The sequence below is a fragment of the Coturnix japonica genome, chromosome 1 (assembly GCF_054131305.1).
Source record: "Coturnix japonica strain WE chromosome 1, WE-NBRP24, whole genome shotgun sequence".
NCBI classification, from domain to species: Eukaryota; Metazoa; Chordata; class Aves; order Galliformes; family Phasianidae; genus Coturnix; species Coturnix japonica.
The window spans coordinates 163,221,341-163,346,254 of NC_140663.1; the positions used below are offsets into that span (position 1 = coordinate 163,221,341).

The window sequence follows — 124,914 nt, forward strand, 5'->3', positions numbered from 1 at the left end:
CTGAACCCAGCATTCATGAATTCAAGGCTAATGCTGCGTCCAGCCATCTTCCTATTACCCTGTGAGGTCTGCATCTCTACTGTTATTAAAAATGACCCAAACCAAAGTGAAGTGATTTGTTTCAGGTTAAGCAAAACCCCTCATTCAAATCAAATGCATGTTTGCAGATTTTTCTTTAAATGACATATTAGTTTTTAAAGGATCTTTTTTCTCCATTTCATTCAATAAATCAAAACATCAGTTGCTCACACAGCTAGTTTCTTCAACAGGATACATATAGACTAAAGGGCTGGGGAGCAAGAACAGGATATTGCTGCCTTGTTTTCAGTTGGTTATGAAATTGGGCAATACTTCTGTTCAGGAAATCCTGTTTTCTCCTGGATTTTAAACGTTGCTTCTCAAAATTCTATACTGTGGATGGATATCAACCATTTCTCTTTAGCACGTGTGTGCCAGAAGAGTCTTATAGAAGATGCACTCCCCATTTTTACATGCTCCAATACAGAAAGAGAGCTCGGGATTAAAATGCTCCCATATAAAAGGACACATATTAAGTTCCTTATGGAATCGTGTACCAAGAGCTACATTTAAATTAAGATTTCAAGATCAAATACTGGGAAATCTTTAAGCAAAAAAAGAAAGAACTTGTTTGTTTCATGTGCTTTCACAAAACCAGCAGGCTCTGCATTGTGTGCCCAGCAGCAGGAAGGAGCGGCTTTCACTCCAGACTTTCCACTAGGACCCAAACTCCCTCTGCTGTGGGGGTTTTTATCAACCTCAGAACAAAGCAAATTCCTTTTGAACTCTGAGAATCTTTTCTAGAATAGAAGAGTCGCAAAGTTTCACTGCACAGCGTATTAATACAGGGGAAGAAGATTCCTTAGTCTCTTTAAATGTTGTGTTTCTGTTGGAAGTTTCCAAAGGAAATCAACCTGAGAGAAATACTGAGGGCAGAAAGTAAAATTGGGTAAAAAAAAAAAAAAAAAAAAAGATGAACAAAGTTATCAGCAGCTGAAAATAAGACCTTGTAATAGCAAATCTAAGGATATTTTTAGATGCATGTATTGCTATCTATGGAGCTCGTCAAAACAAGAGCCTGTTTCATCCCTCCAGTGTTTCTGATGGTTCACGTGAGATGTGACCAATTCTGCAGTCAGAAAAATGAAGCCTCTTATGAGATGGTCGCAGCAATAGGCAATGTTTCTGTTCAGGAAATGAAGATAGAAAAATACTTCAAGTGCATCTTTGGAGGAAACTTTAGGTAGGCAGTTAAATATTCAGCTGGAATGTATTCAGGATTACAGCTGTCTGTGGAAAACGAGTACAATCAACCTAAAATGCTGGAAGAGACTTTTCATTTATCTTTTCATATTTTGTTCAAAAATATTAAAGCGATTCAGAGAAAATAATTCAAGCTTGTAAAAATCTGCACTGAAAGAAAAGAAAATCACGTAACAGCTGTAGCTGAAACAATGTGTTTGACGTAGAACACTTCTGGGATAATTAAGCTAAATATTCTGACTCTGTGTGTGCCTCTAGGCAAACACTTAATCATCTGTTTTTTTGTTGTTACTGTAGGGGTAGTTATTTATGGTAATTTGCCAGTGATGAGTGGAAAGCGGTGCTGCTAATCTTCATCTTCCTTCCCTGTTCTGCCAGGCGTGCTGAAATGCAGATAACACACTCTAGTGTATTAATCTTGTGAAAGGATTTATGGCCACCATTCTTATTGATGCTAATGGAGATAACGTACATTCACAAATCTTGCAAGCCTCCAGATGGTAGCCTGCTTTCTAGCAGAAGATTTGATTGGATAATATTGAGAAATTTACAATTATTTGCTACTAACTGGAGGTTCCCTGGGTAACCCATGTAATCTGAAGATGCTTTGGTAAGAATAACCAAGTTATGGAGTATGGCAAGGGTTTCTCTGCATGGTTCAAATTCCACAATAGCAGGCCTACTCCAGCGAGAGATTCACATCCCAGCCTGGCACCCTGGCCGATTCTTTGTGAGGCAGGCCATGGGAAGCAATAGGGACAAACAGATCTCCCTGGCAGCAGGCTAAGCAACTGCCAAGAGATTACAGCAGATCCTTGCCATCAGCTCATCCATATGTAAACTCATGCACACCTTTCCTGCCCTACTGAAGATGCTCTCATGAGGAAAGAACTGAACTCTAATCTCAGGAGTGATGAGTCCTGGCCCAGGCCATACTGCGGTCCATCCCTGACCCTGTGCCATCATGGCAGCGGCTCTTCCTGCCCTGGCCTGACTCATTGCTAACAACCAAACATCACTGTGTGTCTGGCACTGTCTGGGCTGAAGCCAGGGCACAGAGAGTGTGCTAACTCAAGTTATGGCAAATGATGGTATGCATTGTGATACACTGGCTAAACACAGTCCTCTGAACAGAGAAAAATATGCCTCTGTGCTTTCCATTCTGACACAGGAAATTGGGAATAGGTATTGAGATTGCTGAAAACATAATCAGTTTGTGTTTGTGACTCACTGAATGCAAGCAGAATGAAGTGCTGCATTCCAGCAGTGGTGACAGTGACCATGGGTCATCTCCACTGATGCAGGTTTTGACAAGCGCAGCATGCAGACTTGTGTTCATCACTGGCAAAAATGCATTGCTAGTGGCAGTAACCATGTTGAAAAATAGTGTTTTGTGGCTGAGAATTTGCTCTATCAAGTAGTGTTGTTGTGCTATTTGTATCTGCTGTAGTTTCCATGCTAATACAACAGGAGGCATTACTTTCAAAGCAACCTATGAATATGTATATTCCTCCTCACAGTGCAACCCAGGCAAGCCAAAAGGTTGGACACCCATTGCTTAGAGTTTCCTGGGTTGGGGTGGTCCTGAAGCACAGTCTCTGCAGATGCCTGAACTTCTAGTGCATCCAGGCATGGACCATGTACATTGCAAACAGCATTCATGGGGCAGTTGGACTGCTGTGAAACCCACAGCTTTATCTGCTTCTTCTTCAGGCAGATAAGCGGATCAACAGATATCTTTGATTCAGCCACTAAGCAGTATCTCTATAGCAATACTTTTTAACATCTGTAAGCCTAATTAATTTCTTCAGTATACAGTTTTTGATGCTAATTTGTTGTAATAAATAAAACTGTGGTCCAGTGTTGTCTCTGGAAAGGAAAGAATTGTGCTGAAATTGCAAAGAGAGAAGAAAAGAATTGTTCTAAGTGTATGCATTAATTACTATTTCTATTTATTAGTCCTTGAATAGCCAAACCTTTGGATCTTTAAAGTGGCTAGCTAGGAACTTTAACAGATGTGGTGAGAAGTTTTCTCATCACTTTATCCCAAGGCAAAGTTCTCTAGTGCTGCTGCGATGCAGTTTTCCTGGCAAATATAAGGCAATTTTCTTTGAGCAAAATGAGGATTTTTTTGGCATAAGGAGTATTCCAGCTGGCATCTTCCAGAATCTTCACGACATCTGAGGAAGAAAACTGAAATGGGAAAAGAAAGCTGAGGCATCTGATGCCACGCATGGCCTTTGATTATGGGCTTTATTTGGGGGATAATGGACTTCTCCCCCAGCTCTACGGCACAGTTCATCTATTACTCATACTGAACCCATGTTTTAAGGCTAGATGGGGCTAATGATAGCTCTATACTTTTATAGCAGTCCACCTGCATACATCCATCTTTCCACTGGGCAAAATACTACTGTGGGATACAAAAAAGCAATGATACATTCAACTGTGATTCATATTTTTGTGTAGATGTGTAGTTCTGTAATCACCGTTGCATACAGCTCTTCCCTCAAGATGCAAAGTGTGGCCAGTGCATTCATGTGAGCCACAGACTGCTTTTGAGTAGAATTCATTTCAGGAGAACAGCCTGAGAGGTTGCCAGACCTAATACTTATCGTGTGAGCACCATTCCACCAGAGCCAAAATTAGGTGCCTTCAGAGGTTGATTCACCCTGAGTTGTAGAGGGCTGTGCCTGTGCCTTCTGCTGACTCCCAAGGGAACATCACCAACTCTCTGTCCAACAGCTAATAGCAATGGCTGAAGTTTGGTCCACTGTGCCTCTGTTCTGGGGGTTAAACTGAAATATCAGTCTCATATATTGTGGCTGTTTCTTTGTACATATTTTTTTTTGCAGATGAATCTGCTTTTGTCTCTTATTCCTCCCACATCTAGGCACAGGCTTAGCTTTCACTGGTTGGAGGCTGGAGCCAAACAACTGATGGTGACAATCAATAAGGATTATTGCTGAGGGTGCAGTCATAAAACTGCATCACTAGAAAGAAAAAGTAGAGGTTGTGGACATTAAAATTCATGTTTATGGAATGTTTGCCAAAAAATAATTTATTAGACAAGTAACACTGGTCCAATTTTCCTGATAATTCTTTGTTTATATCATCCAGCATTCCTTCACTTATGGTGGTGATATATCACTTATTACTTTAGGACTATGCCAGCAAATAAGAAGACCATTTTAAGTACTAACAGGACCTCTGGGACACAAAACACTGTCTAAATACTTTGAATTCACCCTGCTTTAGAAACATAAAATAAATCACAAACTAATCAGATTCCTCACTGAAAAGCTGCCTTCAAACCATACGTATTTTTGAATCCAGTTTCTCAAAAATCTCCTCCTTATTGGAACAACCAGTGATTCTTTTCTAATCTTAGAAGCAGCAACAAATCGAGCACAGTAATTTTATTCCTAACATGCATTAAAAGAATTCTATCCATGTTAAAATTATAAGCATACATTTTCAAGCATGTGTTTTATTACCTGTGCACATCTGAAATAGGCAAAGCGATACAGGTAAAGAACATTAATAAGAGAAGAAAGAACACTCAGTATCATTCAAGCATCTGGAGAACCAATTATTCTTCCAACCGATGATGTCATCTTCCTAGTACAAAGTGTTGAGGGGGGCCAAGGGATAAAGCAATAACTCATCTCATGATCTTTATAATTTTTCAATGGTCAGATTTGTCAGATTTGTAATTGCTTTTACTGTATGTGTGCCTGAAACTGATGCAAAGACACATTTTAGGAAAGAAAACCAGCATACACTCTTGATATGTCGTGGACTTCAGGTGGAAACGTTTGAGTAACTGCCTGTGCCCCACTGGGCTGACCTGAACAGTACAGTCCTGGCTGCTCTGGCAGGGTTCTATGTGTGAGTGTGCCACTTTGCTTGTGGCCCAGTGAGGGAGTTTCTATACAGCTCTGACCCAGTGGGCATTTCTGTTCTACCTGTTTTCTGCACCTAAACCCACCACCATGCATGACCGTGTAAAAAAGATAATGCAGCCATCCAGCAAAAGACCCAAGACTCAATAGAAGCAATAGGAAGGCTATAAATGGGAAAGGACAACAATTTACAGCATGTAAAAACTATACGAATGTGAGAACAGAACACTCATAAAATGTGACAGTTCAAGACTAAATGGAAAAAGAGCGTGTAAGAAGAATTGAAGAATGCCTTGCAAAGCAGAACAGAAAATAATTTAAGTAACTCAAAAGCAGGAATCCAGCAAGGAAACTGATGAATAAAGTCTAAAAGGGGCACTTAGAGATGATGAAGCTAGAATAGAGCATCAGTCTTCATCATATGGAGATTCCTTGACAAACAACTCAGACGACCTACATTGAGTTGAGATGAAGATAGAGAGCATTAGCCTAAGCAGGCAAAGTAGACAACAATGAGTCATGAGAACTGGATGATGTGGATTTGAAGATGCTGAATAACTCCGAGTTAAGTTAGGGGAGTTCTTACAGTCACTGGTCTTGTGGATATCCAGTGAAGATCTTCCCCACAACATGGCTCAGAAAGGGGAACTACCAGTGACTCTGACTTCCATCCTTAGCAAGAAGGAAAAATATAATGCAGAAGAGCCTCTGCAATTCTGCGTCTCTTGAGCTGGTGGTACTCTGGGTGGGTGGTAGGAAATGTGGATAAGGAGGATACTCATACTTCACAGAATCACTGAATCACTGAATGTCTTGTGTTGGACGGGACCTGAAAGATCATCCAGTTTCAACACCCTTGCCATGGGCAGGGGTGCTTCCTACCAGCTGAAGCTGCCCAGAGCCCCAGCCAACCTGGCCTTGAACACCTCCAGAAATGGGGCATCCACAACCCTCCTGGTCAGCCTGTGCCAGTGCCTCACCACCCTCTGAGTGAAGAACTTCCTCCTAACATCTAATCTAAATTTCCCCTCTTTTAGTACTAGAAGGCTGCAACGAAACCTTCCTGGAGCTTTCTCTTTTCAAAGCTAAACAAGACCAACTCTTTCAGTCTTTGTTCATAGGAGAGGTGCTCCAGCCTTATGATTATCTTCATGACCATTCTATTGACGTACCCCAACAGCTCCACATCTTTCTCAAACTGGGGGCCTCAGGCTAGGATGCAGTACTCCAGATGGGGCCTCATGAGGGCAGAGTGGAGGGGACAATATCCCCCCTCTCCCTGATGGCCACTTCTCTCTTGATGCAGTCCAGGACACTGTTGACCTTATGGGCTTCAAGTGCAAACTTCTGGCTCATTCTCAGCTTTTTGTCCACCAGGACCCCTAAGTCCTTCTCCACTGGGCTGCTCTCAATGAGTTCTTCTCACTGTAATTGTATCTGGGATTGCCCTGATGCAAGTGCAACACTTTGTTGAACCTCATTAGGTTCTTGTGTGCCCACTTTTTGAGCCTGTCCAGGTCCCTCTGGATGGCTCATCCATCCCCTCTCTTCAGTCAGCTGCATCGCTCAAGTTGGTGCTATCAGCAAACTTGCTGAGAGTGCATTTGATCCTACTGGATTCAAATAGGAATTCAGCAGATGCGTAGATAACAGGTCTTGATATCAGATGATGGGGAAGTATGACAGAAAAAGATCACAGAAAGTGCCCCATATTTTGTTCTCCTATTCTCTTGAAATAATGTCTTCTATTGTTGTTGCTGTGGCTAGGTCAAATACTGTTCTTATCTATGTCCCTCTATAAAATACAAGTATATTTATTTATTAAGATTTATTCTCATTCTAAAATCCTTAGCAGTATTTTCATCCCTTCGAGAGATCAGAGTTCTGAAATAGTGCTTGTTTAAAATACAGCAGTTTAAAATCTCACCCAGGAGCTGAGAGTTGTGTGGGGAGAGTTTATTTTTTAATGAAAGCAGGACTGTCACCCATGTATAAATTAGCACAAGCAGAAAATGAGGGACCTGGGGCAAATTTAACTGTATGTGTCTAAGATCTGAAGCTCACAATAAAAGTGGCAATTTGGACTGCATGCAGGAGTGGTAAAATGTCACCTGTGATTACAGCTGTCATGCAGCTGATGGAGCTCTTCAAGGCATGATTTCTCTTCACCTGCACAAGGTTCACAAAGCTGACTACACAGACTTGACTGACCCAACACCTACCTCCCATCAGCAGACCTGCTAGGTGTTTCAAACTCTGTGGCTGGCACTTGTTTCTACTGTTAAGTGGGGACATCCAAAAATTGTGCCCTGAAATATGTTTTGAAGCCGAAGTCGTTCATTTTTTCCTTTTCATTTTTTTGTTCCCACAAGACTTCTCCCATCGCAGGTGTTTTCTGATTTCTACTGAAAGGGAGATTGATGTTTGGACTCGCTGCTGAATGGTGTTATGATGTAATGCTGTTGAGAACCAAATATTATTTGCACAGACATACTTCTAGCACTGTATGTGTGGTATTACTGTACGCATTACCGTATACAGATATTTCCCAGTCTTCTCAATCTTGACTGTCAGTCAGCTCTGCTGGAAACCTCTGACTATTGCAATTAATAGATGTTCATATAGAGGAAAATCCAGGCAATAGTGGCTTGATCTGAGTTCTTCCACTGTGTCTGCATATGTATTCCTGTGTGTGAGACTACTTACTGCTACCCATCTGCATTTGTTGGGCAAAATGAGGTAACGTGGATTCACAGGTGACAAAAATGTGCCTCTACACGTACAGGTTTTAGTTATACAATAGCTGTTTTCCATTTTTTTCTTTCATATCCTGATACAAAGCTTCTTAAATTGCTATTAGAAAGCACTACATGGCAAATATAATCCTTACAGCTGTGAGTCCTAGATGCTTTTATGATGAAGAAAGAACAGGGATACGAAATGAAGGCACTCTGTTAAAATGAGCTGCTTATTTATTATAAATCTCCACATTCTACTGGGGGAGCTGACAAACCAGCAGGGACTCAGAAAATGAGGGAATGTTGGTCCTCGTAGGAGACATCCTTCTTGTCCAGAAGACTCCTAAAAAACTGACAGGACAGAAGACTGTTCTTGGCAGCTCCTGGTTTGGAGATCAAGACAGCTAAGGTAGGTTTTCACAGTTAGAGTGTATAGGACTCAACACAGCAGTAGGTCCCAGGGTCATAGGACTGTTTTTTAATGATCACTCACTACAGTCTTGACAGAGAAGTTATCCTGTTCTATCCTGCACCTCATTCCTCATCCTTCTCCATATCCAGAGTGAGGAGTTATATAATCACAGAATCACTTAGATAAAAAAAAACACCTTCAAGATCACCAAGTCCCACCATCAACCTGAAGTATGAAGTCCCATCACCAAACCATTCCGTTAGTGCCAATAATGCCAATCTAAACTTCCCGTGGTACAACTCAAGGACACCCCCCTCAGTGCAACCTCCTTTCAGGCAGTTGTGGAGAGTGATGAGGTCTTTCCTCAGCCTGTTCTTCTGCAGTCATTCCTTGTATTCTAGTCCCATCTCCAGCTTTGTTATGCTCTCCATATGCTTGAACAACTCAATACCCTTCCTGCAATGAGTCATCTCTGCAAGTTATCTTATGAACAGCCTTCATCTGGTCCCTTTCTAGCACCAGCAGTAGTAAAAGTTCTCACTGAAGTTCTCTGCCTACCTGCTGGGACGTTTCCCCCTCATCACAAAAGTACTGATGCATCTTAGATGGAAGAATGGCCTCTGTGGGAACAGCCTGTCCTCAGCAACAGATTGGTGCCAAGTGGGGCAGGATCAGCCCCACCATCTGCCCTGATATCTGCAGAAGCAGTTGCTGAATGCTGCCCTAACAGGCCTCTTGCCTTCCCCAGCTGCCTCCATCCAAGGAGGTAATCATCACATCCCTCCCAGTGCTGCGTCAAGCTACCAGCTGCCTGACATCCTACCCAAACTCCTTTCAGTCTTCTGTCCTTACAGTTTAATAAAGGTAACAACAGCCTTTTGCCTCAAGCCATCTCTGTAAGTCAAGAAAGAGTGCCCTGATCTTGTAAATAGTGTCGTAGATTGCCTCCATTCTCTCTCAGGTTTTGTTAGTTTATTTGTTTCAGTTTTCTTCTGTAGCTATCAGCTAGTACCAGGTGGGGGATACCAGATTGGCTCAGTCTGACCAAGGATCTGAGCCAGCATGGCACAGCTGGAACAAGTTCTCTTTTTTGCAGCACAGCAGCAGCAAGTTAGCTTTCAAGCCAACTCTTCACCATCCCTTGTGACTATCACAGATATAAAACTCATGTGACGTTGCTTGGTAACGCTCAAATACAAGTTCTGTGCACATCCCGCAGACTGCACTGCATTTAATCAGAAGTAACAAATACTATATAAATACATCAAACTGAGGGGCATCTGCTGTTAAACAAAAAAAGTGAGTATAGCAGTACAGCTCATTAATCTGAAATTCTCTAAATATTAAATAGGAATTGCTGAAAACGTGGCACTTACCATATGAGCTGTAAAAGTGGCAGAAAATATGACACACTGGCCATTGATAAATCAAAGAAATTAAACCTATGGAGTAAAACCAAGATAGGGTGAAAGCAGTTTGTCAGAATAAAACGAACCAGCATCCAAATTAACTCAGGCAAGATACAGAGTCAGGTCCCAGCCCCAGATCAAACCATTCCTCTGCACATAAACCTCCTGCTGTGGGGCTGAGCAACAGTGCATGGTAGCAATGCTGTCTTTCCCAGGAAGGGTTTTCAAGGCGCACATCAGCAGGAAAGATGTGAAATTCAAAGCCAACAACAAGAAAACAATTAGAAACAGACATCTCTACTGAAGGACTCCACCAAGAACAGTAAGAGTTTTTATTAGCACCATAATCCCTGCAGTGTCACGGGGAGCTCTGAGAAAAGTAAAGGAAAAAACACAATAGTTGGCACAAATTAAAATAACAAGATGCTAGCAGACGTGTTCTGTGTGCATAGTGGGAAGCAATAAGCAGAGAAAGGATAACACGGCACTAAATAAATAAAATGATTCAGACTTTAAAACCCAAAAAATGGGCTTTGGTTTATCTAACCTATTTTTATATTGTTCTGCCCCCCAGACTGGAACATTTCATGGTATTTAATGTATTTATGAGCATGAAACCTTCCTGATAAAGGGATTATTCCTGTTTTACATGCAGGGAAATGGGATCTTACACAGGTATCCTGCAAGGAGGCAGTGAATCGAATCTGCTGTTGTCAGCGTGGGGCCAGTCTTGGACCACACTTCATTTCTTCACCATAGTTTTTCTCTAATCTCATATCATCATACAGTATATATGTTCTGGTAGACAAAATACATGTAGAACACCATCCTAATCCATTAGAAAATAGCCTTTATGATACACAGTTTTTTCCTGCAGCTGTTGAAAAAAAGCACCCCATAGTTACTGTGAAAACACAAATCACAAGTGTTCAACGCTACTTTTAATGTTAACATAAAACAATGCAGAGGCTGTGCTGCTGGACCATGTTCTTTGGTCTTCCCTCTTTCTGTACTCTGACAATGGCTCCATCAAATGAAGAACTTTTCTTGCACAGATGCAGTTATGCCCTATTGCTGCTGTCACTGTAGGGATCACAGATTGTTGGAGCCAGTTCATATTCCTTCTATTTACTGTTCTGTGATTTTGTTCCTGAGGACGTCTTTGGCAAACACAGACTTGATGAATTGATGTGAAGAACCACCAAAGACAAATGTTGGCCTCGAGTTTTCCTGAGCAGTAATACAATCCAAGAGGAGACACGGAGCAATGGAGATGCCTTACCCACTGGTGAGACCTTCCTGTCAGGGAGGCAGCAGCTGCAGCAGGGCACACTTTCCCCATCCCCAGCAGCCCAGCATCTCCCTTACTGTAGTACATGCTGAAATGCTGCATCCACAGCACTTCTTTTGAACAAGGAAGGCAACTTCACAGGAATCATCAATCATCACCAGATGCTCTGTGTCATTCATATCAGCATTTCAACGTGCTGTGTCATAAAAATTTCTGGTAAACTCTGGCTAAGATCTAATAGCAAATTTCTACTATTCATTTCTTCAGAAATACAGAAATACAGCATTGTCACCACAAATGTTGATGGACAGGGTTACCTGCCCTCTCCTCTCCTGTGCTCATCAGCCTGAGAGGCACTCCTGCCAGAAAAGGAAAGAAGGGGGTGTGAAGACCATTCTGCCCTTCGAATCACACAGCATAATGTCTTAATTTCACCTGAGAAAACATTAATCTCCCCTGAGCTGGTGTTTGGCATGAGCAGAGTTTGTAGTCTGGGGGGTGGTATGGTAGTGGTTGCCTTGGGGTAAAATCAACCTCCCCCTCTCAAATTGCTCAAATTTGGCAGCCCCTAAGAACACAAGCCAAGTGATTTTGTAACTGTGCCTTATTAAACACAAGTTATAGAGAAAAAAAAAGAAGGTTAAAAAAGTGGATAGGAGTGGTGATGAACTCCAGACATGGTCCTGTGCTGCAGGTGGTTAACAGGAACCTTCCGAGGAGTCGCACTCACAAAGGTACCCAAGGGATGGTCTCTGCAGTTGTATCTGCTCGCAGTAATTTCTCCTGCAGTTCTCACAGGCTGTGAAATAAATACAGGTTCCAATAATATACATGGTGTGTGTATTTAATGATGACTGTGCTCAGAAAGTTTGCACTGTGTCAAGAGGGCCATAAGGTGAAGAAAGAAAGGGAAATGTAACCTGATGGATATTATGCAGCCATAAGGCTACATTTGGATCGATTAAATGGATGAAAAGACAGAAAAATCAACACAGGTCCTCCACTTCGGGATATGACCATGAATGCACTGCTCTTAAGTCATCCAAAGAAACGTGCCAAGCAAATGCCCAGATGGACATTTCCATTGTTCACTGACTGTCCTCAAAAAAGAAGGTAATCCAATGAACTCAGCTCTTTTTTTCCAGGGCCTGAAGAATCCAAGGAAATCGGCCTCCTGTAACTTCAAAGTCCATGGCACAGGCTTCAGCTCTGGCTGCAGGTCCTCCATTCATTTCCAGGGTTACCTGAGGTGCAGGTTTTGTCAAGGGTCTTGTTTGATTTATCTGCCCTTCTGTGAACAAGGAGCCTATAAAAGTGATAGTGAATGTGGGACACTGAGTTAAGAATGTGTAGATAACTAGGCTAGCCAGCATTGTCCCCTTATGACCCAGGTTTTTATATTAAAGTCTGGTCTCCTCAAGGTTACCACTGTTAAGAGGGAAAAAGTGATCCTATTGTGAGGTTTCAATGCTGAACCATTCTGTTTAGTTACTGGGCACAATGAAACTATTTCTTTGAACACAGAAGAAATGTAATAGTGGTGACTAATACTAATAAGTCATTTCTGTCAACTCTCAGCCCTGAAGATCTCCCCTGCAGCTTGTTCTGGGATCCATAGCATCCCACTTTCTCAATGACAGAAGCCTTCGGGAAGAACAGTTAGTGACATTTCTTCACTGCAATGCCATTTTGTGTTAGGGTGTTGCACTAGAGTAGCCACAGTTATTTCAGCTACAAGAGTTCATAATGGAGCATAACTGTTTCTTGGCAGTATCACCAGCCAGTGTCAGCAGCTTATATCCCATCCATAACAATGATTCACTGGAAACTACTGAAATAACTGTAATGAGTTAGCCATAAACTTTGTCATTAGACAAGATGGATGTGCAAGGATGCTAACCCCAGAAGAAGTGCCTTAATGATCGCAGAAGTCAATCACTCCAACACAAATGACAGCAATATCTGATCAAGCAAAACCAGTGAAATACTTTGGAAGTCTCCTCAGGATGAGTCTGGTTCCAAATCCCGCTGCCCACAGGCTTCTCAACAGATTTCAACAAGGATGGAATATTACAGCTTTTACTCTTTGAAACTTACCTTAATTATTCTTTATTTATTTTACCAGTGATGCTTGTTTTCTAATTTCTTCCCCTTCTTATTACATGATCTTACATTGTGTTATTACTAAATTTGTCCAGAGTGTTCAGCTTATGGTAGAAAATAAACCAGAAAAAACATTTCTTTAAGAGAAATCAAAATCTGTTTGTGTGTTTTGGGATTTTTAATGAATTCCCTGAGGAAGCTGCCCTGAATCGCAGTGCCCAGCCACTGGCTGGGAGAAGGAGCAGCAGATCCAGCCAGGAGAATATTGCTGTGAGACACTGCTGGGACTGATGAAATGCTGTGTGGCTCCTGGAGAGCCACTGTGGGCTGCCTGGGGCTCTAACTCTGTTTCAGCTGTAACTGATGAAATGTAAAGGCGAGGTAGTCCTTGTAACTCAGGTCTGGTTTATTCGTTTGATGCTAAACTGCTCTGACGGGTCAGTGTTATGTAGAGCAGAGGAGGTCAGGATGAAGGTCGTGCTGGTTCATAGGGCTGTACGACAAGGCTTGCTGGGACTCAGCAGCGACACAGGATCACACATGAGCTGCTGAAGCATCGCTGTGACACATGCCCACCAAGGGCACCTCCATCTCCGTGCTGGCTGCGGGGTCAGCGATGTTCACATACTTCTGGAAATCTAAAAGCAGGTCATGCCAGAGGCAAGTTTCACCCTGCAACAGAATGCCAAAGAAAGCCTTGGATTTGCAATAGACAAAGACAGAGCTGTTGACCGGAAAAGCCCATATTGTGCAGAGCTCTTCCAAACCTTAGGAACAAGCCCATTGCCAGGCTCCCACCAAAGCTGCTTGCACATCTGGCTCCTGGGAGCATGGCCTTCCCCTGCCCACATTTATGCAGAAAGGAGCTCACTCTGGAGGCTGTTATTGGAGCAGCCTGGTGGATGACAGGTTGGCCATGAATCAGCAGTGTACCTTAGTAGCCAAAAAGGCCAATGGCATCCTGGGGTGCATTAGAAAGAGCGTGGCCAGCAGGTTGAGGGCGGTGATCCTCCCCCTCTACTCTGCCCTGGTAAGGCCTCATCTGGAATATTGTGTCCAGTTCTGGGCTCCCATGGTTTAGAGAAAATAGCAGAAAGATTAGAGGGGACTGGAAGGACAGAAAGTGCAAATCTGCTGCGGGAAGTGATGGGGAGCTGGGGAAGGACACAGCCAGACCAAGTGTCTTTGTAATGCATGATAGCAAAGAAAGCCTGGTTACACCTCTCCCAGAAAACTGAACAAGCCAGGGAATATCTCTTAGAACTGTTCTGTTTACACTGTCCCTGGCTCTTTACTGGGGATCATTTCCAAATGGTGACAATTTTGGAGGCTGTATCTCCTACAGGACACTTTGTCAGCTGGCCTTGCCTGTAGGAGGGAGTCCCAGGAGCATTTTCTTAACCAGTAGAGATACCACCCTTTTGGACATGATTTGTAGATCAGTACCATCTCACAGCTGTCTCAAGAGCAAGATTAATGTGCCTGCAGTGATGTGTTGTCCTGCTTCACTAAGACAGAAAACGGAGAGAGTGTTTTCATGGCTCATGTGATGTGGGTCGGGTTGACCTTTGTAACATGAAGTGTGGTCTCATGGGCCACATAATGAAGCACAATTCAGAGCATGTATGGCAAGCCTGGACCCTTTTGTCTTGGCACAAGGTTCTGCCTGGTGCATGCACAGTACGCACTGCATCAAAACCATATCACACTGGCTCAGGAATTTATCCAGAACACCTGCTCCAAAGAGCTTGGGTCTCACAGTGGAACTGTCTTGAATAAACTGAAGAAGTCAAATTGGAAAACAGTGGGACAAAGGCTGCAGGATTATGGATGAGATAATGAAAGCCCCATGTAACAGTGTGCTCAGAGGGATGAGGAAGGCCTTGGAAGATCCCAGAGTCATTGAAGCAGGTGCAGAAGAGCCACAGACTATGCTTAAGTTTCATTGTTGGGAGAAGAGGAATGCAGAGCTCATCAAAGACTCTAAAGGTGGCCAAACTCAATAACACAGTGCTGACAAATGTACTATCCTAAGAGATCCAGGAAAGAGCTCATAGAGGATTTGAGGGGACAGATCCAGAAAAACTTACAGATAGAGGGATGGGAGAAGGCAAGGAATTCATTGCATGTGCTTTGTAGGAAAAATAAGAATCATCAGAGGAATTCTGAGAAACAGTGAAAAATAATCATTTGGCTGATGACTTTAAAAGAGAATCTTTTCACAATAATGCCAGCTATGTGAACTAGCAGTGTGCTACAGCAGAAACTATTCTATCACTACTGTAGCAGATAATCATTAATTTGTCCCTCCTTTCCTTCCTTCCTCCCTTCCTTCCTTCCTTCCTTCCTTCCTTCCTTCCTTCCTTCCTTCCTTCCTTCCTTCCTTCCTTCCTTCCTTCCTTCCTTCCTTCCTTCCTTCCTTCCTTCCTTCCTTCCTTCCTTCCTTCCTTCCTTCCTTCCTTCCTTCCTTCCTTCCTTCCTTCCTTCCTTCCTTCCTTCCTTCCTTCCTTCCTTCCTTCCTTCCTTCCTTCTGTCTGTCTTCCTTCCTTCCTTCCTTCCTTCCTTCCCCGCAAACGCGTGCAAACTGGGACACATCAGGTCCAAAGCAAGCAGATGGCTTTCAGGCTGAAGGAGATGTTCAAGCTGCCTGGCCCAAAGACATCACTACGCATCTATTCAGACCAGGGTCTATTTTGGGCTTGGCCCCCTCCTTGGCACAATCCCAAGCACCTCCTGCATCTCTGCCAAACTGTGGGCTGTCTCCTTTTTTTTTGACAGAACTGGCACATGTTGTTCTTCATACAGTCTGGTTTTTTTTTATACTTTAGAGTAATTTTTACAGCAAATAGCTGGAGGAAACAACAATTTATTGCATAACAAGACAGTTTAGAAGCAGTGAAATGAAGGTGAGAAATGAAGTATCACAAACTAAATTAATCACTAAAAAAGAGGTTTGAGAGCGGGTTAGCTCATACTTTTGTGCTACTTTTACAACTCCTACTATTGCATTGTCAGGTCCTGGCATAGCATCGTGTCTGGAGTTCCAGCCTTTGCTGCTGACTACAAAATAAGCACTCACTTTGGAGTGTTTTTCTCATTTTGTAAAACATCTTTGCCTAAAGAAAATCAACAAACAAGTGACCCAGACAGTCAGGTTCACTCATTCAACAATGCTGCACTGCTGGGATGCCAAGGCCTGACGTGGCTTTGCTGCTTCTCACATGCACTCAAACACTGCTTAGCTGGAGTGAGAGCAAACCCTCCTCCATCCATAAGCATGGTGTATAGGTGAAGGTTCCTCTCTAAAAAAGGCAGCTGCTGTACTGCCAGGTTGACATGAGCAGCAGCCACTCATCCATGATGCCCAAATTTCCAGCATTAATCTCTCTGGCACCGCTCCCAAAACACAAACACCCATCTCACCTTTTTCTTGTACACAAGCCATCAGCTGTTCTTCTGGTGGTAACATCTCTGACATCAGCCTGCATTTCTCCCACTGCTCACATGTCATTCAGGTGCTTCCTCACAACTGCAGCTTTTTCTATTAAGGCACCAAAGGAGCAGAGACATCATGCTGCAAGCCCAGGATTTGGGCCTGTGCTTGCACATGGAGCATGCCCATGCCTGGCACTGAGCTCTGGGACTCTCAGAAAAGACAGACACATTTCCTACTCTTAGCCATCATGATATTTTGCCAATCTTGAAATGAAAAGCGTCAACAATGAAAGTAAGAAATGGCAAAAGAGAAGATTTTTTCCCTTATCCTGTTCTTTTCTATAGACCTTGTTCTACCAAAGGAGTTCTGGCATGATGAAAGGTTGCTGTGTAGGTGCGTGGCTCAGTGGATGAATGGAGAGCAGGACAAAGATCGATCAAGAAAGATTACTTACAAAATACGTACAGGCTGGAAATATAAGTATAAAAGAAAGATGAGGAAGTAACTGTCTTTCTAGAACCATCTTTTTACTTAGACACCACATGACATACAGCAATACTTTGTGAGTATGTGGCCATCCAGTCAAGCCCCAGCAGCTGAAGCATGGCTCCCTGGTGGTCCCGCTGAGATATGTCCATTTCCAGCAGCTGTGCTACTGGTGGCATCCAGCACAAATAAAGACTGAACAAACACAACACGACTTTTTAGTTGATGTGAGTTGTCTAACACAGACAAAAGAGGTCTTGCTGGTTTGGATCTGAATTATAACTGAGACGCAAGATGTTATTAAATAAAAACAGTTTCAACCATTTGACACATCTGTACACCATCACATCAGCCTCTGTCTTTTTTGGTAGCATTTAAAGTGAGATGTACAATCTGGGCTGTGTCTTGCAGTCAGTCACTGCAAGAATGGTGGTAGATGAAGTAGGAGCCCTGATCAGAATTGTACCTCTGGAAAAGGAGTTTTCTCCTACAAAGTATCAACTCTACCCCCTTGAGGGCCTACTGCCACCCAAAATCTGAGTGTGGAGGGGGTTAAGGTGCTTTCTCAGGATATTTCAGATGGTTTGTGTGTAGCCTAGATCAGAAGAACGAAAAGGTGAAGATAAAGCCCAACTAAGAAGACATCCAGAAAAGAAGAGCAGCAAGGGGGAGATTCTGGTTGTGATTCAGGAGTTGGAACAGAAGTGAGGATGCCAGCCCAGAGCATCTACTTGTTTATCTCCATCCCTGGATACCTGAGCTCCTTCCTCTAGCATACATGGTCATGTCCACATATTCCATGGCATACAAGCCCTCTGCAAGTCCAGATTGCACATGGCTTTACAGAAATGTCAGTTCAGGGCATTGTTATTGTACCTTACTGTCAGTCACTATGAAGGGATGCACTTCAAAACGGCTGAGATGTGGGAAAAAAAACATTGGTAGAACACTGCAGACATCCTTTTGTCTAGCCAAAAACCATTCACAGCCCATGGTCTATTTACAAAGGCAAATATTCTGCACCTGGCTTTGTGCTCAAGAATATCCAAGATGCATTTTCTCTTACAAAAGATGAAGGTCTTACTTTTGTGTCTATTCTTATGGGGAATACTGTTCCCGTCTCTGCTGTGGTCCTGAGATGGTAAGGGCTTGGTGGTGCTTTCAGGATCGGGCAGATCTTCTTTCACCCCAGGACTGGTTTGCTTTTCTCATTCCTCTGTGTTCTCTGATGAATTTCTCTGTTTTCTTGAAAATGCTTCACAAATGCCATCATGCTGGGTCTTAGCATGTGTCTGGGCTTGCATTGTAACAGCCATGGTGAAGATGAACATTCTGCTTGGCAGTTGAACAGGATCCCTGGGGCTGTGTGCAGTGGGCATCCCTGGAAGAATGGGAATGTTGGAGTGGGAAACTATTCAGCTGCTGGTAAACAAGCCAAATCTAATGAGTGAAAATTGCTCCTTGTTATGAGTGACAAAGGCTACCAGCTTTTCTCAGTTAAGTCTTGCACCCAACTGGATCTGTTGTCCACCTTCTTGAATTTTGCCCCAGCTGTCGACCATACAACTTGGAACCACCACTGTTTTTTCTGACTCCTGCTTGGTGTCCACTGTTGACTTGAAAAGTACATGTAATTAGTTAAAACCTTGGATTTAAGAGGTATATGCAGAAAGGTACTTTTGAAAAAATGTGTCAAAGGCACAAACCAGTGACTTTCTTCTACATCTTTTCAGTGTGTTTTCCTTCAGTACTGGGCTTCATCTATCTCCTCATACAATCTGCTGTAGATTAACAATGGAATGGAAACTTGTGTAACATATTTTCTAACACAGAAAAAAGCAACTTGCTTACACTGATACTTGACATATCAATGTGCATGTCATCTAGAGAAAATGCCCAACAATTTCATTTCAGGGAATGAAATTAAAGTGAACAAATATGAAATTGTAGCTAACATCCATTCTCTGGAAGAACATGCTATTAAATGTTGTAGTAGGTAAAAAAATAGCTTTAATTGTGAACACTAACAGCAGATCATTGAGTTATCTGTGTGGGTGCATGACTGTCTAAAAAACTGAACTGGGTGCCACTGTCTCTGTCTCAACTGGCTGTCACTGTCTGTTTCTGGGGCATTCTGGGGGGTCTCAGAGGGAATTACTGGGACAAGTCTGAATCAGAGATGACATTTAGGATGGTCTGCAGTCTGAGTCAGTCTGAGTAATACACAACTCCTTTTTACAGTGTCTGGTTTAAGCCCTTCTTTCTCTGTAACAGAGAAATAGTTGTTTTATAGACTAGTTACTGTCATCCTGTTTAAGCCTCTGCCTGATGTTTTCTTTTATTCTCCTTGTTAAACCAAAGGGTTTAATGTTTGTAACTGAAGAAAACTAGATCTCTGAGCATTAGAAAGCCCAGTTAAACTTTCCCATGTTTCAAGGTGGTTCAAACTGATGTTTTATTGGTGAAATGGGAAATCTGCACTTCCCTGCTTTGCTGTTGGTTAGATGACTGGGAAAGAAGATTTACCCAAAATAAAGATCCCATTGTGAGCTTAATGCACAGCTCACTCTTGCTCCTGATTTTCAGGTGGTAGTGTTCATCTACTGCCCTCTGTGCTGGGAGCTCCTAGGAAGCTCCAGCAGTGATGAACTTGGGAATTTTCCCATTTTCATTGATAATTTCTCCTCCATCCTCCTTCATCATTTCCCACAGCAAGGCTTAAACCAGGCACAAACAGCACTGCTTCTCAAATAACCTCACTTCTGCTTTCACTTTCTACATTCAGCAGACTTGGGGTTCTTCGAAACATGAACAAGCCCTGTGCATTATGCTTCTCCCTGCTTCCCATATGGGAACAAGGGCTCTGTCCCAGCTCTCTGGTGCCCTCTGCTTCAGTGCAGGTAATCCTGATGAGTCTGACTAGTGAGTGCCCTTGAGACCTTGGGAGATGCACATGCCTTGATGGAGGGATCCTGCAAACCTGCTGCAACACATGTATGTTGCAATAAGGTTGAATGGATTCAAGCTTTGATGGCACAGCTTTGCCCATCCCTGCTATGAATGCACCTTGGCTGCCACAAAGTGCTTTCTGCAGCTCCATGGGTGGCCACTGTCACCTCCCAGAATTTCAGAAGGGAATTACTGATTTTTCTGGCATGACTACACCAGCTCTGCATGTGCTGTCTCATACTGCAGTAGGACTGAGGGTGATGGGCCAGGAAGATGGGAAAAGCTATTGAAGCTCATGACACCGGAGAAAGTTCTTGTCACTACAGCTAGCTCCTTGGATAAAAAAGAGCTCCCAACCACTGGGCCTGGAATAGCCCTTAGAGGCATCACAAGATGCAAGAAGATTAAGGTGCTTCATCACTTTTACTTGCTCAGAAAATTTTGTAGCAGGGGACTTTTTGTTTTCCATAAGCTGCCCAACATCCGTAGTGGGTACAACACATCTTCCCAGGAAGAAAATGCAGGGAGTATCACTGTTGTTCCTTCCAGCAAAGCCAGTTGTACTTCATAGCCAGACTCAGTGCCAGCATCTGTTCTGAAGGCATGATCTTGGTCTTTGCACTTTGAGAACAAAAATTAACTCTCTTCTTTGTGCTGGCTCTACAGAGTGCATCACCTGACAGCAGTACTGCAGGTCTGTTTATGCTGGTTTTAAATGAGAGGAGCTCTGTTGTATGTAGTGATCCATCCTGAGCTAACTTCCATTTCAGCAAAGGAAAAACTTCCCCTTCAATCCTGACAGCTCTGCATCTGGCTCTTGATTTGGCATTGCATATGGCAATTCCAGTTATCAGTCATTTTATCTCTCCTTACAGCTGTGTGTGTGTGCGCATATACATAGAAGCCCATATCCAAGTGAGAGGAGCTCCTTCACCCCTGAGGCTCAGGGTGACAGGAATGGGCTGGGTTGTTCTCAGTGAGAAATTCTTGGAGGGGATAAAGATGAGCACAGATACAGAGAAGCACTGCAGTTTCTTTCTGGAACCATGATCCCAGAAACACATTTGACTTTACATAGCTTAAATAAGCAAAGCAACATTTTTAACATGGCCTTGAAAAAATCTTAATTTTGCTTAGATTTCATCAACATGTATGATTCTGGACTGGTGGTGCTGCATTAGCCACAGTGACTGATGTTTGTTGTTTTGGGGAACGCTCCTTCCTGGGTGCCTTCAGTGCTCGCTGCTTTACAAACAGACGCTGCTTCTATGTCTGTGTGCATTTTCTGCATTTTGTATATCCAGTTCCTATTTTGTACTTTGCATCCAATTTTAGAAAGTAAATATGCCATTTAATCCAAATATTCCTGTATTCTGAGCGCAGACTTTATATAATAGTGCTTTGAACAATTTTCTCAAGAGAGTAAGCAGCATTAAGGCTGTTCTATGTTAAAGCTTTCAAACATGTTTAACTTCTTTTAAGTGTCAGAAATTTGTTCTTTAAATAAAGGAGAGCTACAAAACCCTAATGGGGATTGGACAAGTACTTAAGCGATCTGTTTAAATTTCACCTGTTTCCATTACGTGCATGGCAAGGCATCCACACAGGCTTTCCAGGAGCTGCTTTATGTCTTGAGGTGCCACATACTGCTGTGATGCTTGCACGAAGGCTCCAAATAGGAAAGAAGTTAATGGGATGATTTCTAGAGACAAGGGCTAAGTGCCCGCAGAGGACTGTGTGTGCTTAAAGTTGTGCATTTCTGATATTGTCTGTGGGTGACCCGAGAGCTGGCTGCTCACAAATGAAGAGAGGGAAAGGAAGGGAAGGGAATAGAGAGGAGGAGGCATTTGCTTTTTCAGTCCATATCTGCTGGGAGTAGAAGACCAAAAAACCAGTGCATTTTGCAGTGGGTTTATTAATCTATGTCTCACCTTGTTGCTATGCCTTATGTCTCATGCCTTTCTGGGAAACAAGTACTCTGATGCTGGATTTCAGGTTATTTCAGTTATTTATCTATATTATATATTTCAGATTCATTCCTCTGAGCAGAGAAGGTGTTACTTGCACAGCCCTATGTGTCTATAGCCTGGTGCTGTGCTGAGGAGGGACTGGAGTGTGTCAGAAGTGCTGTAATTAATTCCTACTGGAAGGAAAACACCATTACAAATAATTCCTTAGGCAATAAGCACTTGCTTAGGGAGGAATGTGGAATTCCTTCCCTGTGCCCAGTGCCATGTTGGCAGCTGGGGGTGGGCAGCAGCACCAGCTCAGGGTGGGCTCCTGGCAGCTCCTATAGTACCTTCTGTGCTGTATTTCTTTGCTCCCACAGCATTGCCCAGTGTGGTGGAGCTGCCTAAAAGACCCCCAGAGCAGCCTGGCACGAAGCTGCACTCACTGCCCTGTGGTTGGTGAGACATCTGAGAGTCACCTCACACCTGTGCTGTGATAGAGAACCTGCTGACATACAGTGTGGTAGGAATCAGACCTAACACACCTTCATTTAGTCCCTTTGGTCTGCTCTGTGTATGAGCTGGCATTGTCCATGGAGGTTGGTGCCACTGAACATGGGCTGATATGAACAGCTGCTCAGGCTGGCAGTGCCCCTTTGTGCTAGCGGGTATAACTCTGTCTATGGAAAATGATTGTCCCCCTCAGGCCCTTGCACTGTTGCAAAAGTACTCAAGGTAATATAAAACCTAAGGTGCTGAAATGGATGACAGATCTATGAGCCAAAAATAAAGAACAAATACCAGCCCCTCCAAGAGCTCTGGCTTACCCACAGCTGCCACCACCAAAGGAGAGAGCTTTACAGCAGACACCTCCAGCAAAGTCCTCACTTAAAACTGACCTCAGCGAGTAGCATAAACCCACAGGAATCTTCCTTAAAGGCCCCAAATTCTTTCCCTACTACCCACAAAAACTTTTCAGAAGCAATGAAACCCCACCCCCCCACCCCCACCCCACCTTTTATTTTTGTTTTGTAAAGATGCCAAGCTCCAAAGCTGGATGCTACAATAATTACTGAGAATCATAGAATCATAGAACTACCCAGGTTGGAAAAGACCTTGAAGATCATCAAGTCCAAAAGAAATGGCACATTATAGTTTTGCCTGATGTAAAACAACACACAGTAAGAGAGAGATGGTGACAAAGCCACCTGCAGTTTGCATAAATGCACCCCTCATACTAGGGAGCTCATAGCATCTCACCTAGAGCCCATGGGGATGGGTGGCTGCCATGATGCCAAATGCTCCAGAAGCCCATAGCTGCAGAAGCGGGGGAATTGTCCCAGTCTGGGACGCACTGGAGGACATATTCTGTGAAAAAAGCACAACAGTGGGTGTATTTTCACCAGCAGACAGCCACAGGAGGAAGCGCAGAACAGAGAGTTATGGTCCTATTTTGGCTATGATTTTTGGGTTACTGTGGTTCATGAAATCAGGCAGGTTCTGCTGTAGGCTCACTGTGTTCCTGCAGTACCACTGCCATGTGCATGCCATTAAACTTCCTGAGTGGAGATAAAGAGAGGTGCTGAGGAGCCCCTGGAAACATATGTTTCATTTAACGGTATCTCTAGGAATGCCTTTCTGCTTACATCAAAGTGCTGCTGACTTTCCAAGGTGAATGATGAGGGGCAGAGGAGTATTTGTAACACTGAGGAACTGCAGCAAGATGGTTTGAAGTACCAGCCTAGCACCAGACTACGAAGCCAACACAACCTGGCCTTGAGGAGCATACAGTTGGGGCTGACACAAGGCCAAAGCCCATGGGTGCTGGAGGGGTCAACACATCACCTGGGTACTTGCACACTTCCCAAAGCAGAGCTGTGGTGTGGGGACCCAGCTCCACTCCCTGTGCAGTTGGGAAAACCAACTTCACATATAGACAGCTGAATATGTGGCCTGGAAAACCTGTCTGCTGCTCAGCACCCCATGAAACCGCATCTAAGTGCTGTGAGCATGGATTATGAAATCAGTGTGAATTTAAGGACCTAATTCTTGGCACCCAAGTTATGAAAGTTGAAGCTTTCTGATCTAACCCATCTTGGGGATCTCTTTTTTTCAGCCTTTGCCAGCTTTCTTCCTCAGTGTGGCTGCAATAGAATAATGACAAATGTTTCATTTTAATTCATGAGACACTTTGAGGGAATCAAGTGTTACACGCTATTAATACAACAAGGAAATGCTGCAAGAGTACCTAAATAAATATTATGAAAAGAAAAAGAGAAAATGGGGTGCTGAAGAGAGAGTGAGTGCAGACATGGCATCTTTAACAAAGGAAGAATGGGAAGAGTGGGATATATACAGTCTGTGCTATATGTGTTGTTAATTGAAAAACTCAAATGAAATACAGACCAGCTTTCCAGGCAGCCCACTGTGCGAGCCTACCAGTACATGCATTTCTCATCCCCTGACATCCTGGAGATTTGGGGATTGGCTGATTTATGGCCACTGACTCTCTTTCATGGGCTTTATTTCAGTTAACATGGGTAGCACTAAATTCACTCTGGCTGTAAATCCTGAGCTAGTTACTCAGCTGCATGTGACTGTGCTTTGCCTGCCTGCAGAAAGCCTGTGGTGCATCCTGCATGTCCAGGCTACACTCCCCTCATGCTCCCAGCCTTGGATGGCCTTAACTACTCACCCAACATGAGGGTCCTTGGGATGGACTCACCCCACCAGAGCTGGGAGGAGATGCCTCCTTCATGACTGAACCATGTTGTCACAGAGAAGCATTAACTACAGTATTTGTCCTCCAGAGGAGGTCAGGGGTGCTGACAGCCCCATAGGGAACTCTGCAGTGTGGACATGTGTCACCCTCAGCTCTGTTTCACCCTTAGGAAAAGCTGCAAACACTTCTCTACTGTACAAATGGAACTCATCAAATCTTGCAATGCCATGAAGCCTGCTTAAAATAATGACAAAGTAAATAAATATGGCCTAAAGAGAGCATATGCTGACAATATGTCCGGGAACTAGAGTCATAGAATTACAGTTCAGAAGGACCTCTAAGACCATTGAGCCCAACCATAACCCATCCCCACCCTGCCCTCTGTCTGTGTCCCTCAGTGCCACATCTCCCTGTTTCCTGAACACCTCCAGGAACAATGACCTCCATGGACAGCCTGTGCCAGTGCCCCACCACTCCTCCTGAGAAGAAACTGTTCCTAATGTGCAACCTGAACCTCCCCTGGCATAACTTCAGGCCATTCCCTCTCATCCCCTCACTGTTACCTGGGAGAAGAGGCTGTCCCCTACCTCACCATGCCCTCCTTTCAGGCAGTTGCAGAGAGCAATAACATCACCCCTTAGCCTCCTCTTCTCCAGACTGAACAATCCCAGTGCCCTCAGCCATTCCTCATAAGATTGGTGCTCTTCATGTGGTCCTTCCACCTTTCATGCTTAATTTCTCATGAGAGATGTTCAGCTGTGGCAGCAGCAGAGAGCAGAGGGATGGACAGAGATGACAGTGATGTATGTAAGTGATGTATTCTTTTCCAGGGAAGAACAGGGGGCTCCTTCAGAGTTCCAGTGAACATGCTTCACCTCATGCCAGCCATCTTGGGTCTCCTGCACTGCTGGAAATGCAGCTTGGTCTAAAAAGGCATCTGAATTTTCAACAGTTCTGTTGACGGATAAATCTCATCTTTGCTGTGTTTTGCTCAGAGAAGGACACTGTGAGCACTAATGAGTTAATTTTTTGTAGTAAAATGAAAGTGAAGGATCCCAAGATGACATTCCCTGCAAAACTTTTTAAAACGGTTACACAAAAGAGCTGAGCCATAAATGGAGCAGCAGACTCTTACATTTGTGGTTAATTCAGACTAGAAAGACTTTGAGGGATAATACATATATATTTTAAAGAAAGGACCAACACACAACAAATTTCTCCTCTTTGATGAGATGGGAGATTACATTCCTTTCAACTTCAAATTTTATGACATTCTGTCAGAGCAAAGAGGTGATGAATCTTCTGTGTACAAACTATTCCCAGCTGCTGATAAATCCATGATCACCCAAGGCTCACCCTGGCCGAATGCAACATGCAATCTCTGGAGCCAGATTTTGAGGAAAGGAAGTGCTTCTTGTTCCTAAGTCAGGAGGCTTTGCTGGGGGACAAGAAACAGTGACATCACTAAGAGGACTACTGGACAGCTTCCCAGGGTTTAGTGTGGAGAGGAACAGCATATTGAGTGTGGCTGAGGGAACTGGAATTGTTCAGTCAGGAGAAGAGGAGACTCAGGGGAGACCTTATTGTTCTCTACAACTACCTGAAGGGAGGTTGTGGCAAGGTGGGGGTCAGCCTTTGCTCCCACATAACAGCAATAGGATGAGATGTAATGGACTTAAGTTGCACCAGGAGAGGTTCAAGTAGGATATTAGTAAAAATTTCTTCTCCAAAAGAGTGATCAGGGCCTGGAACAGGGATGAAATCACCATCCCAGGAGGTGTTCGAGAAATGTTTAGATGCTATAATAAGAGACACGGGTCAGAGGGGAAATGTTGGTGATAGGTGGATGGTTGAACTGGATAATCTTGGACGCCTTTTCCAATCTTTGTGATTCTATGATTCTGTGACTGCTGACACTCCATCAAAACTTGAGTGTAACAGCAGTCACACCTACGGGAGACAGCATAAGAAATCCTGGTGCCTTGATAGGAAAAAAGGTCAGTTTGGGCTACATGTTCAGCATCATTTTCTGATGGTACAGTCATGCAGTGTGGTCATCTGCCTGTGGAAGCACTGGCTTGTCCACTGCTGGAAATTTGTAGTTCAACAAGTCAAATGGGTGTACTGGGAGCAGTGGTTCCTGTCACAGGGCAGTGGGACAGGCCATTAGGAAGCAAAGACCACAGATGCCCAGAATAAATATCTCTATGAAATACTCATGTTGTCCAGAAAATGACTTAACTAAAGTTGCTGCTGGATATTAGGAAAAACTTCTTCTCCGAAAGAGAGGTGAGGCTGTGGCACAGGCTGCCCGGGGGTATGGTGGAGTCACCATCCCTGGAGGTGTTCAAGTGATGTGGAGATGTGGCACTGAGGGACATCTTTAGTGGTCAACATTGATGGTATTGCCACCAATGATCTTACAGATGTTTTCCAACCTTGATGATTTTATGATTCTGTTTTTCTATGCTGTATGGGAGTCACAGATGTCTGAACACAGGTTACACAAGTTCAGATATTGAGAATTTCTTCCCAAGGAAGAACTGTTGGAGACATTTATTTTAAAGTAGTAGGGGGCTGAAATTCTGCAAAACAAATTAGGAGCTTGAGAAAGACTAACGCACAGTGCAGTTATGAGGCACTCGTGGGAAACAAAAGCAGGCTGTATGTTGAAATTTCTATGCTCATTTTTTTAACATTTTTGAAGGGCAATCATATTTGCAAACCTTGCAAAGCACCCTTCCTTGCAGGCAATTTGCTAGCAGAAACAAAGGTGAGTGTGTTGTGAGCTGGTGGTCTCCTGGCCACCCTTTGAGAGACTTCACATCTTCATCATTGGAATTGGAGACCTTCCACTCCTCCGTTTTGGTAATCGCTTTCTGACGGGGGAAATTTGAAGTCGACATGCCAGAAATGTGTCCCCTGGGTCTCTTCTAAGGAACGGTGGCAGAGTGGGGAGTCCAACATGCACCTGAGTGATTGCTGCCTGCTGACATTTATTCAGAATTCTACAGCCTGGAAAAGCGGTTAGATGTGTCACAAGAAAGAGTTGCTCAGCTCTTACTGCGCTTTTGGCCATGTCAGCAATAACAGAAATCCTGTCATGTTGTCTATAACCTTATCAATCAACCTGTCAAGGCAGCTGTGCTGTGCTTATCACCCTGCTATCAGAGTGCTTCAGCTGAGAAAATAATTTCAGTGTTGTCACCAGGAGGGCCTCGGAGTGCAGGACAGATGTAGGAGGAGATAGTGTGCTTTACTGCAGCAGCAGTCTGTGCTGATGAAAATAAATGTGGACCAACCATCCCCTCCCCAGAGCTGAAATGGGGCTGGTGGCTCTCCATCTTTTCTCGTGTTAACATCCCCTGCTCTCCCAGATACTTCTTTTTCATTAGACACGAATTAAAACAGTCAGACCAAACCCAGAGCTGTTGTTCTGAACCTGCAGCAGTTTCTTAGCTGTGCTGGATCTAAAGAAAGGTCTGTCTTCCTCCAGGCTTGTTTTCACCAGCAACGCCCTTCAACCTCTCCATTTGCCTCAGTGTGGAAACGAAAAGTAGGAAACTGAATTCACTCTATATTTCATAGAATCATAGAATATCTTGGGCTGGAAAGGTCCTCAAAGATCATCCAGCTCAAACCCTCTGCTGTGGGCAGGGCTGCCATCCACCAGCTGAGGCTGCCCAGGGCCCCATCCAACCTGGACTTGGGCATCTCCAGGGATGGGGCAGCTGCAGCTCTCTGGGCAGCTGTGCCAGTGTCTCACTACCTGATAAGTAAGAAATTAGTTCCCAAAATCTAACCTAAGTTTCTCCTCTTTTAGTTTTAAACCAATCCCTTTTCTATCACTAATAGACCATGTAAACTCCCTCCTGTTTATGAGCTCCTTTCAGGTGCTAGACCCTGACCCTTTTCTTCTCCACACTAAACAAAATGAACTTCTTTAGCCTTTTTCTGTAGAGGTGCTCCAGCTCTCTGACCATCTTAGTGGCCCTTTTCTGGACCTGCTCCAACAGCTCCACATCCTTCATGTATTACGGACACCAGGCCTGGACACAGAACTCCAGATGGAGCCTCAAGAGGGCAGAGTAGAGGGGGTCAATCACCTCCCTTTCCCAGCTGTCACTCCTCTTTTGATGCAGCCCAGGATGCTGTTGGCTTAGAAGTATCAGGCTGTGCTGGAGATCTGGAGGGCACCACACTGTTAAGAGATCAGCAGGAGCTTTCATTTCATTGCAGCTGGATTCATGCATGCCAGCCTGGCCAAGAGATGATCTCCTTTTGATTGGTATTGCAGATGCCAGAAGCACCACCCCAGGCTTTCAAGGCTGCAGGTGGCACAAGGAAGGGCTGCCCTTGGGACTGTGTTCACAGCACCAGACAGTGAGCAGTGTCCAGAGCACAGTGCCTGGGGAGCTGCAGCATGCCACAGACATCTCTGCAGCTTGCAGGATGCTGTTCCCTTTGTAAATGTGTGTGAAGACTCATCCACATTTGTGAAGGATGTGTGTGTATCTGACAGCAGTTCCTTTATCCTTATAGGATCCTTCCAGTTGGGAATATTCTATGATTCTATGATTCTATGCGCTGAAGTGGGTAGTGCATATCTCAATGGGTCCCATTATTTGAAGTCTGAGACCTGTTCATCAGCAATTTAGGACAGTAAATGTTTTTCTTTGTCTGTCTCTTTACCCAGTTGAAACATCTGCTTCCCAAATGTACCCTCCTCATCCTGCACTGGGAACTGGCTCAAAACTGGATAGAAGATTTAATAGGTCAGGATTCTGATTTCAGAAAGATTTGAATACCAGCATGAAGGTTTGCGCTCCCTCTAATCAAACACAGTTTATAGGAGAGACAGCCAAATTCTGATGGTGTCTGCATCTGCGAGAGGAAGGATGGCTCTTGTGATTCTAGCAAACCATGGAAGATGAGAGCGCTGCCCTCTTCTCCATGGGCTTTGTGACCTCAGCAGGATTCTGTGCCTCAGTTTACCTATATTTATATCCAAAAACTCCTCGCCCAGATGCTGCAACACTTCATTCATCATTGGAGGCAAAGAGCTTGGAGCAGAAGGTGCTCTGGGCAGGCATCTGCATGCCCTGGTATTACAGGCACAGGGAGCACACTGCATGGCTCTGGGTACACCACTATAGCACATGGGAGGTGCTCTTACCTCCACCTCTGAGCTGCTGCAGCCGGCACACCAACATTCAGTGCAATTCTTTATGGACTGCCAGAGAAACAAATTACTGCACACTACAAAATGAAACTGGCATTTTAAATCTAAAACACATGACATCAGCATTACATGTGGAACCAGATACCATCACATCACATGCCACCTCATAAATATTCGGACTGGTGGGACAAAAAGAAATGAGAGGTGGATTTCTGGCCAAGAACACTCCCTGGGGTCTGCTGCTTTGTAAAAGCCTGCTAAGCACCACGAGCATGCAAACCACTTTGAATGACCCACAAGGAGCTGAATCCACAGTGCTGGCAGCTTTGCTGGGAGGCTGTAAGAGGGGATCTGCTGCTTGAGATCAGTGGTGTGGGTGTGCATGTGTCCAGCACAAGGGCCACATGAAGCAACAGGAAGCCAATGGGAGGAAGAGGAGTAATATAATGAGCAAATTCATTGGGCGTGAAATTCTTGAGGGGTGTTAATGCTCAGTGCTGCTCTCTCTCCCACAGAGCATCCTTCATAGAACAGAAGGGATGCTCAGAATGTCCAGAAAGCAGAACCCCTGGCACCTGCTGAGGAGGATGGGGCTTCACAGTCACCTTGCCAAGAGCTCACGATCCTGAGCACAAGTTGGATGCTGTGGTTTACTTTCCTAGAGCCAGCCCCCATTGCAAAACCACACACCCCAAGGAAAACTAACCTGAGTAAACTGTTGGATTAAAACAAACTTCATTGATTTTTTTTTTTTTTTGGTGGCACCGGAAAAAATTTCATTTTCTGAGAACGAACTCATCCAGGCTCCAAAATAGCTTGGTACATTAGAAATGCAATTTTCCCATTATCTTTCTGCACAAGCCCTGTGAGAAATTCTATTTAAATCACATTTACATAATTCTAAGAATAGAACATTCTGCTCTTAATATCCATCCACCCATCTATCCATAATTTATTATGGGTTCACCAAATATTTGCCCTCTCTTTCTGAGTGGAAGAAGGATATGAGTTCGGACAAGTCTTACTTCATTACTTGATGCTAAGCTTATGAAAGATTTGGAAAGCATTCTTATTATGAGGCACTTAAAAACTGCTCCTATGGGTGATGAAAGAGACTTCCAACACTTCTTTAATAATCCGTATGCCAAACACAATATGCTGCAATAATAACTTGTTCCCTGGTTTGGGTTGGAGGGGATCTTAAAGCCCACCCAGTTCCAGCCTCCTGTGTCATGGGCAGGGCTGCCACCCACCAGATCAGATCTAGGGCTCCATCCAACCTGGTCTTGGACACCTCCAGGGATGGGGAACCCACAGCTTCTCTGGGCAGCCTGTGCCAGTGAACACCCTTTATACTTCACCCTTCTGAAGGACTGTTCCCCAAACTCAGCAAAGACAAATGGAAGTGATGCCTGTTGGTGCTCCAGGACATGGAACACAGGTGGGTGATACACTGTGTGTGTCCATGGGCAGTGTGGGACCTCATGGTGGACAGCTGGCAGGGCTGTGTCACAGTCATTCCCAGGAAAAAATGTTTGGTGTCACCTTGAACAATCTTGTTGGCATTTTGCAGACATTTTGCTACCTCTGTGTGTGGCAACAGGACAGGGAGCAGTGTTACTTGACTCAGATAGGACACCCCTGTGCAAAGTGAGGCTTTGCTTGGGTAGGGCCTGAAAGCCCCCACCTGCTGTCTGCTGGGCCTGTGGAGGGGTCTTCCTTCTTGTGCAAGGGTGGCTGTGGTAGCCTGGGGTCAGCTGGGCCTGGCCAGACCATGGGAGCTGTACATTTAAACCTCTAGCACAGCTGCAACCAGAAGAAGGGCAGTTTTCATTTCGCTTCTTACGAACAGCAAATTTCCAGCAGTAACAGTTATGGGGGATATCTGGAGAAAGTGACCTGCAGAGGGTCACACACTGGCAGGCAGGGAACAAGACCCCATTATTCATAACTTTTATGGTATTGAAAGGCAGTCTGGGGCTGTTTGGACAGCTGGGGCTGGGGTGCAGGAGTGGGGCAGCCCTGGGGCTCACACACCTGGACATGCTCGAGGAGACCCATTCCCCATTACCACAGCCGTTTCTCTCTCCCTTCCTATATAAAATACTTTCATACAGGCATAAGCACAAGCACCCAGGTACTTTTATGTGCAGAATTAGTTTTCATTTAGATTTTCTCTTTCAGTTTGCATTTAGTTGGCTTGCAAGTGGTGGATGGGACTCTTCCCACCCTCTGATGCCTTTATTTCTAATAGGAATGTTCTTCCCTCTAATGCAACCATACAAACAGCTTCTAAAGAGAGAGAGTGACTGCTAAGACAAAGAGACAAGAGATGGCTGCGAAGAGATGGAGGGCTGTGTGAATGCAAAATGTTGTTTTTACAAAGAATAACAGGGACTTTTCCTTCTGTCATGTTTTCATTTGTACTGAGCCACAGCTTTATTTGTAAGAAGTAATTTCCAGGCAGAGATGCATTAATTTTGAAATTGACTGTGTCCTTGCAATTACTCAGTTGTATTTCTAATAAATACATCTAGTATAAACCAAGAGAACAGAGGCAGCTCATTTATAAATATGGCTTTGTGGTGTTCCCACAGATCTCTAGCTTTTATCTTTTCCCCTGCAGAGTGAAAGACAGAGGTAGCCAGGGTGCTCGCATGCTGCATGCTGCAGGTGGGTGTATGATTCTGGTGTCTTTCCTGCTTATCACCCTTTTACTCAGGCACGGGATGGACGCATCTCAGCTAGGTGGGCTGCACCACCTTCACTCTGCTGTGACCGAACACCCAGCACAGCTCAGCCCACCTCTGCCTGGAGGAAGTGGGTGTGTTTTGAGATGAGCCATGCTCCAGGAGGCCATGGTTCTGCAGGGGCAGTGTTGGGCAAAGCCACCCACATTGTCCATGCTGGAGCACACAGCTTGGTGGGCAATGGAAAAATCCACATGAGCATGAATGATTATTGTGGGCATCACAGTGCTGATCATGGCTGATCCCCTGCCATGGTGATGGTTGCCACATCCAGATCCTAACATCTAAACTAAATCTCCTCTCTTAGATTAAAGACATTCCCTCTTGTCATATCACTATCGGATAATGTAAGAAGTCGGTCTCCCTCCTGTTAATATGCTCTCTTCAAGTACTGGAATGCCACAGTAAGGCCTCCCCAGCCTTCTGTTCTCCAAACCAAACAAGCCCAACTCCCTCAACCTTTCTTCACAGCAGAAGTGTTCCAGCCCTCTGATTATTTTCCTGTCTCCCCTCTGGACCTGCTCCAAGAGTTTTGCATCCTTGTGCACAGAGTCCCGGATCTGGATGTGGTGCTTGAGATGGGGTGTCATGAGGGAGAGTAGAGGGAGACAGTCCCCTCCCCCTCCCTGCTGCCACTCCTTTCTTGATGCAGCCCAGGATGGTGTTGGCCTTCTAGAATGGAAAGTATTCCTACTTGCAGCAAAGGCAGCAAAGCTTGCACGGCACTTAGGAAACATCTCTTGGCACTGCTGATGGTGCTCAGTGAGTATACAACTAATGGTTGGTGCCTGCACACTGTCACTGGGAAGCTGGTGATCTGTTATGCTGTGTATAAACATAATTATAACATAAAGGGACACCATCAATCTACCCCTTCATACAAACATAGACATGTGCACAGAATATCTGCTCAGTGAGACTGTTTCTTTCCAGTGGCTTCTGAAATAGTCTTGTCATGGAGTTAAGGTTGGAAAAGACCACTAAGACTAGCTCATGCCTGTGACACTTTAGACCACATACCTCAGTGCCTCATCTCCATGTTTCCTGGACACCTCCAGGAACAGTGAGTCCACCACCTCCCTGGGCAGCCTGTTCCAGTGCTTCACCACTCTTTCTGTGAATAAATTGTTCCTAATATCCAACCTGAGTCTCCTCTGGAAAAAACTTCAGGCCATTCCCTCTCACCCTACTGCTGTTATCTGGGAGAAGAGGCTGACCCCCACCTCACCACAATGTCCTTTCAAGCAGTTGAGAGCAATAAGGTCTTCCCTGAGCTTCCTCTTCTTCTGACTGAGCAATCCCCATTCCCTCAGTTGCTGCCCACAGTACAGGTGCCCCAGATGCTTCATCACCTTGGTAACAGTGCATGGTCACTGCTGGTAGAAATACTATCCACCTCTTCTGAGATAGAATTTACTTCAATACTTGCAGTATTTCTGCTAGTTAGACCCCAGTGAGGAAAATGGAGTAATGGGGATCTGGTCACTTTCAACAGGTGTTTGATAGGTGTAAAGGTTTCTCAAACTCCAAGTTGTTTATTCTTTCTTCCTTAAGTGAAGAGGCAGCTTGTCATCTCCCTGTCTTAGTGCACCAGGCACCACCACATCTTTCTTGGCATAACTAAACATTTCAGATTAGGGTGGGCACAATACAGCCCTCTATCAGTGTGATTCTCTCCAAAACATCTAATCTGTGACGTGAATGATGAGCAACTTGAGCAGTGGCATCATGCCTAGAAAGAGTACAAGCTCAAAATTTCTGTTGTACCTCAGAAATCCTAACCTAATTATAAATACATTAGTCTTTGCTCCTAGTCTTGGCTTAACTTCAACACTGACCTTCACTGAAGAACAGGAGACCAGATGTACTAACTGCAAATATAGAGTGCACTGTTCAGGGAAGAGACGTGAGTTTGAAATCCTGTAATTTGCCCAATGTTGCAGTAAATTATGAGCCAATATCCTTTGTTAAAGACCAATTAATCACTAAGAAAAATTAATCAAATGCATTTTAAGCTTATATGCTAATTTTCAAATCCCAGATGGATTGTGCTACTCCAAAATCACTATGTTGCTTAGCTGCAGAGATAGCTGAACATACTCAGGGAATAGTATGTGCTTTTTGAAGCCATCAGCTTTGGGTGTTTTAAAACTCTAAGATGACGTTCTCAATAATTTTGGTAGACAAGAATCAGTCACATTTCAAATTGTGATTATCTGTCTGAAGCTGAAAGCACAATGAGCATCTTAGGCAATAACAGTTCCCAAAACTCATCAGAACTTTTTTTCCCAGAAAAGCCTTCTCAAGGAGGAGCAGCATACCTGTAATTGAGACACAATTCTTACCTCTAGAAGTGAGTCCAAAGCATCATTATTTAGCCTTGATTTAATAAAAGCGATTGGAATATTGGCAGAGGGATGTTGTACCTTGTCAGCCCAATCAGCATGAAGCCAGCACTGGCTGAATGAGTAACAGCCCATGACAGATTGGTTTCCCTCCTTGCATCTTCCAAAGTTGTGTCTACTAACTACTTCTGGAAATTACATTCCATCAAATTTCTGTCCATCCCATGTCTCATCCTGGACTACATGAGTCTTCCTGAATTTATGTGGCTCATCTTTTGCTTCATTTGACTATACTGAGGTCCATGAAGAAACAGTTCAAGGTTGCAAAGGATACCCTCCAAATACTCTGTCATTGCTGGAATATCACTAAGTATTATCAAAGCACAGAATCACAGGATATCCCAGATTGGAAGGAACCTGCAAGTATCATTGAGCCCAACCCCTGGTACCACTGAGAACCACTCAAAACCAGGGCTTGGGACTGAGATCCCATGGGTGTCAGTTAGACTATCAGTTTCTAGGATTATTTAAAAAAAAACAGTCCATAATCTTCAAATTAGCACTACCAAAGAGTCAGAGTATCTAACCAAGCAATCATTTCCATGATGCAAACCAGATCACCTCCACAACCCTCAGTAAGCATTAACCTGTCCAACAGACTTTGGTCTTAAATATTTTGAGGGAGACTGGTATACTTTGTTAACTAACAGAGATATGGAGCCTTTTCCTGTTTGACTGCAATTTGATGTCTGCTTTTAGGTATATGGCCCCCTACAAGTGTGGGTGCCCAACATTCTGGGTGGAATGGGGAGGAGGGGGCCAAAGTGTGAGACCAGGATGGGGCCGGTGGAGGAAAGAGCAGTGTCTGTCTTTTGTCTAATTTCGGATCTCTGAAGAGCACAGGTTGCCTCAAGGCATCCAGAGGCTGCCTTAGGCTTGGGCTCATGGAGGCTTCTTAGGTCTGCATGGCTACAGGCGTACCAATATAGATGTAGTTTTGTTATCTTGCTTTATTACATTGGCTTTGGCAGCACTGTGATCTTTTTCCACCTGAAGAGACTTGCAGTCTCTGTCTAGCTTGCTGTCTGGCACACTGCAGATCAGCTGTATTCTCAGAGCTGAGTGGTCTCCTCTGCTCAGGTAGTGATTGCTTTACCCTTTCAACAGAGGTTAATTACAGAATCGTAGAATCATCTGAATTGGAAGGAACCCTTAAGGACCACCTGGTCCAACTCCCCTGCCATGAACAGGAACACCTACAGCTCCATCAGGTACTCATAGCTCCGTCCAGCCTGACCTTGAGTGTCTCCAGGGATGGGACATCCACCACGTCTCTGAGCAACCTGTGCCAGTGCCTCACCAATCTTATTGTAAAAAAACATTTTCTTACATCCAATCTAAATCTCCCTCTTATAGTCTCAAACCATTTCTCCCTGTCCTAGGGAGGATCAGTGAGGAAACAGGGAGGATCATTTTCCTATGTCCTACAGCGTTTGTTTACTTGTATTCCTTTGGCTTCTACATGGGGCTGCGCAGCCCTCTTGATCTGCACTTCCCTCTGAATCAATGGAGTATGTGCAAGCAGTCTAGCTAACAGAAAAGACAAATCAGTGCAAAACTGATGAATTTGAGCTGTGAGTCAGACCCACTGATTTGATTTAGCCTGCTTATCACAGCGGCTGCTACTTTGGGTCTGACTTCAGAGGTGACTCACATTGTACTAGTTTTACTTCCAAAAAACCTGCCTTGAAAATATTTTGATAGGGCATCTGGAGTAATTTGCAGCATTTCTGTTAGAGCTATATTCCGTGAGTGACAGCTAACCTTTGCAAACACACTTCAGAGAAGACAGAGAGCAAAAGGATAAATCTGATTAATTTTGCCTGAGCTGAAAAACACGACACTGGCTGGAACAAAGGCATTGCTCTACCTGAACCATTGTGATTCTCCTTGGATGGACCTTAGCTGTAGAAACACAGTCTTTCACAAGGCGAGCATTCTGACAGGTAACAAGCCCTTGATTAACATGAGCTACCTACATAATTAATCACAAGCCTCAAATTAAATGGCTGGGGAACTGATTCAGATCAGAAGCTGCGAAGGTTATTGGGGTTATGAGCACTGATCTGCAATGGAAATCATCAAATGCAGGTTGCTGGAAATCAGCTTGTTGTGTGGGATTGAACATAGCACTTCTCAAGTCAAAACTGTTTCCGGGTGAAGATAAACTGAAATCTCATGATATTCTGCAAGAGAATTTAGCTGCAGCAATCAGAGAATCAGAGAATCATAGAACAGTTTGGGTTGCAAACAACCCGAAAGCCAACCCAGCTCCAACCCCCTGCCATGGCCTGGTTGCCACCCACCAGCTCAGGCTGTGCAGGGCTCATCCAACTGGGACTTGAACACCTCCAGGGATGGACAGGGCACCCACGGCTCTCTGGGCAGCCTGTGCCAGTGCCTCATTGCCCTCTGAAGAAAAATGATGTCCCTGAAACAATGCTGGTTGGTGTGGCATCAGCATCCGTATCTGATGCCCGTGGCTTTCAGCCATCATCATCATTGCCCTATTTTTCAATCCCAAATGACGTTTCACAGCTTGTTCAGCCAAATGAAAGCACTGGAACCTGGGAATGGCTGATTGCAGGCAGCACATCTGAAGGGAACTACACCGCACACTGCATTATGCACTGTGGGGCATCGCTGGCTGGCAGCTCACTTGCCCTATTTCAGGGCAAGGTCTTCTTTTGCTGGTATTAGAATTTAATAAAGAAAAGCAGGATAACAAAATATCTGGTCTGATAGTTGATAATCTGCCGGTCAGCCAGAGAGCGATGAGGAGTTGAAAGTAGTTCAATAAATTTATCTTACCATAGTATGTCTGCATGGCTGGAAAACTGTTTGTATTTTCCATAGCCATTTCCCTTGAGAGCCCCCAGCCTTCCAACATCTTGATTGTTTAGGAATCATAACAGGTGAGTTGCTTGGGTAACCAAAATCTGCCCGACCACCTATATCCAGCTGCCTGGGAGACTCCACGTTCCAGAATATGGATCAGTCCTGGAAAGAAAACTTAGCTGGATACGGCACAGCTTTACTGTTGCAGGCTCCAGCAAGGCGCTCACAGCAAGCTGAGAGCTGTATGCAGTCTGCTTGTGCCACAACATATGGAGGGGACTCATTGTGGTTTCTGGCCAGGGTGAGTCTATCAGACAGCAGATTTTCACATTTTACTCACACAAAATGTACTTTTATTACACACATAGAGAGGAAATAGCCCCTCTCAATTCTGTCATTGCTATTTCAGACTGAGTGGAAGGGTTGGTGGATGTGTGCAAAGAGGGAACCTAGGACATGATCTCTGGGTCAGGTGTCCTTCATGCATCCTGCAACAAGCAAACACGGCCCAGTTTAATGACAGCTTCTCATTAACCACCTGTTTCTACTTAAAACTAATGAACCATTTGATGTCATAAAAATAATGGGGTTCCTCAGGCCCCTAATATTTCCTCCTAATTTGAAGCCAGATGCTCCACAAATTGTTCTCACAGTTATATGTGTCTGCTAGCTCTCCTGGAGCACACTAGCAACCAACATTAGAAGCTAGAGTGAGCTCCTAGTGCTTTAATTTTAATTTTGGTATCTCCTTTCCTGTTACTGAGAGATGAGATCAATATTCTTGAAAATATTTGGCAACTTTTGATAAGAATTACACAGGCCTCTGCTGTAGGCTTCAGGAGCAGTGTCCTTGGAGACACCAGCCAGGTCCAACAAGCTGTGCAGTGCAGAATGAACTGTGCTCTGGGGGGGAATAGGACACAGCCTAACAAGTTTCCTCCCCCTGGAAGATGCACTGTTCCATTCCTGCTCAGGTGAACCTGTTTACAAAACTTGCTGTATTGTTGCCCAGAGCCTACATTCATGTCTCAATGCATGTGGATTTTGCCCATCATCTTTGAGCGCTCTTCTGGACTCCATCTGGGTCTCTAGAGCAGTCAGTACCTCTACATATAACTGATCCTACAGCATGGTTAGATGTAACACCTACAATCAGTGCATATTTTTATTAATTTATGCTGGATTACTAAAGCAAAGCTGGATTTATTAAATTCTTACTCAGTTTCTCTATAGAGCAGTGCAATGCTTGGTGGCATTTGCATCACATCTGTGTAACCTAGTTCATCTTATAATGTATATCCCTGGATACATCACAACACCATGTTCAGAGTCTTGTATTACTGTTCTGCCTCAAACCTGATGTTTCATTAGTAGTAGATTGAATGCTCAAATAAATTTTGGCACCAAAATCTGGCATTTTTCCCTGGCAAATGCAAAACACCAGACATCTTACAAATACAAAATCAAGTAGATGAATTTTATCCCAGGAACTTTTTAAAATCTCTGTAGCATTTCTTATCCTGAGCTGCTAGGCTACAAGGTGCAATGACCAGAAGGCTCCCGGGAGCAAAGTGAATGAGCTGCTGCCCTGGTTCTGGATTGAGCCGCAGTGCTTTTCAGGACCACTTTCCCGGTTGCCCTGTCCTGAATGTTTTGAGCAGTAAATTCTGATTTGGTGATTGTGTGGAAGGTGTCAACCTGTCCCCTGAAGATACAGCACCAGAACTCCTTTGCTCTCCCTGATCTGCAGAACAGATGTCTTTCTGGTCCCTCTTAATCTGATCACTTGTGTTGTGCTACAGCTTTTGCATTTATGCCTACAACCATTTTTAGAAGTGTGATGAATCATTTGTCTTTGCCTGGAAATGTACTTAAGTCTTCCGGAGATTTGTCTCAAGTCCATCTTCTCCCTTCCAGTCCAAAAATCTGCATATGCCTCTTCTCTGCTTCTCAGCTGGAAAGCTTTACCGAGTTCAGCACTGAGCTACACTAAGAGCTGCTGTAACATGATGTTCTTTTGAAAATGATCATTTCCTCCACTTTCTCCAAAAAGACACGCAGAGATGAGAAAAAGCATGATCTCCTTGCTCCGGGTGTTTGTGTTGTGAAGCTTATCAGCAGCATGGACTGAGGGCCTCTTGTAGCAGGTAGTGTATGAGCACGGTGCAGATGGTGCTAATCCAAAGTGTTTACAATCTAATTGCTATGCCTGAGCACTCATTAGTGAATGGGCACTTTTCCCAGTCCATGGTGTGGGGCTGTAGGTAAGTCTGGCCAGCTGATCCCACTAAGCACACCAGTACTTACCTGCTCAGCTTGAGCACCTTCCTATAATGGTATGGAGATGAGCCTTCCTGATGGTATGCAGATGAACAGGAGGATGCTCTCTTCTATTACTCTCCCTGGAAACATGCAAGCAGTGGTAGAAGTAAGTAACAAAAAAGCCTGTGTTTACCTTAAAGATAAACTCTGTGCCCAACTGGAGATGAAAACAGGTTCTCAAGATTCACTTTGTATCCTTGCATAGTTTCTTCCTGCCGTACAGGTTGCCTTCTTTATCTCTCATTTTTCATACTCACAATTTCCTTTCTCTGAAAGTATCTACGAATAGTTAAACGGTGCTAATATATATTCACCAAGGGATGCTGTAAAGTTTTTAAATGGTGATTGGGTGTTTGGCAGGCAAGAGGCGCATTGCTCTGTCTTTCCATGATCTCACACATCACATAAGGGTGAACAAGGGATTTTCTAAACTGTGAAGTCCCAGAGCTGCTGTCATTTGGCAATGCTGGAAACTTACATTGAACAGCTCCTATTTTTATTGGAAATATTTCACTGCGGTTAAAGGGGGTTGAAAAACAAAATGCCATCCATTTTCCCAGCCCCTGAGGTAGTGTTCTGCCAATCAGGGTTGAGTAGCTCTGGAGGATGCTATGGTTGGGGGAGTCTGCATTACTGCTCTGGGTGTTGGAAATTCACCCCCAAACACAGGATTTAGTTGGGATATGATTCATGCCTAGGCCTTATATTTTCCCATTTCACTGAGCTGAGGTCCACCCAGAAGGGACAGAAACTGACACACTTCAATGCCTTTCTCCAGGTAATTGAAGAAAAAAACCATTAATAATATATAGAAATAAACGACCTCTCTGTGTTATGTACAGCCCAGAAATGTCCCTCCACATAAATGATTATGTCCTTGCTGTAACCTGTGCTTCTGAGCACAAATAAAGCACTTAAGAACACACAGGGCTGATAAACAAGAAAATGTGATCTTTTCAGATGCTTTCTAGTTTTAGCTGCTTCCATGCAGAGTGAGTGATTTCTCTTCCTTCTAACCTATCCTAAAATACACTGGTGAGGAGTCAGGGCATGCTGCACTTCAGTGGTTGTGACTAGAACAGCTTTATGTTGATGCTGAGCGTATGTTTATGTTTATAATAATGAAACATGAGACTCATTCCCCGAATTAGCCCCATGCATATAAAGCCAAGGGAATTACTCACTGCGCATAAGGTTAAACATGCCCACATTTGTGCAGAAAGGGGACCTGAGCTTGCAGCACAGAGCAGGGCAGGCTGAGGGGAGGCCTGATGGCGGCTGCAGCTCCTCACAGGGAGCGGAGGGGCAGCTCTGAGCTCTGCTCTGTGTGACAGCGACAGACCATGATTTCAGGATTAGGCTGCCTCTAGGAAAGTGCTTGGGCTGCATGCTTGTGGCTTCCAGCCCATGGAGAAGCTCTCGTGAATTGCAGTCACTCTCCAACTAGTGATGTAGGTGACACCTGATAAATCTGCTCACCGGATGAGTGGACAACATGAAACAGTGGGGCATGGTTCATTCAGATGCTAGGGGTGTATTTAAAACCACATCACACAACAGACTGATTTGAAAGGTCAGAAAGCGCAGCATAGAATAGGCAGGAAAATGCTAAAAAGGATTGAGAAATAGCTTACAGATGAAGGTGATAGTATTTACAGGGGAATTTTTAAGTACCTTTAATTCTGGAGCACTTGTTGTCATCCCCTTAAAGAAGGTACAGGGAAGAGAGGAATGAAGTGAAGGATCAGTGAAGGAGAGGGATGACAAAAAGTGCCAGCCCAGAGCCAAGGTGCCATCACACAGAGCCTGAGCCACAGGGCACCAGTCCATGTCAGCTGCTGGCTTGATCCAGAAAGCAGAAGAGGTTTGTGATCAGAGCACTCAGTCTGTGTCTGGGGTAGCCAGGGCAAAGAGAAGAACCAAGGTTTTTCCCTTGGCTCCCACATCTCTCATGGGTCTCCTGCTGTTTGCAGAAGGTATTTAAGGCACTGGTTTCAATCCATCCAATAAATAATTATTCCTTCCAAAGAGGTAGCTTCCTTCCATAGGTAGCTTCCCTTTGTTAGCTGTGTGGCTAGGTTAAGTAATGCTAAAGACCCTAGGGAAGGAACACCACAGATCCAACTCCTTTATGTGAGAGTTTGCAGAATTGGGATAATGCGTCACTCCACACACACCTGGGCTGTCACCCTCTTTGAAGGCACTTCTGAGACCTTCTTGGCTTGAATAAAAAACACAGGCCAAAATGTGCAAATATGGGACACCTAGCAGATCTACCTGGCCCCATTATTGTCTTTCCCAACACCATTTTCAGAGAAACTTCTGCTATGGTAATTAGTAGGCCTAATGTAGCTATGACAACATTGCTTTTGGAACCTCGGGTCTTTTTCTTGTTTCTTCCTCGTTTTTAGATATAGCACATTTTCTTTTTTCAGCTCCACACTAAGTAACATCGAGCTGCAATGAGAGTAATTCAAAAAATAACTTAAAACAGCTGAGGGTTATAAAAATAACTGGTCCTGTGGGTAGCATCCAAAAGACTTTCCATCACGATGAGTGATTAGAAGGCTCATGTAATTGTCTGTATGCAAATTGCGTGTCACTAATTCCTGACACTCAGAAATCTTTAGCACACACTGCTGCAATCAGGTTGTTTGCCAGCACTTGGCCACACAGTGGTTTGAGTCCACGAGCATCTCCAGGAAGAGGAAGCACTGCTCGCACTTTCACCTCTGCAGAGTGATGTTCTGCATCTCAAAAGTGTGTTTCTAAATGTTTTATATTGCATCAAGGTGGCTTCCACAAGCCACCATGGGCTGTTAGGTAACTGTGCTGTGCTTGCCCTGCAGAGTTCTCAGCTCCCAGCCTTGGAGACTTAGCAATGGGAAAGTTTCTTCCACTGTGAAGCCCCACACTGGCATCTGATGAGGGATGGATGTGGCCAGGAGTGGCGAGTGGGCTTTACGGAGAGAGAGCAGGGGCTGATGATCTCCTTGGCCATTGGGAAAAGGGACTGTAATGCATCCTGATGACCAAGGTGTGACAGGGTACGTTTCTAGTAGTGCTAAATGCAACTGATGCTGTGGGAATTCAGCAAAGCTGGGAACCAACCGCCTCACCTCTCAGTTTTTCCCATGTAGCTGAAGACATGCATGTTAGACCATGGTGATGAACAATTTACAGGAGCAGTCTTTAGTAGCGGTTAAATTGTCCATGGCCAAACTCTCATTAAAAGTTTATCACCCTCACTGCAGAGGACTTATTTAGGGCAGGAACCTATTTGACAAGCAATATAAATGTGATGCAACAGGGATATAGCTGAGTTATCAGTTCTGGTACCAAATACAAATGTGGCTATAAGTGAGTTTTGTGTATACCGTCATTGTTTAAAAACTGCACTCAGGCCAGGCTCTCCTTGATTAAGAGCAGCCAGATGGACACTATAAATCAGTGCGAAAACTTTGTGCCAAACTCCATGCTCGGACTGATTCATACTGATTCATTCATTTAATGTCACAAATGAGATTTTTGCAAATGGAGCCCAGATCAGAATTTGGCCTTTTATGTTTGTTTAGATTAAGAAATTTGGACAGCAAAAGGCCGCTTATGTTCTGGCTAGTAGGCTGGGTATTACAGCACTCGAATAGTAGGAAGCCCAGACAGATGGTTACATGAATCACAGCTAGGCAGGTCTGATTATCTTGATATTTTCCATGTGATAAAGCAGAGGAGTGCTGTGCCATATGGTGGAATATTGTTGAGGGACCCTCAGCAGCTGCACGGGATGTAAGCACTTCCATGGGTAAGTGGCATGCTGCAGCACTTGCTCTTGGGATGAGGGGGAAGGTGGAGAAGCAGAAACATCCTGGCACCACCACCAGAGATCCTGAATCAGGAATTTGGGCAAGAGTGAAGGAGGAGTCAAGGCCAAGGCTGGAGGGTGGTGAGCATTGGCACAAAGTCCAACTGGAGGCCATTTACTAGCAGTGCACCCCTGTGGTCAACACTGGGTCCAGTCTTTTTTAACGTCTTTTGTAATGATCTCAATGAGAAGGCAGAGTGTACCTTCCACAAGTTTGATGGTGACTCAAAATGAGGAGGGAGTGGCTGACTTATCAGGGTGCCGTTTTGCCATCCAGAGGGGCATGGACAGGCTGGAGAAATGGGCTGACAGGAACCTGATTAAATTTAACAAGGAGAATTGCAAAGTCCTGCAGTTGGGGAGGACAACCGCAGTCAACAGCCCATGCTGGGAGCTTCTTAGCCGGAAAGTGGGTTTGCAGAAGATGTGTGGGTCCTGGTGCCAATAGTATGCTTAATGCAGCCCAGGTTACCATGAGCCTCCTTTGCAGTGAGAGAACATTGCTGGCTCATGCTCAGCTTGATGCCCACCAGGACCCCCATTTCTCCAGCTTGTTGAGGTCCCCCTGGATGGCAGCATAACCCTCTGGTACATCTGTTCCTCCTTCCAGTCCTGTTCTTTCTCTTGTACACTCTGCCTCATCATCCAGATAATTAATGAATGAATGTTGAGATGTAGATTCATGGGGAAAGAAAAGGTAAATGGGTGAAGGTGAAGGAAGCAGGAGAAGTCTTGTGGGAAGTAGAAAGGAAGCTAATGGCTTCTGTGGGGTTGAGCATCTAAAGAAAGTACAAAGGAAGCAGGAAAGCAACACTGCTGATGGAGAAGAGACAGATCTGGCATCTGTCTCCAAAAGATTGCTGTTGTTTGCTGGACCTCACAGTTATTTCTTACATGCTACTTTATGCTTCTTTGTGCTAGCTTGAGAGATGCAGAAAAGGGGAAATTGCCTAAAAGGAGTAGATTTCTGCTGACATCAAGGAATGGTTTTTCAAAGTGATCATGTGCACAGAGATCATTTACAGCCACTTCACTTTCATGATACATTGGCTGGGGTTGCTGGTCTGAGGCTTTCATTTTGTGCATAGTAAATCTATTTGCAGAATATCGCGTTTTAAAAAATATACACCACTAAAAACATGGAAACTTACTCACCTATGGCAATCAAAGGATGAGGTGAGTTTATTCTTTTGAAATTCTTTTGAAGTCAGGCGATGATAAGTGATACAAGAGCTCTCCAGCAGTGGTAAAAGAGGCTGTGGGTGTGAACTGTGCAGGACCCATCAGGATTAGCTCTGCCTTCCTGTTGGCACTGAATCCAGAGCACAGTGCTAAAACACAGTCAGAAAAGATATTAGCAACAGCTCTTTAGTTAACCGAGGGAACAAGGGCTTGCCTCTGGGGCAAAATATGTAGGGCTGCATCACAGCTTGTCTGGCATTTGCCAGAGAGGATGCTGGTTTTATTTTGCAGAGGCTGGCAGGAAAATCATGCATGTTTAAATTGGGGAAGTGTTGTAGATGTTGTTTGTGTCTGGTAGAGGGTGAAACAGGGAAATGAGGAATGAGTTTTCTTTTGTTTGGGTTCTGTGGTTTGATTGCTGAAGCTTATGGCTGGCTGTATATTTAGCAGACCTCGAAAATACAGTTAGATGCATCAGTGAGCAAGTGGAAAAGTACAGGGGACAAAGCGTGAGAGAGCTGCTTTGGAGATCCCATGCAGCCTGCTGGGCTGTGATGCACTGAAGCAGGTGCCCTGCAGTGCTGGATGCAGTCAGGCATATAAACCCCACAGGACAGAGCAAGCCAGCCCCAGTGAAGCTGTGTTGATGGTCTTCAACCGCAGAGACCAAAGACTTCGGGCCACCAGGAGCCACCCAGCCTGGCAGGACAAACTGGAATGATGATACTTGAAACTTTAAAGAGAAAACAATCAATAAATGTCTGCAAGGAAAGAGCTTGAAGAAACTGAGATGAACATTTTCACACCAGATGCCTAACCTTACAAATTCACATCAAGCACAAGCAGACACTCTTGTTGACTGATGCCCAGCAGCACAATTCCAGAGTAATGCCATAATTTTCATCTTCTTCGTAAAGGGAGCTCTGTAATGGCTGCTCAGAATACGGATGCTGTTGCAGTTTTTCTGTTTCTGCAGTGGAGTTACACGTTGCTATTTTCTTCTAAGAGTTGGAGTAATTTCATTGCAGTAAAGTCATTACTCCATTAAGTACCTGACTGTCCTCTGCATGCTGAGGAAATAATGACTGTCTCTGTGATCTTAGAACATCAGACAGATTGCACAACAGAGGAACTGGGACCTTTGCATGGAGAAGTAGATGTGTGCCATGAGCAGTGGCCTTTTGAGCTAGCAGACAGCTTTGTCAAGACACACGGGACACATCTGCACAGATGTGGATGTGCCAGCAGTTGGCTAACCCCTTGCCAGAGTGGTTAATGAGAGAGGTCCAAAGGATGGAAGTGGTGTGGAACGATCGTGTCACACTCTTCAGCTGTGGTTGTATATCACAGTATGCAGTGTGGAAGATGTGAGTGATAAATCTGTCAGAAAAGCAGGTTTTAGAGTAAGAGAAGGGATTTGATACTAGATTTATTGTCTGAGATATTGTCTGGAGTGGTTTTGGCTATCTGTTAGTTAGATAAAATATTTCGCACTTAGAGAGGAGGTGTTCATAGTGATGAATGTACCAAGTAGGGGAGCAGATACTAGCAGAACCAAGGAAAACGACCAATTTGTCTTCTCTAGACAGAAATTTGCTGCTTCTGGTAGTTCATAGCTTCCATCTTCTCCACATCACTGCACTGCTTGGCTGAGAAGCATCTCTAGGTAAGCCTGGAGCTCAGAGACCAAGCCAGGAGCTCTGTGCCAACAGGAGCAGGCCCAAAGCAGCACCAGCAAGGATGCCCACATGGGCCAGGCCACACTCTGCCTTCATCAGCAAAGGCACAGCCAAATGCTTGCTGCCATTTCCTGGAGAATCTGCACTGCTGCTCGTAGCAGCTGGTGTGCTGGGCCCTCTCAGACCCTGAGGGAGGGAGCATTATGGGTTTGCTAAAATCCCACTGTTTGGACACCTGTCTCCAAGGACTGGGTTAGCACTCCCCTCATGACTGGTAGAAGACTCCAGGAGTTTGGCTCACCTCCCAGCCTCCCAGAGTTGTGAGCAGGAGGGGCTGGGAAAGCTTGCAGAGTCAGCAGTATATCACAGCAAAACCTCCAGGACATGGGGAAGGTGATAGTGCCTCTCATTTATCCTGAATAGACTTTCCTGTTAACCCACAGGGAAAAGAAGCATGTGGATGCTGTTGTATGGCATTAGAAATCTGTTTATCTGCCACTGTAATGAACCAGAAAGCCTGAGTTAGTATGAAGCAACTCTGAGTTTTTTGAGATAGAAATGAGGAAGACAAACACAAGATGTTAAGAACCAACCCACCAAGGACAAGGGAAGCCACATCTTCTCCACCTCTTCTTCCATCTCTTCTCACGAGAGGAAGGTCACTACAGACAACTGCCTACAAAGATACCATTTGTTATTATATTGTGTACATTGTTTATATGTAGATGAAAACAACCATAAGCAATTGGAAAACCATGTCTTTTTCTTTAGTTATTTACATAGCTGAACTTATCAATTAAACTCTGTTTGAGTAAGTGTCCTAACTGGACTGAATTGATCCTCAGAATCCAGAACATCTTAAGCCTTGGCCTGCTTGGGCTGTTTGTTTTGTTTTTAATAAGGGGCTCATTGAGTTAGATCTCCTTCAGACTTGAGTCCAATTTCTCCCCAGTTATGTCCCTTCCCCTGCCCATCACCCTTTCATTTTCACTGGGTACAACCACTTCCCATTCTGCTGCCTCAGGCTTCACCACAGTGAGCTGAACTCAGTTATCTGAGTGTTACACTATCAGAACAGAAAATAGTTTTGAGATAATTTGTTGATGCAGCAGTTTTTCCACAGGGTAACTTAGTTTAGACACATGACCAGAATTCCTGATCTGCTGTCTATTAGAAAGCTGCAGCACCTAATGGGTGACTCTCTTCACATCTCAGCAAGACCAGGGAATACAGAGAGAAGCAGCCCCTGTGCAAGTGCAGAAAGCTCACTTGAAAGTATTTCTGAGCAAAACATACAAAAATGCTGAATTGCACACAGCTGTTGTCCTCGCCTGCAGGAAGACAGATGTGAAATATTGCTCCAGCACAGACTTGTCTGTAGTGAAAATCCCATGAGGAGAAGAGATGAACCATTTCAGTCCCCGTATCTGGTGTGATGACTGTGGCAGCGCCGGTACTGCAGAGCTCTCACCTCCACTTATTAAGTGGATGCCACAAACTCTAAATCAAGTAACACCGTCTCTGACATCTTGGTTATTACAGGATCAGACCAAAAGATTTATATCTCGATCTACGTGAAGTAGTTCCAGCCTGTCTCTGTTGAGAAAAAGTCACAACTGCAATTTGATGTCAGTTTTAAAATTTGTTTCTCCCTAAATCCTGCTCATCACGGTGATTTAATTCAATCCATCTCCTGTCCTTACCACCCGCTGCTCAGAGATGCCTACTCAGCTTTCAATCAGTTAAATAGATCTTGCTAGCAAGTCCCACCAATGTTTTCATGCTATCAAGGCAAACATGGAGAGTATTTGAAGAAACCTGACTTCAGACATAGCAGAAATATGAGCTGCCCCTTTCCAAACAACCAGTTCATTTTTACATTACACAACAAATGTACATCTTTCATCTCCTCAATCAAGTGCATTGGTAAGACATCCAAGGACAAAATGTGTATGCATACATACAGCCCCCAGTGCTCATAAATACATGAAAATATAATTTATTTACATGTACCTGTCAGTTCTCTGCTATGTATAAATTAGTTTATTTCCAAATCTGCTCTCCTTGCAGTTAGCAGTAGCCTGTGCAACCATAGAAGTACCTGAGTACATTCAAAGTCATCAGAAAGTCTACAGAGGGAAAAATGCTGTCTGAAGATAACTTATTTAAAACTCAGAAAGGTTGAAAGCAGAGCCCTGCTGAAAAGTGATTGTGCCCCTCTGCTCTGTGCTGCTGAGACCTCACCTGCATCCAGATGTGGAGTCCTCAGTACAGGAGAGACACGCAGCTGTTGGAGTGCATCCAGAGGAGAGCCACAAAAACGAACCATGGGATGGAACATATGAGGGCAAGCTGAGAGCTGGGGCTGTTCAGTGAAAGCTCTGGGGAGACCTGAGCACTATCTTTCAGTGCCTAAATGGGGGCTGTAAGAAAGGAGACAGACTCTTTAGCAGGGATAGGACAAGAGAAATGGGTTCAAACTAATGGAAGGGAGATTTAGATTGGATATAAAGGTGTTATTTATAATAAGGGTGGTGAGGCACTGGCACTGGTTGCCCAGAGCGGTGGTGGATGCCCCATCCTTGGAGACACTCAACATCAGCCTGGATGGGACTCTGAGCACCTGATGGAGCTGTAGGTGTCCCTGCTCATAGCAGGGGAGTTGGACAGGGTGGCCTTTAAGTTCCAACTCAGACAGTACTACAATTCTATGACTATTATGTTTCTCTGGTGAATCTCTGAGCTGCAAAGTAGTTACTGTTACCCAATTGTCACACTTTTTTTTTTTTTTTTTTTTTTTTTTTTTTTTTTTTTAATGCTGTGCATATTGGAGAAGAATTTTTAAAATGGATGTAAATAGAAAAGCTGAAAGAAGTCAGTGCAGCAAATCTGTCACAGATCTTCCACACCCATACTCCAGACACTTCATTTTCAAATCGGTCAAGGCTTGACTTTCTGATTAAAAGCTACAGCTCTGTGCCAAAGTGTGGTAAGTCATGGCATGGTGGTAAACCACAGCTCTGTGAGAAGGAAGTTCTTGAAACAGTTAGAGCACTAGCATGGCAAGTGTATTTTACAAGTACTTGATCTGTTTGGAGAGTTAGGAGACAAATTTTTTTTCAGCTTGCAAAAGCAAGAAACATCTGCGGGAAAAGGATGAGCTTCTCACTGAGAATGAATGATAAAATAAACAAACAGCCTAAACCACGTGGAAAAATATCACGGCTCCCTTGCACATGTGCTCTGCATCATAGGATATGTGTATATGTGTAATAAATGATTGGTCAGGTATGAAACAAACGTCTCCTCCCTTCCCTCCATAAGAATGTAACACTGAGATTGAACATATAATCATGAAACATCAAGAGGGCAGTGGAATTATGTGCAATAAGCCACATGTGTTTCTAAATAAAAGATCTTGCCAGACAGTCTTGATTACATTTATGACGGAGTTTTACCATTACTGGACAAAGACAATGATGTAAAGGAAATGTACTGTGATTTTAGTAAAGCAAACGATAGGGTGTCTCACACCAAAGAATAATAACCAGAATTGGCCTGGAAATGAACATTGTCACATGAACTGAAAGCTGGCTGGAGAACTACAAACAGTGTTATAAAGAATAACTACACAATGAGTAGAGAACCCTCACAAGGGACTGGAGAGATCGGCCTTTGATTCATTCTTACAGAAAAACTGGGTCTGAAAGGCAAGGCTGGGGAGAGACAACATACAGACCGAGCCAATATTGTGCCCAGAACTGAGCCTGTCTGCTTTCTGCTGTCAGCTGTCCCCACGTCCCTGCAGGCACAGGCACTGCAGGTGCAAGCACTGCTGAGAACAGATGAGTAATGCCAGCAGATAATTAGAAAAGTGAACAGTTAATAAAAAGGAAGCAAGAGGAAAATGCAGTTTTTTACACCTGAGAAAATATTCCTTTCTGTAGGTAGGTTAAAAGGAAGAGGTGACAATGCTGAGAGAAAACCTGAAATTTGAAGTCAAACAAGATCAAAATTCTCAGAGGTTTTCATGTATCACCACCTCCACTGTCCCTCACGGGCAGCTAAAATACCAGTGACTTAATATCAACCGCAACTATTCTGTTGAGCTACACTTCATTTTTAGTTCTGTACTTAGGACCATTTGGTGAGTACAGTATTGTGAGGATTTGACCTCTCCCCAACTTGGTGCCACCCAGGAGTGAACATCAATGCTTGCTGAATGCTTATGGAGATCAAACAGGGAGGAGATGGGTGATGTGTTTCAGCAGCGGTGACAGCAGCAGTGGGTCAGTCACCCCTGCTGGTATAGATTTTCACAAGCACAGCATGCAGGCTCTTGTTCATCACTGGTGGTGACCACTGAAAAATAATGTTTTGTAGTGGAGAATATACGCTCTGTCAACTAGTGTTATGGTGCTCTTTGTATATGATGTAATTTCCATGAAATAAATCGGAGGTATTACTTTTGGAGCAACCTATGTACATTAGAAATCCTTAGGTGTTAATTTAGCAGCAGGACACTATTATTGCCTACCAAAAAGACGTTTATTTCACAGCCATAGTTCATAGCATTGAAAGCACTGAGTAAAAGAAGCAGCTTTCTGCAATCAGCCTGCTGTGACTGCTTGCCTTTAGGTGCAACTCTCCAGCAGAGTAAATCATTGTTATTCCCATTGTTATGCACATTATTCATTTGTTAATACTCACATGCCAATTAGCTATCAATTCCCATTTGCCAATTAGGCAATAAAGCAATCAAATCCACAGGCTGGCAAGGCAGGCTCACCTTGATATTAGTCTCCAAGACACCGATTGTACAGAAATACCTGCATGGATTTGGATGAAGGCATATCTGAGTGGGTTTGCCCTCCTTCCCAAGGCAGCTGTGCTGAGCAGTGACCATGCCACTTCTGCAGCCCAATGCCCTGATACCCAGTGTAGTCACCCCAGGGCAGAGGGGAGAGATGCACAGGGCTTGAACAGGAAGCAAAAGCAGGGGCTGCAATATCCAGGCTAATGAATCTGTGCCCAGAAAGCCACCATGTCCCATAGAGAAGCACCTCCCAGATTTTCCTGCAAGGTTCCAACATAACTTTGTGTTTGCATTCAGGCCTCGCTCCACCTCCCTAGTGCTGGAAGGGGGCCTTCAATGAAAGAAATCCTTCATTTTAAGGAGCCTTTTACATTTCTGGAGAGATCCAAGAGAGCCTTGCAGCAAATGGGAAGCAGGCTTTGAACTGGGCAACTGCAACACTGCTGTGCTTTGGGACCTGCACACCGCAGCAGTCAGGCCTTAGGAATTTGCAATGTAAACTATTCACAAGATGCGATGGGGGAATTTTTATTATTCTGCCAATAGCAACTTTTGAATACAGAAGACTGGGAGAGCTCTGGCACTGATGAAACTCCAAAGGCTTCCACTGATAACACTGGAGGCCTGTGGACATGCACCAGCTTCTGGCACTGGTCGCTCCCCAGATTCAGAACCGCCCCAGAGTCTTCATTAACATCAGACTGCAACTCTCTGCTTAAGAAATGTGATTTATGAGCAACTCACATGTAAATGCAGAGGCAGAGATTTCCTGGAACATTTTTAGTGTGTTTGAATGCAGGTGGAGAAGGAAGGTAAGCTGGGAAAAGCCAGGGCTGCTGATGACTTAGTGCATGAAGTAACCTTCATCTGGCAGCTTTTTACTTTTCCTCATCGATCCAGTGAGGTAACTGTAAAATTATGGCATCCAAATAACATTGAAAAGCATTAAATAAAGCACAAGGCCAGCATGTATTTTAGAGCAAGTGGATAATGTGACATCAGTGTCAGTTCAACCTTTTGAAACTCACAGAAATGTTCTGGGAACATTAAAATGTATGTCATTATGTCATACAGTGAAGCATTAAAATCCTGCAAATTCGAGGCTGTGCTTTCATATGCATTTTAATTTCATTTCATTGAAATGGACTTTTTTGCTGCCTTGGTTACCAAAACTGGTCAAGCAAGCACATAGCTTGGCCAAAGCCCATAACTCACTCGTTTTCTTGACAAACTTCTCATGATCAACAGTTTCCACTGACCTGTAAGTCTGTGAGCCAGTCGCAAACCTCTTTTTGTGCCGAAAGGCAGCAGAAGCAGAGGGATAGGCCTACAATTGTTATTTCACATTTCTGTTTAACAAATGCACTGTGATCTTCTTGACACTAATTTGGCAGTGAGTAGTAATGCTGTACTGTCAACGCTGTGCACGCTCATGTCTATGGTTATCTTTCAGCACACTTGTCCCCTCGGGCAGCTCAGCCTCCCCAGGCACTCATGCTGCTGCAGTGGTACCACACATCCCCACCAAGGCCTCCTCTTCCCTCCCTCTGTATGAGCTGGCTTGGAGACCAGCAGCATCACATCACCAGCCTTGCATCTCCCTTCTCACTCCATCCCTCTTATTGCACCACTGCTCCAAATCCTCAGTGTTCAAAGTGATGAACGTTTTTACTCTTTTCAAGAGAAAGGATTTTGTTTCCAAAACAGGTTAATGAGCATTTTTTAGATGCCTTTCTCCCCTCTTTGTCATCTACAAAAATTTCATTTTTACAAGAATTTACAAAATGTTTTCTGTTTTGAAGGTCAGGGATTTAATACTGTTGCAAACTCTTTTTCTGAAGCCTGAATACTAACATACTTCAAGCCCACAGTGATTAAGGGGAACTATAAGGAAAGGAGGGGGGTTATAAGAAAGAAAGGGACAGACTCTATAGCAGGGTCTGTGATGACAGGAGAAGGGGAAAGGGGCTCAAGCAAAAGAGGGGAGATTTAGGCTGTATATAAGAAAAAAGTTTTTTACAATAACTGTGGTGAGGAACTGGTACAGGTTGCCCAGAGAGGTGGAGGATACCCCATCCTTGGAGACACCCAAGGTCAGGCTGGATGGGGCTCTGAGCACCTGATGGAGCTGTAGGTGTCCCTGTTCAGTGCAGCGGAGTTGGACCTTTAATGGCCACTTCCAACTCAAACAATTCTATGATTTTATGATTCTATGATTCTACTGTCCAATGGTTTAGTTTTCCCTCCAATTGTATACGCATCAGCGGTGATCACCTTTGTGCTAATTTAAAAGCAATAGCCCTTAGCCTGAGAGCACTGTTCTCAATAACCAGGGCTGTTATCCTGCTGATTCAGTAGAAGTGCTGGGTCACTGCTTTCACATTGAGAAACAAGTGCAGTACAGATACCTGTCGATAAACTTACGTTATCCAAATATTTTAATAGCTTTACATCTATTTGCTGGCTTCAGCAGCTACAATGGCACTTAGAAAACACAAAACCAATTAATTTCTCCTTGCTAAGTGTCTTTCCGCATCATGGGAAACAACCAGAGTTTTATAAAATGCTAATGCTGGTTTGTAGCTAATAAAAAAAAAGCAGAAAAACAGTTGTTTTGGAGGTGGGGTGTGAAAGGAAGAGTAACACGTGCACATAGTCCTCACAAAACGTACCACGTTTTGGAAGCCGTCATTTAGAAAGGCTCTGCACCAGATGGAAAGAACTGAGAGAACAAGATTGATGGGAGATTCAGAACTTACGAACTGCAAGGAGAAGCTTAAAGGGTTTGTCGTTGCTTACACTAGGAAAGAGGATGTGGGGAGATAGTGTCCGAATTGATAAAAGGTAGCTCTAGGGAAGAAAGAATGAATCTTTTTTGTATCCCCTGGGATTAGGACGAGTTGTAATAGGCTTAGCAGAAGAGAAGGTGATTGCAGCCAGGCATCAGGAAAAAGTTTCTAATTGCAGGGACAATGCAGAGACAGGCTCAGGAGGGAGCCTGCAAATCCCCACCGCAACAAAGTCTGAAGAAGTCATCCAGATGCCCTTCAGGAAAGACGCAGATAAAGCTGCCTGCTTGACAACGTGGTTAAATGATCCACCGTAGCCCTTTCTAAATCTGCTTCTTACCATTACAGTGTTGGTGTCAGGAAAAACGTAGATCTGCCTCAAAACCACTGCTTTTTTTTTCTTAAAACACTGTGATATTGGCAGTAGCAGGTGGGAACTGAAGCATGGTAGTGGTGGTGGCATTGTCCATGTGTCTCCTGCTGCTGGTGGGAGTCCAAGATTAAACCATTCTGCAGTGCAGAAAAAGCCAGACCCTGTTTTGTAGTCTGACAGTCCTCGTTGTGCATATCAGCTAGAAGATCCAGGAATTTCCATCCTTGTATAATGGACCATTTAATCTGTAAACCATCAGCAATGTGGTTAGAGGCTGAGACAGGCCAGAGAGCCAAATTCTCGCTTGATGTAGTGCAGTGAAGTTTAAGCTCCCACCTTGGCATACAGAAGCTGAAGATATGTCCATCAGATTATATTGAGTAATTCAACACTTTGTACAGGAAATATACAGCTATTTCCTTGCAGAGTCCCTGTCTGCAGGAGGATGTCCAGCCCATCTTTCATTTATCTGAGTCAGTTTTGAAAGCATCCCACTCTTGCAGTGAAAAAACCAGAGTGTGTCATGAAAGGACAACTAAAAATCTTGCCCGTAATTTTTTAATGCCTCTCATTCACAGCTCAGCAGTCCTACAGGTTGTTAAAGAGAGTTCCCTATGGTGAATGGAAAACTGTAAATCCAGAGAGGGACCAGAAGTGCAATACTATCCATCAGTGTGTTAAAAACACAAACTGACAAAAAATATGGCCCTCTGGGTTCTTAAACACACTCAAAGTAAAATCTGTCTAGGCTGTGAAATAGGAAAACCGATGCCTGCAGTGAATCCAGAGCAAGGATGATAAAGTGATAACTTTTATGGATGACTGATGTGGTGCACTCGAATGGTCCTCTGTTTGTGGGAGATCCCTTCATGTCTCCTGTACAGCCAACGTCAACAGTCTGCCCTCTGTTTCCAATAAATCCAAGTCCCATCAGCCATAAAACAAAGGTGCTCTATTCTTGATGCAACCCCAATCTTTTCCCATTCTAGTTACCAGAAAGGTTCCTGTTATGGATGTATAATCCTCACTGGGCACATATATGCCAACTTGCTCACATTATGCAATTTATTACTCTGTGCCTCAACCCACCAAAATAGGAATCTGGCTGCTTGCACAGCCAGTGCTTTGTGAAGCTCCAGGGAGTCCATCAGCAACACCTAACTACAACAACAATAAAGAATGGGTTATTTATGAGCCGTGTGTGCAGTCACACTTCTCAACTTCAACTTTAGGACAAGCATCTTCTAACACACACTCATCAAATTTTAAGTGATAGGATGTCTTTCTCAAGAACATGTTGATAAATAGGAACCAGTCCCACTGCTGAGCATCACTGTAAATGCTGTAGACCGTGGCTTTTCAAGGAATCATGTAGTGAGATGGGTACACAGTGAGGTCTATGAAAGTTCAAGACTGTACTTGATCAGATGCGTGTCCTGAATATTTTGTAGGTAGTCAGCCTCCCCCTTAGTGCATCAGCATGCTGTGCTCAGGACTGCCATGCAGAATTAGCTCTGGGTATTTGCATTGCTGCTCATCTAGCTGAGGCCAAAAGTTAAACAGCTCTGGGTGCAAGTGCTCAGATTTACATCAGAAATGTTGCCCACAAAGGGAAGAGATTAGGCCTTATCTTAAACAGCATGCTATCCTTTCATGTCTAATATTTTGCTCTTTGCGAGGTCTTTCCGAATGAATATTCAGCCAGTGGCTTTTAACTTTGCCCCACAATTTCCAGTTGAAGGGCTGTGCTCTGGCAGTGACCAAAGGGAAATCTTCAGTGCAGAGAAGCCCAAAATAAGCAATCTTATGAGCCTATTAATGCAAACAAAGGAAATAAAGCATAAAAATCAGAAGTGAGATACAGAAAAAATACAGAAAAGACAAATGGCAGGAAATCCCAATGTCACTTGCTGATGGGTCCTGTTGACATGAGGCCATAAGCACATTGAGGTGCACCTGCCAGTCATTATTTGCTCACAAGAATCATACTAGTTTAACTACACCAATTATAAAATCAAGCTTAATTAAATCAGAGCAGCATTTGCATGCAGGAGACATGCAGCCCTTCAAAGGCAAGCTTCTCTTTGATGCACTGGACTCAATTTCACATGGCATATATAATAAGGCTGAAATGGATATTCAAAATCGCACAAGGCCTGGCTGTAATGGTCTTTCCTTCCTGGTGTATGGGTAGCAGTTGTGGAAGGGGTAGAAGAGCTTGGCCCCTGGCCCTGAAATAGAAACCTGAAACCTGGAGATCTCTGCAAACGTGTGTAGGGGCAGAATAGGGTATTTTCTGTTAATGCTAATCTGCGTGCACAAAATGTTAATAACTGCCTCAACTTGAATTTCTGGACCTTTATGAATTCCACTTAACAATTGCTTACATAGCACTTAACAGTTTTATTAGCAAGCCACTATCAAAAAGAGGACAGGCTTTCTCTTGTCAAGGGCCTCAGGGACCACAAGAGCATGGAGGATGGTCTTTGCAGAACTCAAACTTTTTGGAATGGAGTAGAAGCAAATAATGTGAAGATGAGGAATGACAAATTCCATCTCTCCCTAAAGCTGCTGTACTGAAGTCCAGAAAAGAAGGGCAATGCCTTCTAGACATTGTTTGCAAGGAATGCTCAAATTTACGGTGGGACTGCTCCCAGGTGATGATGATGTGGAGCTGTTCAACCACCCATCCTGTTCTCCTCCAAATTTCCCTCTTCTCCTCTGCTGTACACCCACTCCCTGTGAGGAGATGCAGCCACCATGAGGCCTGCCCTTAGCCTGCTCTGCTCTGGGCTGAGCACACCCAGGGACTTCAGCCGCTCCTCATTGTCCTCATTGTACTCCAGACCCTTCCCCATCTTTGTAGCCCTCCTTTGGACTCTCCCTAATAGCTTTATGCCCTTCTCATACTGTAGGCCCAAGCCTGCACCCAGTGCTGGAAGTGAGGCCGCACAAAGCAGAGCAGAGGGAACAGCCCTCTTCCCGCTGCATGTTGGATACGGCAGCTGAAATACCACACAGATCCAACAGTGGGAAATGTTGTGAGTTCCAGTGTGTAAGTACACGTGGCCAAGAAGGCATGGGGCATCCTGGCTTGTATCAGCATTAGCACAGCCAGCAGGAGTGCAGGAGCAGGGAGGGGATTGTCCCTCTGTACTCAGTTCTGGTGAGGCCACACCTCAAGTGCTGTGTTCAGTTTTGGGCCCCTCACTACAAAAAAGACATTGAGACCATGGAATTTGTGCAGGGAAGGGCAACAGAGCTGTGAGGAGTCTGGAGCACAAGGCTTATGGGAAGGGGAGCAGCTGAGGGAGCTGGGATTGTTTAGTCTGGAGAAGAGGAGGCTTGGGAGAGACGCTATCACTCTCTACAACTACCTGAAAGGAGGATGTGGTGAGGCCAGGGTCACCCTCCTCTCCTCAGCAACAGTGACGGGATGAGAAGGAATGGCCTTAAGTTGTGCCAGAAGAAAGGTTTATTCTCTGAGTAGTCAGGCATTGGCACAGCCTGCACAGGGAGGTTGTGGATGCCCCGTCCTTGGAGGTGTTCAAGACCAGGTTGGACGGGGCCCTGGGCAACCTGATCTAGTAAAGGTGTATGTTTGGTGGCCCTGCCAGGCAGGGGGGTTGGAACTACATGATCCTTGAGGTCCCTTCCAACCCGGGTCATTCTGTGATTCTGTGATGAAGTCACTGCTCCTGGAGGTCATCGAGAAATACATAGATGTGGCACTGAGGGACATAGTTGAGTGGCTGACAGTTGGATATTATGATCACAGAGGCCTTCTCCAATCTTAATGATTCTATTACTCTATTCAGTGATTCTTGTCCTGGAGCTCAGCAGAGGCAGCCTGGCACCTCTCTGAGCCTCAGACATTGCCATGCTGTTACCCAAGGGCTATCCCAGCACAGGCGGACATAAGGAAAGCTGTGTGAGATAACAAGGTGTCTCTGCATCCCCCGCCCGCAGGACACGCGCACGCGCAGAACAGCGAGAACGCGCCGCCGACTCCGCACGACAGCGCATGCGCGTCGCCCCCTCCCGTCCCGATCCCCCTCCCCGTCCCCCCGCACCTCAGGGCCGGGCGGGAACCGGCTGCGGGCGGGGCTTGTGTGCGGGGCGTGTCCCGCGTGGGGGCGTGTCCCGAAGGGGCGTGTGCCATCGCGGCGCGCCGTGTCCATGGTGCGGGCGGCGGCGGTTGGGGTGACGGCGGGGCGGGAGATCGGCGGCGCGGGGCCGCATGGACGTCATGTCCCCGCAACAGGAGCACCTCGGGCCCAGCCGATCGTCCTCGGTGAGCGGCGAGAGCAGAGCGTTCGCCGCCGCCGACGGGAAGAAGGTAAGGCTGCTCCGCGGGAGATCGTGCGGGGAGGTGTCATCCTCGTCATCACCGGGTCCTCGGCGGTGCGTGGGGAGCCGCCGGGGGAGATGGGGCCGCGAGTGTCCGCGGGAGGGCTCGGTGCAGGCGTGTCCAGCCGGCCGGGGGCTGCGGCACTGCTCGGCCGGGTGTCTGAGACCGGGGACAGCCGAGGGTGTCACGTAGTGGTACCTCGGTGCCGAGAGGGTCAGCACGCGGTCACCCCGAGAGCTGGGAATGCGGGATGGCGGCTCTGTGCGGTGCGGGTGTCCTGCGAGCTGCTGGGATCCGGCTGTGTGTGTCCTGGGGGGCTCCGTGGGGTGCACATGGGGTGCGCGTTTGGGATTTGCTGAGCAAACAGGGGAAGGTTTGCACCCGATTCGGGGTGCTGGGGCCTCCCACGTGTGCTTCGGGTGAGAAAAATGTGAAGGCAACTTCCTGGAGAGGTGTCCTCTGCTTTCTCTGTCGTGACTGATGATAGCTGTGCTGTGCATTGTGCCAGTTGCATCTGACACGATCAAGTGTGGAACGCTTGTTCTGCCTGCAGCTGAGTGCTCATTTCTGCCTTACACTGTGCTGTATTGAGTGAGCTGCTGTGACCACATCTTCCCACTATGTAGAAGGGGAACTCTTTTCTCCTTGGCTTAACAAGTACCATAGTGGTTTTGTACCGAAGTGGGGCTGGGTGCCTTCCTGCCATACCCATTCTGCTTCGCAGCGCCATTTACATCTGTGCTCTGTCTGCGTTTAGAGGAGTACAGTGTCACCGGCTGCCAAACACACTGGGAGGATTAGGACATGGCCAGGTTATGGTGTCCTTTATTAAAGCTGTCCACTTGATGCCTGGTAGCTTGCGCCCAGCCCTGCTGCTAGTGATGGCTGGGGCTTTGTGGCTGAAGGGACCCTCAGTTCCACTCCTCCTCCAGAGCATCTCTCTGGGCTGACCCTGGGATGTGTCCCTGTGTGTTTCATCCCACCAAGGCATGCACCTGACTGCAGCCCCAGGGACATCTCAGGGCACAAGTAGAGTGCAAAATGGCTGCTTGGGGGGTGCTTTGCCTGACTTCTGCCTACACCTTGATTTGATAAGTTTCTGAATAAAGAGTGTGATACACCTACGTGAAGAGGTGGAGTGTCTTCTGCTGGACAAATGGATGCAGTGAATGCTTGCCCTCCCCAGTACTATTTTAGAACCTGAAGCAGCTAAATGTGGGGCTTTGATTGTTCTACTACCACTTTGATTTTTGTTGAAGACACCTTGCTGCCATGATGCCAGACATCACCTGAAATGAGAAGCAATGCTCAAGTGCTGCGAAGGTGAACACTGCTTTCTACAGATTCCTTATGATTCAGCTTTCTGAAGACAAGAACTGAAGGTAGCACTTGTGCTTCCTGTTCCTGCTTCCATCGAAGGAACGCAGACCTTGTTTTTGTCCATGCTGACAAAGGAGCGGGGATGTTCCTTTTTACAGACCTTGGCAGCTCTCTTGGAATTCCTCAGTCTGCAGGCACAGACAGTGGGGGTACATAGGGAATCCTCCTGCAGCCGCAAGCATCAGTCCAGCCCCTGTGCTCCTCCACCGTCCCAGTGCTCCCTGGAGTTTCCTTACAGGCTGCCTCTGTCTGACTGGGGAAGAAGGTCCCTACCTCCATGTCTGTTCAACACTGGATTAATCCTAAATCTGCTTGAAGCAGGATCTCAATGGCAGTTCACATTATTTTTTGCTCCCCGTTTGCTGTGGACTCTCTGAATACCTGTTTTGAGCTCCACACAGTGCTAAGGCACAGCATTTTTTTTTGTCAAAGCAAGAAGGCTTTGTTATTACAGGACATACTGCGCTGCTTGCAGCAGTTATATGCAGTTGTGCTGATGAGATCAGCTTTGATACTGGTGACACAGCATGGCACGTTTAAAGATATTGTTGCAAATACATACTTAACATTCACACTGCTTGTGAATCTCTGTGCTCTTCACTGAGATCCTGGCCAACAATCAGTAGGGCTGCAGTCAGAATCACACCACATAGTGCCAGAAATCTCAGCTCTCCAGGAACAGTTCTGTGACAAAAGTGCCCCCCAAACATGGAATGATGAGCCATCAATGAGCGTTTTTACTTTATTATTTCAATTACACCATTCCCAAGTTATTCTGTGATTGTTTGAGTTCCTATTTTATCATCCACTTGGCTGTAACAACAAAGCTGAAGGATCACACCATAGGACCAGGAGATAGAAGTTGTCCAAAACTCACCCCGTTTGCTTTGTGGGACCATTTAAACTACTGTCTTGCAAACACTTCCTCTCCTTTTCTTTACGTGTAAAGCAATCTGAAATTCTAGCACACCTCACAAATACTGGGAGCTTCTCCCTATTAAATGCTTGTAAAGCATTCAAGACACCCTTATGTAAGGTTACACTGAAGTTCAGCATTTTAATTGATCCTTTTGGAAAATGATGGGTCGCGTTCCCTCCTTTACTGGACTTAACTGGAGTCACTGGACAGTGGTTGTTTGGCCTGCAGAGTAGTTTTTGTACTGCATAGTAACCAATACCAGTAAATTGATGCAACTCTGAAGCGGGCTGAAGTAAGATGAGTAAAAGTGATTTTACTGATGGAGCTTATTTGTACAAATTTATCAAAACAAACGGTTCAGCATGTCTTCTGTGCCAGTAGATCTGTGTCAGCAGTAACAGCTGCGGTCATTTAATTGTATTTATAAGTTTCTGGTGTTTCACTTCTCCCTTAGAGGAGTTAGATTCCAACCAGTGCTGAATATTTTACACAAGACAATCTTTGGTAACATAAGCAATCGCTCTTAAGATTTTTTGCTGCCTCCTTGAAAATTTCAAGTGACTGCTTATAATTTTTGTGAGGCTCAGCAATTTGTTATGTTTATTCATACAATGTGTACAAAAAACTTAACCGTTTTGTATAGTAGTGTTTGTGGAGGCTTAAAGCACGGGATTCTATCACCATTAGAATGTTTCTTTGTAATTCTGATCACACATACAGAAACAGTTTACTGTCAGGAAAAGGAGGGCTGTGTTCCCAACCGTGTACTAAATGGATAAAATTCAAGCAAATTGAATTGGAAGAGTAAAGGCTGTCTGACGTAACCTTCACCCTGTCCTCTATCTTACTCTGTGAAGATGAATCAAGAATGTGTTTGTCATTGTACTTGATGATACTTTGGTCTCATGTCCTTGAGTATATATGGTTTTTGACATAATGCTCCTTAAGGCTGAGATTTCTTCTTCCTGTGAAACTCTGTCCTCTTTACTGTGATTGTGGCTTACGATATGGGGGGCTGAGGTCAGAATCACACCACCAGAAAGCTCAGCTTTTCAGGAACACTTCTGTGAAGTAAGTGTTGGACATTGGACAATTCCTGTCATCCTGCAGACATACCCTATAGCATCTCTGATGAGAACTGGAAAAGCCCCTGTTAATGAAGTCATCCATATTTGTCCTTCAGATGGAACCACCTTGGTAGGCAGTGCTGACTGGTGATGACTTACAGTGATGAGCCTTTTATTAGGTTTATGATTTAATTCAGAATGAGAGTTAGCTATCCCTCTTTTGTCTGTTCATGTGAGAAATTGAAAATTGTGAATAAAACAATGTGATCTAGCTCTTCAGTGTTCCAGTCTTGTGGTTTTTTTAAATCCTGCATGATGGTGGTAGGAAGGGGAAGGACTCAGAATGTTATATGGGGTCTAAGATATAGCAAATCATTGTCGGTTTACATTGTCTGTTCGATGAGGCACTCACGCTGCCCAGGGAGATGATGGAGTCACTGTCTCCGGAGATGCTCAAATAGTGTGTGGATCTGGCACTGAGGGGCATGGATAGTGGACATGGTGAGGATGGATTGACTGGTGATCTTAGTGGTCTTTTCCAACCTTGATGATTCTGTGATTGTATGATACTCCCTCTGTCATTAGTGAACTGCTCCAGAGAATGGCTTGTTGTACAGAAACTGTGGCAGAACCATGTCTGCGTGCTAACACTCTGTTTTGTGAGGTAGGAAAACTTGGGCTCCATTGAAAGCACTGCATCTGAAGTCACTGGTCCAAGCACTGTGGACACAGATCAGCAGACAGCAGGACCCAGGAGCCAAACATTCAATGCTGACCTCCTCCACGTTCTTAATAATCTTCCACATGTGCAGCTTTTGATGTAAATGGATGAGATCTTGCCAACAAATCTATATCTGTGCATCCAAAGATTAGTATCTTGTGGGAGATGGGTTAGTAGGACATCTTTTGCACACAGTTTCTTTCATCAGTTTTTATTTCCACCTTAACGTTGGTCTCTATCTGCAGCTGCTGGTCCACCATTACCAGATTTTTCTTCCTTTCTGTTTGTAGTTCTTTCCTCTTGTGCCCCTGCAATCATTTTATCCACAGTTATCCATCCAGAAATAGCTTTCTTTTAGGAAAGTCCATGTAAGTACAAGTATTCTGCCAGCATAAACATAAGCACATAGTTTTGTCACCTGCTCTGCCGTTATGGAAAATGGGACCTGGCTGTCTCTCAGGCACACAGGCACACGCTCTGCCTCCTGAGCCAGCCATTTACACACAGCCATCTTCTCACCCTCTTTATAAGGGCTCAGGAATGTTACAGGTCACTGTAGGGCCATTTCTTGCCCTACCCAAGAATAAGAGATTCTTGTTTCTGGTATTTTTTGGGCATTCGTGCACTGTAAGTCTAACAAGAGCTAGATTATGGCATGGAGGAATATGGGATTTATTGTTCCTTGTAAGAAGCCTGGCAATACAGGGGAAATAGTGATGCCCAGTTGTCTTTGAGAATTAACAGCTGGGTGATGAGTGTTGTTTTGATGTTTCATTGTTTGTCAAGCAGTTAGCTGAACGTTGTTGCACAGATCTCTGTAAAGGTTTGTGTTTGTGCTTTGGTTCATGTCTAGCTAATCCAGCAATGTGTGTCACAGATATGTTTTGTTACTCAGACAACAAGAAGAGTTTGCATGGGTGAATGGTTTGCATGGTTATTAACTCAGATGGTTTCATGTAGCGGGCTTTGTTAAAATCAGACTTCCTTTGACTAAAATAATAAAGTTGTGAGAGGGAGAGCTTAGCCACATGGGAGCAATCCTCAGCTCAAGGTATTGGTCCATCCAAGAGCTGCCCCTGTCACCCAGTTAAATGACCTGGGCACACATCCCAGCCTTGACCCACTTCTGGAGCGAGCTTGTAAGTCAAGAGCCTGAAATCCTTTCATCTCTGGGGAGGGTTTTAGCAAGTGTCTGCACAATGCTGAGGAGGCATTTCTGCTGTGTTCACCTGCCAGCTAGGAACTGAGTGCATTTTTCAACTATTTCATATATGAATCTCGTACATAGACATCAGGTAATATAATTTTATCATCCTAAGCTCAAAGCATTCACTATGAAGACCATTGTTCTGTATGTTATTAAGCTTAGAAATTCTTCTGTTCCCTGTCCTTTGCTCAGATAGCAAGGAGAGAATTGAGCTGATTAATTCAGCCTTGCCGGTCATCTTAGGTTTTTTTTGGTGCATTTAGTGGAGGAAGTCAACACTTCTAGGTCAAGACTCACTTCATTTATGCACAACTCAAACAGGATGGACGAACTGTGCACCAAACATGTCCTTTTCTCTCAGTTAACTACAAAGGCATTTTTTCAGGCATTCTTTATTCAATTTATGTTCTGCCATTCTCCTTCCAAGCTTGATATGGTTAAGCGATACACACAAATCACAAGAGAGCGCTTTATCTTCAGTTTGATGGTTTCTTAAGGATCTCATGCAGATGTTGCTGCTTCCCTTTTATTTATTTATTTTTGGAGGAGGAGGAATGGGAATGAATTTCTTAACTCCGATATAATAATTTACTGTACTATCAATACCCACTTCAACCACCAGCCAAAGCAGCTGAATGTGGGCAGTTAGAAGCAGATTGTTCATACAGTCACAGGCTTGTGAACTACTTGTCAAAGCTGTACTCTAACTCTGCTCTTGGTTAAGGCTCTGATTCAAGAAGAACCACAGCATATTTTTAGTACTGTTTTGCAGGGTTACTATCCTCATCATGGTGGGCTGATCTGCTCACAAACCACCTACCCCCTCAGTTTACAAAACAGTGGTTCAGAGTGCAGGTCTGATCATTATCTTCTGGAAGTTCATTCTTTTGAAATCTATAACCCTACATGTTTTTATACCAGATGAGCAACTGGCCAAACACTGAAGTGTTGTTGGATCCCCAGTCCAACTACAGAAGCAACCCTTTTTGTTTCTGTTAAGAAAGAAATCAAGGCAGCCACCACCAGAAATGTAGAAAGTATGAAGTTAAACCTGAACTGGAAGGGAGGAGGTAGGGAACTGAGGCTTTTGAAAGCAAGGAAGGCAAAGATAACTCTAGTTTGTCCTCACTGATACAAGATGGTAATCTTTGCATCTGGCATACTGTAAACATTAATTATGGATACTGATTTTATGATACATTTCACATGGGTGTGATTCAGCCAGCAAGTATGAGGATTTCTCCCTGTGTTGACCTCTCTAATATTTACATGAAAAAAATGGGAGGTTGTGTTTTGGGACACATTATGAAATGCTTCTCTGTGTCCCATGCTTGGATTCTTGGTCGTTGCATCTCCTTTTGCTCCCAAACATCTGCTTTCACTGCAGCTGTCCAGGATGTGTCTGCTCCTCTCTGCACTGCCAGGGTGACATCCTTGCACATGGAAAAGCAGGGAGATGGAGGGGAGCAGACATGTGGGTCCAACCCAGCCAAAAATGCATTTGTCCTATTCCTCCTCAAAATAAGTCAAGTCATTGTGATGGTTTTTTATTTTCTCAGGCTCTGTACGTGGCAAAATAAAAACAAAATGACCCTTCCTGTCTATGGTTAATGTCTCTGTGTAACATTTTTATTTGCACGTGGCTGACCTGAGTCACTTCATTTTTGCTCTGTAAACTTTCCTTTACCAAATCTAATAAGTGAACTTTGTCATATCTTAAAGCTCTATTTCTATAAGCTCTATCTGTATTAAGAGGATGCTGAGAGAGGCTCTGGGATCTCCTCCTTGGAAATAACACAGTCCTGAGCTGTGGTGCCCTGCTCAGACAGGCCTGCTCTCAGCAAGCCCAGAAAGGCCGAACCTGAGGTCCCTGGGATCCTCTCCTGAGTCACCTGAGTTCTAATCAAACATGCTGTAGTCTTTAGTCCTCAGATATTTAATTCAAGGCACTATTCAGTGCTGCTAGCCCAAAAGTGTGCAAGGAGTGGCCGTAATTTATAGACATTTGGGATGCAAGGACATGGACTTCATACATGCGGAAACAGCCTAGGATGTGAGGATATGGCCTCAAGTTGCACTAAGAAGGCTTAGATTGGATGTCATGAAGGATTTCTTCACAGAAAATCTGACCGGGCATTGGAATGGGCTGTCCAGGGGAGTGGTGGAATCGACGACCCTGGAGGTATTTAGGAGATATGTGGACACAGCGCTTAGAGATGTGGTTTAGTGGTGAACCCGCAGTGTTAGGTGAGGGCTGGAGTTGATGATCTTAGGGGTCTTTTTCAACCTAAATGTTTCCATGATTTCAAAACACTGCATTTTTTTATTATTATTATTATTATTTTTTTTTTTTCAGTGGCTTTCTTTTCAGACCGGAGCAGTCAAAGGATTTAATATCTCTCTGTAAGCATCACCAAACCTCCACTGTATTCACAGGAGCTGAGATGCTCCAGTTTAAACCACCCCCTGAAAGCCACCTACTCAAAAAGAGACTTTCAGTAAATTTGTAATTGGGAGTCGATACTTTATATAAACTCCTACAAAACCTGATGGTTGAGCAGAATCTGTGGCTTGCTTTCTGTAGACTATTAGACACAGATCTCTTTATGCCTTCTCATTTATAGATATTTTTTCAAATACTAGCAGCTTCAGCAGTGAGATCTAATGATTTCATTCACTAGAAAAATGTATGATCTATTCTATTAGTAATCTATTAAGTTATTATTCAGTTAATTTTCAGTTGGACAGAAGATATCTATATAGTCCCAGACCTAATTTATCTGTCTTGAGAAGGTTATGCCTTAATGAAAGAAACAGCAAGGTGAGATCATTTTTAAAGGAGAACTGAAATTACATGGTTGAATTTATAACAACTGCTGTGTAATAGCTGTAACTGCATATCTAACAAAATGAGCGTACTTGCATAAATAGGGAACCAAATAATGACAATAACAAATGCACTGTGGTGAGTGAAACAGATACACTTGTCAAAGGTAAAACACATGGTTCTGTCGGGTGTCTTCTCTCAGAGCGGACCAAACCATGCACATGCCCAAACAAATGTGTGCCACATCCTGAGCACAAATTGGCAGAAGAACCAGTTGTTCCCGAACATGTCTGTTCCTGGAACTCAGTGATTATATTTAGGGTAAAGGAAGAAAATCTTGCTGTGCAATTATCTGTGAGCAGTGACCGCCAGAGGTTCCTCTGATTGTGTGCTCTCAGTGGTGTGCAGGCTGATGTGAAGGACCAGCTCAGGACATGTCCTGTCTATAGGTCTCAGGAGGAGCTCAGCCCCCTCTGCTTGTTCACCAGTCTATTATGAAAAATATTTGAGCAAAATAAGGCAACAAATGTGCTTTGATGGAGGGCCTGTGAGGGCAGAGGTCACACACCTTGGCAGCAGCAGGCTGCAACGCTGCTTCCTACAGCAGCTTCAGTGCTCAGGCCAGCACACCATAGTCCTATTGCTAGCTGCAGGAGGGAGGCAGTGTGGTGATGAATACATTTCTATGCAGCAAAATGTGTGTTTCTGTCTCCAGCACATGCTTTTGAAAACTTCTGCCTCTAGGGAAAGCAGCTTTGTCTATTTGCTCAGTATTTTTATTGAGGTATTCGACTTCACTTAGTGGGAATCCAAGCTCCCTTGATAGCTACTGACATTTCCATCTCTTACCTATGCTTTGTTGTTGGTTTTTCTTTCTGCTGCTTTCCCTGTGTTTCCTTTTGCCCATTCCCTCCCGGTTCTCCCATGTCTTCTGAAAACTGCCCTGCCTTCCCAGGCATGATCAGGAATGATACTGAGAGAGAGGAGCAATGTTCTAGTCAGATCAATAGGGAAGGAACTTGCTCATATCTCTTCAGAGTTCTAAGATCTTGGAAACAAATGTTGCCCAATAAACGTAGGCGGGTAAAATACAAACATTAATTTAAAATATATTGCAGGACTGGTACAGAAATGTATCGAGTATTTGAAATTTGAACCATCATCTGGATACTAAGTACACATAAAGTAAAATAGATTCCTAAGGGTCAAAAAGTGATTGAGGAAAAGCTCTGGATGTTTATTTTATGTATGCAATACTTTGGATATCTCTGTATGGATGCTAATTGTCAGCCTCTCTGTATCACTGGCTTTCAGGCCATGCTCCTATTTTTCTCAATATATGGCATTTTGCAACCATTTTTCACTCCCAGATTTTCTGATAGTGATAACTCACCCTTTTTCTTGTGGTCTGAAATTGGAGTCTGGCTGCTACAAGTCTGTATGCATGCAGTAATGGTTCCAAATCTCACCTACAATTTCTTTTTGTTTCTCTTTCCAAGCAAAAAATGAAGAGTTTGGCCCAAAGACGCCAGTCTGCACCATCCTTGATCTTCGTCAAAGCACTTAACAGATCTAGATCTGTCTCAAGGTGAGTCAGTGAGTTTTGCTGGCTGTACATGCTGTACCAGGTATAACTCAGGCATGGTAATTGTGGGACTGTACAATTTACTTTGAGCTGTGATGGACTGCTATGATGCACTCTCTCCAGAGGTCTGAAAGCCTATGCTGGTTTAGGAGAATGCTGTGGGCCAGGATCTGGTAGTCTCAGCCTTGTCTTATCCTCCTACCATAGCAACTTGTGAGAGAGAGCATGTAACTGTGTGCATGTGTGACGTGTTCAGCATTTCATTTCTGTGTCTTCTGCCAGGATCAACCATTTCTCCTCCCTTCCCACCCTAGAGTAAAGCTGCCATAGAAACGGGAGCTTCTATGGAGCTGTTCCATTGTCCAGTTTTCTCTCCTGACCTGCCATTTGAACCATTCTGCATACATGACTTTTATCTTCCTGCACTACAGTTCATTAGACTTTAAACTTACAAAACATAAGTGTTTATCAAGAAGTGAACCATCTGGTAGGTTGTTAATGCTTCCAGCTGTGTAGAGCTCTTTACTAAGAAACATTATTGATGGAAAATGAAGTATGGCTTTGTAAGGAATATTTTTTTCCTACACTGTGTTGTGTTAAATAATCAGTATGTGAGCTTTGGAAAGTCTTCTGTGTTTGATCTAACTAATACCTGGTTTCATATTTGTCATCTCACAGAATTTCAGAAGCTTGTGGAAGTATTTTGTGGAAACATCAGAGTTGCAAAATAGGAAAGGAAAATGAGTAGAAACGACTTGCACGTCTTTTTACTGGCTGTGACTTGAAAGAGGAAGCTGAGAACTGAATTTCTAAAGGTGTTTGCACCTTTTTGTGTAGTCTACTGGCCTCAGCTTAGGGCTGTGAGCCAGCAGCATGTTCTGGTTCTGGCTGTAAAATCTGTTCTGCGACCTCTTTTTTACTTTGTTTCCCGGTCTTTAAAATAAATGGAATTGGTGTTCTGTAACCCCTTCATGGGATTACTGAAACATTTTGTCTGTACTATCCTACTTGTTTTCCATTTACTACTATTACATTGGATTTGTAGTTACACTCGTAGTTGTGATACCACCTCTTGGGCACGGATCCCACATTCATAACTGAAACTCTGAAATTAGAGATGGACTACTGCTATGAGGAGCAGCAATACCTGGAGGGTACAGGAGGCAAGAGATGCAATCCCTCCACCCTTGGATGTTAGATTTTCCTACCATTTATACACCTGTGTCCCCATAAGCCTAGAGTCATAGAATCATTAACCACGTAATGATTTGCCTTGGAAGGGTCCTTAAAGATTAATTAGTTTCATAGACAGGGATAGTTTCCAGTAGACCAGGTTGTGCAAAGCTTCATCCAGCCTCGTCCTGAGCACTTCCAGGAATAGGACAATTGTCTTCCCTTGAAACTATCTTAACACTTGGTCCTCAATACTAAAAAAATGTATTATTTTCAAAGTTCATATGTTGGAGCTTCTGTCATTTGTCTGCTGGGTCCAGACGTGGGCATTTGTCTTCAGTTCTGCTTTTTTTGTTGACCTTGCTTTATTGTCTGTCCCATAAGTATCAGAGATTGACCATAGCTGGAGAAGCCACTGAGTGGGATAATATTCACCACATAACTTTCACCTAATAATATTTCACTGTTTCTAAAGTGTAAGTATGTCTTGCTTGCATAGCCCAGGGCAGAATTCCTTCCAGATCCAGGTTTAGCATGCAAAAGGATTTTCTTTTTTTTCTTTTTGTAAGGCCAGTTGGAAGAAACTTTATGGTGGAGAGGTCTAAGGAATGGGAAATATTGCCTTGTTCTACAGGAAGAGCAACACCTTGCCTGACTGATCCTGCCATTTCCAGAGAAGTTAGGTGCTGCCCGCAGCCCTGCCTGTCCTCTGTCTGGGGCATGCAGCGTTTTAGCTGCTCCTCTTGTTTCCAAGTAGAGTCTGTGGCCTTAACAAGAGGTGTCTGGTGAAGTTTGAAGACCTTGGAGGCCAGAGCAGGTGATTTTGTAGCTTCAAAGCCTGTCAGTGAGAGAGTAACGCTCTTGATGATGTAGTGTTTATTATTGTTCACAGGAGCAATAATTCTCACCTATACCTGACTTCCTTGTTTGGCTGCACAAAATACATCCCTCTTCCTCTTCATCACTAAACTGATGGATGAGTTTGAACTTTCCACTTGGTTTGTTGTGTAAATGCTTAACTCCTGTGAAGTGCTTTCTCTTAAGGCGAGTTAGAGAGCAACAAAATGACTTCCCGTGCTTTCTAATCTCCTCCAAATGTTTTATCTCAGAGCTGTCTTAGCTCTTAGTTCCCCCTCTTGTAGACACAGCCAGACTGCAAAATCCATTATTCTCCTCTGGCAGTGAACCTTAAGAGCGGGACTCCATTACACTTACTTGTTAATGGTTGATTAATGACTTGTAGATGATAAAACTCCTATCTGAAGTTAGCGTACATCTGTGAGGGATTTATATGAATCCTCTCACCTCAGCAGCTGGCTCACCTCAACATTTGTTGAAATTAACGAACAAGTGCAAAGTTTAAAAGGGCAGGAAATACATATAAGCACAAGTCAGCTTGTATTTTTACACTGCTTTATATGTCAGGTGCCCTTGGATTATATAGAGGGCATTTTCATAAAATGTGGTGGCAGCCATTTCGGACAGAAATACCTTTGGGCAGTTTAGAGCTTATTAATTTTCAAAGAAACCATTGTGACATCTGGAGATGGCTGTTTTAGCATTAGGAGGATTGAGTTTTTTAAATGGTTGTGTTGCTGTAGCTCTTATGGCAGGAGGATCTATGTGAGATGAGATAATCAGGCTGGAAAAATCAGACACTGTTTTGTCCCTCTGTGCTCTTCTTCAGTCTTAAAAAAGAAGGAAATTGGAAAGTCTTGTGTGTTCAAAAGCTTGTCTTCTTTTCCATCAGCTATATCATTTGGCTTTATGAAAGTTAGGCCTTCCTTACAGTTCTTGCCTTGCCACATTGGCCATAAAGAAGTCCAAGACACTTTGCCTGTGGAGGGATTCTGAGATAACTGTGAATGGCACGGTGGTGTACAGATGTACAACCACTCTGCAGTCCCTGTCTCACTCAATTGTAACTGTAGACAGCAAGGGAAGATAGTAAATAGTATAGATATTCTAGTGGAATTTAGGCCATTACTTCCAACAGATGAAAATATGCGGACTATTCATTGCCTCCTGGTTTTGCTTCTCTTCCTCTTTTCTGAATAGCTTATCTTTCCTCACAAAGCAGTGATGAATAGGCATGCAAGGACTGTTTCACATCATCACATGTCCTCTTTGGAAGCAGTTTGAGCAGAGTTATTCTAGAACGCACCGAAAGAGTAAGCTTTTGATATTTTTCTTGGCTGATATTCAGATGCAGAAAGTTTGATTGTTAACTACATTAATATGTATGAAATCAGCAAAGGGTTTGGGTTGGTTGTATTTGGACCTGGACCTGTTGCACAGTTGTAATTTTCCTTTTTTTTTTTTCCTTTATGTCCTGCACAACTTAATGATATACTTCAGTGCAAGACAAATTATGGGCTTGAAACAGAAAAGAAATGTCTGAGACCTTGATTTAAGCATCAGGTCTTGTCTCCTCAAAATAACTGACGTTAATAATTGAGACTTGTTTCGAACACAATTTTCAGCCTTTGTTCGGCTGTCCTTCAAAACAGTTTTCACATGTGACAAAGCCCAAGCTAACGAGTTTCTGCTCTGTTTTGGCAGACTTCTGTTCATATGGAGAATACTTGACAGGACAGCCAAATTCTGTCTTGCTTTTGCTGGCAACTTTCCTTTTCCTCTTGCACGCCCCCACCAGATCTTTGAAAATGATATTTTTACATGCTTAATAATATAATTATTTACATGCTTTAATAATATGATTTTACATTGCTTAGTCTTCATGACCATTTATAGGTACATGCCTCTGCATGCTAAAGACATTAAAATATCAGTAATTAAACTACTCTTCATTGCAGAGTTAAGAATCTTTATGATATTATTTTGATATAAGCGAGAAGCAGGACAGGTTTTAAAATAAAATCAGGAATCATTTTTAATGGCTTTACAAGCAAACCTTTGCAGAACCTGAAAAGGAAATACCTAAAAAGTCAGCCCTCCCCAGTTTTATTATTTGGATTTAAAGTCAAAGAATTTAAAGGTATAGACTGGGTATTTCAGAAATCTCCAAGGGTGTTCTCCTGTCCTGCAGATAGAAGCAGGGCTGCGCTGCTCATGTTGAAGCTGCTCTTTCTTCTCCTGATGCACAGTAGATGACTGTGGTGTGTTATCTTCCAGGGGCCAGTGCCAAATGCTAAAGATCCCAGATAACGAAGATCATATGTGTAATCTAGTAATGCGTTCCACTTGGCTCAAGTCAAATACAAAGTGTTCCCGAAGTCTTGTACATTGTGTTTTCAGGGTTTTAGTCAGAAGATATGTGGATGATCCAAGCTATGTGACTGGTTGAAGACAAAAATAGAGACTTCTAATAAATGTAAATTGCCAGGAGGCCCTAAATGCCTCCTTTTCACAGGGGAGATGAGTGCTCGGTGTTTCAGAAAAATGTGATTGTGAATAGGAACGGAATAAGTTCACTGTGAGTAACTAACTTGTTAAGCAGGTATTTCGCTTATAATCATTCTGCTCATTCTTCTCTCGTTTCCATGGTAGCAATTAATTTTTCCTCTGCAATCTTTGCAAGGTGCATTGGGTTGGTAAAGCTCAGCACCTCTGCTTCAGGGGCTGTGGAAGGAAGAGGCCCCAGGCAGCCGCTATCTCTTCAGCTCCTGTGGCACTTGCTTCCATGTAGCCCCCGAACAACAGTGTGGGGGGAGGACTGGGAACAGCACGGTGCCCACTGGGCTGAGGGCCTGTTCTGAAACTTCACAGCTTCTGTTTTTTGTGAGAACTGCAAGCAGGTTTCATTAGAAACCAAGTTTCTAGTCATCAAGATGGAGCAAAAGTCATATTCCCAAAGGCTCATCCAACAGCACAGATGAAGAGCCCTTTATTTCTGTATTTCATTTTTAGATTTAATTAAATCTCAACATTTTCTGACTAGGATTTTTTTCTGAAATTTTCTGCTTCATGGAAAGTTCTGATATTTTAACATTCTATCTTTACCTGAATGAGCATAATTCTCTGAACGAGAACTTCTCCCATCAGTATGTTCTGTTTCCATATGCAAGGCAAGGAAACATGAATTTGTATACAAACAGTGAAAAGTTTAGGAAAGACAAAGCTACTTTCCTTCAGATTGTTCTTCCTTTTAAAATTAATCACACTTAATTAAAATAATGATGATAATGTTGTTGAACACGAGCCAGCAATGTACTCAGTTGGCCAAGATGGCCAATGGCATCCTGGCTTGTATCAGGAACAGTGCAGCCAGAAGGAGCAGGGAAGGGATCATCCCCTGTACTCAGCTCTAGTGAGGTTGCACCTCAAGTGCTGTGTTCAGTTTTGGGCCCCTCAGTACAGGAAAGACTTTGAAATCCTGGAGTGTGTCCAGGGAAGGGCAGCAAAGCTGGTGAGGGGTCTGGAGCACAAGACTTATGGGGAGCAGCTGAGGGAGCTGGGGTTGTTTAGTCTGGAGAAGAGGAGTCTCAGGGGAGACCTTACTGCCCTCTGCAGCTGCCTGAAAGGGGGTTTTGGGGGTGTGCAGGTCATCCTCTCCTCCCCTGTAACTACCAATAAGACTAGAGGGAATACCCTCAAATTGTGCCAGGGGAGGTTCAGGAAAAATTTCTTCTCAGGAAGAGTGGTCAGGCACTGGAACAGAATGCCCAGGGATGTAATGGAGTTACCATCCCTGGAGCTGTTCAAGAAACATTTAGATGCTGTAATAATGGACATGGTTTAGTGGGAAATATTGGTGGTAGGTGGACAGTTGGACTGAATAATCTTGGAGGTCATTTACAACTTGGTGATTCTGTGATTCTGTAAATGTATTAGTTGTCATTTTTATAGTATTTCTAATTCATCCATGATTTAAGCCAATTATAACACTGGAGTGTTGTTTCTTTAAACCATGTGCTTGAATGAATAAGTTATTTTTATGTAGTAATAGCTGGGGATAAAATTTTATTAACTGTTAACAAGGAACAAAGTGAACTTTCTGAGGCCTCAAATGGCCTTTTAACTCCGAGACTGGCATTCCTGTAGCCCCGCTGTTTCTTCTATTTTGTTTTGTGTGAGCATGTGTGTGTATGTGTGCATATGTTTGTTTTTGATAAAACACATCAGGTCTTCATTTATTACATACAAAGTGGCTTATAACGATGTTTGTACATCTGGAGATTGAAATGAGCAGGGGCTCTCAGAGATCTGCTGCCTTTTTATTAAAAGAAAGGGAGTAAAGGTAAAAAGACTGCAGGCTTGGAAGCAGGGTTTTGGAAGGATTGGAGTTTAAATGAGGGATTAATTTTACAATAAATGACTAATAGTTTAACACCCGTGCTTTGAGCTGATTCCCCTTTGGATGGAGTTGTGACAGTCTGAAGACAAAGGAGGCGAGCGGCACTGCTCAGCAGGAGGAGTGCTCATCCAGATGTCTCTCTGCCCACGTCTGCTTTTGGATTCATCCCATTTAGGGGCTTTTTGGATTAAGCCTTGAGATCTGGCAAAATGCAGCCCTTGTCCAGCCATTGTGTTTCCCTGGTTTTAGACAATGAAATCTCTGCCAAACGACAGTCTGGCCAAACAGTTTGGGCAGCAGCATACCTGAGGAAATCACAGGACTGACTTGCTCAGACTTCTTTGTGGCCGTTTATCTTGTGTAAACAAGCAGAAAGCCTCTAATGATGTGCAGGCTGATGTGCAGCCTCTGGTGCTCTCACCTCTGACAAGGGCCAGCATTAAATATGCATTGAACTCTCCTCCTGGCTGATAGAGCATTGCTTCTCCACTTCCAATTGCTTTCTCATGGCGTACAGAACTGCTGGGGGGTGAGTTTTTAATCACGCTGCAAGAATAACAGTCTATCTTTGGATTTCTTCCGTCCTTGTGTCTGAAGTGCTTGAGTACCGTGGGCTACATCCAGTGAACGATAATGCATGGGAATAATTTAGGTACCTGAATTTAAAGCTATCACTTAAAAAACACCTCCTTGGTGGCTGCCTGATCTCCCAAGTGCCTCTGGTCTTTAGGCACTAACCAGCTGACAGGAAAGCTCTCCATACACTAGGAAGTTGTGCTTTTGCATGACAGCTGATGGCACTGAACAGGTCAATGCCAAAGAACTGAACATTGTCCCCTGGGGCACCCTGTCAACCATTCTGCTGATCCCATTTAGCCTGCCTGGACAAAGGCAAGGGTTGTTTCTACCCTGTTCACTAGTCAGGTCCTCACTGATCACCTCTACTCTTTGCTAAGCTGCTGGCCATGAAGCCTGTGCTCCTTCACTGGAAATGAATTGACCAGGCTCAGGCAGCTCATCTTCCACTTCCCAAAAGAGTGATGCAACTACTACGTCTGTTCCTGGGATTTTTATTCTTTGCACGTAGCTCCCTGATATATCCAGGTTCAGCCTTTCATATCCATAGCTCACAGTGGTTGTATGCTTCCCACTTATGTAATTACTTATTACCATCAGGTGTGGGGATGTGGAGTGCCCTCTAATATCTTTTTCCCTCATCACAGGCCACCAGTGAGGTAGAATTCTCTGACTAACCCACCAAAACCCTCTTGCACATGCAGGCAGGTAGTTGTAAGGGGTAAACAGGTATGTGTGGCTGCTCCTGATGTGGCTGCCGGCTGTCCATAGGAATCTGGGTCACACACATTCAAGGACTGGCAGCAGCAGGCATATCAGATAATCTCTTCACTGTAATAGGATAATTCCTGTGCTGCAGTACTAGTATCAAAACATGAATTAAAGCCCTTGAGGAAAACCAAAGCCAGATTTGTTCCCCTAAGAGCCGGGACAGGTGCAGTGAAGTGACAGTCCCATCTGACACAGGCACTGTCCCTTATAGGAAAGTGGTCTCAAAGGACCACTTTGGAGGGGGGCTTATCTTGTAAAGGCAGTGCTTGAGCTGTTTGTGGGTAATTTTGTGTGTGATTACTTTGTTTACCATCAGCAAGTTTCTCCTGAAAAGGGCATCCAGAGAACAGCTTCTGATGGATTCTATCATCTCTGCTTTGCCTGGCCACATTTTTTGAAGTCTTGCACTGTTTTGAATGCTTCTCTTAAAGCTTGTTGTGGTGCAACTGCGGTCTCTCCACACGTGTCATGAGCCTTGGTGAACTACTTGCTGAAGAATGGCAAAATCAGAGGCTAAAGGGAAATCGCTGCTGAGCAACAGGGCTTTCAAAGAGCCAAAACAACCCTTCTGATCTTACCTGGTAATTGTGTGACGTGTCTGGCAGGCAATAAACCTTCAAGCAGTCACCTAGAAACTTCTCTGTTTCCCTGTTAAAAAGGCACAGTCCCACAGTAGCCTTGTTATTGTCCATTGACTGCCTGCCTAACAGGGAGCTTCAGATAGTGGAAGTGGAGTAGCTGCAGGCAGATGCTTACATGTGGGCTCACTGACAGCCATAAATGATGAGCCAGAAGGAATTTCTGAAGATGCTCACACCAAGCTTGTCATATGTACACCTCAGCTTGACAGGGCTTGTTTCTGCTGAGCTCTGCAGCATCTCCTGGCTATTTTTGGTAGCCTAGAATTCCTGGCTAATGCATGACCTACACTGAACTCTTTCAGTACATTTTGAGAGAAGATATTTGAAACCCCCATTAGGAGTAAGGGTTAATTTCATCCTTGATGTAACTCACAATCAGCTGAGTTGAGCTAAGCTTTTAAATTTCCCAATTGTGATTAAGTTGATTAAATGTCCCAGCTGTGATTGCTGTTTTACAAAATGTTTTGGTAGGACATAATCCTCATCCCTTCAGGCTACTCAAATAATACTGGACCTGTCTAGGGAGACATGGGTGAAGCTGGAACCCCAGAATGCTCTCCTATATGCCAATAGCATGGGTTCAAAGGAGCCACTGTGGAGGTGGCAAAGACTCCTCCATGCTTCTTGTAGTCCATAAGACACTCCAAAGAAGTGAGAGTGCACTGCGGAACAAAGGATCAGTTCTTCCCAAGACCAAAACAGGTTACATCGACTTCTGCACAAGAATATGTCCTCCTTTACACTTCTCCCCCTCCCAGGAGGAGTTGGACCAAAACCCCTTAGACTTGGTGGTCTCCAGTTGGGCTATATCTCCAGTACTGGAGGACACCCACATAGCAAGAGCTTTTCACTAGGTGTTTACTTAACTTTCACTACATTCTTTTTGGGTGGAAATAGGCAAAGTATGACTGAAACGTGTGGTGCTACTTCATGCCAGTAGAGAATGTTGCCCTTATGCTAAATGTTCAGATTAAACACCTTGCAGCTGTTTGTTAAACTAAAACAATTTTTAAAAAGCCTGGAAGTAAACCAAACCACAAATGTGTTTCCTGTCTCCAGCCACCACTCGTAATACATGTTTGCTCTGCAGAGAATATTGTCCTTTTGGCTATGCAGAAATTACTTAAGTGCCGTTTGTTTTCTGATCAGCTGCCAAGCTTCCATTCTGAAATGTGTAAGGATTTCTCAAACGCTGCTTCTTACCCTAAAGCCATATGATGTTTTACTGCAAGTCATAGTTGTGTACTGATTTTTGGAAGACTACAGTAGAAAAGTGCCCTTACACGCTTTGGCACCTCTAGCAACCAGTGTAAACCATGTCGATACGCTGTAATAGCTTTTATTACTTCGAAGTAGATTTTAATATCATGCAAACATGATTCCAGATGCTTAGGAAACAACTTTCAGAATTCTAGAATAATTTCAGTTGGAACATTTTCGCAATATATTTTGAATTATAATATGCCCACTGAATTTTAGAAGCAGAAAAGCAGTAAAGAAGTTTCAACCAGTTGCACATTTATGCAAATAGAAGCAGACATTTTAGCACTTAGAAAATAAATAATGCTCTTTAAAAATCTGAGTAGGTCTCACTAGCTTCACTGTACAAAAGCTACTGTACGTGATGGCAATGGCCTATGAGAACTTCAATAGAGTGCTTGCAGAAAATAGACATGTTATTTCTGGAATGCTGTACTGTTTTCACAGAGCGCTGCTTCAACTCTGTGTGCTTTACCATAGGTGTCAGCAAGCAAACCTGCCCTGCATCCTGAGGAAAATAAGCCCTTAGCAGAACAGGGATGAGGTTTGACAGCAGGTTTTCAGAAATGGGTTTGCAGCCTGTGTGATTAAAGAGAGTTTTATACTTGTCTGTCCAAGTCCCTTCTATAAGTAGACAGCTTGAGATTACAACAGCATCCTAATTTGCTGTCAGCCCTCACCTACCTTCCTGGAAAGCACTCCTACCCTGCAGGCTGATACTTTTTGTGCTTACTTTCCCCCTCCAGGTATAATTACCACTTATTATAATAAGGTGCTGGATAAGCTTAGATGTAAAGCTTACTCCAAATGGTGAGAAGCTGAAGTGGGAAGACGTGTGGAAGATCCTGGGCATATAGGTGGCTCTCCAATGCACTGGTTGTGGCTGAAAGGCAGCATGTGGATTGCACCTTTAAAAATGCGATGGATTATTATTATTATTTTTAAATCTAACAGTCTAAATAGGGCTCTGAGCCTGTGGATTGCTCTGTGTGGGTGAGTTGTGTCTGCGTGGAGTCTTGTTTGTGGCAAGAGGAGCTGAGAGCACTTGGCCCTGAAGCCAGCAGGCCTTGGTGTGTGAGAAGAATCCTGCTGGGGACAGGGCAGGCAGAGCAGTGGACAGGACTGCTCTCTGGCATCCTCTTCTTCAGCATCTTCTTCCTTCCATGAAGTGGTATGAGTTTGTGCCAAACTAGAAGCTGTGTCACAAGGACACCTCCAGCAAGGCAGCATTAACATGCAGAACCATGTATCATATTTCCCAGTTTCTGCCTCTTTGCATCTGTGGCTGGATTTGAGAAAATAATAAAGTACCTACACAGGGCTTTGGTTGTCCCACAGCCATCCTTCAAAGACAATGGATGATGGAGTTCAGATGATCTTCTGTGACAAACCAGTTGCACCCCCAGACTTTCTAGTATGGTCAGGGACTCCTTTCAAGCCATGTACCTTAATAAGCTATCAGCATGACAGAGGCTACATTCATCAAGAGCATAAGCAGGACTGTTCCTGTTTTCTAGCATGCAGTCCCATGCATGGCTGTTTCAATATATAAGAAAATCTTTCTCTGCATTTTTTGCTTTTCTCTTTTTCACACACAGAATGTGATGATCGGTTACTGTGATACTGCCAGGTTGGCGAGGATACAGTATGACACACATCCAAACTATCATTTATGATGAAATTAGATAGATGTTGAAGTCTTGAAATGTTAACACTGCACTTGAGTGCACTCTGAGCAGCTGTGGGACACAGATCAGTGCTCACTGATGTATTACAGGTCTGGGTTTTATTCCCACCTTATCTCAGAGAAAACAGGGCTGCACACCACTATGAAGCTATATTTTCTTGTGATTAGTTAAAGAATACTTATAGAGTGGGTTGGGTTGGAGGGGGCCTTTAAGGTCATCTAGTTCCAATCCTCTGCTATAGGAAGAGACACTTCCCACTTGATAAGGTTGCTAAAAGCCCCATCCAGCCTGGCCTTAAGTGCTTCCAGGGAGGGTCATCCACAATGCCTCTTGGCAGCCTGTTCCAGTGTCTCACTGCCTTCATGGTAAAGAATTTATTCCTAATATTTAGTCTCAGCCTACCCTCCTCCAGTTTAAAGCCATTTCTCCTTGTCCTGACACTACATGCCATTACAAAAAGTCTCTCCCCAGCTGTCCTGTAAGCCCCCTTCTGGTACTGGAAGGCCTCTGTAAGGCCCCCTGGCACCTTCTCTTCTCCGGGCTGAAGAGACCCATTGAATAATACTGTAATAAGTTTGTTATCTCGGATGCAAAACAACTTCTAACCACACAATGTGCATAATACACCTTATGCATTAAATGATTTCCACCAGTAAACAATCCTGGTTTCAAAGCTCCAGTTAACAAAGCCAGTGTCATTAGCAAAAATATGAAGCAAACATCTATTAAGCTGACATGGAATTTTCTCCTGACAGGAAATTTTATGAACTTAAGTGTCAAAGAAGGAGACACAGAAAGAAAGTGCAAACATCAGTAGCTGAGCTCCAGTGTGAGCTCCATTAAGAAAGTGACAGGACTTAATTTTTCTAGACCAGAACTGTTTTGAAGGATGTTTCTGCTGGTCACAAATCATGTGTTGGCCCTGACTGATATATTCATTTTGGCTAAAATCTGCAATGTGGGCTGGGCTGCATACAGTTCTGACTGTGCAGATAACTGCTGTTTTCCCCAGCTTTAGGAAGGTGTGAAGAGCTCCTGCTTCTCTCTCTGGGTTGCTCCAATCCAGCACTCTGACTCAGTAAAGAGAATGTAAATGCAGAAGCTGAAAATTAATTTGCTGCATTTTTTTCCTAAAGATAATTTGCTGATTCTTTAAATTGATTCAAAGCAAGACCCTGAGATAAACAGAATAATCCTGTGGTCTGTGAATGCTGTGAGTTCTGGCATCTGCTCTGCCTTGGTGAGCTCTGCACTTTGGAATAGGTGTCAGAGTTGTGGCTAAAACGAAGTTGGGTTTATGCCATGAGCTGCAAGCTCTACAGACATAGGGATGAAACTGGGAAGAGCTGAGCAAACTGGGAAGAATTGAGTCTTTACCTGGGCTTCAGAATGGGCACAAATATTGCATTTAAGAAAATATTTTACTTGATATGCCTATGTGTGGAATGAGACTAGGCTGAGTTGTTCACTCTAGGAGGAATTTGGAAATTTCTGATGTAGGCGTAGCTGCTGGGCAGGGTCTCACCTGTCTGGACTGCTTTGTGTTCCAACCCAATGTGTAGCTGCCATTGCCCCTCTCTGCTAATGAAACTGCATTTCTCACCTACCTCCTGTGTAGGACTTCTGAGATTGCTCAGTCTGGAGGAGTCCCAGGGGAGACCTTATTGCTCTCTACAACTGCCAGAAAGGAGGTTGTGGTGAGATGGGGGTCAGCCTCTGCTCACAGGTAACAGTAACAGGACAAGACATAGTGGCCTTAAGATGCACCAGAGAAGGTTCCATTTGGATAATAGAAACAGTTTCTTCTCAGGAGGAGCAGTGAGGCACTGGCACAGGCTGGAGGTGTTCAAGAACCGTGAGATGTGGCACTGAGGGACGTGGTTAGTGGGTGTTGTGGGGTTGATGGTTGGACTGGAAGATCTTAGTGGTCTTTTCCAATCTTCATGATTCTGTGACTTCAGAGGTTAAAGAGCAGAGTGTTGTGTCCATAGAAATCAGCCATGGAGAGGGCATTGAGACTGTGTCTTTAGAGGAAATAGATTTCTGCAGCTGCAGAAGCTGTCATCCGCAGAGAAAAGTTCTAACAGAGGACAATAATGGGAACAAGGTGTGTGGTTAGGATGGAGCACAAGCAGTGTGTGAAAAGAATGTAAGGAAGCTGAGATACCTGCAATAGCTCATGCCAGCTTAGGTACACTGGGGTACAGATTGCTTCCCTAAATGATAGATAGGGTGAAGTCATCCACTGGAATCAAGGGGAAGTTTCCCATTGGCATATACAGTCTTTGTATCATCGATTTCATAACAGCTTAACATAGACTTGAAATCTCTGTGGGTGTCTATAATTTCTTCCATTGCTTTCACTACAAATAGACAGTTAAGCTGATGTCTCCACAACACTAAGAATTAAAACAAACACCTTGGGGATCATATTGTTCAGATACCTGTTTTTCTGAGAAACCCCATGGAAGTTTCAGTGGGGGAAGAAGGAGCACTGCTTGCTCTTTTGTGGTTTCTGGTAAACACAGCATTGCCCGAGTGAGCGTGGATGTGTTTGCTTTCATATGAGCTGGATGCAACGAGGATGTATTTTCTGTGTTTGGCTGACTACTGAGAGCTTTCAGCTTCATATGTTACACCCACAAAACTGAAGCGTCCTTTTAAATCACTGTGCTTTGGGGAAAAAAAAAAAAAAAAAGGCACAAAATACCTATTCTGATTAATTTGAAAAATAATAGGTGTGAAAACTAGGCCCTGAAAATGTCAGGAGAAAACTCTTCAATTATCTTTTCACTAATTTCAGGCTGCAGAATGATTTTAATCTATTCCTGAATAAGCTGGGAGTCCCTCTAGATATCCTCAAATAACAGAATTTACTTCTTGGTTAAAATCATGCGTGAAAATTTCTGACCCCAAAATAGTAACTTTGTGAAGAAATACCCAACTGAGGCGAGACAGGTGTAGTGGGAATGCCATCTAAGTGCCAACGTTAGCCCGGATTCTACATGAAGCAGAACATGACCGCTGACTTCGCAGGATAACCCTGTCTTTCAGATATCAGTTCAAAGTCCCTTCTTAACAAATGAGGATGAAGGCTGTTTTCCTTTACAGACTGGGAAGGTGTTACTTTGTGGGGTCCCACAAGTATTGATTGTAGAATGAATTTAGGAGAACGCAGAGAATTCTGAGAAGGCCCGAGATTACCGGCATACTTTTACTAGGAGAGTGGTTAGGCCCTGGAAAAGGCTGCCCAGGGAGGTTGTGGATGCCCCGTCCTTGGAGGTGTTCAAGGCCAGGTTGGACAGGGCCCTGGGCAACCTGATCTAGTAAAGGTGTGTGTTTGGTGGCCCTGCCAGGCAGGGGGGTTGGAACTACATGATCCTTGAGGTCCCTTCCAACCCGGGTCATTCTGTGATTCTGTGGAAGTTTTTTAACGATGTCATGAATCACATTGGCATAAGCACTGATTTTTGCATAATTCTATTTGAATGAATTTTCAAAGAGTGTATATGTGACTGCTTAGCATTTTTTTAAAACAAGACCTATTTAATGGCCAGAAAAATCAGCGAGCCATTAAAAACTGAACTTCAACATTACCTTTCATATAAATCCCTGTGCCTGAGGTTACAGCTTATCTGCATTTTCTTCAATGTAACAAAACTTGTGTTTCATTCATGTCTTTTAAAAATGGAAGAAAAGGAACATCAATTGAGAGGATCAAAAGGATGCTTTTGATTTTCCCCCATCTTCCTGAGCTGTGGGGCTTTAGAAGGCCTGGTTGAATAAACAGCTTTGATTTTTGTCTGCTTTGTTTCGGAGAAAGAAGAGATTTTCACCTATATTTTTTTTTGCTTTTTTTTTTTGGTCAGGTAAACTCCGATAAAACACATCAGTCCTGTTTAGAGTTCGGATGATAGAGATGCATGGAAAGAACTAAATATCTGACTCAAAGGGACTTCATTAAAATAGCTGATTTATATTATTGCATTTTCCTTTTCTGAAACCAAGTTTGAGCCTTGCTGGCATCAGTAAACCTCGTACACCCTCCTTCGCTTATCTGTGTGACAAAGGTTTTGCTTTGTTTAATTTGGCATGTTCGTGGGATGACAAACCAGGGCAATGAAATGTGGGAGCAGGAATGATCCAAGTTGAGTGGCCTATATGGAAATATTTGAGGCTGAGTCTGCAGGAATTTGAGTATGGTTTAATGAACATTTGTGGTTGTTTGGTTGCAGCAGTGAAACATGAAAGGTTTTGTTCTGACTATTGTCATTACTGGATTCAAATATAAGTCACTGTTTCTCCATTTAACCTTTGAGATAAAGACCGGGCATGATTTCTACACAGGTGGACTGGTCATCTTTCTCTATTTCTGTTAAAGTTGTCGGGCCAAGTACCAGCAAACTGCCAGTCACCAATGAACTGCTGAATTGGTCAGTTCTCATGCAGGTGGCATGTTGTGGGCTACACAGTGTGTGTCAGCAACACCCAGTGTGTTGGACCAAAGTTCCTCTCTGTTTTTTAACCTCTGCCCTCATGAGCACCCCTTCTGCTTAAGAGCAATCAGATAACTTTGGTTTGCATTATTCATCAGAAAGATGTTTTTCTTCTTTCTCTCTTCCCTAAAGGAGCAGGTAATTAAAGACAAGAGGGAAACTGTCAGTTAAGTTGAGGAATTCCTTCATAAACTCAGGCTCCCAACCAGAAAGGGGAAAACAGAAAAACCAAGATGCTCACCAGCCCCTTGCACATCAGTGAAAGTGTGTCCTGTTAATGTAGGCCAATCTGAGAGCTTATCCTTTCTCTCCCTGCTGTCAGGATTTCCTAAATAATTTCCTGAGTAATCCAGCTACAGGCAGCAAGAAGAGGAGGCTGGGAAATCAGCCAGGCTGTAAGGGAGGTGTAAGGAGGCTTGTAATCTTCTTCGAAGATTTTCTCTGCTCACTCTTGTTTTCTTTCATATCTCTCCTGTGTGCTTTGGGGCTTTCACTTTGTAATGTCCATTTCTTCTCTCAACAAAATCATTAGGTGTTTGTCTTTCATTCCAGTGGGTATAGGAATAAACTGTAAGCTCAAAGCTGCTCACTTCAGGCTTTTCTTGCCAAGCTGATCCAACCGAGATTTAGCTTGACTTTTCTTTTTCTTTTTGCTTGTTGAAGAATATATGAAGAATATATTTGAATAAAAACAGAACTGTTTGTTCAGCCAAAAGGAAGGGTTTCATTTGGAAAGACCTCTAGGGAATGCAAGTAATTGGAAAAGTCAGATCTACAAGATCTGGAGAAAAAAATGCTGATAGGTCCTGGCTTTAATCCAGAAGTTCCTTAGGTAAAGCACACCGTAGTGCAGGAAGCCCAGATCTGGTTCTGACATCTGCTTTTTGCAGTGGGTGTGAACAGTCTCTGCCCAGTCCTCACTCACTGACACCTGGGTTAATTGGTTTCCTTTATTCCCTCTGTTTCCATTTGCAGGGAAGGCTGCTTCTCCCCCATCAGCCCAGAGGCATGTCCCCTTGTGCAGTCCTTCATGTGCCACAACAGGACGTTCCTCCTTGATGGCCACGTGCAGCTGAAGACAGGCTTGCAGACCCAGGAGCGACACCTCTTCCTCTTCACAGACCTTCTGGTTGTTGCCAAGTCCAAGTGAGTATAGCATCCCCTCCTACAGAGTATCCCTATTTCTCTGTAGAGGAATTCCTTCATGCTTTTTTGGTAGTAAATCTCCCCTAAATCATCAAGCAGCTTTTTGTTCGGTCAACATGAGTTAGGTGTCTGAACTCAGCAGTCACTTTTTTAGACACTAGAACCCATATTGTTCACAGCACAGAGCAGTAGCAGATGTCCTTGAACACACTGCTTATATCAAATTCCCTGCCTTGCGAACTGAGTATTATTAAACTCACCACTGCTCAGTGTGTCCCTTGGGATCCCCTTAACTGAAAGTTGCATTAGAAAGTCATCATCAGTCCTATGGGGTTGCTATGTCAGAGAGAGGCTACAGGCTTTCACACTTACCTGGGAGCTGCTTTGATGCTCTCCAGTGATCATAGTTTTAAGGTTGGAAAGACTACTAAGATCATCTAGTCCAACCATCAACCCATGCCTGTGACCACTCTAGACAACATCACTCAGTGTGACATCCACCCTTCTCTTGAAAACCTCTGGGAATGGTGATTCCACCACCTCCCTCATCATCCTGTGCCTCACCACTCCTTCTGAGAAGAAAGGTGGTAAGCAGCTGATGAGCAGCTGCCTTAGAACAGAAGTCATTGGCAGCACCACAGTGCTGTGCCAGGAGCAGCATGGGGCTGGGAAGCAGTGCTCAATGGTCTGGGCCGAGCTCCTGTGCAGTCAGGCTTGCTGCTAAGCTCTGATTGTTCACTCTACCATTCACAATTAAATCAGATTTACAAGCTGTGTCTAGCATGCCAGCTTCATGCAGCATTTGTAGTTTAAGGCAATTTTAGAGGGTGCTTTCGCTTGTTGTTATGGGAAAATAACCATAAAGGATCCTGAAACAGCTTCATTCTCTGTTAGGCACTGTTTGTAGTCTCACAGGGTGGGTAATCTCAATGTGAATCCTGGGCTTTTGCGATGTGTCTCTTTGCTTAAGCAGTTGTTTCAGAGGCCGCTGGGAAAAGCCAGAATAAATCTGTGTTTTCAGTATAAATCTGAACAGTGTCTGTTTGAATCACACATAGTGAACGCAACCCCCCCAGATGAACTCCTTCACCTTATGTGGTGTGACAACACGGAGAGTACTGTACTCAGACATGCGCTGCTAAGGGTGGGTGTGAACACTGAGATATTTACAGGACATCTTATTGCTCTAGCAGTAATATAAATGTTACTGCCTTTGTTTGTGACTGTGTTGTGTTTAGGCTGGGATTCATCTCCATTTAAGCTTTCAAATGCTTATGAGTATTTGCAACTCACCTGGGTTTGTAGGCTCCTTTGTGTCAGCAGGGGAAAGCCAGCACCTCCCTGTGGCAAACCCTTTAGAAAACAGCATCAGCAGTGGAGAGGAGGGTGTTCCTAATGGCTGCTCAGTGGCATCATCTCACCGCCTTAGGTGTGAGCTCCTGAGCTGTGGAAGGCTGAAGCCAGGCGAGGTGAGTCCCTCCAGTCAGCATGCTGAGCCCCAGGCTGAGCTGTGCGTTCCTGCAGGTCTGGCTGGCTCCCAGTGGCATTGGAAAGCCCTACTCTGTGTCACCACTTCAAAATATGGTCCCCAGGGAGTAAATAACAGCTCTTACAGCACTTGATTTAATGTGGTGAGGAGTCTGCAATGTTTGATGGAGTTGGAACAGAACAAATTGTGCTTCTGCATGTGGAAAGAAAAGGGGAGAAATAAGCCACATCTTTGCTAGAAATGATAAAAATAGTTTTTGGAGTGATATCGCTTCATGTATTTTGAATTATATTCATGCATTTTAAAGAACTCATTGGGATGTTCTCTCTATAGCCTCCCTGACAGCATTTTTTTTTTAAACATCAGAGCTGTCACTAATGAACGGTATGTGAAAATCAGCATTTTTAAAGGTACCACACACTAAAATACCATTGCTGATTCCTAGAGGAAAACCTGAGTTGTACGTACTGCTCTGCAGCCGTAACTAGGGATTGCTGTTGACTTTCCAATAATGGATGCAGAGTTGGGCCACAAGGTCACCGGGATAATGTGTAGACAGAATTGATGATGCAGCTGAGTCTGACTTAACTTCAAGGTTATTCCATGTGCAGGTGTTAAAAATTTGTATTATTCTTTTCATTAGGCAGTTCTTTTAACTTGGAGCCTATACACATCTAAGAGATGGCTCTTATATGCAGCTCAGAACACTGTCAGTGCCAGCTGAGCTGGAGGTAGCTGGTCACTGCACAAAGGAGCTCATGTGTAATTAGATTTTGTGTGATTGGCAAATGGGCATACATTCCTCTAAAGAGGAGCAACAAATATCTTGTGTACTCTAAGCTGGCTGAGCGAAGTCCTGCCCAGCACTGAGCTCCTGCTTAAAAGGAATGAATTAGCATTGCTCCCATGGAAATGTGGGGAGGTGAGTCCTCTCCACAGCTGATCTCGTGTGCCTTTGGACAAGGTGCCTATCAATTTTCTGATACTTTATAATCATTTTTTAAATGCAGACTGTTATCTTTTCAGTTCATCCATTAGCCCAGCTTGTGAAAAATGAGAGTAATACCCTGTGCTTGTCTCTCTTCTGTCCCTTCATTTAATGCCTTCGTGTGAGGACTGCCATACATTAATTGATTGAAAGGGTTGGGTATTTTTTTCACTAAACCTATAGTAAGAGTGCAAAATCGTATGCTGTTTTCCATTTACTGATTAGATTTCTTCTAGAGAGTGTGTGTTTTAATTCAGCAGAGTAAATATTTCAAGGACGTTTCAGTTCACTGATTGAGGTTTCTCACATAAGTTTTAGTAAGGGAAGGAAATGGCCTCCTCTTTCTTCTCCTAACACACACACACATAAATACATTCATTTTAGGGTTATTTTCCGAACTTGGCTGGACATAGAAATTAATGGTTGAGTAAATACGTGGAATTACGGTAGCGATTGCCCACTAGTTCCATTAATGCTTTTGTCAGAAAGTCCTATTAAGAAGATTAGCAAATCTAGTGAGAAGTTAATCTTCCATCTGTTAACAGCCTCAAGGTATCCAATTGCCACTTACAGAAAGCCAAAGGAACTGAGTTTGCTCTGCAGAGGTAAGACATCTCGGGGTACATCGGTACCTCCACCATTGATGAGCATGAGTTTTCTTTGATTTCAGTGCAAATTGGATCTGCCTGATCTTTACAGGACTGCTTTAAAAAATTACCTTAGATAAAGATCATCTTTAAAAAAATGAAATACTCTTTCCATTTTTTCCAGTGTTCAGCCCTGTTTCTACCTTAGTCAGTAATGATAAATTCACTTCTAGAGGTAATGCCTTGGCCCTTAAATAGCCAGCCCACCTTTCACCAACACTGAGAACTCATGGACTGGAGAAAGGATGTGGCAGATGGGGATAAAATACCTCAGGCCCTTTAGATGTTAATGGAGGCTCCCGTTTCAGTGCCTCTAGAAACCAGGCCACTCGAATACTGATGATAGCTGAGAGCTGTGACTAGGCATGGCAAATAGGGTAAGGATATACATCAGGAACGACGGGGTGAGCAGCTCTGTGTTTCACCCTGCCAACACCTGCTGCTGGCACTGCGGGGGCCTGGCTTTATGAACTGTAAATGCTAATAAGTGAAGCAGCCAGTAGAGAGTTCACTGTACTGAATACTGGGGAAAAGGAGTTGAAAAAGGGAAGCTCAGCAGGCTTATCCCCAGCATAACCCCAGTCTTAATGGTGCTGCCAGGCCAAGCACCCATTTATTTACATTTACACTACAATTTATGTCTGTATTTGGCTGTAAGTCTCCATTTTTTACAGTTAATTCCATGAACAGTCTGATTCACTCCTTTCTGTATTCATCTTATCTGTTAGATCACAGATTGGCTCAATGATGAGCATATTGAAATATTCTAAGCTTCTTTTGGACAGGGTAACAAAGTGTAATAGCTTAAAGAGAACTGAAATGTTCAGCTGGCAGGAAACACTACGATATGGCTTAAAAATGCAAGAGTTTGAGATGGCATTTTACAGTATTTTACAGTGTTCTCATTCAAGTGCATCTTTTTGTTGTGGTGTGCACTGGAGGTCTTTCCCAGCACCGTGAACGTGGCAGGGCTATCAGCAGTGCTCTGTTCAGAGATACCTGTCAGCACAATGTCAGCTGGACCAACAGAGGTACTGCAAGTTCATCTCAATCCTCTTTAAAGCTGCAAACTCCAAGTATTTTCATGCTTCAGACTGCATTAGTTCAGTCTGTTCTAATCAAATACCTTGTAAACAAGACTAATCTCTGAGAAGGTAGTCGTCGTGTACCAGAGCTCTAACGAAGTGCTTACCTGGCATATTTATTTATAGAGCACTAATCACCATGCTGCCTGGCACTATCCCCATCCACATTTGCAACAGCGCGATGAGCTGACATGCTCTTGTTTGTAGTCCTCGGATTAGAAGGGCCTTCAGGGAAGAGCCATTTCTTCTTCAGCCTTTCCCTGTTAGCACAGCAGGCTCGTGGTTTTGATGTACATTAAATTTCAAGAATTTAGAAAAATCATGTAATACGCCTTCTTTGTAAATAAGTAGATATTCTGAGAACACAGGAGGTGTTCTTACAGCAGAACAGCTTTGCAAAAGTGGACCTGGGGTTCTGATGGACATGTGAACACGAATCAACAGTGTTCCAGAACACAAGTCTGCACTGTGCCTCTGTCATTAAGAAGGCAAACAGTATTCATAGCTGCATTTGGAAAGCATTGCCAGCAGATCAAAGGAGGTTATCCTTGCCCTCTCCTCAGCTCTGGTGAGATCACATCTGGATTGCTGGGTCCTGTTCTGGGCACCCCAGTAGCAGAGACATATGGACATACTGGCGTGAGTCCAGTGAAGGGCTGTCAAGATAATGAAAGGACTGGAGCACCTCTGCTGTGAGGAGAAGCTGAGAGCTGGGTTTGTTCATCCTGGAGGAGAGGAGGCTCAGGGGGATCTCATCAGTGCCCATAAATACCTGGAGGCAGGGTGCCAAGAACTCAGAGCCAGGCTCTGCTCAGTAGTACCCAGTGCCAGGACATGTGGCAATGGGCACAAACTCGAGAGCAGGAGGTTCCCTCTGAACATGAGGAAGCTCTTGAACCAGAAAACCTCCAGAGGTGCCTTCTATCCCTAGCAATCCTGTGATGCTGTGAAGTCCTGCAGATGGTTTGTGGAGGCCTGACATGACCCAAGCTGTTGTGTCTTTGCTAAGGACTTGCTTTTTCAGTCTGGTCAAGTTGTTGCTATTCACAATCACCATAGCTGTTGACCATGGAGCTAAGCAATCATACTGTACTGTTAACACCTCAGCAGAGCTGAAGTCGCTGAAGTCGAAGAGTGATTTTGCCTGATGGTGAAATTTGGAGGTGAGCTCCACTCATGGGCAGTTTTGTCACAGAAAGCAAGATGTCAGTGGATGTCACAAGCAGCCTATTAATCTCCTATATCAATTCTGTTGATCCCACTTGGATCAGAATTTGTTACATTTTCACATGCAAGCCAAACAAAACGTTGGTTTCTTTAACTAAAGCAGAACTGCTCTTTCCATCATTTCCTTTCAGATGCACTCAAAGGAAGAGGAAACCTTAAGTTATTTAACCTGTCTCGTTATGTATTCCTGTGTGTGACAAACGTGAATTTCTGCCATCAGGTCGCACTCTCATTTCAAACTGAAGTGCCAAGCACGTCTCTGTGAGATGTGGACAGCATTTTGCACAGAAGAAGTCTGCGAAGGTAGCACCGACCCAGACAGGTCCTTTGTTTTGGGCTGGCCCACCACTAACTGTGTGGCCAATTTCAGGTAAGAAACGAGGTATGTTTTATTTAACAAGTTACTGAAATGCGTTTAGGCTGGGAGGTAGAGACAGCCATAGAGTCATTTCAGAACTGGTGAATATAGGAAGGAAGAAGTATAGGAAGGAAGACTCTTAACATAGTTTCCTCTACTGCTGTGAGCAAATCACCCTCTCTGCCCCACCTTCAGTCTCTGCAAATGTAGCAGCAATACTCCCTTATCACTTAAAAAATCTGAGAGGATATGTGCTTTGGCACAGCACTTTCTGTGCTGCAGACTCGCTCGGTTGGGAGTCTCTTTTTGTTTGTTTTTAACATAATTGGTTGCACACTTCAGTTAATTAATAAAATGAACTAGAAATAGTAGACAATCAAGCTAATTATTAGGATCCAAGAGACCCTTGCAGGACAACTTCAAGCAGAAGTGCTTGTACTGGAAGTAGTAGGAGACAAAGAGCAAAACAGTGACTTTTTCCTATTTCTCTTTTCATAAAATTGTGCCAGTGAAAATGTCAGAATTCCTCCTGAAGCAGAATCACTGAAAGACCGTGGTCCATCTTTGCAGCACTGACTGCAGAACACATAAGGGCTATAGAGGAAATGTCAGTGATTAGACTAATTGCACTCTCAGTGGGAGGGCTGTGTGCTCACTGTGAGTGAGGGAGTGCACTGTCACCCTTAAATCCCAGACAGTGGCTGTGACTTGGAAAATGCATTTTCCTCTTTACCCTCAGAGAGCAAAAGCTGACACGTGTGGCTTGATTTCTGTGTCACGTTGTTCATATCCACAGATATCCACACAGAGTGCTGTGCACAAACTGTTCTTTGTTGAGGTGTTTGTTCTGCTTTGACTTTTTTTCCCTGGCTTAATAATCCTGAAACAAAACTGAATTTTTCTATTGATTTTTAATCGAACTCCTGCCAATAAACATGAGCTTTGATCTGGAGACAGTGTGTGGTTCTTTATAGCTATCAGAAACTAGGAGAGTATGAAAGCAATAGCAGCAATCCAGAATCAGAGATATATAAAAGGGAAATTGTTTTACGTCTGGAAGCACATAGAAAATCTAAAACACCATGTGTGAGTCCACAGATTGCATATCCTACAGAGCTGAAGCAGCCAAAGCAGAATCACAGTCACAGTGTTTGTGAAGTGCGTGCCCCTGAAGCGGCATCATTCAGTAGATTTGTAGTTCCCTAAATGCCTGCTCTGACAATATGAAGAACCTGATTTGCATAAGTAGCAGAGGGAATAGCAGCTACTCCATCTGGGACAGGATTTGGATCAAGGAAGTTGGCACAAAATTAGGTTAAATTCCTTGTGCTGTCCTGTTATTAGCTGCATTTACCCGGGTAGGTTTGTATCCTTGAAAGTGTTGAAACAAGACAGGTGTTAAAAAGTACAAAGTTAAGCATTTCTGAGTGAAGCAGTTTATATGTGTATGTTGTAATTTGGTGGTAAGCCAAGTAGTAAATGAGAAGATAAATGGCAGAAATAGAAAGAAACCTATATACCTTAGGAAATACCTTTATACTTTTAAATTAAGTTATCATTTTTAAGCAGAGTGCTCTTCTCTTTGGACATCAGTTCCTATCTGAATTCACAGTAAAGCTTTGATTTCTGTGATCAAGATAACAACAGGGGCTTTTGATCTCCCTGGCAGCCTTTCCTGTTGATTTTGCAGGGAAACAGGTTTTTCATTCAAATTTCAAAAAGCCTTTTATTTTTGGTATGTATTTGTGGCACTTGCAACCAAGAAGCAATCCATTTCTCTGTGGTTTGCACAGGGGCTCTTTTGCTATCAGAATGACAGCTGATTTGTCTCTCTTTTTCTTCAATTCTTACAGGTCTGCAGAGCAGAAGGAAACATGGCTCTCCTTTTTGCAAAGGTACTTTATTATAGAGTCTTTGAAGGCACTGAAAAAGGTCCCAGCCATCTAGACCAGTGATTCCTAAATAATGGTACAAATGCCATAATTATAGAAGCTCTTCCAAAGAAAGGAAAAAGTCATTCCACACCTTCTCCCTGCTGAGAGCTGCATGTGCCCTTTGTGCACCAGTTACTACTCAAGGAGGAAAACTCTTTTCCCTGTTGCTGCCCATGGCCCAACAGAAAACGGCAGCTATTTGTAATGTATTTTCTTTCCTTCACTGTTAAGTATACATTGCCACTTTCACTCTAGTTGAGACTGTGGCTCTTTTGAAATTGATGGCATCTAACAAAGCCCAGCTCCGAATCCCCTGTTCTAACCTATCTGCAGTTCATGGCAGTGCAGTGCAGTGGGGCTAACTTCAGTTGTATGAAATGTAGCCTAAGTCAGAGGATATACACAAGGGTCTGGGTAAACAGAGACCTCATTTCAGTCAACGTTTTGAACAGAATACTACTAAGGTGATTTTGTTTTCTCTACGCCTAAACTTTATTTCATTCTTTGCAGTTCACAGGGCTGTTCAAGTCATCCCTCCTGGGGGTGATTTATAATTCACTCTTCTCCTGTTCAGTCTCTTTCACTGTTCTGGATGATGAACTGTAAATGATTTCAGCAGAAGCTGATGGTACAGCCTGAGACATTACAGTGATTAGTAGTTTTATCTGCATTTCTGTTTAAAACTGTCCTGACTTTGCTGCATCCCGTTCTTCATAGTTAGGCCTAGCTGTATAGACCCTCCTGTGCAATAACTGATCAGGAATTCACATCCTTCATAAGTAGTTGTCATGTTCTCAAATAATCACTGAGTTATGCCACGACCTGACTGAGCTACAGATGTCCCTGTTCACTGCAAGGGAGTCTGGCTAGGTGGCTTTTAAGGGTCCCTTCCCACTCAAACAGTTCTGTGATTCTATGATTCTAAAGCAGAATGATGCCATGTTGATGGGCTCTTTAAAATGAAAACTGCTGGGAAGTCTACGTGTGGATTTTAAATCTGGTTCTTCTGCTGTTTACACTGATTTCTGCAGTGTAGCAACTTGGACACAGCGGGGTATTTCTAGGTACTATGGTCAGAACATGCTGGAGGCTTTCCTTTTCTCTGAGGTCTTTCTATTGCAATAGATATGAAAATGATCTTCCTACGTGGTTTCTGCTTGATTGCTATTTAAATGTTGGTCTTTATGTTTACTATATTAAATATTCACTTGTTTTGCATTTGTTTTGGCAGTCGAATAAGGGAAGAGAAAGAAAAGGACTATCCTAAAAGCATTCCTCTGAAGATCATTGCAAAGGATGTTGGAACCTGTGCATATGTAAGTGCTCTTGAGCTAATCTAGGGGTATAAATCCACATCATCTGTAAATCCTGTGCATGTCAGGGATGGGAGGGTTCTTTTGGGTTACAGCCTCCTTTAAGGATCTAACCCCTCTAGAAGACATAGCATATGCAGCCCTCAAGTGTGTGTTTCCTGTCTCTACTGAGTGAGTTCTTTTTAAAAGACAGTGTTCTTAGTAAGGAAGGGGTTGGCCTCTTCTCCAAGGTAACAGTGAGAGGATGACAGGGAATGGCCTCAGTTTGTGCCAGAAGAGGTTCAGGTTGGATATTAGGAACAATTTCTACTTAGGAAGAGTGGTGAGGCAGTCACCATCCGTGGGGGGGTTCGAGAAATGTGGAAATGTGGCACTGAGGGATGTGGTCAGTGGGCACAGTGGGAATGGGCTGATGTTTGGATTGGATGATCTTAGCAGTCTTTTCCAACCTTAATGATTCTTTGATTAGAAATACTGGGTCCAACACACAAGCTAAAGACTTTAGAGTTTAACCCCCCCCCCCAAACCATATCTAAATGAATTCATGCATAAACATTTTCAGAAATGCAAGTACAGTGTTCCTTTTTTTTTTTTTTTTTTGCTTTTAAAACTGATTTAAACTCACAGCTGCCTTCATTCAATTCTGCAATGCTGCAATGTGTTTTATTGTTTATAATGATCATAAATCTGTAAAGCTGTGTACATGAACACTCTGAAATTGCCCTAAATGTGGTTTTCATCAGCTCGGGGATGTTGGTACATTGTGGGCACAAAGGAAGTTGGTAGAGAAAGACTGTCTACAGAGTGATTTGCATCTTTTTTTCCAAGCCATTTTTTACCAATTTAAACAAAATCCTTGTAGGTAGGCAGTTCCCCCAGTGATGTGCTGGCATTCAGTGGTAATCCATCCATTCTCCCTCTGCTTCTTTGACATTTGTCCTTTCCTTCTAATGGTACTTTTAAGACACGTATCTCATGCTCAGAAGCACAAAGAGCATTTTCAGGGATATGAGAAGTTTTCACCACAGTTAGACTTTGTTGGATGTCTTTGCTCAACACTGAATTCTGTACTTGCAGTGACAGAAACATAAAGAATTCTGCCTTATTCTGAAAATCTCTGTCAAAGTGAATTATAATAGAATTGCTGAGTTGCTAAGAGAAATGTTAATGAACAATAATTGTGGTATTCCAAATGAAGGACTGCAGATCAAGGTGGGCTCAGGTGTAAATGTCTATAAAGCACACCTGCACCCAGAAGTTGCACTCTTGTTCCACGGTTGTTTGGGGGGATTTTGGATGTCTTTTCTCCTTTGCTGTAGTTAATTCATGTGCCAAATACAGTTTCCTGATCGTAGAAATGGATCTTGGTCCTAGAAATGACACACTGCAGCCTAGCCGTTACCAGTAATAAAGCTGTGGAGGAGCAGATGGAAACTTAGTGATGCAAATAGTTCTTATGGCACTCCGCTGCCTGTACTACAGCAGCTGGGGATGCCTGAGAAATATTTCTCTTTTTTGGAGGGTAGGGAAGGGTAAACACAAGGCATAAACCGTTTTATTATATTCTAGCCCAGAGCAAAACTTATGCAAATGTGCTGACCTACTGCTGAGAGCCAGATGTCAGTGCTTTGGGCAAATGTTAAATTTTTTATGGTATGAGCGTTCAGATATGTCCTCAAGCAAGATGTAGAATACTCTCACTACTTTCATTTGATTGCCATGGCAGCTTGTTACCATCAGGGACTTACACACTGTACAGCTCAGATCTTGTCTAAATGCAGAATGTCAGGCGGCTGTTTCACCTAAACATCACATGGCCAGTATAAAATTGATGTGCTGCACGGAGCTGCAGGCTACAGCAAACTGTCCTGGGATGGGCAGGGACACTGACATCCTGGTTCTGCACCCTCCTCCCCCTCCCCGCCGCCCTTCCTTTGGGCCATTGGGAGGTTTGAGAAAAGGTGTTCTGGACATGCTCTCCCCACCTGCTTTTCTGTCATGCAAGATGATTGCAGTGGTGCTGTGCATTGCAGCAGGGATGGGAATGGAGTTGTTAATCCTGAAATGTGTGACATGCAGCATGATAGTGCAGAGCAACATCCCATGGTTCAGGAGGAGGCCTGGCTCTGGGCAGCAGGTGCTGTCTTGCCATTGCTGTGTAGAAAACGGGCCTTTGTGCCCACTTTGTTCTTCTTTACTGCTACTGTGCTGGAGGGGCAATGTTTTTAACTGGAGGACACATTCCCAAGAGGAAGTGTTTCTGGTATTAAGCCAGATCTAGTTTTGAGAAGACTATATAGAAAGCGGCAAAGAATATAGAGAACAGCCTATGTACAGTGTGCTCTTACCAGGAGTTCTTCAATAGAAAGGGAAGGAAGTGATTTACAATTGATATGAAGCCTGAAAAGCACTGAAATGTTTCTTTTCTTTTCAAAGGGGACATGCATGCATCTCGTCCCCAGGAATCATGGCACTGTGCCCTTCTGATGGAGCTCTCGGGGAAGCAGGGAGCGAATACAGGCAGTGTGCGACAAGGCAGAGGAGTCAGACCTCTGTCTCAGGCAGCTGGGTCTTTCTCTGCAGTATAACTTCCTTATTCAGCAAAATTTTAACTCCCCTTTGTTTTGGCAATGAATCATGCAGTTATTGGACTTCAGATACTCTGTTCAAATCCAATTTTTAATGCCATTTTGCCTTTCTCCTTTTTCTCTGTTTGCAGTCAAAAACCCTAAATGTAACCAATGTTGATACAGCCAATGATGTCATTCTCATGGCCCTGCAGCAGCTGGGAATTTCTGTGAGTACTTGCACTGGTCTTAATGAGTCGCTTTTAATCATCAAATCTTCTCTTGCACCTTTTCCAAGACTTAGGATGTGAACATAAATTAAAGCCTTTATCATTAGCAATTCAGTGTCATTGGAATTAAGCGATACTTCGCTAATATACAGACCTCCAGAGATCATCAAACACCTTAAAAGTGTTGGATAAGTCTCCCATCCCTGTGATGAATAAGTCGTGTTTGAAGTTGCTTTTAAATCCATTTTGCTGATAGGTGAGAGGAGAATCTTGATACAAATAAAGTGAGTTCGATGCAGCTCCTTTTGTGTACTTCATTGTGAGCAGGAAACCTGCTGACCTGCTTGTCTGTCAGTTTCATAATATGTAGAAATGCATGGTCAGCTATGTCCCCAGATTACAGGCACAAGCGCTGCTTTTGCATGTCCAGATCAGACCCTGTAAACACCCACAGATCTTTGGTATCACGTGAGAAGAGAGTAACCAAGTGATCACACAGAATCTGAATTCATCCAATTGAAGCAACGGTCTGAAACTGCCTAAGACTGCACCAGTCTATGTCAAGAATGAAGACCACACTATGTTACAGCTGCGATTCTGTATCGCAGTATATTTCATTTTTGCCTATTTCATGGATGTCGTTTGCATTTTCTCATTTCTTTTACAGAAAAATCAGGAAGATGGTGTTACTAAAAAAGACTGTTTTGTTTGGGGTGCATGGGAGGAGGAGCTGCTTTGGTGCAGCTCTGTGTTCTTTTGCATGTAGCACTGTCAAGCCATTCCTCCTCTTTACAATCTTATTTCAAGTAGAAAAAAAAAAGAGAAAACCTTTTGCAAGATGTACAATCTTGCCCATGGAATCATTTGCTCAGAGTAATATATTGCATCTCTTCACTGCATCTGCATAGCATAAAGCCTTTTTCATTAGTGGCAGATGATCAGATTAGCAATAAAATCAGACGAGCTAAATAAATTAAGCTGCAGTCTATATATCACCCAGCTCCCCCGAAGGATTGATCTGACTGCGAGGGAGCTTTTCCTTATGCACCATCTCGAGGGGCTTTTCATGTCCAGAGAGAACCACTTGAAAGGAGCTCTATGACTTTTCAATAGCAGTTATAAAAACTACATTCCCCGTGTTGTGTGGTTCATGTTACTTTGGCTGAGCTCACTCTGTTTTCATGCATCGGGGTTTTTCCCTCTGGTTTCTCTGATAAAATGACAACCAGTTCTCACAAAATGACATTGAGCCTTTCTCCCAGATGTTCAAGGGGAACAGACAGAAGGGCTTTGGGCTCTCCAGCTCCATAGGTACACTCACTGCTTTTTCTGGAACAGCCTCATAAAGCCCATAAAGGACATTTGCAATCAGGAGATGAGCCCTGCCTGGCTCTTCCCCTTCCCTGCCCCCTCTTCCCAGTAACTAACTCCTTCATATATATATATATATATTTAAAAGGAAAAGTAAGTACTGTTCTTGTGCTCCTCAGCTGTATTTATTTGCTCCTGGCAGCTTGCCCTGAGGCACCAGAGATGTCTCCAAAGCCTATTTATTTTCCTTCTGCCTCCTGCTAGCTGACTTAACAACAGTGCTAATATTGCCCAGAGAGCTCTGTCACTCAGCGAGCGAACCGCATGGTCTTTATGGGGTGTATTGGCACTATAGTGGGTGTGTGCAGCAAACAGGAGAGTCTCAGGAGCTCTGGGACACTGCATAAAGGTCCAGACAGTACCTAACAGCGGGCAAATCTGTTTACAAAGAGGTAGGATTTAATTGTTGAGCTTAATTCGGCTTTGGGGTATTTATCATCTTTTGTAGCCAGGGAACTTTTAGGCTTTAATTATCCTCACTGAAAAGGCATTTAAGGTGCAGTAGTTCGCGTTTCATACAATGTAGTTATCCACTTCACTGCTGCCTTTCCTTCTGAAAGTGGTTAGTATTAAATGTCATTCTTTCTGTCTCTATTGCCTCGCTTTCATATCTGAAATAACGTGCTATTCACCTCCTTCAAGTAAGCTGTAACATTGACTCGTGTATTTACGCTAAGGGCAATATGTAGAATGTGCTTTCAAATCAGCAGTTTTACAGGCTTTGCCTAAAGTTGCTCACATTCTCCAATCTTCTGGAAATTGTCTCCTTTGATGTAAATTTATCCTCCCCACTGTGCATTATGAAGGAGGGTTCCGCAGCCTTAAAGCAGCATCCAATGCTCCTGAGCCCTTACACCCCCAGCACCTGCACAGCAGGGCATACAAGGCTGCGTGCTGAGTGCCACAAGTCCCTTGGGTACCAGCTGGGATGGCTGCAGGTGAGGGGCTGAATTCCCCATGGTAGAGAATTCAGAAACTTGCATGGTAGCAACTTCAGGCACTGTGGAAATAAATGGGGCTCCACTGATGTCAGTGGCAAGGTGCAGGTTATGGTTATATTGTGAGAAACCTGACACAAACTTATTTGTAGTGGCTGGCAAACTTATTCTTGATTTTGCTTCCACAGGGCTCTGAGAAAGACTACAAGCTGTGGGTGATTTCAGGAAGAGAAGACGCTCCATACCCTCTCATTGGTATGTCGGTGACATCATCTTATTTTTCAGCTTTCACTCATTGTTTTTAGTGCTGAAGGAAGCAAGAAATGCAGAGAATACTGATGTGCAGTTTCCTCTTCTGTTTTTTGGGCTGTTTTTTTCCCCTTTCTTCCTCTTATTTCCCTGTCACCAAGTTTGCCTGTTTAGGGAGCTAAGCAGATGCTGATCCTTAATTCTGATGAGCAACGTGTCTGATTGTGTCACATTCACAGAGACAGAAAAAGCTCATTTATTCCTGCTCTGTTTTTGCTATTTTTGGCTGCACAAGCCTCTGTCTTTCCCAGAGCCAACCTCTCCCCTCAGCTGCCTCCTCCCATGGAGCTGCTCCAGCTTTGCCATATTTCCTCCTACAGTCCCATAGCATTGTTTACTCTCCTCTCCTCCTCAGTGCAGCTCAGCAGAGTTCTGAGAAATGTTCTGTGCTTCCACAGCTCACCTGATTCCAGTGGGCCTTTGCAGACCTGTGTTTCTGCAGATCTGTATTAGTGTTAGGACAAGATGCAATGGCCTCAGGTTGCACTGGGTTGGTTCAGATTGAGTATTAGGAAATGTTTCTTCTCAGAAAGAGTGGTGATGCAGTGGCACAGACTGCCCAGGGAGGTGGTGCAGTCACTGTCCCTGGAGGGGTTTGGGAAATGTGGAGATGTGGCACTGAGGGATGTGGTCATTGGGCACGGTGAGGATGGTTGGACTGCTTGATCTTGGAGTTCTTTTCCAAACTCAATGATTCTATGACTCTCTTACTGGCTGGCAGCTCCCCTCTGAGTAGGAGCAAACTGTTCTTATTTCTTATTCACTTTCTAAAATGCTTTTCTAAACATTCTGTCACCAGAAACCAACCCAAAGCTGAGAAGTGATGAAATGGGCTGGTTTGATTTTGGCCTGTGATTCTCCGAGAATAAATCCTCCCATTATTAAGAACCTTTCCCCCACAAAAGTCCAGCATTACTTCTGCTATATAAGAGTTCACACACAATTAGAACAAGAAAAAATCATGGAATTTCTGTTTTCCTCCTGCAAATCTAATTCCTGTGAATCTTAGCATTCCTTCTTAAAGCATCCTAAGCTACAAATGCTTTGCTGTAGTCAGACAACAGTAATATGTATGAAATGTCTAACCTGAACACCTTATGGACATTGCATGTTGTTTTGTCTTTGAAATGTACCAAACATTGTCTTGTAGACTATTATGTGTAGCTCAGCCAGGTAAAATCCCACTTGTAGTTTTAAATACAGAAGCAGAGCATTTAGAGATGAGGCAGACCTCTAGAGACTCTAGAGAGACTCTAGACTCTAGAGAGAGTCTAACTGACACTCTCTCACTGGAAGTTTGAGGTACAAGCTTTGTAAAAGAAGAATCCAACTGATGCTGTTCCTGATATTTACACAAAGGTTTATCAGATAAACCTTTTATTGGCTTTTATCAGGGGTGCACATTTGAAGCAGTTTGACTACATTTCAGTTTCACCCTACCTACAGTCTCAAATAGGTTTATTCCACTATCAGCCCTCAAATTTAAGTACAAGGTAACCAGTTTAATTAACTAATACATATCAGATTTAATATGCTTTAGCTGCCATGTGTTTAGACAAGTTCAAAACGTGTCTTTCTGCTGGCAGTTTTGAAAGCTCCTCCAGAAATGAGTTGCCTCTGCACAGTCCCAAAAGGTGCCGTTGAATGCAGCTCACCTGCAGCAGCCCTAGGACTTGTGTTTCCTTCCTCTCAGCCTCAGGCAGGAGGTGCACTTGTGTTTCTCCTGGCTTCATTACCGTGCAGAGGCAGGGAGCATCACTTTCATAGTGGACTTTGTTTGTTTTGCACACTCAGGTGACAGATGACTGCTCCCAGAATCATGTTTCTTGACAGAATTGTATGAGAAACCAGCACCTAAACCTTCAGTGTCACATGTAAAGCAAGAGAAAGAATAGACACTGAACACACAAACAGTCACTCCTGTTCTACTGATGGGCTTTTATGTGATGCAGCTGTACAAGGTCTGATGGCAGCTCTACATATGCTTAGTTACCCTGAATGCAGTGACTCCATATCTGCCCAAGTATTATTTATGCCAGTGTAAACATGCAGAAAAGTGACAATTCTCAGGTAATTGAGAAATTGCTGTGGCCAGCATGTAAAATGCTTTTCCTCCAAGGTAGGTGGGAGCTGTGAGAGCCTCCAGCCAGTCCAGCCCACATGACAGGAATTTCTTTTTGCACAGGCCACGAATATCCCTTTGGGATCAAGATGAGCCACATCCGCGATGCGATGCCCCATGGCTCAAAGCACTGTGCCTGCCCCAGGCAGCTGCAGGGCTCCTTCCTGACTGAGCAGCTGCCCCAGGAGCTGCAGTGCCAGTTTGTGCTGAAGCCAAGCCGCCTGGCCGAGAGCCCACCACTGCACGGTACGTGGTCTGCCGCTGCCTCCGGAACGCAGAGCCTGCCCGTGGCCTGGCAGGGCTGGGGGAAGATAGAGTGCTGGGATGGAGGGTGGGCAGTGAGAAGCAGCGGGCAGATGTCTGTCAAGTTGCGCAAGGGGAGGTTCAGGTTGGGTATTAGGAAAAATTTCCTCTCGGGAAGGGTGGTGAGGCAGCGGCACAGGATGCCTGGGGAGGTGGTGCAGTCACTGTCCCTGGAAGTGTTCAAGAAGTGTGGAGGTGTGGCACTGAGGGTCATCATTAGTGGGCATGATGGGGATGGCTTAATGGTTGGACTGGGAGATCTTAGTGGTTTTCTACCTCCATGATTCTGTGGCACTGTACCTAGATGCAGTGAGGGAATACTGCTTCTTTATTTCACTATTCCCTGTGTAAGGTGAAGACAGCAATATTTTCTCCTGCCTTTGGCCTTGGTCCTGCAAAAATATGAGCACCTGCTCTCTGTTTTGCACTTTGTTGTCAACGATACAGTGACTGCTCACGGGTAGAACATATGGGCAGATCTTTACAGGCTGGGGCGTTAGGCTATAAACACCATGTGACAAGGATTCATCCCACAGTGTGTTCTTATTGTGCTTCACATGCTATCACGCTAAGCGTAGTTGGGTATTCTGCCCTTCCTCCCTATTAATGACTCCATATCAATAAATATAATATACGTGCACTCTGTTATAATTTGCAGCCCCCAATAGCCAAGATCTCCTAAAATGTATGAGTAGAATCCATTTGTAATGTTTTGAGAAATTAAACGTAGCAAGGCAATATTATTACCTGTTACAAATTGTTCCGGAAGTTGATTGTGTTTTTATATAAATTAATTTCCTTTCCACACTCCTTTACCCCCCTCTCCCCAAGTAATTTGTATCATGTATTACTTCACAGCATATTTCAAGAATGAGGCAATCTAGCAGAGGGGTGTAATTAGGTTTACAGGCCCCGCTTGGCAGCTGACATTGACTGGCAAGAGAAAATAGGAATGCAAATCAGCACAGATGTGATGTCGGCAGCACGGTGTGAGCTGTGGGAAGGGGCCAGGCTGGCACTGGGGCTGCCTGTACAACTGAAGGAGGGCCAGGGCCACACGGCTGGAGGAGAAGCTGTTTGTCCTTGTGCCTTACCTGCTTCCATCCTCTGCTGATCGAACCGATTAGAGTAACGTGTAGGTCTGGTTGTTGCAAACCAGATCACCTTGCTGTTCATCATGCTCTTCCCACCACTTTCTCACCTGTTTTGGTTTTGGAAAAGGATGAAGGGTGTCTGTGTGCTAGCTAAGGCTATGATTTGGTTTTGGGTTTGTCTTCAGGTCAGCAAACCAAGCAGTGTGGGACTGCTGGGGGACCACTGGGCACAGCACCACATATAGGGTAATTTATAGGGAGGAGGGTTTGTTTGCCCACTCTTTGATGCCCATACACTATGTAACCCTCCTTCCCTGCTCCAGAGAAACTCACCCCAGGCAGGAGAGGATTTCCCTGCTCCTCAGCAAGTGGTTGCTCTTCTGGTGGTGGTGCTACCTGAGCACTAACAATATTCTGTTTCTTTTTCGTGACAAAACCAGAAACTTGGAATCCAAGTTTGAGCAGCATCTTCAGCCACCTCTCCCTGTAACCACAGTACAGACATGGCATGCACCCTTGGCAAGTTCAGAACTGTACAATTTTTAACCAAATGTTACCCTGGCCAGGATCTCACATTTGTGAGGCTGAGCAACTCTGTGCCACCAAGACCATCCTCCTCCTGCCACCCCACTGCCATCATCTGTGGTACATCAGCTCCCCTCACACTGGTGTTGCTGGACCAGACACACAAAGGGGAAGCTTCCCAGGGCTCTGGGAAACCTGGTGGAGCTGTAGGGGTTCCTGTTAAGTGCAGGGGAGTTGGACCAGGTGGTCATTAAAGGGTCCTTTCCAATTGAAATGATTCTATGACTCTATGAAACTGCTCAGCTGAACCACGTGAGGCTGTATGGGTGGTGACACGACTGACTACTGGCTGTCCTGTGAGATAAGAAGCTGTGTGGACACCAACTGTGCTGCTGTAGCTGTGTCAGCAGTGCTGGCAGGATAGCTGAAAAACCTACAGAAGAATTTACTGTGTGGGAACACCACGATGTTTCCCTCCTGCAGCTTTTCAACACATAACAGAACCAGCACCTTGCTGCTGAACACGGCCATTAAGTCATGCTCATGAGTACACATCTAAAAAATACCATAGATGCTAATTTGCCTTAAGTTTGACTTGAAAGAGCTGACTGCTGTCAGTGACTCGTCTGTCATCCAAATTGTTATTTAGTCGTCTGGTAAAAGAGAGAGCAAATTGTCAGCGAGTTGGTCTCAATACAAAAAGAAGGTCTTTGAAAACTGTTTGAAAGGATTTGGTCAGGAAGGACACTGTGTTTCTAAGCAGATCTGAGGTTTTCTTTGGAAGTTCCCGATTAGTCTGTGAGAAGAGGAAATGAGCACTTGTGCAACTGAGATGCTGCCAATGAAGAAACCGAATCCCCTGTGTGTAAGATATGAGCCCAGATGATCCCTAGGCAGATGGCTGCTGTTGTGAGCTCCGAGCAAGATGGGCAGCCAACGTGGTGTTGCTTTTTTTTCTAATTCTGGGTTAGAATAACCCACCATAGCAGGCCCTGGGGTGCACTCTGGTGTCTGCATATGGGAGCTGTGTCTTCCACAGAGTGATAACTTGCATCTGTCTTGGCTGGGAGCAGGCTGCACACCAAATGTAGCTCTGCAGAGATTCAAGAAGGGAAAACGTACATCTTCCTCTTCGCATTTGCTCTTTACCCTGACACTTCCCCCCCCCTTTGAAATAGGGATGGGAAACGAATGAGTTCTGTTGCTCAGTGTGTTGATTTTGTAAGTGAGGTGGCATTTTGCTGCCTGGCATTACTTGTTGGTTTCTGTCCTGCTGTGCTGAAGAACATCGATTCAGCTTTGCCTCCTGTTCCAGGAGAGCTGCATTTAATCACAGTTACCCATTGCTCACATCGTCCATTTGGGCCGTGGCTTTCAAGAGATGAGTCTGAGAAAAGTTCCTTATTTTGACACTGTTTTTCTTTCATTTCTGCTACTCTTTTTTTTTTCCCTCTAAAGTAGAATCTCTCCTTAATTTTGACATGCTGAGATACACAACGCTGTCAGAAAAAAAACACACCAAACTATACTTGTGATTATGTGTCTGGAGCTCTAAGTGGAGCAAGCCACAGTCATGTGCAAATGCCCTGCTCGCCTGAAAGAAAAATTATTGTTTTGAAAGTTGTACTTATATTCTCCCAAAACATGATGTGTCAAGTAAAGCCATAGACATTGCCAAGCTTATATTTCATGGAGCTTTGGGCTGCTTAAAATGTATATCCTCATTATTTTTTTATGAAAGGAATTTTTCATCAGGCTTTAGTATGGGTATGTTCACATTTTGAGTTAAACTGTAACTTTTCATCCTGTAAATCGCTAAAGAAAAGCCTTCCACCCATTCCCTAAGGGAACATGATCTTCCAGATTGGAATGATGTATAAGAAAAATCACTGCCTGGGCTAAAAACCACACATAGTAAAGTACAGGAGAGAAAAATCTGGTATTATGTTGCAATCTGTCCTTCTGCAAGTATTAGTTCTACCCTCTGCCCTCTACAACAGCAGAAGCTCATCACAGCGCTGGGGGAAGTCGGGTACCTCCAGACAGTCAGCCAGGGGGAGGCTGGTGGTGCTTGTGTGTGCACTTGTCCCAAAGAAGGTCTGTGGTTTCACACCTACAGATGGGAGACGAGGCCCTGAGCACAGGCCAACCATATGCAAAGTGCTCAGGCTGAGGTGCTGACACTGCGGTCAGGCTGTGCAGTGTGGCTCTTGGTGATCCTCCTGAGAGCGTGGTTGGGCTGCAGTCACATGCACACACACAGGTATGCACATGGTGGATTAGGCCAAGCCGGATGCCAGGATGTTGGTTCAGTTCATGACATTTTTTCCTTTGATACCACAGCAACCACTGCAAAACAAATACTGGAGTTAGAATTGAAATGCATTTCTTCTAATAAACACCTCTCTCTTTTCACAGACTTGAGCCAGAAGTCATTTAAAAGGAAAAGATCCATCATAAATTGGGCTTTCTGGCGTGGCCCAGGCACCCACTTGGACAACGCTCCCCTCTCCTCGACATCTGCTGCCCCTGGGAAGCTCTTTGGGCTGCTGCTAACAGCCATCTGCGAGGACGACAACCTGCCCAAGCCTCTCCTGGTGAGTCCAGGCACAGGGCTGGCTCTTACAGTGGTGGAATGTCTTTGTGCAGCCAATGAGAACACGGAGATGCTGTGGAAATGGGACACCGCAATTACTCAAGCAGAGAAAACAGCAGGAAACCTCATCTATGGTTCCCAACAAAAACTTTGGTTTTTAACATATGCTGTGGTCAGGCCTGGTTAATGCCAGACAGCTTGAGAAGCATGTGACTGCTCTGGGCTGCTGCTTCTCTATAGCCCACGTTGTAAGGCTGGTTCCCAAATCCTCACTTACGTGGTGCAAATAAACACCATACTCACGCATACTTTTCAAATCACTCGTAAGGTTTCTGTAGAATTCCCAACCACGAGCAGGTGATATCTGCTGTCCAGTATAGGCAGCCCATGCTTGCACAGAAATGCCACCTGCCCTCCAACCTTTCCAGAGCCTTTCTTGAAGACACCCACCCCAGGGCAGACAAGCACTCTGAGTCCTCATTTTTAGTCAGGAGGAGTGGTGAGGCAGTAGCACAGGGAGATGGTGCAGTCACCACCTCTGCAGGGGTTCAAGAGATGTGGTGATGTGGCACTGAGGGACATGGTTAGTGGTATGGCAGTGATGGGCTGACGTTTGGACTGAAAGATACAAGTGGTCTTTTCCAACCTGAATGATTCTGTGGTTCTGTGATTTTGAGTCAGGAAGGCATCCTGTTGTTGATGCAGCAATTGAAATGTTTACCAAAGGGAGGGAGCAATTCCCACCATGGACCTGCAGGATTGGACTTTATTTCAGCAGACCAGCTTCCAGCTGGAACAATGTGAAATCTATGGGGTTACATCAGTTTACAGTAACAGATGTGTTTGTCTCTAAAGCTGGAGCTTGATGTGCTGCTTTATCATTTCCTGAACAGTGAATCACACCAGGACTTTTCAGGTCTTTTGAGAGCGTGGGTTTGCTATTTTCTTTTGAGGGGGCAGTGTAAATTTTTATCACTATTTAAATAATCCCTCTAGAGATGAGCCCTATGAGGACCTGGTGTCTCTTTCTCTCCCTTTGAGAGAGGAGCCAAAGCTGCATTTTGGAAATTTCTCCAAAACAGAACTACTAGGCAAATTGTATCTGAAGAAAGTGCAGAGTTACTAAGGATAGAATCAGAGCTTGGTAGGTTTTGTGGTTTGAATCTTAGAACACTGTGTTTATGCCACAAAATGTAACTTGCTTTTGATTTCATGCAGCATCTCTGGAGAATGGAAAACTGCATCTGAGATATGAGGTGGGATTTATCTGCAAGAGAAGGGAGATATTAGGAATGAATGTTGCAGGCGTGTTTGATATCTCTGCTGCAAAGCTCCAAACTTGATTTCACAGCTGAAGGGCTCTCTGTTAGTCATTGCCTTACTGAATTATCTTACACCATTAGCTTCCTTTGTGTAATCTTTTGGATTTACTACTTTTTTTTTCCAACTTTGATCTTGTGGCTATTTTATTCCAAATATATTTTAAAGGTGTTTGTTTATGCAGCGAGAGTGGTGTTTTGTCAGCAGAGCTGTAGATCCCCACAAAACAAATGTAAATGCTGACATGAGTCCTGCTGCCTTGTGAGCTGCTCCTGCTGCACACACATTTCTTTCCACTTCTACAGGAGCAAGAAAGAAACATTAAGAAAGTAAAGATTAAAAATACAGCTTCCATTAGAGATATCTGCATTAATGTGTGCCAGGACCAGACTCTGAGAGAAGCCAGAAGCCTCTGCTTAGCCATTACTGCTAGAGTGGCTTGGTTTTGTGATGTCAGGCTCTCTCCTTTTGTACCTTTTCTTCCTTTGCCTTTTGATAATTCAGTCCTCAGACCAGTGTGTGCATGCACATAGTTACAAAGACTGTGTGCGTGTGTTTCCCCTCAGAAGAGATAAAGGTGACAACTCCCACATTGCTTAGAATCACAGAACTGCAGGATCATTAAGGTTGGAAAAGACCACTAAGATCATCTCGTCCAACTGTCAAACTGTCCCCACTGTACCCACTGACCACATCACTCAGTGCCACATCCACACATTTCTTGAACCCCTCCACGGACAGTGACTGCACCACCTCCCTGGGCAGCCTGTGCCACTGCCTCATCACTCTGAGAAGAATTGTTTCCTGATATCCAAACTGAATGTCCCCTGCTGCAGCTTGAAGCCATTACCTCTTTCTTAGAGCAAATCTTTGGAGAGGTGATGGTGGGCATGTCAGAGAGACAGCCCAAAGGAGCCAGCAGCCAATCCAGCCTTACAGCTGGTCTCACCAGCAGCCCTGAGCTGTTTGCAGAGTGCCGTTCTGCTCCCAAAGCCCAGAAGGGGCATAATCCAGCAATGATCTGATGGAAAAGTGCAGGTGGATATAAAAATCGCTTTCCAAGCAGGTGAAATCTCCTTTTTTACAGACATCAGGGTGTCAGTTGGAACAGAAATCATCTCTGATCGGTTCTGAGATTGAACATGCTGGTGAGCAGGGAGGGTTTTTTATCTATCTTCCTGCAGAGGGTTCTGCATTAGGTAGACAATAGCCTTTTCCCATGCCACAGCATTTATTTGTTTGTATGACTTGGCTAAAACTTACCCAGGCCCTGGAGGAGATCGTCCATGAGGTCAGTGCTCAGCAGTGGTGGCACAGTATTTTTGAAGGGATGTGTACCAAAATCAGCACTGTGGGCCATAGCTGTGCTGTACAGCATGGCATTGTCTGGAGGAGAGCTCTGACCTGTGTGTGAACTTTCTGAGGACTCAGAGGTTTTTGCCTGTGACCAAACTGGTAAAACAATATTGCAGTGGTAAAACATGTTTCTGAGAAACCCTCTCTGCCTTTTAATTGTGTTTAGGATATGCTTTCCCTCCTGTACCAAGAAGGCCCTTCCACCGAGGGTATTTTCAGACGCTCTGGAAGTGCAAAAACCTGCAAAGAGCTCAAGGAGAAGCTGGATTCAGGAGCTGAAGTGGACTTAGCCTGTGAATCCATCTTTGTGACAGCATCTTTGTTTAAGGTATGTGAAAAATGTTCCTTTCTCCCTTCTCAGGTGAGAGCAGCGCAGATCTTAGGCACAAACAAGTGGAGAAGGCTTAGTAGGCTCAATTAAGAAAAGTGGGCTGACACATTCACATCATTCTCTTAGCCTCACCTGAAAGTCAGTTAAATACCAGAAAGGCAGATTTGCAGTCCTGTTTCTTTATTCAGACCCTTGCTAGTATATCATGTTGCCCAACAAATCTCAGTTCATTTTCTCGTTGATTATCTTCTACAAACTTCTATGTTAAAAGCAATGCTGCTTGTGCAAAAAGCATCACAAGCCTTCACTAAAATGTCAGCTATAAGGAGCATATCTGTCCTCATAGTTTATTATAGTGTGTCCATTTATGTGTAGTTTTTAGCTTAAAAGAAATTGTTATCATCCCCTCCTCGTTCTGAAGCAAACATTGCTTTGGACAAACAAAAAAAAACAAACAAAAAAACCCATAAATATATCAAAAAAAGCATTTCTCTTGCTGCCACATGAGAAGTTTTCATGGATAAGATACCATTGCATTGCTGCTGATGGTTTAGGATGTGCATTTATGAATATAGGGGCCAGCATCATAGTAAGAGTGAATGTGTTGTTTGTACAAACCGTAGCTTCCCTTACCTTAACTAGTTGTGGAAGCTGGGATTTGGGACTTGAGAAGAAGGAATTTGGGCTTCTTTCCAAGCTGCAGCAGTTTACCTGCCGCTATTTGAGGTTTTAGGAGACAGGAGCTGGAAGACTAACCCTGACCAGGGTAAATATTCCTTTACCACAAGGGACTGTGCCCAGAGGAAGGTAGGCCGGGAGTGCATATGGTCTGGTGGTGTTGAAAGTTGTCAGCTGAGGGGAACAAATGAGCTATGGATGAATTCAAGTGATAAGTAAATGCAGACATACAGCATCAAAATAACCAGACCCACTGCAGGGTTTTTTTTCAGTTCACCAACAGCAGATGAAGCATCCAAATACCTCCGTTGATAAGAAAGAGTGAGGACAGGTCAGGAAAAAATTCCATTTTAGCATAATCCAAAGTGCTTCTTTATCTGAGATAAATTTCTGCTGGTTTTGGTTGCTGTGTGGATCAAGATGCTTATCAGTTAGTGCTGCCCCACTGAAACATCCTCTTGTATCTGCATTGCTTCTTCCTATTTCCTCCCACCCTCCAGAACAGCTGTTCACATTTTATTCTTCTTTTCTCTGGATAAGGATTTTCTTCGCAACATCCCAGGCAGCATTTTGACATCCCAGCTTTGTGATAAATGGGTCTCTGTAATGGATCAAGGAAATAATGAAGAGAAGATAAAAAGTATCCAAAGGTAGAGTTACGCGTATTCTCTGTATTCTGCTTCTGTAAAATGATATCCCAGAATGCAGAATCCCAAACATTCCACTCAAAACTTGCAATTAAAAAATCCACCAGTTTAAATAAATGCTAAAATACCTTTGTATATGACAGAGCATTTAAACTCACATATATATTTAAGGAAGAGCCTATATGGGGCAAATTTCTGACTCTCTTTTGTCATATATTTCTGCCTTTTGCGGATGCTAACAAATGGAATATCCTTTCATGGGAAACATGTATAATGTTTATAAACTCGCTGTCCAAGACCTGGATTTCTGCCTGATACCAAAACCAGAGTTATCCACAGGGAAAATGGAGGTCCTGGGGGAAAGAGGAGCAAAAATCAATTCCTCATATTTTCCCCCACATTCATCTCTAATGTTAGTGACTGTTTTGAAGATGGAATTGCAAATGAAACATGAGCTCAGTGACAAGGAAAGCCTCCACTCTGTAGAGGATACCAAGCAGAAAATGGGCAAAGCTTATGTTATGGGGAACAGAGCTTTGTACACCAGGGAACCTGGTGCATGGTGCATACATACATACCTATGGCAACTAGAGGTTGGGTAGTGACAACTGGACTTTTTGGTTCAGTGAACAGTGAACTGTTAAGCAATTTAGATGAAATACAGAGTTATCTTCAAGGTTTTTACTTTTTCTAGTCGGTAATTTGAAGAATGACATTTGTACATGCTTTCAGGTTAATAGAGCAACTCCCCAGAGCTAATGTTGTTCTCCTGCGTTACATCTTTGGAGTACTACATGGCATAGAAATGCGATCTGAAGAGAACCAGATGAATGCATTTAATCTTGCCATCTGCATTGCGCCCAGCCTGCTCTGGCCTCCTGCTTCCTCAACTCCTGATATAGAAAGTGAATTCACAAAAAAGGTAGGAGACACCACAATTTAGCAAACACAGATAACCATATCCCTATACAACCTATTGGTTACCAAAGTGAGAATAGTTGGTACCTCTTCAGATCAGTTCTCATCCTCTTATCAGTGCTCCAGAAACATTCATAAATCCATAATTATTATCTGTCTGAGAAAAGGGGAGAGAGGTCATAAAGAAATACACAGTGCATTAGCAGAGGACTTCTGTCATCGAAAAGATCCCCAGTTGTGATGGCCTTGAACAGGACAGAGTAAAAATGAAAAGATATATGTGTAAAGGCCAGCAGTATTTGGACCCTAGTCAAGGGTCAGAGGGTTGTAGATAGGAGATAGGACTGTAGTGGGTGTCAGGGAAAGAGATAATGGGATGAATGCCATCTACCAGCTACTCTTTTGCTGAAGAAGGTGGAATTTGGTATGATGTGGGAAACATTTGGTAAAAACAACTCTAGTGACAGGGTATAACAGACAAGGCAGGGTGTTGTTGAGGAGATGCCACGTTGCTCTCTATGGCTCCCTCATCACCTGCAGAGCCACATCCCTGCATGCCCTGGCTCAGCACACCTGAGAGAGCTCAGGGATGGCTCATGGCAAGAGCTCAGGGCTGGGCCACCAGGGGATGGTCTGCTGGGGAGAGCCCCTCCATTTAGACTATTTTAAACACTTCATGGAGGAGTAGCTTGCTTGTATTCCTCCTCTGTAAGATGAGTTTGCCCTGAATGTAATAATGCAAGATGTGACAAAACATCTCTCTCCTCTTGCTTTGTTGCAGATTTCCAGTCTGGTGCAGTTTCTCACTGAGAATTGCTGCAAGATTTTTGGAGAGGAGATTAACTCCCTCTTTGGAGAAATCCTGATGACTTGCAAGAGAGAAAGTGGCTCAGGTAACGAAGATGAAGTTTTGATCTTATTAGCCAATCCCAGACCAACAAAGATTGATTATAGTACATGGAAGGAGGCCATTCCCTCTTCACATGGTGTTCCCATGTACTCCTGTTGTTTTTTCCTTACCCAAAGTATTGGTGACAGTCAGTGATCCATCTTGCCACAGAACTAAACCACACCACAAAAAGCTTTCCCTAAGAATCCCACGCTTCTATTCCAGTCATCTGAGCCAATACGTTGAAAAAAGGGGAGAGGGAGCTTAGGGGGAGGTGGGGGGGAAATAAATGAAGAAAGAAGGAGGAAAGGAGAGAGCAAGAAGATTTCATCTCAAATACTGAAATTTTGTTCTAGACAGTGTCTTCTCAGTATTTCAGAAAGTCAGTGATCAACAAGAGTTACAGTACGGTTCTCGCTCTGTTATATTAGGGCTGAAAGCATCCTTTATCATCAAGAGAGAGCTCTCCAGATGTTTAATGGAACAGGCAGGTTTTGCTTCTAGAGTAGCAAAGTCATAGAAGAGGGGACTGAAAATGGCCAGCAGTGTAGTTGGCTGATATGCAGTATGTTCCAGAATATCGTTCTTGTTCTTTTTCACACTTCATCTCTCAGAAAACGGATTTTGACTGAAGGCTCAGGTCTCTCCTTAAATGAATGTAAAGCTGCATTTCTGCAAAATAGATTTTGATATAACAGGACTACAGTGAAAGTGGCAATGGCATTTGTCCTGGCATGCCAGACTGACTCTGTTGAAATCCAAAACTCTTCATGAATGACCTCCAGTGGAATATTGTGAAATTTGACCTGTGCCCCTACCCAGAAATAGAACCACAAACTTGAGTCGTCAGTGTGCCCTTGTTGCTAAGAAGGCTGATGGGGTTCTTGGCTTCATTAGGCAAAGTATCACCAACAGGCAAAGGGAGGTGAACCTTCCCCTTTGCTTAGCACCATTGAGGCCGCATCTGGTGTGCTGAGTCCATTTCTGGCCCCCCCAGTACCAGAGAAACATGGGCTTGCTGGAGACAGTACAACAAAGGGATGGCAAGATGATTCAGGGTCTGGAGCATCTCTCCTTTGAGGAGAGGCTGAGAGCTGGGACTGCTCCGTCTGGAGAAGAGGAGGCTTGGAGGGATCCCATCAGTGTCCATAGAAAAATGAAGGGAGGATGCAAAGAGGACATAGCCACGCTCTGCTCAATGCCAAGACAGGGAGGCAGTGGGCACAAACTGGAGTATTGGGGGTTCCCTCTGAGCACCAGATGATGGAGAGATGGAGCACTGGCACAGACTGCCCAGAGGTTGTGGGGTCTCCTCCTTGGAGATCTTCCAGAGCTGCCTGGTCATGGCCCTGGGCATCCTGCTCTGGGTGTCCCTGCTGGAGCAGGGCAGCCAATGGACCCAGAGGTCCCTGCCAGCCTCAGCCATCCTGTGATGCTGTGCTGCAACTGAGATCTCATACCCATGGCAGGTTAATGTGTCTGAGGAAGTTTTCCAGCAGGCACTGAGGCATGGTAACTACCCATACCTGAACTCAGTCTGCTGCAAATGTGAGATAAGTCAGCTTAGCATAGCCCTGAGCAAAAGAGATTAATGTAATTCCAATTATCATGTCTACAGAACAGGGTACATGTGTGCACGGCTTAGCTGAATGAAGTATGCCCTGCTTTCTTCTGTTGTATAGGAGAGAGAATGAAAGGTTAAATGATGTTTTCACTGTTCAGTAACAAAAAGAAAGAAACATTCAATAATTTTCTGATTTAATATGCTATATATAAATTATTGTTCTGAGCTGGATTTTTTTGTACTACTCAAGTCTTAACGTTAAAAGAAAAAAAAAGACCAACACCAAAGCACAAAGAAATCTTGTTTGTCCAATTACTCTGTGTTTCTTAGCTGAAGAACCAGAACTGCAACTGACCGCTAATTTCAAGTATTTTTAGGCACCGTTTGTTTCTGAAATTACTGACATTTCAGTTTGAAGAGACTTTAATAAATGGCCAATATTCCTAAAATTAAAGGATACTAGCAAAAATAAATGCATGCAGGCAGGGTGGTTCGGTCACTGACATGCTACCACTTGGTTTGTCCTTGCAGATGTGGCTTCCCTCCATCTGAATGACTCTTCCTATGATAGCCTGGAAAATGAGGCAAATGATGAAGCTGACTCCTCTTCCAGCGACTGGATCAAGAACCGAGATCAGGATAACAGGAGCAGGGAGTCCATCTTCACCCTGAGTGACGGCGATTCAGAGCAGACTGAGGTGGATGAAATCCAAAATAAAACCAAATCGAAACAGTTGACAATTTCTGTTGATGTACACCGTAAGTTTGCATCGCAAGAAAATTCAGAGAAGGAGTCTCTCTGCTCCAGCGCATTGGGCTTCACTTCGGCAACTACCTCAGGTGTCCTCAAAACCTTAAGGAGACACAGGCGCTCCTCAGAGCCCGCCATCGGCCTCCTTGCCCCCAGTTTTGTCCACGCTGGTGATGGTCACGAGAAGGCAGCACGCAAAGCCAGCTGTGATGTTGTCCTCTCTTATGAAGATGAAGACTATCTCCATCAGCTTCGGTCATTGCAAATGGAAGGACAAAAGCTTATCAACCAGAGCTTGATCATAGGGATTAACATTGGTAAAAGTGACAACACAAACCAAAATCTTGAAAAGAAAGACTTGCCCCATTGCCTTCTGCCTCCAACGCCAGAAGGATTAAATATTTGCTCAGGATTTAGCTCTTCTAGCCTGTCTTCTCCCGGCACATCTCCATCTCTGTCGTCAATGAGCTCCCTGGACAGTGCTTTCTCTCAGTTTTCAGACCAATCTGTGTTTACCCCAACTGAAACCTCCTCCCCTTTTGATATCAGCACTTTTCAACCAGTAAAGAAACAAGAAGAGACTGCTGCTGAGCCTCCTGATGACTATTTGGTTGCACCCAGTAGGGTGCCCCCATCTCCACAGCCTACCGAGGCTTTGGCGGAGGGGAGCTTGCTGGAGCCCAACAGCAGGCCGGCACCTCTGAAACTTACTGAAGGAGTTGATGGCTATCTGGTTAAGCCCGACATTCAGCCATTACCTCTGAAAGTCGCAGGAAGAGACAGACTTCATGATCTGAGATCAAAGAGGAGGTCTAGGAGAGGACTGCAGCAATCCAAAGTTTGAAGAGACTGACCAAAGCTCTTTTTTTTGCAGAGGAATCTTAACACTTAAAATAAACACCATAAAGAAAATGCCTTCGGTGTTAACGCGTGTTCATTTTAAGTTCGGTATCCAGGTTGTTCAAATCCAATTGAGCAGTCCCGGAACTCATGGGTTTTCCTTTTCCAGGAAACTGTTAACGTTCCTACATCACACTTCGCAAAAGAATATTGTAAGAATAATCCACATTGCTGAAAGCAAGCAAACAGAAACTCCCGAAAATCTGACAAGGTCCCAGGCTCTAAGTAAGAAAGCGCCCTGCTCTCAGAGCCCCTCGGGCAGCAGGGCGCCTGCTGGGACACCCCGTGACCACTTGTGTGTTGAGCCTTGCCCATGTGAGTCTCAGTCGTGTGTGCTTTGACGTAGCGTGCAAAGTCAGTGTAGATCCCATAACTGTGGTATTATACTACTGTTCTGAAACCGATAGGAATGACCTTGGTTGTCCTCCAAGGAATAAGTGTATTGTTTTCTGTATGTTTCTGGGGTACGTTCGATAGGTGTAGTTATTTCTTTCATGCTGCAATGGAAAGAAAAGAAATGAGCTCAAAAATATGTAAAGATAAATGCTGAAGCTTGTAACTAACACCTCCCTGCTCTGTGTGTTCAGTCATTTATTGTGCTTCGTTGGCTGTTCTGTTCATGTTTAAGTTGTGAATAGTTCCTTAACATCGCTGTAAATGGCGTTATGTATTATTGCAAGCAGAACACACGTAATTTTATTATGCAGCACCTAAAACATCATATAATATATTAAAAGTATTGCATTATCTAAATTCTTTGAGTTTGTATAATATATCCTGATAAATTTTGCTATTATATATGTTCTGAAAAAATGTGTATTTTTGTACTTGCAAAAACTGCTGCTAATTTTATGAGTTCTGTTCTGTTGTTACAGCACTGGTACTGATGTGTATGCATTCAATGCTATATATTAAATATTATTTGTTATGTCATCCATTCAGTTTATGTTCTCTGTGATGTTTTTTAGGTGGTTATTTCTAGTTCTGCAAACTATCACCGAAGCAAAAGTCCCAGCGATGCTACCGTGGATGTTGCCCAGGAAATGAGGGCAGCATTTTTTCTCCTCTTTGGGTGCCATCAGTCAAAGTGCATGTTGTCATGCTCTTAACTTTGGCCGGTTTTCATATGATCCAAACAGGAATTCTGAAGGCAAGAAGGAACAACAAGGTTAAAGAAAACACATCTGGGCATGTGTGCTTGCATGCAGCACTTCTGAAATTGCATGCATTCATTAATTAGCTTTCCATTCTCAAAAGCCCTCCCCCACTCCAGTTTGTACAGTCCAGTCCTGGGGTTTCAGATCCTATTCTGTTCAGCTACAGTCTGGTAAAGCTACTTATGCTCCCCAATTGCTCAGCACTTCTGAGAAAGGCAAACACTGCCCAGAGCTATAAGCCATTTCCAGTTGGTCTCAGTTAGAAAGCTTGCTAGCTCAGTACCAGGCAGAATGGAAATCTCCATCAGGTTTGGGGTGGGTGTTCACAAAGTTAGAAATATGCTTACCTGAAGATATGGAATCAAAGGTTGCTGGTTGTGTTTCTAACCCTGCTCGTGGTTCTATCAGTGTACAGAGAGGTGTTTGCAGACAACCTCGTCATGCAATAAAATACCGCACACTTGGTACTATACCAGCATGTTTACGAGCTCAGATACTTAACTACTAATTCTTTTTTTCACATTTCTCATATTTATCTATTTTAATAAAAATGATACTATGTAGCATCTGGTCTGTCATAGTCACCTTCCAAAGGTAAAACCCTTTGTGTGTATTTTGAGACCTGTCATCTAACAGCTCTGCAATATGCACCTCCTTCAAAGCAAAAAAAAAATATGATGTTATTTTGAAATAAAACAGCTACTCCGCATTTCTTTTCAGAACAGCAAAAAGCACATTGCCACCCTGCCAAGATTACATCAAGGAGCAAATGCTGATTCATTGCAACAATAATAAAGCTTTAGAAAAATCTCTAGTCTCTACAATATAAATGTTCTGTCCTAGAAGTGGTATCTTCCAGCAAGTCATTTATCTCCGCTAGGCTGAAGTTAAAGTATATCCAAGAGTGCTTCGATGTGAAACAAATTACGTGTCTGCTTTTGAGCTGTAGCTAATGTTAGAGTGCTTTCAAATTTAAACATATGGTGAACAAGCTGGATGTAGACCCAGCGCAATTTAATACACACTCCTGTCTTGAAAGACGTGCACCCTGCTGCTGCACAAGGCTCATTCTGTGGCAGTCACTAAAATGAGCACTAATGGAGAAAATCACTGTCTGTGGTGCTTACTAAAGGAATTAAATGCTATTAAGTTCTAAAATAAATTGTACTGAGCCTTTTCAGAGTGTTGGATGTGACCTTGAGGACTCCAATATGTGGCAGCTCCAGGTGTGCTGTTGTTGGGGAGCCAACATCTGTGTAGCAGGGCTCTCTACTGGTCTTTCCCCTGAGCACCCCAGGGAGGTGAGACAGGAATATTTCAGTAATCTGGGAAATACTGAAGGTGACCTTCAGAGTGAAGCTGTCCTTTAGCCATGCTTCCAACCGCCAAGCTTCTGCTAACACCCACTGGTACAACTTCTTCCTTATTCTTGAGATGTACTCTTACCCCAGGATTTGGTGGTCTACATTTCCTTTCTAGCTTTGCTCTCAGTGTGCTCTGTGACATTTGGCACTTATCTGCCTCCTCTGTTCCCTGTTTCCATCTGTATGACTGGTCTTACAATTGCAGAATCGTAATAAAATCTAGCTTGGAAAAGGTCTTCAAGATCACCGAGTCCAACCATCAACCTGACCTACCAAACCTCATCACTGAGCCATGTCCCCTAATGCCACAACCACGTCTCATAAATGCCTCCAGGAATCGGGACTGCTCTGCACAGCCTATTCCAATGCTTTACCTCTCTCTCCAAGAAGAAATTCTTCTCAGTGCTCAGGGATCCCAGACAGAACTCTCCCTCACAGAAGGTTTCCCTTGCTCCCTGAGCTGACCACATCTCTGTACAGAGACCACTGTGGGGATAAACTAATTGACCCACCGGTGTCCACAGGGAAATGCAGTTGGTTAAAGGTGCTGAATATTTCTCTTAGGATACGGCTGTCACACGGAGCCTAAAGGTTCTGGGCATCATTGTCCTTTATAAATATGTACAATTCACTCCGTAATGGTTTTTTCTTAAGAGCAGGTTTGCTCCAGGCCTTTTTTTGTCTGGATTTCTTAATGGGTTCACTACAAATGTCAGCAGTTCCTTGAGGACAGGCAGTCTGGTAGCTACTGCCAGCCGCATTCAGTTGAATGTCTCAGAATTTAGCCATTTGGTGACCTTATTGTGAGAGGTGTTTTCAATGCAGAAATTATTGCTTTGCACTTGGTTCTCTTGTCACAAACTATTTCCGTCAAACTGCTTCAAATCTGCTCTGTAAGGCAGCTGTAATTCTGATGTTAGAGGGGAAGGAAGGCTCAGTCCTCATGCTTTACCTCCTCCTTTGTTAGTGCAAGTGACCAACTAAAAACATCATATTTGGACAAAACAATTTTGGCTGAAATGCCCTTGAGGACCCTGAGACGAGCTGTCCCTGTTGCAGAGCTGAACGAGGCAGCTTGGCAAGGCAGGACAAAAGAAGGCAGCCATTGGGTGCTCTGTTGGCACAGCTGCTTACAAAATGAATGTCTGGACACCACTGTCCTGTTTCTATTAGTGTTTTTGACTCCACGAGTACCAAGGTGAGCAGGCAGCCAAGGATGTCCAGGCCTCAGTGTCCTTTTCCAGCAGAAATGGGTCTCTGTGGATGAGAGCAGTGAATGATGCACTTCATTGCTCCTGCCCATCTGAATAGTTCCGTGGCACAGCTGTCTCCCTACTAAATATTTACAGAAATGTGCAGAGGGAAAACCAGGTCCATACATTTTTCTCTTGCTAATTATTTCTAAGATCTATGCAAGCTCTGATGAATTTTCATTGCCCGCAAGAAACGGTTGAAGGGTGAGCATCCAAATGATGTTGTACTTCTCATTATCATTAAGGTTGGAAAAGGCCTCTGTTCAGCCATCAGCGCATCCCCACCGTGCCACATCTCCATGTTTCTTGAACCCCTCCAGGGACAGTGACTGCACCGCCTCCCTGGGCAGCCTGTGCCACTGCCTCACCACTCTCACTGAGTATAAATATTTTCTAAAATCCAACCTGAACCCCCCTAGGGCAACTTAAAGCCATTTCCCTCTCATCGTATCACAGTTTGTGTAAGAAGAGGCTGATCCCGACCTCACCACATCCTCCTTTCAGGCAGAGAGCAGCAAGGTCTCCCCTGAGCCTCCTCTTCTCCAGACTGAGCAATCCCAGCTCCCTCAGCCACTCCCCATAAGCCTTGTGCTCCAGACCCCTCACAGCTTCCTTGCAATAAGAGTCTAAAAGGTGAACGTCAGCAGCATGCCTGGCCTTGGGCTTGGCTTAGAGTACAAATAGTCCCAGAGAAGCACAGTAATGTCATCTGTGTTCTTAAATTCCTCACTAGGCAAAAGCCCACGTGCCTATTTTCTAAATAAATTAGAAACCAAACCAGATGTTCCTGCATTCCTGGAAAAATTGCTCCCTATCAAGTTTCTGCTCTCCATTTTAATTTCTATTGCAGAGATCTCTCTATTATTTCTTAAAGTAGAGACTTAGCAAATATTTCTTCATTCTCAGGATGATGAAACTTGATCCCAACCATTTTTATAAGCATCATGTCCTCAGCTCATGCCATCTCCCATGCACCACATCCCAACTGACAGCAGAGAAGCCGCGACCCCAGTCAGTGCATCTGAGTGCGGCCTTCATATAATGCTTGAGGGATGTTCATCTGAGCACCCAACCAACCCAAGGTAATGCATCAGGCTGCAGGCAGAAGGCTGGGTTGCTGTCATGTATCTTCCTCTCAGCAAATGTGTACAAAATAGGTCAGTCCAAATGTTACAAGCTCAGCCTGTTTCCTTGCTGATGCCCGATTTCAGCTTTTTCTTTTATGTGGGTGTTATTGATTACAAGGAGCTGACAAAAGCATGCACCTCAGATTTCTTTTTCTGTCAGCTTATGTATTTCCAAAGGAAAAAATATTTTTAACAGAAAAACAAAACCTTCTAACAAAGGTGACCTTATTCTTTAGAAGAAACAAACAAACAGAACAACAACAAAAAGCAGCAAACAGAAATGTTGTGTGAAAAGCCCGGAAAAGTCTCTACTTTCATTCATTTTCCATGAGACTCAAACCAAAGATGCTGTAATGTGTTGCCACATGCCCCATGTTCAGGCTGCTGGAGAGGGAACTTCCACATTGAGTGCAGCTCTGGACGACTCAATGGGCGCTGTCCTTGAGAGGCTGCCCAGTGCTACTCAACTCAGGGGCTTCACTGACAGACACATCACAAATAGTGATGGATTAAAGATTTTTGACCAAATACCTCAGAGGAACAACTCCTTCCAGTGGTGGGATCCTGGAGCATGAAGACAGGGCAGCCCACACACCCACACAGTGCTGGGACCATCCATGGAGGAGGAGCCACCCTGCAGATCTGGGGCTGGAGATGGCACCTGCTCTGCCTCCTTCCTTGGGTACAGCCCTCTGCCTTTCAATAGTCTTTTACTGGCTGAAGCTGTGTAGAAGAGGTTCATATTTGTCTAGATATATACAGAATGGATGAGTTTGATAGGTAACACAGAGCCTGACACCAAAACCAGCCAAAAAGTGCGTCATCTGCATCTCTGCTTTGTAGGCTTACTAATGTCCTGAGTCAGAAGGGACCCACAAGGATCATCAAGACCAACTCCTGGCTCCACACAGCACCACACACCCTGATCACCGGTGTGTACAAAAGGCTGGGTGCACATACGTGTGTGTTCTATGTATTCACAGATGAGGAGCATGCCCAGCATTACTTTTTGCTGTTTCCCCCTTAGCAGCACACAGAGGCTGTTACCCTCCTCCTGCAGCCCCCAGCACACTCACACATGCTCACAAATAACAAAAGCCCTGTGCTGCAGGTTGGCTGCACAGATTGCTGAAGGGACGCTGCTGTGTGCAGGAACGAGCAGCAGAGGAAACTGATGAGGTTGGCCAACAGGAAAAAAAAGAGGCTGCATTCTTCAGATCATTTACTTGCAATGAATAATTCAGTGCGCCTCTGCTGTGAAGCTGAATTAAATACAGAGCACTGTCACAATGAGATGTCCAAACACAGGGCACTATTCACTCCTAGCACAAGGAAATGTTATTTACTATCATTAATTATCTTCCACACGAACCCACAGCCATTTCTGTACGTTGTGAGAAAGAGTAAGAGGAGAATGAGAGCGCAGAGCTGCCATCCTTTCCCTCAGGTTTCCTTTCTCTCTGCAGAAATGGGCTGGAATGGCAAGGAGGGATGTGCCATTGCCCCACAGCCTCACTGCCACAGCTCAAGGATCCTCAACACAAGAAGAGGTCAATACTATAAAGGGGTTCCCTGAGCAGCTCCAAGGATTTGGGTTGTTCTGGGTAAAGCTGAAAGAGGCAGAGATGCATTTGCCTTTGGGAAATGGGTTAACAGCCTGGGTGCCCCATCCACCTTCCGCATTTCCTAGCACTTAATGAGCCTGCGTGCTAATTAGCTCTCTGAAGTCTCTTATCTGAAATGCCAAGCTTTAGTAAAACCAGAAATGCATATGCTTGGCAATATTGTTATTATTGCTGCGGGAGAGACTGGGCAGCAGCTCTTTGCAAGCAAAACGGGAGGCATGGGGCTGTTGTCCGGTGGCTGCACAGCTTGTCTGCACACCATGCTCTTTGCAGGTGATACTGTGGGCTGCAGGCAGAAGTGGGTGAAGATTTGTGGTCACCGGCTTTTTACACTGGGAGATAGTGACAGAACAAGGAGGAATGGCTTTACGCTAAATGAGGACAGTTTTAGGTTAGATATTAGGAGGAAATTCTTTACTCCGAAGGCAGTGAGGCACTGGCACAGCTGCCCAGAGGGCTGTGCTGCCCCATCCCTGGAGGTGCTCAGTGCCAGGTAGGACGGGGCTCTGGGCAGCCTCAGCTGGTGGGGTCAGCCTTGCCCATGGCAGGGAGTTGGGGCTGGGTGGGATTTATGGGCCCTCCCAACCCAAATCATTCTGTGATTCTGTGACAGACAGCTGGTTCTGTGCTGGACATCCTACAGCTTCTCATAGCCAAACCTCATCTTGGTGGTGTCTTGTCCCAGGTCAGGCACTGTCAGGTCATTTTGATATTAGATTTTCTTGCTGTTATTTGTTTCACAGCGTAGACCCCCAGTTTCACACCCAGAGAACTGAGTCACTCTCTGGAGATGCAGAAGTGAACAGGTCAGGAGAGACCCCCACAGAGCTGCTTCCTGAGCAGGCACCCACAGGAGCTCTCATTTAGTGGCTGCTCTTCCAGCTCCTTTTGTACATGCCATGTTTCCTGCCCACCGTCAGCTTGCTTTGCACCTTCCCTGCAGACACTCAAGGTCAATCTGGGTAGGGATCTGAATGCCTGATGGAGCTGTGGTGCCCCTGTTGATGGCAGGGGAGTTGGACTACATGGCCTTTAAGGGTCTCTTCCCACTCAAAAAATTCTGTGATTTTATGATTATGCTCCACTGGGGAAGGGGAGCAGTGATGGGTGCAGCTGTGCCAGCGGGCAGCCAGCAGAGGGGCTGTGCTGCTCACTCACTGCCTATCATTTTTTTTTGCAATTGCCTTAAGTCTTCTTCTTCCAAAAGAAGAAAACTCCAGGGAGAGCTTCAAACACTTCCACAATATGCATTTGACTAACCGCATCAATCCAATTTATTGGTATTTCGCACATCCTTTCATTTTCTCATTCCTTCTCATGCCAGCTTTGGGTAGAGGATTAACCAGGCAAATCTGTGGCTTTATCCCTCCCTGCCGCAGGCTAATGAGCGAGCTGCAGTGCAATGCTTTCAGCCCATCTCCTCATTAAGCCAAGAGCATGTTTTGCTCTCTCAGGGTGGCTGCAGGGCTCTCTGTGTCCAAAATTGCTCCTGTGCTCATTAACATCTGAGGATGCCACTCAGCAGCGCAGACAGCAAGATGGGACAGTGATCCTCCCCCAGCCCCAGCAGCAACCCTCTAGTTTTGGTTTAATCCCTTTCACTTAGAACTCGGATTGAAGGCCATCTGGTCATTGCCACCTCAGATTTCCTTCCAGTCCACCCTGCATGATTTTACTACAAATCCTGCCACAGAAAGTGCTGCAAAGCCAGGCTCTGCCTTACACAACAGCCCCAGGGATATGGTGCAGAGAAAGGATGCTTGTCACCACCCAGGGACTCACAGAGTTGGCAATAACTGCAGGAAAGTTGGGGTGAGAGAGGAGCACCCAAAGTGGGGAGCTGTTCAGACACAAGGAGACTGAGATTCAGGCAGGGCACAGAATCACAGAATCACAGAATCATAGAAAGACCCGGGTTGGAAGGGACCTCAAGAATCATGTAGTTCCAACCCCCCTGCCCAGCAGGGCCACCAAACATACACCTTCACTAGATC

The 124,914-nt window shown here is 44.1% G+C and overlaps 1 protein-coding gene across 1 annotated transcript; it reads left to right on the plus strand.

Moving 5' to 3' along the window:
- The first annotated feature begins 58,885 nt into the window (after positions 1–58,885).
- On the plus strand, positions 58,886–117,335 carry ARHGAP20 (Rho GTPase activating protein 20). Its single transcript, XM_015852195.3, has 15 exons — positions 58,886–59,218; positions 68,851–68,939; positions 85,774–85,944; positions 91,601–91,750; positions 93,592–93,633; positions 94,904–94,988; positions 97,705–97,782; positions 100,280–100,346; positions 102,586–102,768; positions 106,863–107,041; positions 109,883–110,044; positions 111,266–111,375; positions 112,105–112,294; positions 113,072–113,183; positions 115,275–117,335. Exons 1-15 carry the CDS (start codon positions 59,120–59,122, stop codon positions 116,336–116,338), a joined length of 2,781 nt encoding a protein of 926 aa, XP_015707681.2. The 5' UTR covers positions 58,886–59,119; the 3' UTR covers positions 116,339–117,335.
- The last annotated feature ends 7,579 nt before the right edge of the window (positions 117,336–124,914 follow it).

Excerpts from the sequence above, each read along its gene's own strand:
- ARHGAP20 (XM_015852195.3), top strand. The coding sequence starts at position 59,120 with ATGGACGTCATGTCCCCGCAACAGGAGCACCTCGGGCCCAGCCGATCG. Across the intron at positions 91,751-93,591 it reads AACTGTGTGGCCAATTTCAG|GTCTGCAGAGCAGAAGGAAA; the intron begins GTAAGAAACGAG and ends CAATTCTTACAG. Across the intron at positions 93,634-94,903 it reads TGGCTCTCCTTTTTGCAAAG|TCGAATAAGGGAAGAGAAAG; the intron begins GTACTTTATTAT and ends TTGTTTTGGCAG.